The sequence below is a fragment of the Accipiter gentilis genome, chromosome 10 (genome assembly GCF_929443795.1).
Source record: "Accipiter gentilis chromosome 10, bAccGen1.1, whole genome shotgun sequence".
NCBI lineage: Eukaryota > Metazoa > Chordata > Aves > Accipitriformes > Accipitridae > Astur > Astur gentilis.
The window spans coordinates 14,557,726-14,700,004 of record NC_064889.1 but is presented as its reverse complement, the minus strand read 5'-3'; the positions used below and the strand labels follow the sequence as shown (position 1 = coordinate 14,700,004).

Genomic DNA, 142,279 nt, shown 5'->3' with positions numbered 1-142,279 from the left:
TGAAGCCTCTGAGATTTACACTTTTGCTAAAGCATCAAATGCACCAGCCTTAACAAGAATGCATGGGGAACAGACAGTGACAACCAAGTTTGCTGATTGCAGCTGTGTCTATTCCTCTCTACTTTTTAAAATACATAAATTCAAAGATCATTTTGGAGAGTTTTCTCCCAGGTAAGTACTCAGTTACTGTGACTCAATGCTACTGGAACCTCCAGTGTATGAGCAGAAGAGGCTTAAAATACTTACAAACATTTTTAAATACAAACGCACTACAACAGGGTTCTAGGGATGTAACAAGGATCACATACCAAGTATATTCAGGTTCAGTAATTTTCTTTTTTTCCCTGCCAACGTTTCCAACCCAAGCCTGGGTTTCAAGACTGAAGCTTGGCTTTTTCTTGCCCTTCATGTCTAAGGCAAAGTACATTCAGGTGAACAATGCTTCTACAGCCCTATTTCCTAGGCTGAATGCAAGTAAGCTTGTTACCATCAGGAAATTTGCACATGTTAAATTTCTAACTCACTGTTTGTCAGGTATACTTTCAGGGAGCCCCATGACTAACAGTTGTGCAACAAGCTTTTTGCTGAGTTAGACCAGTAAAATTGATGTAGCTCAATTCACAGACTTCAGTTCTTCCCCTGTCCCTGGGGAAAAAAAAAAAAAGGGGGGGGGAGGGGGAGGGGAGAGACAATCTACCAAAACCACCACACAGGTATTTACAAACAGACTCATAACTTCGATACATCAGACAGGATGTATAAAAACTGCAACTACATATTTATGGAGGTGTATCATGAATTTTTAATTTACTTAGTATTATGAAGTGTTAACTGTTTTGCCATGAATGTTCACAGTAAGAAAGAGACGAGTCAGAACAAAGCAATTACTTAACTATATTTTTTTTCCAAGTAACATTTATTAATAACATTCTTAAAGTGATAACTTAAGAGTCATAAGGAAGGGGGCTGTTGTCAGTAAACATACAATGAAAAGGTAGTAAGATTTTTATATTAAAGTATGACTAAAAAGGCTTTTAACGTAGTGTTTAGCCCAACCAAATTTACTACTAAAAACATTCAAAATTGCTAAGTGTTGCAATCAGTTCTATTGAACTTATAAAAACCTCATTTCAGTAGTCAATACTAACCTATTATTTATATAAAATTTTAAACTCCACTCTTAATTTTTGTAAACAAAGCACCTAAGCATTTGAAAGAAAAAAGTTAGTTTACATCCCATTAAACTGCAGCACATGTGTGTGAAACCTCAGGCGTGATCAGGCATGGAGCATAATTAGGCACAGAACAAGACAGAGTTTCCACAGCCAGCTGCTGAATACACTTGTTACCAAAGGTTGTCTTTATTTATACTAATTCAATTATCATTTATAGCTGAGGGTTTAATAAATCCTCCATGCAGAAGATTTCAAAGAGAAAAAGGAGTCATATTACATAGATTTGTGAAGCTTCTGAGGGCTTTGAGTAGTGCATGACTGAGTTATGACTTCTTTATCTCTTTCAGGAATTTTCAGAAACTTCATAGCCACCTAACTTTGGCAGATACTGGGCTTGTTGAAGAGCATAACACCACAACAGAAGACAAATTTTCAGTCTGCTATTGGAATGCTGAGGTATGCTGTAATTTACTGAAGTCCCAGTCAAAAATTTAACATGGTGCACAAGATCATTGTATTCTGAGGCTGTCAGTTCAAGCTTAGGTCAAGAAAGTCAAGAGGGGCAACTATTAACATACAAAAACTTTTGTAATTTCTGTTTTCTTACGGAAAAACAAGGTGGTTATCTTGCCCATATAAACTGGCACAGCGGTCAATCTGTGTGAACAGCAAGAACTGATACTCAGGCTGTAAGTGTGTCTGCTCCTGACTCTTGTGAACAAGAGTTCAAATTTGATATAAATTACGTAAAGTGGCAAATTTGCAGTAAACCTTTGTTAACTGCCAATACAGATTTACAATTATCTTAATTAGCATACTTCCAAAGTAAATCTAGCTACACTAGATTTAATCTGGGTAAATTTTCCTGAGCTGACACGCCCCAAACTAACTATAAATGTCTAGAGGTGACCTTCAGACAAACACCGAGGCACTTACATGAGGCACTGCAGGAAAGCCTGCATTGCCATTGCCCAGCATGTGCTTATTCGGTTGTTTCCTCCAGGGTTCTTGAACTTGTACTGACTATAGGTACGACATTCATTTAAAGAATAGGAAAAATGTTTTAATGACTACCTGACATTAGGACTAAGTGAACTCAGTGGTTTCCTGTTGCTGCCTTCTCCAATTTTCTTTGGTGTAAAGTGTTAGCATTACAGCTATACAAATTTTCTATGCCTAATCCCCCTCAGTTAGCAGTTTCCTGAAAAAAAGGAAGTGTCAAACAAACTCCAACTCTTCTAAATGCCAACTAATGATTTAAACTATTTTTCCTTTTCCAAGTCTTTAAAAGCTAAAACAAATTAAGATTAAACAAGTTAAACACATGCACTGGCCTATAACTAACACAGGCACTACTAGCACTATTCAAACCTGTTGTTTTGTCTATCAATTGCAAAGAATTTTCAAAAACAGTTTAAAAAAAAAGTATGGTGTAGATGCAAAAGCTAAAAAAAATCTGTCCTGTCTTCCACCACCTCTTTGAACTGATCCACAGTAAAATGAAGACCACAAATACAGACCTCTTCTCAATGGGCAGAAGAACAACCAGGCCAGAGTTAACATTTCACCCCACCCTCCCAAATAGCACTCCTTGAGCAAAAACTCTCTTGTCTTTCGCACCATCTTGTTTGTCAACTATTCCAGGAGCTGCACTGAAGTTTCCAGGACCACTGTGTAAGTACCTCCCCCCTTTTATTTTTTTGGAAATGGTTGGCGATGTATATAATCCAAAGACTTGCATCAAAGCTTAACAGTTTTCACAGTTAAGGCATAAACCAGTGATACTACAGGGCAGGGCAGGGGGGGCTCACAACCCCAAGCTAAATTTGCCCTGTTACCTATTTTATGGCTTACAATGTAACATAGACTAACATACACACTGTTTATTCAATTAGTTGTAGTAATGGAACTATAGTTTCATTCTTTAGTTGCTATAGTTACATTACTATCAATCTTTGCATTCAAAATCTGGAAAGAAATCCTATGAAGGGTACTGTACTTTTTTTAATGTGACTAGTCTTAATCAAAATTAAGAGAACATTTCATGCATCAAACTGATATGGGCAAGCAACTTATAAAAATATACTGTATAGAAACACATTTGGAAAATTGCATAGAAAATATCCTTTTATTTGAATTGAAATAAGGCACGGTTTTACTAGCTATGGTTTGGCTGTAAAAATGCAAGTCTATTTTGATTACTTTTCTGTTATTAACAATATTTTCCATAAAAATATAGGTGCTGGAGTAAAAAAACATTTTACAGAGTAGGAAATACTCTATTGTAAAACTTCACCAAATTTACTAGAATTAATTTGTAGAAAATTTGAATACTATTTTAAATCAGGATCCTACACATTATTGTCCTCCAGGCTGTTCACTGGCTGATACTGTGCTTTCTTCATTTCCTGGGTAATCCAGGTGTTCCATCATCTAAATGTAAAAAGAAAAAAAAAAAAAAGAGAGATGGCTCTTTATAAAGTAGTCCTGCTTTTCCCCCATTGGTCCAAAGTATTTGTTAGCTAAGAGAAGTATAATTAAACATGTGTTAGAGTGCATTTTAGCAGAAGATAGGAAGTCCTCTATAGATTGGAAAAGTATTCAAGCCAAATAATCAAAGATCTTTTAGCTAGTGCTTTCCACTACAAAGGCATTCTCCAACTAAAGATCCAAGACCTCTACAAGAAATTAAACTTATGAGTCGAAAGTGTCTCAACTATCAAATACTGAGAACAAAAAACCCAACATTTGGGGTTAAGCAAATTTTTCAAAGACATGGTTTGCAGAACTGGAAATAGATCTTAGGATCCTACCTAACATTTACAGGTAGCAAGCGATAGTTTGAATATAAAAGACTAGCTTTCTCTTTCCCTGACTGTAAAGGCTAGCTATATTACAGTCAGCAAACCTAACTGTATTGGCAGCATTATTTGTAAATTTTCCTTTTATTTTGAAAAGGATAAAGGAAATGGAATTGTAAAGTCCCGCAACAGAAGAGAATCTAAAACAGATTATTATATAGACTGATTATACTTTCCAATTAACTGATTAGGTCACCTGAATAACATAAGACAACATTCTACTTTTCCTGACTAAAAAGCAGCCTGTTTCCCTATCTACTGCTGTATTGCTAGAGGGCAATGAAGGCTCTGGCTTCCTCCCTGGGACAAGGCATTGAATACATTACAGAGGTAATACACACGTTTGTTAGCATGACAAACTGAGACCCAAAAGTTTGAGGGCTTCAGAATTAAGCATAATTAACAAGAGGCCAAGGATTGGACAGTTTTGATAGCTGACAACCAGAGACAAAAGATACAGAAGTAGTAAAACTAATGCTGAAAACCAGAATGTCTCAAGGAGCTAATATGCCCAGTGTGGCAGGACTATTAGGACAAGGGCATAATGCTTTCAGCATCAAAAGGTAGAAACCCCTGCATAAATTCTTCCATAGTGGCATATCCCCATCTAGTAGTAAAAAGGCTTCTTGTCTTTCTGTAAAACAGCTGCTCACCATGTGGGTTCTAAGCTGGGCAGATTTCCACATGATGAGGACACAACTGCTTTCTTGTCTTACTAGCACCCGCTGCAGGATCCTTTGCAAGACAAAGCCAGGCTCTGATACTGTTGTGTCATACGCACTTTAGCATGCTATAATTCTATATATAGGGCAATGAGAGTAGTTCCATTAACTCCTCTCTTCTTCTCTAGCTACGACCCACCTCTGTGCCATACCTTCTTTTATGCCAACAGAGTTGTTTGATTGCAAGGTACACAAACATGCCTTATTAAAAGCAGGTTTGCTTAAACAAGCTGTTTCCCAATCCAGATGCACCAACATGCCTTGCAGTAAGTTGAGATGACAGTTCCAAGGCAGAAACAAGTCCCTGGGACTTGGTAGAGCTTAGGAGAGCCTAGTGGCCACAGTATCAATGTGACTAAAACCAGAAAACGTCTTTCACATCTCTCCCTTCACATGTCAGAATTAAGACGATAAGAATGAAGGCAGGTACTAGTCTTGCCAATACACCTAACAACTGAGTTATAGCAATAGCACCCACACAGTGAATACCAAGCTCCCGTGCTAATGACAATCTTGCATTCACTTCAGCATACCTAGAACTTTGCCCCTACACTGTGAGCAAAAACCCACATCAAAAGTCACCCAAAGCAAAACACTCCCTACAATTACAGAAGTCAAACAGTTACTTTGAATGAGGATTGATGTGTCTGTTTCTGGGAAAAAAAACAACAAAAAACCCACACACAGACCACATTGCATCAAGTAATGCCATGTATCTTCCTTCATCCTAGGGAGGATCATCTAGCAGCTGGCATAGAGAAGGTAGTTTGGGTAAGCATTTTTGTAAAATGTTTCCCTATCAAATAGGCAAGATGCTTCCAGAAGGAAGAGTTTACACTATTTGCAACAATTCAGTGTATCCCAAACTCAAAGATTCTTCTCTTAATCCTACAACAAGGTAAGTAGCAAAAAATGTACTTACGCTGGAGGTACCACCTGTATTTAAAGCCTCTGCTTAATATATCAGATTTTTAAGTTAACTTTAAAACTAAAATGGCTACTAGAGCATAAAGGGTGTTCGGGTTTTTTGATATACATAGATGTTACAAAGCCAAAAAAAAATGCCACCCTACCCAATTTCTAATCTGTCCATCCTCTAGAAGAAGGATAGCCCACAACTTGAAGTCAGGGACAACAGATGCCTTTCTGAACATGTAAGATTGCATTAAGCAGCTTTTTCCACAAGTGTACCTCAGTTGTAGGTTCTCTCAGGACAACCCTATCCTCAAAGCCTCAGCAGAAGCTGCAAGAATCTTTGCAACAACCAGCAGCAAGATGAAGGCACTGTCCTAAAATCCTGGACAAAGTTATTGTTTAAAGTCTCCAAGGAGCCAAAGCAATCAGACCGTACATTGTGGAAAGCTGATGAACATTTTTAAAGTGGAGAAGATTCAGAAGCTTTTCTCCCACATCTGAATTTCTGACAGTTTTTAAGGGTGGGTGGGGGGTGTCAAGATAGGTTAAACATAAATGTATTTCAGTTACTTATGTTTAGTTCCTAACATGGTGAACTATTAAAAACAAAAAAACCCAACCAAACCCCCGAAAACCACACACAGAGCCAAACTAGAAATGGCAATACAAACTCCTGCCTGTAAAAGAGCACGTAGTACCTGTGCACACTTGCCTGCAAGATTCACTCATTATGATGTTGCATTCACAAAATTCTTAACAACATATAGATATGATTAGTTTGCAAGTATCTAAAAATGTGATTTAAAATTAAGTACTAAACAGCAGGTGCATGCTGTGTAACATGCTACTGACAAATCTGTTGATTTATTATTCCAAAGAGAGATAAGAAAGCTTGCTAAACACTTCAAATTGACCAACTAAAAAGTTGCAAGACTATTCTGTCTAGAAAACTTCAAAGTTGCATTAGTCCACTAGATTTTTCATGATGTTACTAACATGATTTCATAGATTGTACTCATACAAAAAACAAATTGTATTTTTAAATTAAATCAGTAACTGGGAAATACATATCAAATTAGTTTATCATGCAGGCATACATGAGGAGTATAAGCAATCCAGAAAACCTAGAAAAACCTTTATTACACACTTCACAGCAGCCATACCGCCCATTTACTGGTAGGGAAGTAGGTACTTTACACTCCCTAGAAATCCCTGTGCTTCAGTGAATAGTCAAAATGTTCTTCTGTGCAGCAACTCATTACAGCTCAAGGCTACTCCATAAAAAAGCCACACAGCGTAACTAGAACTTAAGACTGCATCATTATGCAGAAACAGAAATGGCCTCACCTAAAAATTATGGGACCTCAGAGCTATCTTAGGGAGTCAAGTATCACCCATATGTATAAAGTAGAAACTGAAAAAAACCTGATTTTAACAATCCTATCCAAGAACTTGAGTGCACACAGCAGGACAGAAGAATTTTAAGTTATAAAAATACAGTATGGCCATCTCCATCTGATTTTAATTTGCACTCAGCCCCTCCCACTTCCTAGCTTCTTCTTGGGTTTGTATCTAATTTCTTTATTATTAAGGCTTTTTAATGAGACTTAAATTGTTTAAGTACCCTTTATTTGAGGAAAGGAGCTAGTGAGAAAAGTACTTTTTAGTTCAGAATTTAAGACAGAGTTCACCATCTCAAATTGTCTTCAGTGTATGGGGTAGACAAGCTACACTTTATAAATAGATGTGTAACTCTAGACTGCTGACTAAAATTCAAGATTATATTTAAATGCTCAAAAGCAAGAAGTTGAAATTTGAAAGCTTGCATTGCTCTCTCCATGCTGTGCTTAAGACAGGAAACAGTTAAAATAAACAGCATCAGTGTTAGCAGTCATGAGCTATAGCCTAGTAAGGTTAAGCCTTTCTGCTGCAGTCTAGATGCTGTGCAACAGCAAGACCGCAAAAGCTGGTCCAAATCCTTGCTCCCTATCCCACTGCAAGCACTGCAGACAGTATGGGATAAAGTATACTGTCAAGTAATAAGATGATAGAGGGACTGTAGACATGATTACTAAATGCAAACTACAATACCGAACATTGTAACAGATGACAACAAAATTGTTGTTTAGCACTAAGCAGGTTTTCACATCAACGCAGTGGCACAGAAAAATTAGGTGGACTTCCATATAGGTTAACAGTAGAGGAACTAACACCCATTCTAAATATTTGAAGACACTCCTAGAGATTTGGGAAATTAGAGGCATACAAAGCCTGCCTGCAGGCTTAGGAATCGTGGCTCCATTGGTACTTTAAAGTTTTCCTGTATTCTTTTAAAGAAACAGAAAAAACCTCACCTAAGCATAAAAACAGATTTATAGTTTGTCTTCACTTCTACCCTCTTCTATTGAATTACTCAGAAAAATTACAAAGATAGATGCAAAAAGGAATGAAAAGAGGAAGCAGAGGGGGAAAAAAGAAAAAAGAAACCATAAGATGATTAATAAAATTGCATTAAAAGAAGGCCATAATCACACCTTGTAGCAAAGGAGTCCTGGAGGAGTCCGATACCTAAATAAAATTCATTATATTATTAAAATCATATACAACAAAAATCAGAAAAACCCCATACTCAAAAAAGCTAACTAATGGACCATAAACAAACAGTGGCATTCATGAAGTTTAGTCACCTGATACACTGTACATGCTCTTGTACCCCTATTCTTAGGATGCTTTGCTCTAACAAGTCTGCAAGGTTTCTCTGTTCCCATGAGGACAAAGCAAACCTCTAACAGAAGTCTGGTCACCCTTGTCAATGGGGCAGCTCTGTTCCAGTCCAAATTACCATTGTCGGGGGGGCAGGGGAAGTCTTCTGTCACCTTTCTACATCTTTCCTCCTCAGGATGAGCACTGAAAGCTAGCGATTTCAACCCTGGGATTGTGTGGTTTGGGTTTTGGGGGTTTTGTTTGTTTGTTTGTTTTTGGAGGGGGGGTGTTTTGGGTTTCAACACCACCACCCCCCCCCCATGTTTGTAAGTTCAGTAAAGACAATTCTAAATACTGCTTTATGTGAGGAGTACAACATATAAGAAAGATCAACACTGCAGCATTCTGAGAGTGCAACTTAAATAACACCCTCTGGAAAAAAAATTAATACAGAAAAAGTTCTCCAGAAAGATATAGAAAAATAGGAGTTAGTAAAGTTACACAGAGGTGTTCAATCACAGACAAGTCTAACTCAGGGGTGGTGGAGTGGGGGTGGAAATCAACATTTTAAATTGTGCCAGAAATGAAGTCATCTGACCTCAAAACAAGCTGAAGTTCAGAGCAGTTTTAATCCTTTAAGAAACCAGTTGAAAGGCCATGAAATAACTACTATGGCAACATAATTCTTCCAAGTATGAGTTTTGCTATGAGAAGTGCAAGAAATTCTTGTTGCTAAAAAGAGTTGCCAGATTTACTTAGGCCAATCCTACTCAGAACTCAAGTGAGGAAAATAAATTGCAAAGCTTTTTCCCCCCCAACAGACCCAGAGTTACTGGGCTTTATATATGCAACACTGTTTATTTTAGAAGAGCAAACAGTCACCGATTTATATACAAATGCATGGTAAGCCAAATTCATTCTGACCTACAGAAAAACATTTCTATTCATTAGACCTATGGAAGGAGAAGAGTTGTTTTTGTAGACAAAAAGACAGGGTATCTAGTTAAAGCTGAAGATATCCTAAGTAATTTCATACCTAGCCAACCTCCAGCTGAAGCAGGTGGAGAATATTAGATCAACAAAAGGTAGCTGATAATACCATAGGAGCTGCATACCTGCAGTTTTACATTTACAAGAAGTACCACCACCTTGACTTCCAGTGATCCACCTAAACCTTGCAATCCAGAAGTTGAAAAAGCAGGAGCTGCTCCTTTCCATCATCAACTTTGCACCACGCACCTACCCCTCCAACAGACTCTCCATTCTCTGAGCTGAGTTCAACACAGCCTAGATATAGGTGATAGTTTCTGAATTCAAACAATATCGGACCTTAGGTCCCAAACAAAATTTAAAATAATCTCGGGACTGGTCTATCTTGTGATAAATGCCATCTCACAAGACCTACTGGCACACTCTGTTACTACAAGTCAAATCAGGGGGAATGTGCACATGTCAATAGGCAGAGGCAGACAGCTGGTGGGATTGTAAGGACTGCAGTTCCTGGGTAGTGTTAGAGATAACCAAAGGGGAAATGCAGGAAACCCAAGGTAGTGTGCACACAGTGTGTGCCGTGCAGTGATAGAAAACAGTTATATACCCACCCAGCTATTTTGTTGCTGAATGCTCCATATAATCCTGATGATGTAGGACACCAGTGATGCATGGGAAGTTTCTAAAATTCTAGTTGATCATCAACTTTTTTGAAGTCTCTCTTAATAAAGGACTAGTGCAGATTGGAATCTGCATGCTTAGTTCAGTGACTCATGTTATACCACATCAAGATCATAGATGAGGAATGTTAAAACATGAAAAAACATTTCAAAGAAAATAAAACAGAACAAATTACTTTTTCCCCAGGAGTACCGAACCAGCTATTTCATCTCCCTTAAGCTTTGTTCTGCCATGTCAACTACTAGACTAAGATTTTCTAAGAGTAAAGACTATTTTTGCTTATTAGTTCCAGAAGATAACATGAAGACTAGCAAAAATTGGATTGCAGGTGATATATTTCCAAGTACTTAGGGAAGAATATATTCAAAGGAATTAACAACAAAATACTCAAGGCATCCAGCCTACCTGGTAACTGCTTCCTTTCCAAAACTTCTTCATCTCTTTGCGCCTCCAAGCAACAAGTGAGCTAGTAATGAGTGTACATGGTACAAGATAGAGAAGGGCAGGTTGTCCCATCTTCATTAATGCCAAGACAATGAAAGTCAACACCATACCAATGGCATATGCTATAAAAAGATATTTATATGTACACAGTCAAGAACAGGTGAATTTTTAAATTGTCACTCATTTAGTAAGCCAGAATTATTATTTTTTTATAAAGTAATATCTTCCTTGTTAATATAATTGAAGAAAAGAGGGACAGTAAGTTGCTCTCTATTTGCAAGCTTTCTCAAAGCAACTGACTACCCTAAAGAATACTCACCTTAAATATGGGCAGGCATATTAAAAAGAGATTATAAAGAGATTCTTGACAACACTGAACCCTTAACTGAAGAAAACTATCTAGTTCTGCCATTTAAAAAAAGCTAGCATGAAGATCAACATTACTGAAATATCTCATGATTTACCTATTGTACAGGAAATGTAGTATACAGAAGATGAACTTGTTTGAACATCAAATCTTCGACAATAAGCAACCAGAAGCCCTTGAAGAAAAAAGAAAAAAAATTAATGAAATATTTTTCTTCCCAATCCTCCAAGCATAAGAAGAAATTATAGTAACACTTCCTATTACTTTGTTATCTTATTCCCATTTATTTCTGGAAAGCCAAGAACCAGTTTAAGAAAACAGTAAGTCTTGAAAAATCGAAGCCATAATGGAAATACGAGCCAAGTGAGCTTGGTATTAAAAGGTTTTGTGTTTTTAAGGAAGCTAATTATATTGTGCTATTTTCAATTTTCTAATGCAGAAAAGTAACAACCTAATTTTAATACCTTTCTTCAATAGGATTTTAATGCTCGCTCTTAGCAAATTTGCCTGCACACTGTTCACGAGATGGTGCTTCGTGCCTGACTTAAGTAATTTGCTCAAGACTCAAACTATGGCAAAATTCAGCTCTTCTGAGAAAGATGAGAAAACTTGATAATACATTTTCCGTTACCTCACCTCTAATTAGGTAGTCTAGGATACAAAAATATTTTGAAGTCACAGAATACTTGCTTTCTGTGAGATTTCAATGAGATTTAATTAATACTGACAACTGGATTTATCTGTGGTACTTGCATTTACACAACACGGTGCAATAGAAAAGCAAAACCCCTTTACTATTTAAGTGTTCTGTAACATACTAAGCTTTCTTATATTGCGGCTTTTGTTGTATTTTGCACTGACAGATCAAGGCAAACTGTTGCATTTGATTTAGTAATTACTTTGTAGAATAAAAGTCAGTTGAGGATCAAACCTAAAATATTTAATCGTAAGTTACAATTGCCACAATTGCCAAGAACATTTGCTCACCTGGGACAATAATGTCTCCAAAACCCAACAATGAAAATGGCATGTCACACAGTGTCGATGCAGAGTATTCAAGTCTAGGCACTCTAATAACCACAGGTAACTGTAAAACAGTATTTCAGAAGCCCACATAAATCTAATCTAAAGCATCCTGGTGTTTTGGATTTTTTGTTTGCTTAAATTAATAAACAGTTTTAATATTATTAATTTATTGTTAATGCAGAACTTCACAAAATAGGTAGAACCTAAAGTAAAAAACAGAAACCAACATAGAGAGTGGATAAAGCTTAGGCAACAGGTAAGCTAGAATTTCAGATTTACAAGTAATATGCACACACCAAAGACAAAATTTAACCATATAATGGGAGTAACAAATCTGGATTATTAACCTAACTATAGAGCATTGATCAATGATATCCAGGCCCTGAAGAGAAATTTGGACAATCAGGTTTTCCCCAAAAGAATAGTCTTTTCAGAGGGAATAATTTAAAAATCCAGTATCTGAAATACAATCCTTACTTTCTCATGGGGAGCTGAGCGTTCAGTAGGGACTTCCACCAAGTTTCCATCATTCTAGGATCAAACCCAAGTCAACAGGTATTTAATATTTAAAAGAAAATAGCAGAAGCTGGCTATATTTTGTGAGAAAGTTATGCTGAAAAGCACACTATGAATTAGCTACGTAGTGTCAGTATTTTTATGTTGCACATGTTAAAACAACTGTTCATACCTTTTCACTGTTTCCAAAAGGACCAGCTGCAACTTCAACCATTATACTTGCCCCATTCTGAAATTAAGGTTATTTTTCAAAAGTCAGTAGTTTAATATACCAAAACATTCATACTACATTTACAAAAACTGCTTGTACCTCATCTTACAATTCAGGATTGGAAAAATCCTGCCTATCAAAAGGAATGCACTAGGATTATACAGTATTGTTTTGCATTAAAAACATGTAGTCCAGCCTAAAATAACCACTAAGAAAAACCCCAAACAACAAATCCACTAGATGTAGCTGGAAGTTTAGATAAAAACATGTCAGCTTTTTCTGCCACAAGCTTTCTGCTTCAGAATAAAAGAAGGTATGCTTGCATACAGTTCATACTACACTGCAAATGAGCGCTGCAGAAAGGACTAGAGCATGTTCCAATATATGGGTGTTAAAAGCAAAAGCAGCAAGAAACCTAGAGGACAGTAATTCTTCATCATCATGCTGTCACACAACTGGGGACAGCTTTTGGCCATGTGATTGCTGAAAATTTAAGTCATTTAACAAAATTTATGGCACCTACACAAACATTACACTCTATGGCCCACACAAGATGAAAATTTAGGCCACTGCTGTCTTAAAAGGGGAAAAAGAAAAGGAAGTCAGCATTTCTGCATCAAGAATACTGAAAACACTAATCTGTTTGACAAAAATACTGCCCCAATGGCCAGACAACATTTTTGGTTTTATTTTAAAGATAAATTCACAGACATACCTTTGTGATAAATGGTGTTATGAAGACAAAAAACACATCATATAGAAGGAGAAGGCCTAGAAGTATCACACAGGACTGGCAAAAAAAGGAAGAAAATATTACCATAGGTTTTCAAGGACTGCCTAGCTAGATTCTGGTACTATTACTGTACCACCATGTTAAAAAAAAAAAAAAAAAAAGAAGAAGAAGAAGAAGAAACACCCCTCCCCACCATGTTTTTATTCTGGCATAACATTTAGAACAGGATTAATTTCTTTAAATAATTATTTAAAATGGTAAAGACTCAAACCTATTTCCTGACACTAAACTTACAGATTCATGGCTTTAGAATACTTTCTTAAGGTAAGCAACTTACAGTACCTTAAAGTTGGGCATTTTCAGTGTTTTAATAAAGTTTAGGCAGAAAGCAACTCCCAAAATATCTTGCAAAATCCAAGCCCACCTAAAAATAAGAACACATTTTACACATTGTTCAAACTACTGCTGGAATCTAAGTGCAATAACAATTTCAGATTTTACTGGAAATAGCAAGATCGCAAAATGGATTTGAAAGCAAGAAATTAGTTTTTAGGAAGTATTGCTACCAAAACCACAAAAATACTAGTTTCAAGATGGTCAGTTTACACTAGCCTCTGATCATAAATAGGTAACTGCTCTTCATCAGCATACCACAGAGAAGATGAGTTGAACAGAGGCCATAACAGGGCCTTGGTGTTCACTTGTATGATTGCTCACTTGATTGGAAGCCCTACTTAACATCTGGCTTAAGATGCTACTTAGGACTGTACTATAATATTTGTGTATTTGTGGTCCTGTGTGTCCACTGGACCATAGGAAGTATAAGTCCTATGGTCCCTATGGTATTTTTGCACTTTTTTGTCTTCTGTGCCAATTATTAGCAATCAAGCTAGTTCTTCCTCATATTCCTATTTTTTTGTAACTTCAAATTACCACAGAGTTCATTTGTATAGCTTTGTTCTCTATAATTCCCATACTTGTTAAACTTCATAATACTTTCATGACTTTTTTGGCATCAGCACTGGAGTTTAGAAGGATGCTATGCTCCAGGATTAGTTACATGATGGGAAGCTCATTAGTGACAATTACTCATTTTACTCTTAAGTCAGAATGCATTGCTTACCTATCTTCATTTCGAAACACTGCCCAGACGACAGCTGCTGCTATGCAGAATACAGCAAGAAAAATAAGCCTCACTTCAATGTTTTTGTTGCAACATGCAATCCTAAAAGAAAATAATTAAATTAAAAAAGAAATCCTGCAACAGCCAAAACACATGCCTGCGCTATCATGGGTCCTTAAGCTGACATGTTGTTCTCATCCTGAGAGCTTCTCCTTTGCCCATTTGTTCCATCCAGACTCAGGTGGCATTATTCTTGCAACTGTAGTACCAGTCCTTCTCTGGGCTGCATTAAAAACATGCCCACAGATAGTAAGCCAAGTTGGGCTTTGATGGCCAGTCCTCATTTTAGCAAATACATCCAGGGAAGGCAGCAACCAGATGAATTTATTTAATCCACTTCTGTCATGTAACAATTATGCCAACAGAACTATGTCAATGAGGGACAGTCATATCATAATTCCTGAAAGGGGTGGTAGTGGGGAAAATTAGTTTTAGGACACATAATACAAGATTTAAAAATGGAATAACTATGTATTGCAAAACTGAGTCAATATCTGTTTCCACTGCCTACTCAATTTTCTGGGACAGTTCTTGAACTGGTATTAACTGACAGAAGTAATGCCTGTCTTGCAGCTTATAGAAAACCTGCTGTCTTTTCTACTTGATCTCTACCTTTGATGGGCTACTGGATCACCTGGCACTAATATCCTGTACTATCCTATGCAAACATCATCCTAGGCTTCCAAGCTTATAAGCATTGTTCTTTTGGGGAAAAGAAACATTTGTTGCATTAAACATTAGGGGTTTTTAAAGTGGAAAATACAGGGGAGAAAAACAGGGACACTCTCATACTCACTAATACCTGCAGGCACTTAAATCTGAGTAGTAAGAGGAGGCTATCTGTACACTGATAACGGACTACCCGGAGTTAGGACTGTAACTGCTAACTTCTAACACAGAGGACATGAGCAATGTGTTGCCTTCGCAAGGAAGTTACAACTTGGGTCTGTCACAGGTACAGTAGAGATTAAAATAAGTGGGGGAAAAAACCCCCGCCTCTATTGCCTATAGCCTAGTACTTGCTCAAAACAGGATCTCATGTGCAGGATTCCCCCTTATGGAGTTCCCTGATGAACAAAGTGAGCACATCCTACAGGCAGTCAGGCTTTTGTAAAACCTAGCTCAGACAGCCAAGCAGAGCGTTTCAAGTTTGATTATAGCAATGCTTTCAAATAAAGGTAATGCAGCAAGTCTCCCACAACGCTATTTTAACTGTTGATTATGCTATAGATACCTTTAATATCTATTAAAGGAGCTTCTAATTTTCTTTTTTAACAATCACACACACACTAAACCATACAAGAAACAATTTGTCAAAGTGTTCTCATTTTTTCACACTACCTTGAGTAGCAACCAGAAAATACCCAAAAGAAACCTTACATTCATAATAATGTAGAGGTGTACTATACCTGCACTGCCCAAAAGGTATTTCTCCTATCAATGCCGCAAGACAGTTGTATAGACTCATTGCAGATGCCAAGCAGAAGACTGATATTATAACATACACTAAATAAGAATGGAAGATAGGAATCAGTGACAAAATACAATAGAAAAAAATTGCAAACAGGAATCAAACACAATGATGTACATTTGATATAAACTGTTAACAGTTATAGCACTGCTCAACACAGTCATTGGAGACTATAGTCAGCTGATTACAGAAAGTGCTGAATTCTGAGCATCTCTGCCATGACAAGAGTTCTCATCAAGGAAAGACCTGAGTTTTGAAATTTTTTAATTGAAAAACCTTTTTTCCCCCCCTCCCTTTAAGAAGAAATATGTCATCTGTTACTGCTTTCACATACTTTTATTTGGTTAAGGCTAAAACCAAAGTGATATTTTACAAACGCCAGTTTTCTCAATTTCTGATAATACTCCTCACTTCAAATTTTGCCTTTAATCACTTTGTCTGCTTATGCATAAAAATTTTAGCATCCCCAAGATCTGACTGATGATTTAGGTGACATTTTAAGACAAGAAACACCCCATGCCTTCAAAAAAAATTCTGCGTAGTTAGGAACCACCTGGTTAGGAAAGAACTCAATATTCCATGTTCTAACTTATAGTATATTGTGTATTCTAACTTATGGTAAGCACCTTGAAATGTGGACAAACAATAAAATCAGTTGTTCTGCTAGTTGGGGTTTGGGGTTTTGGGTGGGGTTTTTTTGGTAGGGAAGGTCTGGCTAGAAAGCAATTCTGATACCTATAAGGAGATTACTGAAAAAAAAAAACAGTCAAGAAAGCTAGATTTTATAGTTGTAACCAAGATCGTGTGCCATTAGGATCTGTTAAGCCTCCAACAGGCAAAACAAGTTTTGCACAACAGGTTCTTCTGAAGTCAGTAAGAAATCAGCTGTTCAGGAAATCTAAAATTTTGAGGCAACAATGCAGAATTAATAATGCCCGAATACTTACGAAAAGAGATACAGAGAACTCCATCACAGAGCTCAGCTTTGCAAGTGGCTTTGTGCTAGAAACACTCCCTCCCTAGTACTTTGGTTACAGAATTGATCTTAACCCCAAGTACTGATATTACAACTTAACATTCAAACACTACAGCAGTGACATATCAAAGTGGGGTTTTTTTTTGGTTACTTGTTTTTAATTAAATGCAGATTTTTCCCTGGGACAGCATGTCATACCATGGTAACAGCTTTTTTACGTCCAAGAAATTTCATATATGTCTGCTCCAAAGGGCACAAAACTAAGGCTTCTTAGCAAAAACCTCCTACGTATTTTCTTGGAACCATTCACATTTCTCCCTCCCCCTAACTAATTTGTTACCCCTCTCCCTTTCTCCTTTAAGAGGCCTCTTTCTTCACTTCTTCCTAAATCTCACCTGAAACACCTCAGAGTAAACAGGGGACATTTCTAACCAAAACCTTTTGATCACATCAAAAGTCTTTTAGTGGGACAAGTTTAGTAAACATAGCAATGCCCATAGCAAAGATAACAAAAGCTAAACAAAATCAGAAGTCAGGATAGTGAAGTTTCTTTTGCAGAAGCAGGAGGTTAACTGGTAACAAATTCTAGGAAAGAGTGAATTTAGGAAGCTTTCAGAATTAAAGTTACATTGTTTGTACCAAAAAGTATAATTTAAAACAGTGTACATTTTCTGGTTGCATGATTTGAGGGCAGGAAAAAAAAAAATAAATCAACCAACAGTTTGGAAACTATATTTTACTGGAATTACATGATTCAAGAACTTAGCTTATTGCTAGTATGCTTGAGTTCATTCTATTATGGTAATGCCATTTTGCCTGGTACTTTAGTTAGGGCACTGCAACCACAAACTCAACATCAATGCAAATACTGAACAAAAACTTTCACTCTAAACACTACTAAGTTATCATTGCCATCCTCCCAAGAACACTGACATACATCAAATATGTTTTTTACTAGTCACCTCTCCTCCATGTTACTCCATTCGAATAAGCACTATCAAGGCAGCCTTTTAAGAGAGCAGAGGAAAGCTTCTCTCTTAAGTAACAACTACATCTTTTCAACCCTCAACTCATGCACGGAGAGAACAATTAAAAAAAATTACATTGTTTTTTGTTAAGATATCTAGCTTTTCAGACTTAGACACCTAATAAGATCATGCAGAAAAGTAAGTCAAACGAAATTATCCATTGTTTCTTACCTAACCATTTGTAGAAGAAATAAAGTAAGACCAGCATGACACAACAGATGACAACAAACAAGATAACTGTCACAGGGGTGAATGTAACATTTTCCTCCTTCTTCCGTCTTGTTTCTCTCTCCCCAGGACTTGCTATTGCTTTCAAATTCTCACTGTTTTAAGAAAACAAATGCATTTACCTCAGATGACAGATTATGAAAATGTTTTACTATGACCAGAATTGTTGGTTATAAAGCATTTAGACTGACAGCATTTCAGTTTAATCCTTCAGATCATTGTTAGACTTAAAAATACAGAAAAATTGTGTGTTTACTGTTTGAATTTGTCTCCATGTTTTAGTAGAGATATGCACTTCTAACCTAGCAGAGATCACAAGATAAAAGAATCTTACCTGCCGTCCTTTCCAATTGTCTGGTGATTGCCAACTTTAAGGAGTACCCCAAATCAAACCCCTGACCCATGTGAGGAAGAGCAGTCCAATATCAAAACTCTTAAACTCCTTTTCAGGATGCATGCACTCAACTCTTATTAGTGCATCACCTCTGATTACAAAATTTCTTGTGCTAAATGTAGTCAATCTGATCAATATGTCTATGATAAATCAAAATAATGGATATTAACACACTTTTAAAACCTCTACTATAGACATTAAGTGTCTGCAAATCCCATTCATGTTAGCAGGATGAAGCTAGCTAACTACCAGTTCTTTTACCCTTACACCTCATAATTAGAGAGTAAGTGAAAGAGAGGGGGTGTAATTGGGGATTTTCACTGGGAGTATGATTTCTCTACATACATACTCCATATTTATACCTCACCATGCAAAATAAGGAGACTTAAATTGTTGTGTTTGTTCTTTGAGCAGATAGCTCTACTACTCTTTAGTACAGACGCTAGTGCAGCTTGCCCATCAGATAGCATGTTCCTGACAAATCCCAGGACCTACCTACAAAATGCTGAATTCAGCACTGAAACCGCTACCTTCAAAAGAAAAACCCACAGGAATAAAGTACTTTGTTAGATGAATCACCTTCTCACTTTGAATAAGCAGCTTTTTAAAAAAAAGCTCACCCTAGTTTTATGAAAGTGCACTTTAAAAAGTTTAATATAATTACATCTAGGTATTTTTCAATATGGGAGACAGCATCACATTTTGTTATTTTAGCATTCAGTGCAGCCACACCCTATAACACTGCAGGGTAAAAAAGAAGCATAATCAGATCCAACCTTTAAAAAAAGAAACACACAACCCCCCTTCTTTAATCTCTTTAAAATCACTAGGTTTGCATAACTAGTGGGAAAGAGGAAGCTGTTGTTATCACATACAATCCATTCCCTGTTGTTCTAGGGAGCAAAGCACTGGAACACCACTGAGATGGGAAACTCTAGGTAGCAACACACACTGGCCCATTCAGCATATGCAGGCATCCAAGAAATACTGCAGAATAATACCATGCTCTGAAAGGCCAGCTATATCCATTTTAACCCCAGACTAAAAACTGTTCTGTACATTGAGTGTGCTTCAGTTCATTAAACAAAGCCACACACCCCTCAAGCACAGTGCAGAAACCCCTACCAGCCCTTGTTTCCCTGCATTTGCCACCTTCTACACTTCTACTCCGTCCCCTTCCTGGCAAAGGGACTCCTGCTGCCTCCTTGCCCCTGCCTAGTCCTAGAGCTGCTATTGCCCTTGCCTCTGTTGCTCCAACAGACATCACACAAAGCTGAAGCAGATAAGCCTGGGTTGGACTTTAACTATCTGAAGCCACCCAGACACAACCAGATCGCATTCCCCAGTGCTCCTAGTGACAGGAATACAGTGCAGAGACATCCCAGAGGGTGCTGGTCAGCCAGCTGGGAGGAAGCAGTTGTACAGATCCCTGCCAAAGCAGACACTACATACAACTAGTATGTACCTCTTGGATCACTGGATTTTAAAGGCATCTTTAAAATACCTAGGGTATTTGGTAATTTGTCAAAATGTTAACTCATTCCTCCTCCCAAGAGCTGCCTTAGCCCTCAGGGACTTTTACAATCTACTAGTCAAAGCTCCTGAAAGATCTATGGTGACTTTTCAAAGGTTGCAGTGCTCAAGCATTTCACGGCAAAGCAGCTTACTGCACCTAGATCTTCTCATTTTTTTTAATTACCAACCTAAAAGAGCATAATTTCTTACTGATCATAGTGACAGTTTTCACAAAATTTGTACTCCACCTAATTTAAGCAGTTCCGTTTAACAAACTTACAGTTCTGCTACTCCACTCCAGTAGCCTCCTAGTGCCACTGTAAACACAGCAATTAGGAAGATGACAACCATACTGCAATCAAACTCTGGCAAAGGTGGTGAATACAGAGTCACATTAACTTCATTTCCAAGCGTCTGAAAAATAACATACAAGTTGGTTCATAAGGACAATAAAGAAAATATATTGCTTATTTTCCAATAAGATGCCCATCATGACTTCCTGCTCTTAACCTACACAATGCTGAGAGCAAGTTTTCAACTTACTGCACAAGACATGCCACATATTTGCCTTGGTCATTGTAAAGAAGCAATGCTTTCCACGCTACCTTTCAGGATGGTCAGGTTTGAAAACAACCCTATTACTACTGCTGTGGAAATACATGGATACCACAAGGCAAAATGGTACTACTTTGCATTCTTTCAACACTTCTGAAAAGTTGTGCCTCTAGCCCAAGTGTGTTTCATCCCCCAAACATACCAAGTACTATCAAAGACATCTGCTCTGCAAGAAAGCCTATGTGAGTCAATCAGCTTTAAATACAAACTCACAGGTCCACCAACATATCAGCAGAGGTCTACCTCTAGCTCCTGAAACCACAAAACTCACAGTTGAGATACAGGCACAATGCTTCAGACAGGACACAGTGAAAACTCAAGGTGACAGAAAGTTAGTAAACAGCAGCTTTATACGAACATGATTTGAGATGGATTCAAAAGAAAAGAAAGCAATTTCACACTACTTTAAAAATTTAAGACCAAAGTAAAAAAAAAAAAAAAAATATCAGCTGAAGAACACTGAAGATGATGGGAAGGAACATGGAGATATAACTGATACCAAATTGTACAAAAATCTTGAAAGCAAAGCCAAGATATTTCCATTTGACTGAAAGGTGAGACTTCAGAAACAAAGAAAGGATAATAATTTGACAGGAAATGAAAGGTGGTAGGAAAGAAAGGTTTGCTGTTGTAGTCAAAGTCAGTCAAGGCATCTAAACCAATCCTGCAGTGAACATACGACTTCAGAGATGTAGCAGTAAAACAGATTTGTTAACAGCCTGCATGTAGGATACAGGCAGGAGAGGAGATGAACGTACCAGACAGGTTTGGCTACAGGAAGATCAAACTGGCAGTGGAGAGACTGAATGGGAAGCTGTGTTGTGTAGTGGAATACACTGGCCATGTGTGAAGAAAGCTGATTCATTTCAGCATCTGAATTATCTAATTACAGATACTAACCTTACTGCAGGCTAAAGAAGTCAGAATAATTCCTCTGCCTGAAGTTATGGAAGTTCAGAAAACAAGAAAGTAAATTAAATTCTAGTGAAACATTGCAGTTGTATGAAGTGGAACATAACATTAGAAAAAGGAAAAAAGAAACGTATTCAAATTACAGCATCCTGTACGTAAAACAAAACAAAACCCCAAACCAAAACACAGACAGATACAAAAAAAGAGCCAAAAAACCCCCAGAAACCTCAAAGCTAATATATTTTTAGTATTCAATTCCAACACGTCTTAATCCAGTTTTCCCTTTAGGTTTCATAAACCTTATTAAGTATAATTCACATTAGAACCTAGAGTGATTGTTTCCTTTTGTTCCTATGGTTCTGCTCTTCACTAAAAACTTGCAGAGTCTCAGCTTCCACCACAGGGAGCACTAGAACCAAATACATCACATCAGGTAACTCTGCAAGAGAGCTGTCCACTTACTGGAAGGTTTGTAACACTCTGCTATCACTATCAGGACTCGTACTATACCTGACTCGAATGGTGAAAGCTAACAGAAATTAAGTCTTCTAACAAAAAGTAGAAAGAATGCTTATACAAACTAGCTGCCCTCAGACTGGTGCTGTCTCTTGTAAATAAAAGGAGAAAGTTAGAAGCCTTGAAAAGATTAAAACAGAAATACAACTGTAGTAGGAAGACTACAATGGCTGCCAGCTTCTAAACAGCACGTGCCATTCAAAACAACAGCTGCCAGTGACATGACAGAAGGCTTTGGCAAAAACTACATCAGAACTAGGAAAAGATCGCTTGTAGTCTAGGCTGTGTTCCTCACTACTTTCATGACTCACATTCCAAGACAAAACTGAATTCTTTGATTCAACAGCACTATGAGACATCACCTGGCACACTACTAGCGAAGTTACTTTGGTGGATTATACGGAAGTGATTCTACATGACACCACTCCAAGCAGCACTAGGCAATAAAGTGGTGCTGAGAAGATTCAGAACAACTTAGGGATCTAATCTTGCCCTAGCTCCCTTTCATGTTAGTAGGGCATATCTTAAACCACTCAACTAAGCAAACACCACTTGTCTTACTTGAAGAAACAAATTTGAAGACAGAGGACAACCTGAACCAAAACACAGTATTCATCAAGACTACAGCAGATTGAGGATAGTCATCACAAACCTTCAGTCATGTCAGTGCTTGGCAAGAACCAATCTTTAATGGGAACAGACAGTAAACAACCAAAGTCCTATACATCTAGGCACTGTTTCAGTTTGCATACTTACCGAAGACAACCTCCCATGGCAGCTCTGAAGATTAAGAGCAGAAATGGTGAAGTGAGCTTGCAAATTCAATCCAAGAAGCTAAGACTACACAGGTCAGCACTAGCCTCTGCTATTCACAGAAAAACATGTGCAGTGCAACTCCTGCCTAGCAAAGCTATTTAACACCAAATAAAAAACAAAACAACAATAACAATAGAAGAGGCCACACTGAAGAAAAGATACTATTTTCTTTAAAACCCTCTGCAATATTCTGTATCCTAACATTACATGTCAAGGAAAACAAACTCCAAATACCCCCAAAACAAACTCCCCTGCATATAAAGTGTAGGAGATACCACAACTAACGCATTTTAATGACAAACGCTTGGCATCTCACTGTGAACTCATCAGCAGAAACTCAAACTATACTGCCTAACTGCTCTGTAACAGATGATCACTCTCTTTTACAGCATGACAGCATCATCTGGCAAAGACAAAAAAACCCTCACACCTTCCTCAAGATCCAACCTGATAAGGTACTGCTTGCCTGAAAGATATGCCAGTAGGTACAAGTTCAACTGTTCTACCGTCTGTGCTAAAGGAACAGCTCGATCAGGCTATAGCTCCTGACGTATGTCAGGCATCTGCAATTGCATACAAGTCTACTGGAAGGCTGCTTATCTTGTTTACCAGCAAGACTTCTAAGATTACCCTCCCTCCAGTTAGGTATTACGTTTCCCATTCTTCGTTTTCTAATTAATCATTCTCTCAAATTAACCTGAATTAGGAAGACTAGGACTTCCATGACTTAATATCCATCCTCTCCCATGAAACTGAAAGCAGTATCTATGCACATTCAAATCACACAGACATCCAGATCTGACCTGAAATTATTTCATCTATTTGTCCAAAAACTTAAGTTTATACAAACCATTACATGTTGAAGTTTATTACTTACCAGCTGCATATCTACTATGTCATTGTATCTTATAAGAGCAACTGGAAGAGTTACATCTTCAAAATCAGTCTTGTTATTTGAAAGAGGAGACTAAAAGAGAAAGTGTCAGTGATAAGTATATTGAGCCTATTTGCAAAAAAGGTTAGATCCCCAAAAGCAGATTATCCTTTAAATGCCAGTATACGTGTAGGGAAAAAAAAGTGCTCATTCATCACCTTTTGCAAAAGATTAATGAAGACAGATGTACTTAAATCAAAGCAGGTGATATACCAACACATCTGGATTCATAAAGTTCTTGTGTTTTTATAGTATTACAAGGGATAATCAAAACTGGTTTTATTCTCTATGCTTTTAAAACAAGATTAACTTTTCATGATAAACACACAAATTCATAAATTGCAAAATTTGTACATGCATACTGCAGCTGTAAGAACAAAAAAGCAACAGAAGTACCTGTAAAGGTACCTAAAAATGCCTTTTTTAATTTCCAATTTTGGATTACATTTTCCTAGCTTATTTTTGTCATGTGTGTCTAAATCAGTATCACCTAAGGTTACAGGGAGTTCAGAGTACACTCAAATTAGGGAATGACAAAGACAAGCATTTGCATTCAGAAACATGATTAAAGATACAAGGAGCAGATTAAAAATACAATTCAGCTGTAGATACTTTTAGATGACATAACACAGCATTGCACAGAGCTAACTTGGAACCACCCTCTGTCTCAGGAACAGCAGTCACCAACGCAGCACTCTGTGGGGAAGGTTAATGACTCATGCTGGAATCCCACACATTGCCAGGGTCCTCTGCTGTTGGGGTTTCCCTCAGCTAACCCTGCACAACACTGCATTGGACCAAATAGGTAAGACGCTATTTCACTACAGAAGAAAACTATAAGTTGTAACTTACCAGCCTAGGTTTACTGGCAATCAACAGCATTTTAGCACCCAAACTTTGTGCAATTCTTGCTTTCTCCAAAGAAGTGCAGTTTCCTCTCATCACTACAACTGCTTTGTCCTTCATTAAGCCAGAAGGAACTTCAGAAGAACTGCAAAGTACTGTAGAAGTCAGGTTTTCCAGAGGCCTGGAAGTCTGCAGAGAGAAATAGAACATGATAAAAGTACAAAATTTGATACTGCAAACTCATCTAGAAGACTACTATGCTCCCTAATTTGAGGTTTGCAAGAAAGCGGTGCAACAGAAGGGAATCATTAATTCAGGAATATAAAATCAGAGCAGCAGTTTCTGCAGCCTGCAATACTGAGAGACATTTAGAGCAGCGTATAGCGGAAATATCTGGCTGTTTCTAAATGCAATTTCACAGCAGTTGTTGCTGTAATTTAAATGTAAGAAACTGGTTATATAGTAAAATCACTGCTTGTAGTTCTGGGGAATCCAGAGTACACTCTGTGATATTTCCAGGCTTCACAAGCCAAAAGAACACTGAAGGATACAACATAACCAGAGTTCTGAAGTATAATACTTGTTCAAAAACAGTTGGTGAGGCTGATAACATATTACTTGTTACACAAGAATAAAACAAAACAAAAAACCCAACTTGTATCCTTATTTCTAAGTTCAATTTCATATTGACAATTATTTTTAAATTATCGTCAGTTTTCTTTGGTCAAGACATTCCAGTGGCCAAAGTAGCACAGCAAAGATATTTGGGGCAGACAAATGATTTTTACTCTGTTTTGCAGTGAGTTAACCTGCTAATGAATGACAGGAGGGAAAAGAGAGAAGAGTGCCTTGATCACTTCCAAACACAAAGTATTTCCTGTTTATATGAAGAGTGCCTAAAGAACATTTGTTTATGCTTCACACCCTAGTTTGGCTCAAAGAAATACACTCAAAAGATACAGCATGATGATACATTCCAGATAATCTCCTATTCCACCACATTTTCAAGACAATTAAACAGAAGATCAAACTGATGAACCAACATAAGAAATCTATTTCACAAGTTTACAACATTTTTGTCAACAAATAAACAGAAGTTTCACACCCAAATCTAAAACTTAGACATACTGATAACACCTGAAGAAAAAAATTAACAATATCAGATGAGTATGTAAACATATTTCAAACCGATTCTAAGCACAGAGAGAGCATCATCTTTGTAAACTTTAGAAGCTGACTTTCTAAAGTATAGAAATATTTGCTACAGATATTTGGGGGAGGAACATGACCCAAAAAGGTAAATATTCATTGTAGCACCTATTTAACTCAAGATTTTGAAGACCACTTATAGCTGACCCAAATTCATTCTGCATTCTAGTTCTCTTAGGCAGTACGATTATAAACTACTTACAGCATTGTCCAGGCTCTTTGGAAGAGATATCCAATTAGAATTGTAAATTATGCAGTAATCCTTCGTTACTGGTGGTACACCACTTCCAGAAGCATGCAAAATCCCCTCATCTGCAGTTACCTGCAATAAACCAGGGTGTTCTGAACTAAACAAAGTTCAGAATATCAGTATACAGGCATTCTTCTAAAAAGCTGTTAGGAAGAGAAAGAGCTGTTAGAAGAAAAGGAATGTATTCAATTAATTATTTTATATAATGATTGAGTCCATGAGAGATGGGTAGCTTGAGAGCAAGATGGAAAACTAGTAAGAATCTAGTTACTGTATAATGCTGCTTATTCTTATTTCAAATACAATGTACTTGTTACATGTACAGTTCATGTCACCAAATAGAATCCCATCAAGAAACCCAGGCAAATTATTTCAGAATCTTTATTCTGTACTTTCCAAAAGTGTAAAATTTTACACAGAAAGCAATTAAAACAGTATATGGAAAAGTGGATTAAAGTCTTTCCCTCCTTGCAGAATCTAGAATTTCCCCTACTAATAAAGGTATTATATGGCAATTCCTAGAATATTTTTTATCAAATAACTGTAAACACAAAGAGATCAACTAAATCTCTTAAGAAGAACTTGCGTAGTTAAGGAAATACTGGTGTCTCTTAAGAGTACCCTCAGAGTGCCTCACGTATTACAATTTCTGTTATTTACCAATACATATGAATTTTAAAACTTCTGGTAATTTTAGGGATATATACTTCTCCACAAGCATTAATATATAATAAAGGCCAGGTATCTAAGTAGATAAATGAACAGACTAAGGATTAGATGTAGCTACAGCTGCAAAGTAGCGAAAACAAGTAAGTATCATTTGTATCTCAAAGAAGTGTCACCTTAAGAAAACTGGGAGATGATCCCATTTTGACTTTTTCTTGAGAGAAACTGACCTCAATATTAGGAAGTATGAATAGATTAAAAAAAATTAAATCCTGTTGTAAATTCCAGGTTTGTCTGAAAGAACATTGATATATTAAGCTAGAAGTAGGCATGCGTAAGGGGGGAAAGCCCCAATATTTGTCAAATATACAATGCTAATCATTAACAGTGCTATAGAGGCATTTTTCCTCAGGCTAGTGTATCAATATTCTGCAGCGAGAACTACAGAGAAAAGAAAAACATGTGACAATATTGTTTCAGAGGTTTACGTCTGCCTGGTCTGAATAGCAAAAAACCTTCTTCAGAGGAATCCATTATATTGGCCATAGCACATGAACATCCGATGGGAGAACTGTGTCAAAGGGCCTGAGCACATTAACCGTTTAACATATAACAGTTCTTCAGCTGTCAGGTAAAATAGGTTGTTTCATGATTTATGATCAGCACAAAAGTTATCAAGCTTCCCTCTTAAGTGCACTCACCTAGAAGTACAAACGAATGGCAAATTAAAAGCAATAAAGACTTCCAAAAGGTGTAAACCCCCGATGTTTCCATCCATTAAAAGCTCTTTCTGCTTCACAAAGTAGAATAGTAAGTGTTTTCTGGGTTCCAGGAAATCAAGTGTTAATGCTACACAAGTGTAAGTCTACCTAGAAGAAGTGACTACTTGCTTGATAGGCAGGTTTTGTTTGGCAAGCTTCCCTTCTCTGGGGATGAATCAGGGAACAATTCTTTCTCGTGAGGTGGGGGGAGGGAGGACCAGAGCATGACGTTTACCCTCACGTATTCACTGCTGAGCTCTAAAGACAGCATTTGGAAGTCAAAAATTAAGAGAAATGGTACATGCTACACCTCACTTGGAACACCCCCACCGAAATCCTGTTGCATCCACCTGAACTTTTATTATTTTCCAATTGCTTCAGTATCCTTCTTTCACAACAGACAAGGGCTACCAGTTTGGGTACATGACCTTGCAGTCAGCTGTGCCACTGAAGCGTACAAAACAAATCTTACTCTCAGCATATGTGCAAAGTAAAAATTTCTTACTGAGCACATTTTCAATCTTGTTACTTAAGTAGAAGACTAAGAGTGTCCCCACAAAACTGCTCCTGAAAAGATTCACCTGCTTCTATAGGCTGACTTGATGCAGCATAAAAATGTTCCCATGTGGAGAAGAGGGGCGACAGCTGTCCCTACGTAAAGGGACATCATCCCCTGCTTTCACTTCAGGTTCAAACAATTGCCAATGGCCTCTCGCCTTCAAACAAATTTCTTCCTATTTTTGACAGATGATTCCCTCATTATATTTCCTTCCTTTACCACCTTTAAACTTTTATTGTATAATTCCTTATCTTTGATAGAGAAGACAACATCTCTTAATCCTTATTTTTCCTAACATGTCCCTGTCACTGCAGGTATATAACCTTGGGCTGACTGTTAAGCTTTGGAGTACACCAGTAACCCCACCACCTAGAATACTGGAAGTTGTATGAACCAGTGGACACAGAGACCAAACCGAGCCTATATTTACAATACCCATCACATTTAGCATCTAGATAAGACACAGAAGAAACACAAAGCTACAGAACAGGGAGAAGGTATTTTGTACGTAGCAAGTAACAACATAAACCTCACAGAAACCTAAAAAGGTAGGAAAAAACCATGAACAGAACAAGCATTGTTTCATAGTTCTGCCAGCATCCCTGTGACACACACGCAAACCGTCCCTCCCTCCGGACACTGCAACCCAGGGGAACCAGTGCGTGTGCCCAGAGAGCAACAGTGGTCCTTCCCTGAAAACCTAGTACCTTCCCGAGAGCTAACTCCACATGCTGTTAGTCTCAGGATACTGTTCTTGAGGCTGAATGGCCTGGTCTAAAACTCACCACTACTACACCTGCATTTGTAGAGAAAAGGAGGAGGCAGGACACAGGGCTTGGAGTCTTACAGAAGGGCAGAAGCCCCTTCCCCTGTCAACAGCAGCAAACCACTGGGTTAAGGAGCAAAGGTACTCTTCAGAAAATCCCAACACAATTAACAACAGCTACATGAGGACTCACAAACAGCAAGGGAGCACTTCGTAGCTACTTCACCCCAAAAAATTCTCAAGGCATTAACAAACTGCGCTGTGCACCTGTACTCTGCATCCTGTCTTACCAAAACAAGGTAAAAATTATGTTAAAAACAAGCAAACAAACAAGAAAACCCCAACAACAAAACTACTTGGTGGAGCAGCATTTAATGCAGATATGCCCCTCACACTGCTTCAGCAGATCACAGAGGTTTCTGGCTTCCCCATTTCACTACTTGTATTGGGTTTGTGTGGCAAGGTTTTGGTAGCAGCGGGGTAGTTACAGGGGTGGCTTCTGTGAGAAGCTGCTAGAAGCTTCCCCTATGTCCCATGGAGCCAATACCAGCTGGCTCCAAGACAGACTCACCACTAGCCAAGGCCAAGCCCATCAGCAATAGTTGTAGCGCCTCTGTGATAACATATTTAAGAAGGGGAAAAAAGTTGCAGTGGGCACAGAAACGGCAGCTGGAGAGAGGAGTGAGAACATGTAAGAGAAACAACCCTGACACCAAGGTCAGTGAAGAAGGAGGGGAGGAGATGCTCCAGGCACCAGAGCAGAGATTCCCCTGCAGCCTGTGGTGAAGACCATGGTGATGCAGGCTGTCCCCCTGCAGCCCAGGGAGGTCCACGGCGGACCAGATATCCACCTGCAGCCCAGGGAGGACCCCACACCAGAGCAGGTGGGTGCCTGAAGGAAGCTGTGACCCCGTAGGAAGCCTGCGCTGGAGCAGGCTCCCGGCGGGACCTGTGCACCTGTGGAGAGAGGAGCCCACGCTGGAGCAGGTTTTCTGGCAGGACTTGTGACCCTGCAGGGGACCCACGCTGGAGCAGTGTGCTCCTGAAGGAATGCATGCCATGAAAGGGACCCATGCTGGAGCAGTTCATGAAGAACTGCAGCCTGTGGGAAGGACTCACGTTGGAGAAGTTCATGGAGGACTGTCTCCTGTGAGAGGGACCCCATGCTGGAGCAGGGGAAGAGTGTGAGGAGTCCTCCCCTGAGGATGAAGGAGCAGCAAAACAATGTGTGATGAACTGATTGTAACCCCCACTCCCCATCCTCCTGCGCCACTGGCGGGGTGTAGGTAGAGAATCTGGGAGTGAAGCTGTGCCTGGGAAGAAGGGAGGGGTGGGGGGAAGGTTTTTTAAAGATTTGGTTTTATTTCTCATTACCCTGCTCTGGTTGATTGGCAATAAATTAAGTCGAGTCTGTTTTGCCTGTGACAGTAATTTGTTGAGTAATCTCTTCCCGTCATTATCTCGATCCACGAGCCCTTTGTTTTATTTTCTCTCCCCTGTCCAGCTGAGGAGGGGAGTGATAGAGGGGCTTTGGTGGGCGCCTGGCCCCCAGGCAGGGGCAACCCACCACACTACTCCATTAGGCAGAAAGCAATCTACCAGATTTCCACAGCAATATACACCTGTGCCCAGAGAGAAGCTGCAAAGTTGTCCCACACAGGAACCAAAACGGCACTTAAGATGAACATGCCAAAAGCCAACACCTACACACACCACGAGCTTTCCCCCTTCCCCAGCACCCTAATTTAAATACCCCTACAAACAACATCAGCGAGCACGGGGGAGAGAGAGTAGGGACTTGGGGGGGGAAGGGGGGCAGTGGGGGGGAACCGAGGGTCCTTGCTCAAGGCAAGCCCCAAACCGCCCCGGAGGCGTTTGGCGGCGGGGGCGAGAGCTACGCGGACCGGAGCCTGCCCGCGGCGGTCGGGGTCCTCCAGGGAACGGTGGAACCGGGGGCTAAGGAGGACAGAGGAAACCCCTCGGCCTGCTCCCCAGAGCAGGAGGAGGAGGGGGAGCGGCGGGCGGCCCCACTGCCACCCCGCACTCGTCCGGCCCGCCACAAGCGGCGCGGCGCGGCCCAGGCCCGCCCGGGAGCCGGGCCCCGGCGCCTCGGGCAGCGCAGCGCAGCCCCTTACCGGCGGGAGCAGCAGGCCCCACAGCGCGGCCCACAGCAGCCCGGCGGCCCTCATCATCGTCGTCCGCCGCCGCCCGCTGCTCGGGGAAAGGGCCTGGGCTGGGCTCGGGCTCCCCACGCCCGCCACCGAGCCTTCCGCTGCCGCCGGCTCCCGGACAGCCGCCACTTCCTCTTCCGCCCGCGGCCGACGGGGGCGGCCCCCGGGCAGCCGCGGCCCGCCCTTCGCCTCGGCCGCGGGGGCGCCCGGCCCCGGCCGCAGGGCGGGGCTCGGGGCGGGGCGGGGCCGGGCCGGGCCGGGCCGGGCCGGGGGGGGGGGACGAGCCGGCCGCCCCGGGACCGCGAGGCCGCGCCCGGGCGGAGCGGTGTGTGGCGGCCCACGCGTGCGCCTGCTGCTGCCGGCCGGGCTGACCCCCGCGGCTCTTCGTGCCCTGTGGTTCTCCGGGTGGTCAACAGCCGTCATCAGCCTGGGGGGGGGGTGTGTGTGGGGGGTGTCCACCTAGCAGCTCCACGAGGCGCGGGTTTTAGGTGCTTAAATGCCACCCGAAACCCTTCACGGCCATTACGAGGGAAAGGAAAGGGTCGGGTTTGCCCCGCGTCTCCCGAGACAAAGAGCAACAAGTGCGGGAAACGGCAGAACATGACCCGTGACAAAAGGCTGAGGGAGTGGCGTTGTTGGCGCTTACAAAAAAAAAAAAAAAAAAAAAAAAAAATCACTTCAGGGATGTGGTCCAGGCTCCGAGAGCGTTGGAAGGGCTGGGATACGCTCGGTGTGAGAGCCAGCAATGACCTGCAGGAAGGAGACGGACGATGCGGCTCCGTGATTTACCAGCTAAGTTGTGCAACATCTTTCGCCAGAGGTTTCCGAGCAGGCCGGGGCCTGCCTCGGGCCGAGCGCGCACAGGGAAGTGAGCGGAAGAGGCAAAGATAAGAAAAATAATTGTAGAAAGGAGGGGATGTGGCCGTGAGCAAGATGGCGGCGGCATGAGGGAAGAGCCGAGCTGTGGTCCAGCGTTAGTAAATCCAAGCCGTAAGTGGGTAACCCGCTTGCTTGAGTTGCTCACGAACTAAGTGGCCATTAGTTATTACTGCTGAGGAAGGACGTTCCTGCACGCGTGGTTTCCCCTCTGTGTGACTTTAAGGACAAAGCCGTGTAAAACATCTACAGGGAACATTCCCCGCTGCGTTGTGGTGAATTTTCAGTAAGCTGTTATGTTGCTGTGAAAATCTGAGTAACATCTACATACCTGTAAATAAGTAGTGTTTTGATCAATACACATATTTTGATGATGACAGGCAAGCTTTTTTTTTCCCCCCCAGTGACAATCTGCAATAGCAACAGAACAGGCTTATGCATCGTGGAGACTTGCTAGGCCGCAAAATCTTGTCTAACAATTCAATGTGCTTAAACAGTGAAAGAAAATGGCACACCATGACACAGCTAATAATTCATATTCCATGCAGAACTGGTATTCAAAAAAAACGGCTAGTACATTGTCCATCTGTGTGTTTATTTTGGTGCTGTTGTCAGAGTAACCATGACACTTTACGCCGACTACTCTCTCTTCTTCTGAATCTAACAAGATCTGGATGACAGATTACTTCAATAAATCTGCCAATTCTATGAACTGTAAAGAGCTAAGTGTATGTACATGACAGTGTATTTCGGGCATGGAAGAAGTGTTTTATTTGAATTGCAAATGCGTAGCTGCTCACGGGATCAGATTCCCTACCAAATACTAACCCCTCTCCTTGCATTTCCCAGGAAAGCACAGCAGTTTTTATTCTGTCTGCAGCTGGAAAAAAAAAAAAATGGGTCGAGGAGAAATACTAGAAGTATAATTTCCTTTAAATAAAAGGAAATTGCTCTCCCAAAAAGTGTGTGTTTGGTTTGATCTCCCCTGCCTTGATGCATGTTTAAAGGTATTGTGTAAATGTCTCTTAGGTTAAACACATTCCCTGCAGCCCAGCAGGACTGTGCAGGTTAGAAATACCTGCGCTGAGGAGCCCTAATATTAGCTCAGAACGTGGGCATCTCACATTCAGGACATCAATAACAACTTCTTAGGTAATCTGTATTAGCAACTTTAGACCCTAATTTTTACCATTAGCTTTAATGTGTAACCAAAACTAAAACCAGATGATCTAGTCTCAAATTTCAACACAATGAGAAAAACTAGATTTTATTCATATATGTTATTTCCAATCCCAGGCAGAAGAAAACTAGGTTATAAAGGCCTTCAGAGCCTGAAGAATGACTTCAAAGCCTAAAGGATCCTCCTCTTTTTTTTTTCTTTTTCCCTCCAGTTTGAAACCTGAAATTCCTTATTTGGAATGAACAATATAGCTTCTACCCATAATCAGTGTAAGATACTAAAAATCTACACCAAGAATTGCATCCTTTCTATACCACCATAATTACTTCCATCAGAGAAAACAAGAGCAACAACACTCTCAGAAAAATCTCTTTCCCAACCAAAATATCAACATGAAATAAAATCTGTAACTCAACTCAGGCATTCCTGAAGCATTAAGGAACAGAGATGTTTAATGTAGGCTTTGAGCACATTAGTGAGAAAGTGGAAACTCAAGCTAAATAGCCATTAGCACAGAAAATAAATTGCTTGAATAATACTATACGTATATTGAAATCCTTTTCAAAGGGATAATGAAATTATCCTTTCCTTCTCCCTGCCTGTTTTCCACCACATATGCACACTTCTAAACACAAATGATTTGACTCACAAGGAAAGACATTCAAAACATCTTCTATTCCAAGGCCGTTCTCCTGACTCTCCCATTGCGTTAAGTGCTACTGTGGTTTTTTCATATTTATCAGCTTCTTGGCTTTTGAGTAAACTTAGCCCAACCAATCTGCCTTTTTCTGTTCCTTTCCCTATAACTCCTTATGCAATTAAGTTTGCTTTTCCATTAGCCTAACTTTGAATTACTGTCTAATTCTGTTAATTTTGCATAAAATACCATAAACAGAAAATAGTTGCCTTGTCAGGTAGGCAGATTTGGAAGGGTGGCTATCAGCATTAGGTATTTAAGAGAAAATATATTGCACAATTTTTAAAAGACTAAGATTGTAAAAGGACTAGACTCTGCTCACTAGATGGTTATGTCATACAAAAATCAGTAAAGAGGGGTTTTGGGGTTGGTTAATCAATACATAAGCTTCAAAGGAAAGAAGGAATTTTTAATATGTTGTATTAATTTCTAAGAACTAAGAGAGAACACTGACCCAAATACTGAATGTAAATATATTTCTAAGAAATTTAGTGGGCAGTAGAGTAACAGGGCAGAATAAAGCAGGTAACAAGGAAAAGGAAGTCACTTAACCAAAGAAAATTCTACCCTGTCCTATAAGCTGTCTCTTTCAGTGCTTCCTATTTTCACAGCTTATTGGCTGGAGCCTGGAACAAGACAGCAAGATAACACTGTGAAGCCTCTTGATTAAAGTGACACAGGGACCATTGTTACTGAAAACCACCATCTCTGTGAGACATACACGCATGGCAAAGATGAGGACATGTACAACAGGCTGATGGGACCTCTATCTCCTGGCAAGAAAATGATCTAAAACATAGAAAGACTGGTATTTAAGAATCATTTATTAATACAAACACACTTCTAGCAACTTTTCCCCATGTACTAACAGCCTTATCTGAACGCCATAAACACCATTCTATGCAAGCAAGAGATACCCTAGTTCACTGGATATTACGCAGCAGAGAGAATAACCATTTCAAATGCATTTTCAAAGGTGATGTTAAAAGCCTTCCTTGTATGCCATTATGCAGCAAGGTCACATTAGCATGCATTAATGAAGGACTGTAAGCCTTACATTTGAATTATATTTTCAAGCTTGTATCACACCCTCAGAGGTATCGAGCCAGGTTTTAATATTTCCTGGTGGTAGAGACTACAAGGGTAAACGTGGGTAACTGCATTTAAAAGCATATTACTTTCACCATTAACATGCAGCTTCAGCTCATGTTGAGACTGGACTTTCAAACTTACATATACTTCATCAATTTTTTAAAAATAGATTTCTGTCTAGAATAAGTGCCATTGTTTTGCCAGATCTACAAACCCTTCATTTCGGACAGCTCACTGTGAAGAGATTAATTACTGGTTATCAGTATAGTCTTCGTACACTTTTAGACTCAGCTCAGTAGGTTGTATAAAATGTACATGTCTTTCTTAAGCACGAGCAACATCAGATGCATGTAAATACACTATGATATAAAAAAAAATTCTGCAACCAAACACTTTTTCTAGCTCTTTGATGAAGAATCTGAAATTAGTCAGCCACTTGTACAGGCCAATGTCAGCTTTAAAAGCACACCAAATTCTCTCAGTAGTTTAAATGTAGATTTTTAAGTCCTTTTTTTTTTTTTTTTTAACTTCCAGTAAGCCAGAGCAATCATACTAATTTCACTTTAAAAGAACAGATTATTTCCTTCCACATTACTTAAGATGAAGGTCTAAATATATACATATATATTAAAACATTAAAAGATATAATTCATTTTTTTTGCCCCTGAATTAGGGTGTGCCCTTAGTAATAACCACCTCGATTTTGTTCAGTTAGGATTTATATGCAAATATCAGAGGAAACTTAAAATTTGTTATAAAGAGAATATTCTTCCCATTTACATTGTTTTAATTAAAAAAAAAAAAAATAGTCCACTGAGTAAAGTAGTTTCAATACAGCTTTGTGGCCTTGATTTCTTGAGTAATTTACTGCAGACGTCTCAACAGACACCTCAAAGTTGTTGTCCATCTGTTACTACTCTTTTCTAAATGAGATTAAAACTAGGTTAAGAGAAACTCCCTCCCATTTGAGCGACGTTTTTGGCTAACATTTTAGGATTTTGGTCACGCTAATGGGATGCAGAGAAACAGAACGTATGGAACAAGTGACAGCCACAGTGTTCAGTAGCCATACCGCAACGCTTGGTAAGCCAGTTAGGGCTGGGTTTAGGTGATGCAGAGGCCAAAGCATACCATGCCATGGGTGTCCTTGTACCCCCACCCCTGCTCCCTGAAAGGGCAGGATTTTTTATTATTATAACATGAGTTTGCTCATCTATAAATTGCCAGGTAAAGACAGCAGTCCTAGTTCAGTATCAAGCACCTCAAGCTGGGAACTTTTTTGGCACAAGAACGCACATCAGTAATGTTCCTGCCTGCTCAAAGTGCTTTCACTGTTTTCTTTCATGTTTCCTTTCTCTACATAGCAGCGGGAGAAATCTGGTGCAGCTCTGGTGACCTTCTGGCACCTCAGCCTGCAGAGAGTCCAGGAGAACATTGCCCAAACCTCCTCAGGCACAAGGAAGTCTCCATGACCTTTCAGCTCCAACCCATCCATTCTCTCCCAACACCAGGAACCTGAATATCAGATGGATCTAGTTAATTTCCCTGAAGTTTTGGCAGCACCGTGGACCAAAGGCAAATATCCTTTTACTACTGCTATTTTGTATTAACTCTAAGTTTTATTTGTTTTGTGTCCCATGGAGGTAGCATTGGGTGCAGCGGGCCTCAGCAGTTAGAACATCTGCAACCTCACCTTCATCAGGGTGGGGGGAAGCCATCAGCATGTATGCGCCATCAGTCTACAACTGCTGAAACCAAAGCTAGCTTTCTGGGTGGCCCCATACTTTCTGAAAATAGCTTTGTAAGCCACCACAGGAAGAGTATTCTTCTATCCATTAAAGTTACGTTGGCAATCTGTGTCTCAAAGTCCCAGCTTAGTCACGCATTTAAGTGCCCAATTTCCTCCATAAACCAATTATGCACATATTATGAGTATTTCCCAACTGATCTCAACAAAGCTGTCCTGTGCATAGCAGATAACAAAAGTTAATATGCACATCTTCTGCTCCCTGCTCGTTCCTCATAAACATATGCCACATTGCCTGTCTATGGCTTCTAAACCTGTCTCGCTTCTGTATCTCATTTTTCTGTAGCTCCTGATCGACCCATTGGCCTCTCTGATCACCTTCCCTCGAGTATGAAGAATTAAGCAATAACAAGGAGACTTTATGCGTTCACATAACAAAGCACAAAACTGGCTCAGAGCTGCACGTGGTGGTAAATTTCAGTAACTCCACAGCTTAAGGCTCTATTGAGGAAACGACTAACAGGCCAGTTCCTAGAGAGGACTGGTTCCGTGCAGAACTAGGAAACCTTTCACATATACGCTGTAACCACACAAATGTCAGCAGGAAAGCAACTGATGTAAGTAACTTGGGCCTTGTGTACCAGATGAATTACTGTGTATGGAGAAAGGGCAGTTTTTCTGCAGAAGCCCAAGCACCAGCCACATAGAGCATCTCCGTAAGGTGCACAGGGACTTCTGCTGTAGAGGTAAGCATCCAAAATTTTGCATTTCAAGCATTAACTGCTACTTTGGGTCTAAACTCTGTTGATCCAGCCCCTGTATTAAAGACAGAAAGGTACATAGTAAGACTGGTACTTCAATAGCAAGGAGTTAAAAATGCAAGTCTCTTCCACTTTTTAAAAAACTAATAAATAAAAAAGATTTATTCCAAGCAGCCTTGTCTTTAGAAAAACATTCTATTTATGGTTAGTTTTTTGTTTTCTGCCCTGAAGCCAATCTGCAATCTAATGAACCAGAATTTTTTTTATTTCAGGACTCCACACCTTTGACATTAACCCGTAGTGTGCGATTCACCTGTCTTACAGATTTTAGAATTCAAAGTCTACCTTCAGGAGCCAGAAACTAGAAGCATAACCTAGTAAACTAGAATACTGCAAGTACTCTTGTTAACTAGTCCTATTGAAGTTTGTTCTCATGAGGAAAGAAGCTATAAATGCTAGGAAGGAAGATCTGGCTTCTACCTCATGTTCCCTGACTGCCTAACTTTACCTGAGTGATTTCATAGTACAGTGTCATTACTTGACTAACCAAGTTTGCAGAACCCCAAAGTATCTGGAAGCCTTACAGGAACCCACTCACCAGAGATCTTTTTGACACCACTGTACCACAGCAATGTTTTCTTCCGGTAGTTCATCTCGTCTATCTCCACAGTGGTTATGAAAGGCAAACAAGATTGTTCTTATCTTCAACTGGTGGGTTTTTATGGCAGTGTCACAGTGCTGACAGCAAAGTAAATCCAAACACAATCAAGAGCAGCCATGTAGTCATCTTCCAATGGCAGATTTGTTTGGGGTTTTTTCCCAGTGTTAATGTATTTAGTAACATATAATTAATTTCATAAACATACCTCCATGGAATTTAGCATTGTTAAATTGTGGTTATTCTTGCTGGCACAGTAAGATTAAGGGTATTTATTAACATCTTAAACATTTTTTGTCTATACAGAAGGGAAGCTACAGAAGCACCTGATAGTCCAACATGGCAAGACCATACAAAGGAATAGTGCTGCATGCCTGGGTTGCAAGTTATTATATTACAGGCTAACTTGGAACATTGCATGACACCACATAATTGTTATGAAAGCGGCTCTACAGGAGCCAAAAAGACATATTAGGTTGTGAAAAAGCCAAATACCTTTTCTGTATACTGACTGCAGGTTTATGCAGCATTATGGGACAGTCAGTAAAGCCTAGCAGGGACATCAAGGGATAAGACAGACAGTATATAAAATAAGAGTGACTCCCCGAATTTTTTATTTTTTTTTTTTTGAAGGCAGCAAACAGATACAGTGCTGAGACTCTGCCAGACTACATATGAAAGACTTGATCCTGATCCACTTGCAAGTTATTTTATTTCCTACTACCAAAAAAACCCAACAACCCCAAACATAAACCACCATCAAGTCAGAGCAGTAATGTTCCATTACCATCTTGTCTTGATATAAGGTCTTCACAGCCTACAACATAGATTAAAAAGTTTGATCCTTTGGTCTTTTTTGCTGTATTTTATTCCAGCCAAGCTCAAAAACCACCAAACAAAAAAAACCCCACCAAACAAAAAAAGGCCACAATGGAGTAATAGCTTGCATAGAACAGACAGAAAAGATCTGATATAAAATTGTTCTCTCTGGTGGAGAAATCTGATTTTTTTGCAATAAAGTCTCAAGACATGCTGATCCATCCACTTAACCAACAGGTTTTCAGTGCAGAGAAAATATCAAGATTTTCCACAATATGAAAAGAGTGCAAGTGCCTAGTTCAGCATATTTATTATAACCAATATAGGTTTATACTGAGTTACATGATAGATTACAGCTAGATTTCTAAATATACAACAACAAAAACTCAAGACATGCTTTTATGTTTATTCAGATTTTAAAAGTAATGTCACCCTTAAGGCAATAGCAAAATATTTCCTTTTAATTATGTGACACTTTAATATGGTCATATATAATACTGTATGTTCTAGTGAAAATAGGTTAGTTTTACACCAGGTAGTGCTACTTGGTTTACATAATGAAAACTAGGATTTTTCTATAAATAAAGGTTTAATAACAAAATTGTCTGTTGATTTATTTTTAGAGAGAAGAACTGATGTGATCACCAACTCCTTTATTTCTAGTTATGCATAAACCACCAATCTGAAACATACTGAATGGGTCTTCAGGAAATATCAGCTCCTGTTCAATTTGTTTTCTTACAGTCTTAAGAAAATACAACCCATTTTCTACATGACAGCTGCCCTACCACTATTTTTTCTGGGCAGGTATGGACCAATGAATGCATGAACTCAATTTAATAGCAGATGAATGAGGATCTGTTCCTTAAAAGAACTTGGCCACTTTATGCTTCTTCAACAGTATACAGGATTTAGCTTCTTTAAAATCTCTATCTTAACTAGGCTGTTGGAATAAATCTGAAGTTAGAAGACAGAAATATGAAAGACTTAAAAAAGCTAAATGTACATCTAGCTCATGCTAATTTTAAAATATATTAAAATTTGGCATGCATTGTAATTCAAGAGTAAGGATCTAGCAAGACATGGATATTAGTTTTCTCTTATGGTTGCAGAACATTATGGTCAGCTGTTGACTGTTACAGAAAGTAACATTCTTGCTTCCTCTTTGGCCCTCAAAGATGAAACAGGGGTGGTGGTGTGTTGAATGCATACAGAAACATAGAGCTACCTTTCATGTTTTAAGTTCTCTAGTAAACTCACAAAAGGCAGCCTAACAATTCAGCAAAGCTAGCAGTCTAGATTTTGCAAGTATCACAAGCCACAAACAGAATCACACAAGTTAAAAGATTTTCCAGCTAGATGTTTTTTTTTTAAATGGAAAAAAGTTCGTAATGGATCTTATGCCTAGAGCAAGGAGAGAGTTCCACTGAATCCCAGCAGAACTGGTGCTGATATGGCAGCAATTTAAACACTTGTATTTAGTTAACCCCATGACAGCAAGCAGATTTCCTAAGTTTCTGCACTGGTAGTCATTCAGCATTTAGAGCTGGGGAACAGTTGTCAGTGATTGGGGAAAATAAAACCCTAGCTCTACTTCAGCAGTTTTGTTATATCACTTAATAGAAAGATGAATACGAACTAAGTAATAAAACATAGTTTGGGTAGGGCTAAATATTTGTGGTTATTATTTAAATATTTATGAAGTGCTGGAACTCTGCAAGACACTGTTTCTATTTAATATTCTCCTGCAAGTTTTCACAATATTGTTTAAATTTTTGTCCTTCACATGGCTGTATCACTTAAACCATACATTTTATTTAAAACAAATGCAAGAAAAAATACATTTCATTTAAAGTCTTGAAATTAAGGAGCCACAAGGACAAGCAAGATATCCCTTGAAGTCCCATGTAGTTACTGTTACAGATAGGTAAGAGAGGTGATCTTAGATATGTTTAGTTTAAAATGCAATAGTAGTCACGCAAAATCAACACACAGTTGTGAGCATATTGTAGCACCACTTGAAGTTAACTGGTATATATTATTAGCTCTGTTGTAGTAATACCTGTCAGTCACACTAGTGCACGTATGGATGGAAAGCAGCCCAGTAATTGGGAGAAATGTCTGTTTTTCTAAGCCTCATTCAAGAGCGTGTATGTTTGCAAAACCTCAATTTTTAGCTACAAAAGCATTATCACAGCAAGGCAGAAGTTTCACTGGATTTTGCAGACTCAGGTAAATATATTACGTTACACCATCAAAAGACATTAAAAAAAATACCAAAGTACAGCTCAGTAGATTTATGCAGTAGGCTGCAAGCCATCTAAAAAACAGGTCCAAAGTTATATGAGAGGTTACAAGATCCTACTTAGCAATTCAGGTTAGCCCACATAAAAAGTGCAAACCTGTGATATCTTCCAATTAAGTCAACTTCTGCATGTCTTGAGGGGAGAAAAAGACAGAGACCAAAACCCCAGACAGTTCAGACTGACTTCCAATCCTATCCTACAAGACAACTTTGTGAGGTTTTTGGAACACAGCTAGGAAGCCATCTACGGTGACAAATTACAGTTGCTACTACAACACTACCATGACAGAGCGTTTTAAGGATAATTTACAATAACTCCTTCAGAAGCTATTGAGCAAAGAACACCAAAGCTTGCACTGACCTCTTTATAATTCAAGTACTCTCCCTACTCCATGAGAAAGAGGCTTTAGAGAATATGAAAGCACAGTCCAGGGGGTCCTCATAAGACAGAGCAGATTTCAGCATCCTCTCAGTTTCCTATATCTCAACAGTTGCAGAAGTGCCATTTGTGTAGCCACCTTTAGACTTCATGTGGTCCTGAATTGATACAGCCTAGAAAAAAGTTTATTAGAACATGCATCTTATAAAATCTAGTTGCCAGAACAATTATTAAAAGCATCAATTTGAAGAGGCAGGTGAGCCATATGTTTATACTGTTGGGTCCCAACAGTAGTAGGGAGAAATAACAGCTAATCCCAGGATTGTTAAGGACTATTTTCAGTCAGTGCATGAGATGGGTCCCGCTATTCAAAATCCACTTATTGTTACATCCTTCACCCTGGCACAGCTTTGACTTTAAGGTGATCTGTTATCTGGACCTAGTATCAAGTGTATCCACAGAATCCTTATCCAAAAGGATCTCATCATACGTAAAGATACTGGGGAAATGAGCAGTTCCTGCTGAATGTATCTTCCACAGTATCTTATGTTTACAAACCAAAGGAGAGTTCTGTTCTGATGCTATTCTATTGATGGGAGAGATGGCGGGGGGGGAGTCAGATTTTTCTCTCTCTTACAGTTATCTAGTACTTTTTTAGCTACCCACTCTACACATTACTGAGTGGAGATTTCTGCTTATCCAAGAGGTGCACACTTACTGATGAATAGTCACTACTCATCTCTCTTGCCCCAATATGCGCAGTGTGTACAAAGTTCATTGGTTCTCCTATCATATTCCGGTCCAGTCTCCGACGCCTCTTCTGTAAGAAAGAGGGCACCTTAGGTCTCTATTCAGACAACATGAGCAACTTTCAGACAGAAACAAGCAGCTGAGATAAAAGACAGTCAGTACTGACCCCTAATAACTCCTCATGGCAACCGGGCTGAAGTTTCAGACTGTTTGCAGTAAGAGAGGGTCAAAGTCACTTTTATTACAGCTCATTGAATTATTGCAAAAACTTTCTTTAACGTTGGAAAGTCAAGGCCTGAGAACTGCAAACAGTCACATGGCCAAAGTTTCTGGCAAAACACACATAGCTTAAACATAGTTCAACAGGCCTGCTTTTAGCTTTTGCATTACTTAGCCCAAACTAATCAAAACAACATGACAATGGAAGTGTTTTCCACATAATTGAAAGACAAAATTTCAAATTTGACAAAGGATGGCTGTTGTGCATCTACCTACCGGCTGGGGCTGTTCACCATTGCACCAATTAAAACAAACCAGGAACTCAGTCATTCTATTTTTCAGCAGGTAATAAGGTCTTGCTAAGCGTAATTATTTCTCTGGGAGTTACAGCAATACGAGGACCAAGATGCAGTTCCTAAGGTGAGTTTAGGAAGGAATCGCTTGTGCAGATTCACTGGTAAAGATCATAAAAAGCATCTGATGAGTATACCTGCAAAGAGATTATTATTTAAATTTACACTAAAATATATCAAAGTCTTGTAACAGTTATTGAGCAACAAACATTTTGGAAGACTAAAACAAGACTGTAAAATTCTTAAACACACCTGGACTGAAAAGTAGCATCAATTTGAAATCAGTATGTTCATGTGAGAAGTCAGGGTTAAGAACTCTGCACATTTACACCCAGACAGCCAGTAGTATAAGTTCTGGTTTCCTTACAGAAGCATAATAAAAGAAATGCTAGAATTAAGTTAGGTCTTGTATAACAGTCTACGATCTGGTTGTAAGCAGAGCTAGCCAATACTCATGAACTATTTAGTATTTTGAAAGAAAATAGCTTTGAAGCACAACAGATTGAATGCTTAACATTTACAAACTGGTGCAAAAGAAAGTTTCCTTCTTACATCTGACATAGTTACTCTTAGACATAGAAAAGCTCAAAGTAAAGACTATTCTACAACTCCAAGAAGCCCTTAAAAGAGGGGGAAAAAAAGCTTTGTATACCAGCAACAGAAACCATTCATCAGAGCCTAGAGCTTCCCAGAACGTATAAAACTATTAACATAGCACTCCTGAACTAGAGACGCAACCAGGAAACTCACTAACTTTAAGTGCCCTGAAGCTATGATAAAAAACAACTTTTTAGTGGTTACCGCCCCCCCCCCCCCTTTTTTTAATATCTTCCTTCAAATCAAACCCAGGACTATAGAGTAGCCTTTCATACCAACTTTTTCATACATCAGATTATTAAAACAATATTATAACATGTTAATTTATAAAGAAGGGTTTGGAGTTTTTTTTAAAGCTTACAGCTTAACAGAAGTTCCAGCTTCATCAATTCAGTCTTTCTAAGCTTCCACTAAAGTCTTCACAATCAAACAACATAAGAATCCCCCTTCACAGGTATTTCTTATGTAGTCCCACAATTATGTAATTAGCACATCTATTTCTTTCACCTTTGTGGTTTTCTTACACTTCATCACTTCTCACACTTCAAGCAGATTTTTAAAATTTCTGCCATTTATCTTTCAAAGCATTTGTTACATTTGCCTCAGCTTTAGGTGGCCTATGTGATAATTACTGCAGAATGTGTCATACATTGTTCCATTTTATCCTGGGTAGTTTTAATACAACTCATTATCTGGCTCAATTACCATTTTTCACCTCACTTCATCTTCTCACAACGGTCTTTACCACCACTGATACCTTGTTTGAGTGCAGCAAAGAAGGGACAGTGGCCCGTGCAACCATAAGAACACGCAGAAGCCGAAGCTTTTGCCTACACTTCGCATTAGTTGCAGAATTTGGGGGTTTATTTCATGTTAAGGAGACAGTATCAAAGCTAAGATTTTCTTAAAAATCATAAAGTGTGTCGCTGTACGCTAATAACCTATTTTGAAAGCAGACTGAGATGAGCATCAAATTAGATAGAGAAACACTCCCATCCCAAAATAACGGTCGAACGCCTACTCTCCTCCTGCCGTACCCCCCCCCCCAGCATTTGGCCATCTACCTCCAAGGGGCTCCACGCGTACCTGGGTGTTACCTGCTGCTCCCAGGGAGTCCTGACGGGATGGTATGTCCTCATGCAAGCACTGGCACACAGCCAGCTCCTGTCTTGGCAACTGCAGCGCGTTTACAGTTCATATTCCTGGGTTATAATTAATCCTGATTGCTAAGCAAGAACGCTTCGCTGAGATCCTGCACCCTGCGACGGTCCCTTCACTCTGTCAGGTGCTGCAGAATTCTGTTGCGCGCTTCGCGCTTACCTACAGGTGTCAGAAAAGCAGAACGGAAACCACAAATAGCACCCTAGTTTGGCGTCAGCTTTGTGCAGCCGTGCAGTTTTCTCAGCACCATCCATACAGCCTGTGGCTCACTTCCACCCCTGCGGCAGCTCTGCAGGTGTCCTCCTGGCACACAGCAGCACTGGACGTCTTCCTGTTGTGTTTTACAACAGAACTCTTCTTTTCCTCTGCGTGAGTCAGAGTATCATCCTCCAGGACAGGAATGTCTGTGCTGGGGCATGGGACACCACCTTCCTCCCACAGGCTCAAGGTTTCCACGCTAACTGGAAGAATTTTAAAAACATCTTAATGTGTTCAGGCTCACCCAGAGCTAATAAAAGCCAACAAGAATCCCCAAACCGAGGAGAAAACAACATTTTGTCAGTGTTGGCACACAGACCAGAATTGGACAATATCCTGTTGTTCTTTCTCTCTATTTTTCACCATAGCAGCAGTATCATCGAGGAGAGAAAGACAAAGGGCCAGGGAAATGGCTAGCACACGCAGACACAGATGTTGAATGCGATGGGCAGGATGCACAGCCATTCTGGAGTCCGTAGCCTTAAAGCGCCAGAGAGCTTTATGAATGTTTAGATATACTTTACTGAGCATAACATTCGATTTGTTCTACCATTGCCATTTATTAAACAGTATTCCAAATATTCTTGTATTTTACTTACAGAATACCCATTGTATATGAAGTGGAAAATGTTTGCCTGAATCAAAACAAAAGAGTTCTCCCTTTCCATGGACATGAGAGATGCACTATAATCTTGACAAATAACATCCACTAAATGTATCTGTTCTTCAGAATTGGCCTTTAGACTCGAGGTCTGATCATGACAAAGCCTTGACTCTGAGCTATTAGTGAAGGACAATGAGTGTAAAGTTAGCATATATTTTCACACATTGGGTGCAGGCTACCATCACCCTGCCTCAACCAAGCTGTTGAATTGTGGTAACTTCCGAGTCCAGTCACTGTCATTTTCATTCCGGCTCCATCAGTACTGAGTTGAGGTGAGAACAGCATATTTCAGCCTAATTGCCTTTCTAAAAATCACTGTGCTTCTAATTTGTTCATTATCCTTACTGTGCTCGTTTGGTATTTACAGCATGTTAAAATACTGAAACAGTTGTATGTTTACATATTTGAATGGCACGGTATGGTAAAAACCAGTGGAACTTGAATTTCCAGATCAAAAATTAGTTTTGAGCATGAAAGTTGAACAGTGCATCTTGCTTGGTGAAAAGTGAAGAGTAAAACAAAAAAAATTTACCAAAACTTTGGAAGAACCTTGGAGCCAAACAGCTGAATTCCTGCTGTAGAGTGAGCTTAAACGCTTTAAAGTAGCATCTGATTTTATTAATACACGTACAGATTACAAATTAAGTTTGAGATGTCGTCCTCAAACTACATAACACTAATATGTAGTTTGATTATATGTTGGCCTTCTACCATCCTGAAGCTTCGTAGGAAGCCGACAATGGGGTTTTACCTGAGACCTCCATTAATCTAGGTGCATTGGTATTGTTAATCTAAGGAATTTGGGTGTCGTCTGAGGGGATGTGAACCTTCTCCATTTAAAAGCTAAGTAGACACACACATTAAAAAACACCCCACACCCAAAAACCCCCAAACCCACCCCCAGATACTCTATTGCAGATCAGAAATGAGCTCAGTCACAAAGTGAAAAAAAATTAATGCATTTTTAACTAACTGTCGCCCCCTCAAAAAAGAAGAGCCAAGAGACCAAATTGCGTGTTCTGTTTGCAAGTTAAAAATAACCGTGAGAGAAATCAACTGAGATTCGTCTGGAGACTGACCAGAAGAAAATCAGTGAAACTCACAAAAAGATTGGAAACAAGCTGAATGGTTGGCAACACACCGACCGCTGGTATTGTAAACATGTTGAATTGAGTTAGTAGCTTATAAATGATGGAATTCAACGTTACCAAAAATAAATGCAAATTAGGTAAAAAAAAAAAAATAAAAAAAGCCACGACCATACATTTTATTTCTTCACGGAAGGGAAAAAAGCCTTAACAAGAAAAGGTAAAGTCCCTCAGGCATAGCAGATTTTCCAGTCCTGTGCTTTTCTGCGGTTTGCATTAGCCCAAGCGTCGGCAGCCAAGGGACAAACACCACGGCCAAGGAAACACGTGTGCTCCTCCAGTTGAAGGAGTAGGGAACTGCCCTTCTTTCGAGACCTGGGGGTTGCAGGAGACAGACCCTCCGCACCAAGATGCCCAGTCAACTTTCCACGCGCCTATTAGAACTCCCTAATTTCACGGCCCAAGGACAAATTTCGACCTTGAACGCCGACGATGCCTGCCCGGCTGCTGGCGTTTCCCGCTGGAGACCTGCAGGGGTCACCCTGCCACAGAGCAAACCGCGCCGCTCGCGGGGTTCCTTCCCCCCTTCTCCCACTCCGAGCAGCCCTGCCGTACCGAGTCTCGCCACCCTCGCGGGGCCTTTCCCCGCTCCGCCGCGCCCCTGCGGGCAGCCGCGGGCCGCAGCACGGCGGCGCCGTCGGGCGGGCTGGCCCCGCCAGCGCGGGGAGGCGCCGGGGGCGAGCGCCGCTCCTCGCTACCGGAAGCCGGGCCGCTCTGCGGAGCCGAGGGCCTGTCGGAGACGGGCACTAACGGCTCAGCGAGGTGGAGAACCGCCTCAGCGTAACGAGGCTAAGGGCACAGCCCGGCGGGGAGGGCCGCCCACCGCCTCACCCCGCCCCAAGCGGAGGGCAGCTCCGCCTGAAGAGGAGCCGGCACAACCGACGCCTGCTCCGCCCTCCTCGGGGCGCGGAGCTCCGCCTCGCCCCTCCTCAGGCGGAGCCCCCGCTCGGCGGCCCTCTCGCTACCACCGCGCAGGAGCCCGGCGGCGGCGCCGAGCCGCCCGCCGAGCACCCCCCGGCGGAGCTGTCGCGGCCGTAGCGGGGCCGAGCGCCCGCCCGCTCCCGGCCTGAGGGGAGCGCGCGGGGCCCGGCGCGGCGGTCCCGCGCCCGCACAGCGCTGCCGCTGCCAGAACCCGCCCACCTCCCCCTCCGGCGCGCGGCGCCCCTGCCATTGGCGCAGCCGCCCTCCCCCAGCGCGGCGGCCAATGAGCGCCGCCGGGCGGCCGCGCTGTAACCATCTCGGGCGTGAGTGAACGCGCCCTACCCAATAGCCGTGAGGCGTCCGCGTTGCGCGCGCCCCATTGGCTGCGGCGGCGGTGGCAGCCGCCCAATGGGCGCGCAGGAGCGTGAGGGGAAGCCCCATGCGGCGGGTGCTGGCCTCCCTTTGCGGAGCGCTCTGGTGCGGCGCGGACTAGCTCTGCTGCTGCTCCCTCCTCCTCCGACCATGGCGTTGCCCGGCAGTTGACGTTGGGTTTCTCCCCTTTCTACCTTCTCCTCTTTCTCCAGCCCCTCTCTTCCCCCCCCTTCCCCGGGTCCCGGCTCAGGCACGTAGGCGGCCGGTACCGGCGACGCCGGGTCCCCATACCCCCCCTACCCCTCAGGAACAGGCCGCAGGAGTCGGGCCGTGCGGCTGCCGGACGCGCCATGAACATCATCATCGGCATCGGCGGGTGAGAGCCACGGGCCGGGCCGGGCCGGGGGGAGGCGGCTCGGGGGAGGGGGCGCCCGCCGGCCTGCGTGGGGGAGGCGGGGGCCGGGGCCCGTCCGAGGCGCGGCCTGGGCACGCATCCCCCTCTCCCCCCCCTCCCCCCCGGTGCCGCTGCCGCAGTGGCGCGAGCGCGGAGGACCGGGCGGGGGGAGGGGAAGGCGGCAGGGCGCGCGCGCGCGCACGTGTCCCGCGGCGCTTCCCGACGGCCGGGCCCCTCTCGCCGCAGGGTCACCAACGGGGGCAAGACTACCCTCACCCGCAAGCTGATGCAGGCCCTGCCCAACTGCAGCGTGGTGCACCAGGATGACTTCTTCAAGGTGAGGCGGGCGCCTGCCGGCCCGGCGACGGGCGGCGGAGGGCGAGGGGTGAGCCTCGTGCTTCCGCCCCGCTCTGCGCGGCGGCCGGCCCGGGGCCCGCGGCGTCCCCCTGCCCTCGGCCGCGGCTCCTCTGCAGCGTCGGCTGGGCTGGGCTGGACTGGCCGTGTCGCCGGCCCGCGCTGTCGCGTGTCCCGATCGATGACTTTCCGTTTTCTCTGGGCGCCGTACGGTGGGAAGATAGAGGAGCAGGCTACTTTATCTTAGCCTCGTTACTACTGCTTTTTATCGCACGCCAAGAAACCTGGTGGAGGGTTAAGATTGCTCTTTGTAGCTTCAGGGTTCGGATCTTGAATCTTGCTTTGAAATGGGTATCGAGCTTCCCAGCAGGTGTGCTGACCAAGCAGTTTTTTTCTTATCACTGTTTCAGCCCCAAGATGAAATAGAAGTTGAAGACGGGTTTAAACAGTACGATGGTAAGGCTTTGCTATGCTGTTACCAAAGTGCAACTCAAAAACTTGGATTATTTTGATCCTTTGTGTGTGCTTTTTTTTTTGTACTGACTCTATTACTAGATGATACTTGATTACTGCTTAATGATAGTTGTCTTGATTTGTCTTAGTGATTAGTGCATTAGATATGGAAGCTATGATGAGTACCATAAACGCTTGGATAAAAAACCCAGTCAAATTTGAACGTTCTCATGGGATCAACAACACCCTGGATGTCCCGATCTTACAAGATAAGGAGGGAGGAGACAAAACAATCCACATTCTTATTGTTGAAGGCTTCCTACTTTACACCTACAGGTAATTGAGTGTGACTTCACATATTTCGATTTTTACGTGGTAGGCAAACCTCCAAGGGAATAAAAAGACCTGTTCTAAACCAAGAGTTAGCAGCTAGTATTGACTACTGGCGAGTTCAGGTGTCACCAGTCTGAAGATAGCTCTAGATACAGGAAATTAATGTAGTTTTACTTTTCCATTTCTTGCTACTAATCAAACAGTCTAGCTGCAACCAAACGCGTATCTTTTTCAGGCCACTGATTGATGTATTCCACCATCGATTTTTTCTTTCCATTCCATATGAAGAGTGTAAAAGGAGAAGAAGGTAAGTTTATCTTTTGAAGTTCCCTTGTTAGCCCAGTAATGTCTTACTCCCTTCAAGACTTTGTTTCTCTAAAGCTTTTAGATAAGAAAGGATAAACGCTAATGTAGCTGTTGTTAGTAGACTGTAGCTTCCTTCACCAAACCACCCCAGAAGCTTTCTGCCAAGCGGTTGTGTATGAGACTGATGCTCAGTTTCAGCACAGATCTTTCAATAGACTTTTTCCCCTTCTGGTTTTCCAATGATATGGTTCCCAGATCTCAAACTATCCCGGGGTTTTATATTTGGCTGTACTGTTGTACACGTACACTGTTCTGAACGCAAATGAAACATGTTACACTTGAAAAAGTTGCATTTCCGAGGAATAAGCAGTCAACTGTTTTACCCAGGTTCTGCTAAAGCTTTAAGAGAAGGCTATTTGTCACTGTTAAGAACAGTCCGTCTTAGGAATCCTTTCTACATTTTGAACACTTTGGACCCGCACATCAAATTCCAACTTTTTGGGGGTATCTTTATGCTTGCAGCTTAGGCTGAATACTGACTTTTGGTAAACTCAGAAACTGCATTGGAGGCAACAGGCTCAGGCTAGTGCGTAGAGAAACTGAATGAACTGTCATTTCCCTAAACTGTAATTAGGCTACTCTTGAATAACAATGTCTTAATTTATAGTTCAAGGAATTACACTGTACCAGATCCACCTGGATTGTTTGATGGCCACGTTTGGCCTATGTATGTAAAGCACAGGAAGATAATGGAAGATCTTGGAGTTGATGTGGGTAAGTCTTTAATGACAAAAGCACTTCCGAAAGATTGCTTTATGAGAGAGTGCTTTTCAAACTTGGGATATACATACTGGTTAAGTGCATGAGAGGAGTTGAAGCAGGTGGATGGAGTATATTTCTCTGATACCAGTCAAGTTCGTGCTCTTTAAATTGGGATCTGGCAGGCTTACGGAAACATTCAATTATAGCTCTTATTTTACTTTCTTACTTTAAGTGCACTTGAATGGAACAAAATCAAAGGAGGAGCTGTTTAATGATGTGTATGGACAGATCCAGAATAAGATCGAAGAATTATTTGACATGCAGGTACGTGTTCATGCTTACGGCAACCCTTTTAAAGGCTATGTTTAACAAGCATGAAGCTGTAACTTGAAATATGTTCCTGTATATCTTTGTTTAGAAATAAGCTGCTGCTGGCGATTCTTGTCAGTGAAGATGATTCCCGTTTGCTCTGCGCTGCCTGCCTGACTGCCACTAAAGTTCCAGCTTCTGTGAAGACTCTCAACTCTTAAATTTGACTTTGTTCATATGGTCATAATTAAAAAGCACTTCCCCCTTGTCTGTCATCTTAATTTGTGCTTCAGCCTAGTATGTGGCCTCAGATGATCTCAAGTGCTCTCCCACTCTCCAGTCGATGGGGAATTCTTTTCACTATGTTCTTAACCTGTGAGAGTAAAACACTATAGCAGAACTGAAGCAGCACAACTAGCTTATGTACATACACTGCTTGGGGTTCTTTCAGTAACTTCCTTGAATTTCTATAATCTAATTAGGCAGTAAGTATGCTTCTTGATGCAGAAATTAGGATTGATTTTGCTTTTCAAAAAATGAGAGAACAATAGGAGCTTTTCAGGCCATTTTACTAGCATTCAATTATTCTGTTAGATCCAGTGCACGCATTGATTGTGGATGTAGACAATTCTGTTTAGAGTCGGGGAGAAAATTTTACATATACAACAGCTTTGAAATTACGGATTTTTGTAGAAGATTTCGGTAGTGTTCTGTAGCTCAATGCAAATTCAAACTCCTGTGTATGTTCAGAAGTAGTTTAAGGCCTTGGTTTACATAGAAGAGCACTGAAAGAGCATATGAAGGCTTAATCACTCATAAAAAATAAAAGTGAATTTAGAAGAAAAGCTTGATTAAAAAAAAATCAGTACGATGTGGTCCAAGAGGGAAGATACACATCGTGAGACCAGTCCTTTTTCTTCAAAAGGGTTTGACCAACACTGAGAACTAGTAATTACTTCAAGCCCAGATGCATTATCTTCCTGACAGGAGCTGGTCCTCCCCAGTATCCCCTAGAAATGGAAAGAAGTTGTTGCATCAAGTTTTCTGTATGTACTACTAAAGTAGGGTTTAGGGGAAGTGTTTTTGCCTTACTCCCATAAGAGACCATACTTGCTAAGAGATGAATGTTAGGGGTTTGTTCTGGAAAATCATCTTTCCTTCAGTAAGGTTTTCAGTAGGGCAAGGGCTGCTCTTCTGTGCAATTCAACCCTATTCTGGTTGAACAAATGAACCCCTGTTAATAGCAAAGTGCTCCAAATCCTCAGAAAGTCCAGGTCTTAGTCATGACTAAGGATGTGCTTCATTTGCTCCTACTCATTTTAAGGAACTAAGCCAGAACAGGTGTCTCAACCTGGCTTTTTTTCTGAATGATCACAGCAGCTCTGCCTGCTCAGAATTTAAATACTTACTTAAGTAGTGCGTTCCAATAGAGAAAAGGCATCATATCAGCTTTCATATGGTACATGGTTACTCTCTCCTTGCTCTGGTCAATGGGAAAGGTCTCCAAAGGCTGAGCATTGTAGTCAAATTCTGCCAGAATCACCTTGTTGTAGCCTGTTACTAGCGGGCAGGAAGTATATCCATCATACTGCAATGAAGAATACCCCCTTTTCATTAATCTGAATAAGGTGTAAATGCTGAGGTATTACAAGCCATATTGTTAATATTCATGTTTCAAAAGAAGTTACTGGGAGGTTTCTGTGTTTATAGCATTAATACCAGGGAGTGTGGAAGGCTGCTAAGCCAATTACGATGGTTTAATAACCATAATACTAAGCCATTTTATTTCAAACAGACTGTAGATTTGGTTAACAATGCTTAAATTAGAACTAACCTAGAACAATAGGGCTTTGTGTAATTAATTGCTGGTTATTATTGTAACCAGCAGAATAGGTGATCAGTAGATAAGGATGAGAGCTGGTGCTGGCTTTAACAGTCAGTATATAAATGGGATCTTGAATCTAGTTGTGAGAATTTCCAGAGGATTGCAGCAGTATGGATGATGATACTCAGGGTAGTAGCCCAAGGAATATTAATTCAGAAGGCATATGTAAAATGAAAGCCAAGTCCCAAAGAGAAATTTGAATGTAGCTGTAGGCTTAACATCTGTACTACAAAACCTTCGATTTAACTTCTTAAAAGATTGTGTTCTGTACAGAGGCGGCATGTTTAACATTGTACAGGTCTATCAAGTTGGCAGGGGTTTTCCTGGAGTAGGGATTATACTAGTCAATGGTTTTACTGTAAATAAGTCACCTGCATTAGTGAAGAACCCAGACTCATCAGCCTTTAAACTTATTTCAACTCAGAAGTCAGGGAATTAAATAGATAGTATTTTTAATGGCAGTATCGAGAATATGAATTGTGCAACGAAATTACTATCATGGTATACAGTATTTAGCCACTTAGCACCCCAACTGCTGATGCAAAGCCCTTCCTGCCTTCCAGTTCACACGGTTTAGCTGCTTGCAAGATATCCTGCATAACGATGCAGAAAACATTCAAGGTAACTTTTCCCTACGGTAAGATCTGTAGGTACCTTTTTAGTTGGCAACTGGTTCTTCATTACCAGGGAAATAGTTTTATCAAGCACTCCAGACTGGGCAGCTACATAAAAAAAGAAAAAAGTGTATTAAGGCTTTGTTTCAGGCAGCAATTATTGTCATCACTAGAGCAAACACTAGTAGCTAGGCATTTTGTTGGACAATTCAGCTGTAATTGAAGTTACAATGTCAAATCAGTTTGGGAAGTTTACAGTCCCAGCTAAGAAAAAAAAAAAAAAAAAATTGGAATAATGCTTTAGCCTCACTGTTTCCAAAATGCTAAAGCTTAATGAAACTTGAGCTGTATGTTTTTAGCTTATGCCCACTCTCCTATCCTAAATTATACTTGCTCAGTCTTCCCAAAGACTAAGATTCTAGGACAGTGAAGTTTTGTTTCATTTTGAGTGCTGTAAGGAAAGTATTCTAGACTCATTTGCTGAACAGTTGACTATACCATTCTTCAAGTTACGCCAATAACATACTGTACAGCCTTTTTTTCCACACTCTTAGTTGCTTTTTTTTTCAGTTGTGAGACCATATGCCTAAAGTGTTTTTATATTGGACCCTATGCCTACAAGTACAGAACGTGCAATCCTTCAGCAGTGACTTATCAGTTAGCTGACACATACGCATGAGCTGCTGAGATAGAGCAGAAAGTTTTGTTACTGAATGATGACGGAATGCAAGAGTATTACACTCATTTTATGGTATTCTGTGAACACAGAAAATGGCATTAGTTCATCTGTGAGGCATTTGGAACAAGAGAGCTGTGAGTTAATGGCATCAGCATGGTCTGTAGCTAATTAGTTGGCCCAGGAGACTTGCATCTTTTTGAAAGCTGGAAATAATTGAAGTCAAGACCTCAGAAGTAACAAACTAAACAAGAAGCTTACTGTCACTCTTGAACTTTTCATTACACACACAAACACACACGTGCAAGTTTACCTACGGCTGCAGCAGTTTTTGATGTTGGAAGATTGGTGCAGTCTCCAATACCAAATACATTAGGATACTTTTTGTGTTGTAGAGTTTCCTTATCTACATCCACCCAGCCCACTTCATCCGAGACAGGACTGTTGATGAGTACATCAGGTGGCCCCATTGGGGGTGTGACATGAAGCATTTCATACTAGACAGAAAGAAAAGACACTCAATGGCTAGTTTATCAGAGCAAGTCATACCTGTGTTGATATAAGGCAACAAGCACAGTGTGGAGAGGGGTTTTCTTGGTTTGGTGGTTGTGTTTAAAAAAAACCAAAATGAAACAGAAACAAGTATATAGAATGAAAACTTGCTCTCAAATTTGAAGTGCATCCTTCTATTAACATGAACCTTATCAGATACCTCCATTTAGACTGGCATAAAAGCAATTTGCCTTCCTCCGTGTACATCGGAGACATTCCCAAATTACACTACCCAGGCATACAGGACTCTAGGCATGGTTTATGAAATACTTTTTTCCTTCTCTCCACCTTAGTTTCAAACTTTTTAACCTTCTGCTAAAGTTAGAGGTGGTACTCTCAGGAGGAAACGGCAGTATACAACGAAGCAAACATTATGTTATTGTCGTGTGGCAGTTATGTTACAGTATATGAGGAAAAGAAATAAAACCAAACTAGAGGTCTGAAAGCTCCTGACCTGATGAACTTCAGTCACTCCAGGTTTGTCCAAGTTTTCAAACACAGCTTCCTGCTTGTCTGCTCGAACTTCTACAAGGTTGCGCTTATAGTTAACAGTAATATTCCTTTCCTTTATTATTTCAAGCAATGCATCAGCATACTTCTTAACACCAAAAATGACACCAAGTGAAGTGTTGAACATTATGTTTGCTTTGGAACGTTTTCCTGTCTGCGCAGAGAGATCAAATTAGTCTTTTCTAGTAAGAAACTGTGACAAGCTAGCAGAGACAAGAGAACTAGGCTGCACTACTGAAGAGTTGATAGAACTATTAATGCAGTTCAACTATTAATGAAGTATTAACACTAGAACTCTTGACATACAGCTATTTCACACCATGTTAGATGCTAGACAAGATAATCTTTGCCCTTTCTGAGTGAGGTACTGAAGACACCCCACACAAATTGCTAGTGAGAAGAGGTGGCTGCAATTTACTGAGGAACTGCTGTATGCAGGTTAAGCACTTATAGCAGCTTAGCATTATATAGCTTTCCGAAACCCTCACTTCTATGCATTATTCAGATACTGGCCTAGTAGATAGCTCATGATACTTAAACATATATGAAGCCTGACACTTCCACTTGAAGTTGTCTTTTGTTTCCACTAAGCTTGCTTTAACAGCCTGGCTGAGACTCCTCCTCGTGCCGAGAAAGTGCACCACAAGGGGGAAGCATAGGCACTTTCCAGACTAGCAGAAAGACAAATGGCAACAGGTATTAAGTACTTAAAGCAACAAGAATCACTTAATTCCAGCCAGTGTTATTTTAGCATACCACCTAAACTTATAAATTAGGCTGAGAACAGTTGGATCTGTAGCTCACCAGAAGCAGGGTAAGCAGTTGTTTCCTTAAGGATTCTGAATTCTACAAGTTTCTCCAGTATTGAATATATGCTAAATATTTATGTACAATTCAGTTAGCTTCACTTATTATATATTAATAATAGAAAAAGCAACTCGGTCACTTTAATTTAATAATCCTGAGTCACATTCCTCTCGTGTGGTTTTTGTTTGTTTTAAAGAGAATATGAACGCCTCAGAACAAGCCTTCCTTCCAACTGTGGGAACAAGCACTGGCAGACAGAGTAGAATACTTACTTTTCTCCAGTAGGCCTCTGATAAATACATGATCTTCTGAGGAGCCCCTGCACACTTCACTGGTGTATTGGGAAAAGTGAAGATAGCATTTCCTTCGTTGAAATCTTGTAAAGCTTTCCATGTTTTCTCTACCGTATGAACTGAATAATTGGAACCTATTTTAGGGTGATGAAAACCCTCAGGCAAGCCTTTGATCTAAGAAAATGAAATTAAAGTACAGATGGCAAAAATTTTGTCATCATCACCAAGTATTAAATGTAGACTTGAAAAATAGCTATTTAAGAAGACTCTAGCAAAAAGAAAGCCCATACGTACTTGCTAGTTGGCATTTTTGAAAATAAGCCTAGCAATCAAACATATTTCCATTAGAATTCAGTAGATGATTTAGTAGATGTAACATTTACTGAAATGACTCTGGTCTGCAACATCTGTCACATAAGTGTTCAGTGCAGACCTAGATCCAAGTTTTTGTAGACTAGTGCATGAAATTCAGGGTAAGAATATATAAAGTCACTGCCACATCATCATAAGTAAAAATCATGTTAAAAAAGAAGAAAAAAGGTGTTATGAACATTTATAAGCTGAATGAAACTCTTCAGTAGTTGGATTACAGATACCTGTACTTCCTAGGGTTGTTTTAACTCAACTGTCTCCAATAATTATTTCCCTACTACTCCTACTACGCCTGAGCATCTGCTTTTGAGAAAGGGAGTTGTCCCTATTTCAGAATAATGGATTGCAGAAGTTCTGTGAGAAAACAGACTCATGTTACATGCACTGCAATGTGTTTGGGATATTACAGTCCACACCGGGAAGTATACTGTTGGTGAAGACAAGTAAGAGAAACCATCCCTCTTTTCAAACTGGCCACTTTCATTTTAAAGCCATATGAATCTGTTACTATGAATTTTATTCACTACAGAGTAATAGTGATTAACTGTATCACATGGCTTCTACCTACTGAATACTGAATTTAGTTTTATCAGGTTGTACTGAAGAGAGATATATGAAGACTGAGAGGGTCACTGAACACAATGCAACTCTTCATTCCACAGACCTAATCACCAGAGTTTATCTGGTGTGACTATAGTTAACTAAGATGAGTTCTTGCTTTCCAGATACCTTGGAAGCTTTTCAAAGAGATACTCAAATATATTATCAGGTACTACTACATCATATACAGGTCAGGTTAAAACCACAAGAACCAAATCAAACATCTTGCCTTTGTGTTTTCCTCCTCCTATGTATCACTAGGGTCATTCTTGTGCCATAAAATAGTATTAACATTTTCCTCTGAGCACCACCATATAAAGTGTACAGGAAGCCTAATAGATAGGAAGGGCCCCAGGGCCTGTTTAAGCACAAGCATGGTAACCCAGCTGGTTCCTTTTGAAGTGCATCCTTTAAGAAAGGTGAGGGTGGGTCAAATTAATTCTTCAGGACAGATTTTACTGACTGCTGTGTATTCCTCACTTCTGTTTACATTAGAGATGCTCTGGACTACAGTCAGCATACCTTATTATTTCGTTATTACAGACTGCCTTTAAGTTCTGGATTTAACTTGCTGCCCCATCTTCTGATACTGCCACAGAGATGGAACAGAGCTGTCTTACAAGACCTTCCCAAGGGTAATTTGGGTTATTATATAGAGATCTGTGGAAGGAATAAAGTCATTAGGCTGTCTTCTGGCTCTTTAATTTGTATTAGCGTTCAATATCTTGCAGTAAAAAAAGTGTACTGAAAAGCCATTTACCTTAGTGAATCACAAGGGTACGTAATGCCATTAAAACTAGTAAAAACATGATAACTGTAAAACAAATACCTTTTCATAATGCAGACTAATCCCAAGTGCAATTATCAGATACTTGTAAGATACCTGTTGTGTAAGGGAAAAAAGTATTTTAGACAAAACCCAAACCCCAAAATTACCTCAAAGCAAATTTAAGTTGACTGACAGCAACAGAGTCACAAGGGAAGTACATGGAGGGTGCATTAGTAACGTAAAAGTTAAGCTCTAAGAATAATCTATAGTTAAAATGCTAACTGCATTATATGAGTTATACACACAGCCTTGCTATACATAAAACCAAGTGTCTGGAGCAAGATATTCTATCTTTTGTGTTCAGTTCACTATAAACAGGGAAAAGACTTATGATAATGATATTTTAAGTAGATGTTATTCTAACCTAGTTATCTACAACAATTTTTTATTAGGAACAGATTTTAGGATCAGGTACTTCTCATAAGACTAGGGGAATTTCCTGGCCTCCTAGATGCTGAAGAAAGGTCTTGCTCAATAGGCATTTCCAAGGCGATCTGCAGGAAGTGGACAGACAACTCATGACATAGAATAAGAAACTAATAAGAATAACTTTTGTTTTGTTTGTTTGTTTTTTACATTATTACCTTAATATCATTCTCCAGCCAGACGCAGTTCTTATCTGGATCCAATGCTGTAACTCGAGATTTGATCCACTCAACACCTTTAGGCATTACACTTCCTGTTGGACGCGCAGAAGTTGCCAGCTGCTTTGCACCACCACCAACGAGGGTCCACAGTGGCTGATAGTAATGAGTCTGAAAAACATTCAAATGGATGTTTAAGAACTGTTTAAAGGGACTTTAAGATGAAAGCACATCACTCCAAATAGGAAGCAATGCGCTCTTAACATTGTATTATTCTTAACAAAAGAAGCTGTATAAATAAGAATTTTGCATGACAAAGCTGGAGGGATGCATGCATCTCTATCATGGAGCAACAAATTTCTTGCAAAGCCTTCTAAAAGATGGCTAGTTAGCTTCCTCTCCACACTTAAAAACACATGGGGTTGGAAAAGGGTGAGAATCAACGCTTTACAGTCAAGGAAGACTTACCTTACTTGGCTCAACAACAGCCACGTTTCCTGCCCCTACTTTCCTCTTCATCCGAGCACTCATGGTGATTCCACCAGCACCTCCACCCAACACAAGTACTTCATAATAATCCTTGGCAGCACACCTGGCTGCTGTGTGTAAGCCAAAGGAGCTCATCTTCTGCATTCCCCGTTTCTGCAGCCGTACACCACTACGGAGACAGGAACAGGAGGACACTACTCCAATCGCTGACATCTTTCAGTAAGTGGGAAGCTATAAGATAAGGAAAGGCACCAGTAACAATTACAGAATGTAGAATTTATATTTATTTATATGCCTGGATGAGTATTCAGGGCAAGAATTACAACACTAAACCTTTGTTGCAGCTAAATCACTAATTTACAAATGCACTATAATCAGTTTGGGGGGGTAATATCATGGCCTCCACCAGGAAACTGAAATTTCATAGAACCAAATGAATTCTAACAATACATAAGAACATTTTCTGGTTATTGTGGCAGGAAAATGTATCTGATCCTACAGCACAGGCAACGCATATTCTGTAACTCCAGCTATAATACTACAATCCTGGAAAGGAGTGCCACAAAAAGGAACAAGAATTTGCTAGGCATTGTAGATCACTGAAATACTGAATAAGGTAGTTGTGTGAACATACTGAGTGCCTTTCCACTAACTGTAATATGTCAGCCAAACACATCATTACATTTGTATTTTAATGTTAGGATGTACCAGCACAAAACGCACACATCAGACATACCCCTTCTTGCTGCCTCCCAGGGGTGCAAGCCATTAGGGTAAGCATGCCAAGCTCTACGGTGCTTTGAGCAAGGGCATGTGTATTAGTCTATTCTTGCAGAAGAAGTAGTGAGCCCTAAGCTTGATAGGAAAACAAAGTTCCATGAAACAAGAGTTTACATCTTCCTAGATGCGGGATCTTTGAGTATAGCCAAAACACTTAGTTCTCTATCCATGGTCACCTCTTGGCTTTTACATCAGCAAAGTAGCTGGAAACAAAGGTCAGAAACCTACTTATCCTTGCTACAGCTGCACCCTGTCAGCTGACAAGCAAGAGCCAGAACCCTAAAGCCTGATATATCTCAACAACTGTAGCACTGGATATGCAACTGTGTTACCTAGAAGACAGTCAGGGCCAACCCACATTTCCCTCCCTCTGCTGGAGTGAACAAGAGCTTCTCCTGTTTTAAATCCATTGTTTGCACATGCTGAATATCAGTTTTTAGCTTTTCAATGATAAAACAGGTATAAACTCATTTTAGTTCAGTTCCTTATTGCCATGTTGCCAATAAAGAATGAGTAAGCATTATAACAGCAACTTATGACAAGACTTTCCTGAGTTCTATACCTGCTCCCTTTTGTTTAATTTCTTGAGTCATCAGGCAAGAACTCCAGCTTTTTCACTTTAAAATGGTAGAACTCCTTTATGGTATTTACAGACGGGAGTTTGAAAACTAAACTAGAAACCTTCAATATTTTAAAGAAATCTTCCAAGGTCAGCTTCAAAAATACTCCAATTGAGATTCATTCTGCACCTTCATGTGCTATCCTCATCGCTGTATACCCCAAATTCTTTATGAAGTCCCATTATTAATCCCTACAGTACAATTAATTTGGGACAGAGAGGGAAAATCTCAGAGGTGTCCACTGTAGAAACAATCATTTTGTTTTACAGGAAGTTTCCACGATGCAGACATATTCTTCCCATCCCCTTCCCCATTCAAAATAAAAACACCCAACTCTAGAATAAGTTAGTTTCAAATAACTTAGTTTCGCTTTAGAAGGCTGTTTATCATCTGTCTAGTGCAGACAGTTATTTAAAGATGTGGAAAGACCACTCAAGCAAGGGGAGGAAGTTGTTCTAGCCCTAGAAATAAAAGTAACCTGATGGAGATGTGTCCTGCTTTCTCCAAGTCAGAGAGAGATTAATGGTGAAGAGTAAGTTTTGCAACTTCTGTTTGTGAAACAGTTTTAAGAGGGACATCCTGTTTCCGGAAGTTCATGAACGCAGGATATTGCTTTGGGTTTTATTAAACACACAGAACAGGCACACCGGCCTACTGGTTGACAACACACAGCATGTCTGGACCAAGAGAACAAGACTTCATTTTTGTAATGCTAACTAAGGAACAATTATCCCCTCTAACAAAACAGATTTTGAAGTAAGCATGCTTATAAGCACACACAAGATGCGTCTTAACTAACAGCAGCCTAACTGATGAGAATGCAGTATTATGTTGCTTTGAAGTTGCTTCAAAGTATACAGAAACGAACAATCTGAAGTGTCATTTGTAGACAGCTGTTTTAAAAAGAACAGCAAAATTCTTCATATTAAACTCTCAAGTTAGCAGCGGTACGACTGAGACAGTCAACAACACATCAGCCCTCTACTTTGGACACTGGAGATGAAGGAATGGGGTAATTACAGAACAAAAATGAAGGTAAAGGGGAAAATTTGTAATTAGCCTCCTGAACTGAGCTGAAATTTTAAGCTTTTACAAGACCATTTTAACACACAGCACACTTACCTATCATCCTTTAGACTATGAACAACAAAACACAACAGTTGATACTAGCCTTATGTAGTGTGAAATCACATGCCTAATGATTTGTATACAAGTCTTAAAGCACTGCCTAGAAAGGTAAAGCCTACAATACACTTCTCCACCTCAGTGAGCGTTCCGCTTAGCCTGAGACAGTTCTGCTGTTTAAAACTAGTTCTGTTACCAAGAGAGGAAAATCTACAAATGCATTCAGGACAGTGGTTTGTTACAGTGTCAGCAGCTTGTGTAACGCTACTGCAGCACAACTCACCTAGCACCACATGAAAATCAGGGTGATGTGACTCATGGTAGGTCCGCAAAAAATATCATTTCTACCAGGAGAGCTAACATTTCAAAGCTTCCCTGCCTACCCCCCCAACTCTTTTTTTAAAAACAGACTTTTTTTAAACAGACTTAGCTTGAAGACAGTCAGTGACTGGCACACCTCCATTCATAAATCTCTTTTCCCTTTTACTGTAAGGCTATTTGTTTGCATGCTTTTAGAATAAGTCTGTTTAATACTGAAGAAAATGCACTTTTAAAAAATCAACAGTTAAGACTGACCAGGAGAGCTCAGTATTACTTAGCATTTGAATGCCATTAAGCAGGTTAAGGTAGTACAAACATAAAAATAGTGACTTTTCAGTTAAAAAAAAAAAAAGGAAATAGAAAACACTGTTTTCCAGAGTTAGTGGCTTATATCCCCTTAAGAGATTGAGAAAACAAACCATAAAGAACTGCCTTCATTAAGCTGTACTTACAAAAAACAAATAAGTGACGTTTCTACAAGCATCACTGAGGAAATGAATTGGTTACCAACTATTTTTTTAAACTTTTCTTTAAAGAAGAACCTTGCTGAAAATCGGCTAATTAGGCAATGCATTACAATTTGATATTTTTGTGTATTCTAACCAATTCCAATCTCTATCCAAGAAAATAGCAGATTCAACAGAATAAGCGTGCCTCAGCCAGTTCTGTGCAGAACCCAAACCAGAGCAGCTGAAATCCACCTAACTGCATTCATTACACTTTTTGCTATAACCTACCATCCAGTCTATAAACAGGCTAAAAGTGTAAAAGTTATCTTTGGCTACAGTTCTCCACTTATTAATGGCCACAAGTAACTAAAATCAACCTCTATGCAATAAATACACAGACAACAAAAATACAATGCTGACAAATCACAAGAAAGTGGTTAATTACAAGCACCAAAATTCAACCTCTTCTCACATGCACTTATTGGGTCCACCAGCTGATCTAACATGGAAGGCACTTAGTCACAATTAATTCTGCAGTATTACCCACGTAGAGGAGGTATCACAGAACAGGTACATCCTTGGACCCAAGGGAGACACGCAGAATACCAAGAGCTACAAGCCATTCTCTTGTCGGGTCTATAGATTCACATCCAGTAAACAAGACTTGAGACGCACAACTAGTGCCTAGAAGAAACATTTAACTTAAGCGTGCCACAGAGGCATTGCAGACGACTACACGTTCTTCCTTTCTGGAGTATCTATCGTACGCTTAGCTCCCAAGACTGACTACTTCACTGAGCCTGTTTGTGAACAATCTATGGCAGGGAGTTAGAACAAATGAAGTTGGAGAAGTCTTACTAGCAAGAGTAAAGATCGTTGCAACTATCCTCTTAACAGTTGGCCACGGATTAACAGTTCAAATACTCCACCCATACACAAACACTCGGCAGCTCCAGTGTGCTAAAACACGGCAGGCAGCAGTTTTTCACCCCGATGCAAAGCCTGCACGCCGTGCCTATTGACCTCACGACAGCAAAACTGCTCCGGCCTCCGAGCCAGCCGCCCACGGGTCGAGGCGCACGGGTCTGGCCGTCGCCCGACTCGGACACCCCGCGGCACCAGGGGCGGCAAACACAGCCCTGGCAGGTGCTGCCTTTCGGTAGACCCAGCTCCGCACCCAAGGTGAGGTACTGCGCAGCTCGGCGCCCGCTGCTGCCGGGGACGCCCCAGTTCTGAACAGCAACGGCTGTGGGTGCCGCAAAGGACGCGCGAGGCCCCCGCTACACCCCGCTTCTCCTCGCCCATCCCCGAGGCCCGAGGTACCCCGTCCTGCAGGAAACCCCAAAGCAGGGGTGCTTCCCTCAGCCGCGCTCAGCCAGGCCACCGCTGCCACCGCAGAGCCCGAAGCCCGCAGGCTGCCCCGCCGGGCATGGCCGGGCAGGGCCCTCCCGCCCCGGGGCCAAGGGCCGCCTCCGCCTTCGGCCCGCCCGCCTCGGGCGGCCTCGGCCCGGCTCGCCAGGGCGAACTCGGGACCCTCCGCTCCCTCACGCCACGGCCGGCTCCCGCTGCCCCGCTCGCCAGGGCGCACCCGGGACCTCCGCTCCCTCACGGCTGGGCTGACCCCTCGGCCCTGAGCGTCAGGGCGGCTCCCCGTCCTCCCCTCTCACGCCAGGGCGGGCGGGCGGGCGGGCCGGCCGGCCCCGAGCTGCGGCCCCCCACACTTGCCTGCCTGTTGCGCCGAGCGCTGAGGAGAAGGGCGGGGGAAAAGGACCGCGCCGCCGCCCCGTGCGCGATAAGCGCCGGGTCCTGTCAGCGGGAGCGGCGGGGCGGAGCTCGGCGGCGCCGGGTGCTGGCTGACTGGCTGGCCGGCCGGCGGGCAAAGGCCGCGGTCCGGCCGGAGGGCAGGCGGGCCCGGCCCGGCCCGGCCCGGCCCGTGCGCAGCAGCCGGTGGTCGTGAAGCTTGTTGGGCGCTGCGCCTCCGCGAGGTGCCGTGCCAGCCGGTGCTGCCAACTTTCAGTCGGATATCTGATCTCACTTCAAGATCCAAAACCCATTACCGCAGCTGCCAGCACTCAAAGGAAAGCTGAGCAGACTTCAGCATCACAGCAACTTTGCCTGCGGGTTTGCGTTCATCTTTCCCCCCCCCTAAATGTCCTTCCATCTTCAAACCAATTGCTCTTGCAGCTTGCTGTCTCAAAAATCAGACCTGAGCCTGGAATCCCACCAGGTTAAAAAAAAATACATGAAATATTAATAAACAAAGGTAAGTCAAACTATTACAGTCCTAAGCTGAACTCAGGGTGCATCTCTCCTGCATGCATGGAGAAAGAGGATCCTTCCAGCTGAAGTAGAAGCAGAGAGCAGGGCTGCCATCTCTTGTTTCTATCCAGCTAACTGCAGCCCGCTGCTGAGCCAAGCTTTAAAATGTTTTTCCCCGAAAACTTTACAGGGCCTTTTGATTTACGGCATGGTGACAGCGTGGAGTAATAACAGCTGTTAATCCACTAAGCCATGTTTGTCAAGCCAAAAAAAGTCATGCGAAGATCAGCACTGAGAGTAACATACACAGACAAAATTACTTGTGCCAACTCGTATGCATCAAGCAACCAACAGCTCCAAACCATGTGTCAGGCCATTTCCTTCTCAGGCTCAACCTTCCTCTCTTGGCACAAAGCTTCTGCGCAGGCAAAACTACTCAGCTGATATACAGGCAACTATGGAAAGCTATAAAGAACGGGGGAAAGGCATTCAGGAGTTAAATGGGAAGATACCACAAGGCTCTTCCATTGTCTGCATGCAACTGAGAAGCAGAAGGGAACAAAACATTCTGCAGGGTACCCATCTAAAAAATAGTACCTGTGTCAGTCCCCTGGCGCATCCAGGCACGCACACTGCAATCATGTCCTGCGCTTCTGAACAAGAACAGTTTCTCTGTCCCAGCTCCACAGCTGTCATTCGTTCAGCTCAAGTGGATTACCACTCCTCATGGCCAGCCAGTGGCAAGCTGGCTAATACTCTCAGCTTGCTGTGCCACTTGCCCTATGCTTTATGTTACTTTGAGCTTCTATTTATAGAAAAGAAGCTTCAGTTGCTTTTCTCAGCTTATGTCTGAAGGCCAATAATCATAAAGCCTGACAATTTACCTCTGTTCTCGCAGACGCTCCCTGCCAGGTACAGAGGTTGCTGGAGATGAGGCCATAGTACTTAACATCTGAATTAGAACAACTCATTTGGCCTGCTTGTAAAAATCCACAGTAAGTGACTGTTCTCACAAAAAATACACAAAGAAGCAGGTTTAGCCAAAAGATATCGTTAATTTTGACAGGATACAAGTTACCCTTTCAGAGGAACTTCTCAGTATTTAGTAGTCCCATACAGGTTTCTGTAAATGCTTTCCACAGCTATGTAGAACCAGCTACACCAGGCTAAAATGTGTAAACATAAAAGAAAGCAAGCCCAAAGTCAAAAGGCCTCCAAAACAAACTATTTTTTCCTGTTGCTTGCGTAAGACTTGGCACGTCTAATAGTAGTTCCACAGAAGATCTGCACAACATTCTACACAAAAGCACTGTCACATAAATAAACCCTCCCTCCCAATTTTTGTTGAATGCCTTCTCTTTTCTCACTTCTGAGTGCATCTGAAAACAAAACCCTAATACATGTGCTTCTGTAAGTTTTGAAACAAACTTTGACTCCAATCCTAAATCTGGACCCCTGCCAACCCCTGATCTAAACTCAGCTGCATATTTGGCTGGCACCAGCCTAGAAGTCCCACCTAGATCCACTTAGCATAGATCACTCACTTCAGGCTGACCTAAACCAAAATCACAACTACAGTACCTGTAACCTAATGACCACCAATACGTCGATATCTGAACTTTATCAGGTTACCTATAAGCAGCAACCCTAAACCTTAATCCAGTGGTCCTTTTCTATAGACAGAAAAATAGCAAAATAATTAAATTTGAATTAAAAACCCCCAAACACTTACTAGATCAATAATTAATAATAAATAAATGACCTCTGATAACAGTGCATTCCCATGTAGAGGCAAAGGCTCATTTTTCAGAGCTGCTGAACACCTACATTTTCACAGATTTTCATGGACAGAAAACGTACTGGGAGAAGACACAATCAGTGTCTTTAAAAATACAACACAGAGATTAGACATCTTTGTTAATGAGAGACTTCTCTCAAGAGAAAAAAAACCATAGTTTACAGTCACATGTTTTAAAACACCCAGATTGCTCATTTTTCTAATTTCTAAGAGCTTCCTGACTTCCTGTTCCCAGCTGCCCTGGTATAGTCAAAGTACAGCTTTTTTGTTCTAAGAAACAGCCTTTTTTTTTTTAAACATATATACTTAGGATTGTCTTCAAATATTAAAGTAATTTCTTTATGCTCCTGTGCATATTTCCCCAGAGACTTCTTACAGTCTGCAATTTTAATAAAGAAATTACTTAAATGAATACCTTAACTTCGAAACAGAACACATAAACCAAACATGAAGAAACTACTTGCCTGTAGCACAGAGCCCTCCTGCAGCTGCAGAGTGCTCCCTAACCCTCCTGCAACAGCAAAGTCCAGGCAGGACAAGAGGGTGGAAGCTGCTCTGCGAGGGCTGGGCACATGCTGCCTGGTTGCACACCTCCTCAGAGCCACCAGCACCCCAGGGTGGCTGTGTGGAAGCTATGGGTAACACTCCCTGCTCACCAGGCAACTGGGCTTTCCTGGGAAGCCCAGAGCATGCACCTCCTGGCCTGTTAATTATACTGACCCCTCCACAGGACAACATCTCCATGTCTGTCTATGCTTAGAGTGCAAGTTCTCCAGCATGGGGATTATTCTTCCGTGGAAAGTGCCTACCTGACAGTGAGCACAATCCCAAATGAATTCTAGTAACACTGGGTGATGTAAAAGAAAAGCAGTAATTTCCTCACATCATCTTTGATATTTTTTCTTAGAGATATTCTTCTTCTGGCACACCTCTAAATCATAGCATCTGTAGGGCTAACAAAAAATAAGCAGTAGTAAAAGCAAAAAAAAGTAGAAGCAAAACAGAGTAAGAAATACATTCTCATGCATAATTTACCAAAATTCTACACAATTTTAAAGACTGGAAAACTAGCAACTTCAGTTGAGTGCTGAAGGGGTGAAAAATTGGTTTCAGGTAGCGGGGTGGCAAAGAGTTCGTATTAACTGTTCTGTTATTACTCTGGCAGGCTGTATTTACATGGGAGGATATTACTCTTTACATGAGTTCCAGGTGACAGAAGAAAAGTCTTGCTTATCAAGGCAATAAAGTTTATTGCTAATTTACAGATACAGCGCTTTCCTGACCAGTACATGTAGAGATGGTCCTGCTTTCACAGTAGCACTGGGATGTATTTTCACTGCAACACATGAAACAAAATAGATCAACCTTATCTTTTGTCTTACATCTCGGTGTGAATGACAGTGCAAAATTAATTCCTTCTGTGAATTACTGCTTTAGAGACTACTGCCTTTGCAAAGGTACAAATTTTGAAATTATTCTTCATCAAACTTTAAATTATCTGCTTCATCAAGTTGCAAGTTTGTCAAAGCTTAATAAATTTGTTGCAACTTTTCCAGTTGCCATGCAGGGTGTTCTATTTCCTTTCTTAAACCACGTGGCTTGACATCACTGACGTAAACAGATAGACAGGAACAAAACCAAGAAGGAAATATTGAGTTACCAGGTATGGCCAACATCTGTGCTTTAAAGCTACACAACACTTCATGATTATGGACTTGAGTTAATCATAACCTCCCAGATCTGCAGTTGCCAACAGTTACTGCCTGGAGGAAAAGAGTTAAAATTCTCCACACCAGCACTGTTGTGACACTGTCAGGTAGCAATACAGAGCTGTTCTTTCCATCAGTTTTAGTTTGATCACCTACATAGAGAATATTTGAGAAAACTAAACTCCTCACACCATAAGAGTTCCTGGCTGCGCTGGTATCACAAAGGGATGGTTTGAAGACATAAATTGGTGATGGTGGGGATGTGACTGTCCAGTTTTGGTGCCCATTTTTCTACAGATCACTTTGCCAAGGACTGAGAAAAGTAAAGTAAGTACAAGTGTACTTCAAATTACTGGAAAGCAGCAATATTTGTGCCCAAACCAACTATTTACTTCAACTTAAGCTTACACTTTGATTTAAAAATAAATAAATAAATAAAATAATCTTTGCTACCTTCACATGCTTCCTTACTAAGAAACTTAGTGCATACTGTTTTGCCTAGCATGAATAGCCTTATTAATATTTATGCTGCTATAGTCTGTATTCTTAGAGATTTACATCACTAACTCCAAGTCCTGCAAAGGTTTTAGCAGTAATTTAGTTCTATTCATACAACTAATCCAACAAAGATCAAATAACCATCAGATTTAATGAGACTTAAAAAAATTTGACCCCTACAAGGTAAAGCATTAAAGTGCCAAGCTCAGAATTAAAATAAAGAACAGCCAGCAGTGTTGCAAAGCAAGCAGTAGGTAGCAGAAGTGTCTACTAAAGCATAATTTGGAATAAACCAGCCAGAGAACTCTCTGAGCTGCTAGAATCCCAACAGAATAGCTATAGAAACAACCTTTACATTATTATTTATGCTATTATCACTTAGGTTACAGCACACAGAATAAAACAAGATAAAATAATTCAGTAGCCATTTTGCAAAAGGAAACAAATATTTGTCTTATGAACATGGCAAAACTACCACTATTAGTGAAAAAGCCAGATTTCACTGGATTAAAAATCAGCTCACATAAAGCTGTATGGCTATAGGTGGGGGAACCCAAATTAAGCATCCAGGTTAACAGCAGCAAAGATAAAAGCATGGGAAACCAAGATTCCCCAGTTAGCAATGGTAATTCCTAAATTTGTAGAATCTTACAAAATAAAAATTCAAAGAGTTATTGCACAGTTAAGCATCTTACTTCTGCTGCTATAACTTGACAGTTTAAAAACAAGTGCGTACACTAGGTATGAAACAGTAAAAAAACCCAACTGTTTTAAAGCTGTCATTTTATCTATTTCTAAAAAAGATGCAGCTAGCTGCACCTCCTCATGTGGATGGAATAAAAAGTCAGTAAGAAAATGTCTAACGCTACCACATTTATCTACTTGATCAGCAATTCTTTATAAAATCAAGCAAGACTAAACGTATACAGTAATAGAATTACTCTAGCTGTGCATATTAATGCAAGCATACAACTTTAGATGCCAGTATCATTAATCCAACACAGCATTTACTTTTTATGCATTCAGATGCAAGAGGAGTATTTGGAAGAAGAACATCCTATGGAGATAATGAATTGTAGTTGTGACTGAAATAAGTTAAGAGCTTATTAATTAAAAAAAAAAGTTATATAAACTGACCAAACTTCCCCCTATATATGTTAATTCATTTTTTCCCCTTTATTACAGAAAGGTCATTTAGTAAAATTGGTTCCTTATTCATACAAAACCAAGATTTTACTACAATTTTATGGGAAAAGTTATAACTACATTTTTACATATGTGTATGTGATTCCTCAAGCAAGCACTGCAAGCTTTTATTCATTTGATCAGAAATTATTCCAAAGAAACACTGAAATATGCAACTGCAAAAGCATCAATTTCTATGCTTGGTATTCTGTATTTTCAGTAAAAGTAGCCATGATTTTTGAAGCAAAACAAAAAAAAACCCCACAGTTCTTTGGAAAAAATCCCCCACAGTTTTTCACAAAAAGAGGCCACAACTTGAAACTCTACACTGGATTCTAGATGAGGGAACGTAAATCAAGAAATACCACACGAATTTAATCCCAATTTGGATATTGAGGCATCTAGTTTCATGCTATATTTTAATAATAACTGTTTAAATTCCCAGAATCTAATTTTGAGATTACATTACAAAATAAAATATTTAAACAAAATCTAGTTATGTACATTCTGCTCCAAAAATGGGACTGTGGAAATTCTTTACATTTCTCTTAGAAATACATACAAACCACAGCACAGGTCAACAATCCACCTGCAATTAACAGGCACAAGTCAACTTAAAGGAAAAATACCTGTGGAAAGTTTTAGTCTATTACTGCTTCAGTAACAGCATTTCAGTGTCTTTTCAGACTACTTCAAGTAGTTTGTTCTCCTTGCCCCAAAACATTATCCCAGTTTACCTTGCATGTTGGATGATTACTCATTAGAGTATGTCTTTCACAGAAAAAGGATGACAAATATTAAGAACAGGAAAGTAGTTCAGAAAATTACAATACAGAAGAGTCCAGGCAGGTGTACACTGTGTAAGTCATCTAAAATGGAAGAAAAAGTAAAATTGACTGTGCCCCTCTGATACCTTACCATACATATTTTATGGAAAACTTTACATCGCTTACCCTTCATCTTAATTCAAAACATACCACTTACATTACTACTTAAAAAATAACAGAAAGATAAAATAACTAGTTTGTTAGACTGTAGGAACAAACAGTTTAAAGCTCTTTTACCAGTCTAGACAACATGTACATTCATTTGAATGGGAGTTCACACCAAGTACTGCAAGAAAGCATTTACATTCAGAGAAATGGATATCAACCTCCATTCCACATTTATCATCAGTATACACTAATAATCATCAATTTGGGTGAGGACAGCACAACAAAAATTCTCTTACATAACCCCGAAGTGCAAATGAATCATCTGTTAAGGAAAAAAATGTAGTAGTTTTTCGTACAGGTAACAATTTCACATGAAGGGGTAATTGTTTAATTTTGGTTGTGTTTTATTTTGTCACACAAAATGAAGAAACTACAACTTCTAATTCCACAGAAATCTGCTTTGATCACACAGTCTTCCTGCTGAACCATTACAGGAGCAACAGTTCCCTCATTTGACTCAAATATTTGGTGAAGCACAAATTCATTAGTCTTTGCACTGTGCACACATCAATTTTGAGAATCTTTAGTGTTCTGCTTCCCCCCTGCAACCAATTCAGCTGGGAACTTATTCAAAAGTTACATTAAAACTGTTGTTAAAGTTACTTGATGACAAAAGTCATGTCATGATGACAAAAGTCACTTGATGACTGCTGCAATAAAGTGAGCTTTCAGGCAAATACACCGGAAGTTTCTTCAGTTCATTAGAGATGGACCAAACTAAGGATGCACAAAAAGTCAGTATTTATGAACCAAGCCATCAAAAAAAGATCCAAACTGCCTGAATCAAAGCAGTTTCAGTGAAATAGGTGGCCACTGAAATCCAGTGATGAGAACTGAACTTCTAACTAGTATTCTGTATTTTGTCTGAAAAACATGTATGCCAGTCACCAAATATCTCTCAGAATTCTAAACACCAGAAGAATGGATGAAAAAAATGGATAGGTATTTAAAACTGTGATGCCTAAGTTCTCCTATATACATATATATATATAAAAATTAACTTACATTATAATAATATCAAACTGCATAGCATTACAAAAGAAGGCAACTTGAATGGCTGAAATGAAAAAATTTGAACATTACCAACGCTATTATTAGCATTTTGGAATTTACAGTATCAGAGAGTAGACTGTTGCTAGTAAAAGCTATAGTAAAAGCTAGTTTAAGCAAAGTCTGCCTTAATCCCAGAGAATGCAGGAATAATTAATTTGGACAAGTTGTTGCATGCTCTGCTTTCACGTCCTCCTAGCAGGTTTTGCTGTTAACTGCTTCTCTCTTTCAAGTTCCTTCTCACGTTGCTGTTCTCTTTCTAGTTCTTCCTTCTGCCTCTTTTGTTGCAGCTTAAGTGCTCTTTTCTAAAGAGAAAAGACAAGAAAATAAGGAAGTTTTATAGCTGTTTTTAAGTTGGAGCTACCAACAAAATCCCTCCCATTCTCTTATCTTCTCCAATTCACCCTGCTCATGACTGAATGCTGCATAAACTGTTCATTTTTTTCTTCTTCCCTCCCATTTGCATCTTACCATTCAGAAACGGCAAGTCTGTGATCTACACAGGGAAAATACAAACTGGATTCCCTTCAGTCTCACTAAAAGTCATCCTTTGCGTGTACCAGACAAGGTGCATACTATGCAATTTATTGCCTCCAAGAGAAAATCCTTTTGTTGAACATACTGAAGGACTAGTCTTGCCAGAATGCAACCAGAGACTGCCTATATAGAATGAAGTCAGTGAACGTATGCCACCATTCATATCACATTAAATAGAAGAAATGCTTACATTTATGACAATCTAGTTTTCATTAAAAAGGCACAGAAACTGAAACAGAGAGAACTAGTTGGAATGGAGTGGATTAAGTGACAGAAGAAAGTGTGATTCTTATAGCACCTAAACATGATGATGACACTGAGATTTACTAGTAGTTCAGATGCATAAGTTGCTTGAGCACAGATAGGAGTAAGTGGAAGTCTTAAAACATACATGGCTTGGTGCTACTGAAAACATCCATTTAAGATAAGGATTGAAGATTCTATTGTAATCAGAACTTCTAGCATGCATCCAAAATAAAAGTTGGAAGTCAATAATACATAATTAAATATCTATGTTGGAAAGTAAAAATATTTATCCCACTCACTTTTAACTTTGATGTCTTCTCATGGAGCATCATCATTTCATTTCTAATATTCACTAACTTGTTGTGATAGTGTTTAGCTTCTGAAAACTTAAAAACCATAACTGTTAAAGCAGCGACTGTCAAGTTTGAACAGTTGTTTTCTACAGCTACACAACAAAACAGCCATCAAAACCAGTGATTACCAGAACAGTTTGAAAATAGATTAAACATGTTCAACACATTACATGTGTTAATATAGAACACTACCATATCTCAACAGATACATCCAGTAATCTACAGAATTATGATTTATTAAACAGAATAAAAATATTACCATTTTATGCACCATATATCAGTGTTTGACGCACCCTTCCTGCTAGCCTGGAGAAGGTGCACACAGCTCACGTTGGAGCCTCAGTCCTGCCGAAAAATGGCATACATTTGCTTTGGCTACTGGTTTTGAACAACTAGGCTTACTACCACTGAGCCTGCTGTTTCTTCCCAGTGCCCTTCCTATTTAAGGGAAATATGCTGGTTCCGCACCCTCTCCAGCAACATTTTGTCCTGAATATCTGAACTGGTTGGTTCTCTTTCTGTAGGTCATTGAGAACAAGGAAAAAAATCTACACTAATAGAGATTTAAGAAAGGATTAATAGTACTTACCAAAGCATTGATATCAAGAATGGAGTTACACTCTTTGAATTTTGAAATTTCTTGTTCTAATGTTTCTAATAATACCACTTGGTTCTGTCTGAAACAAAAAAAGATGCATAAAACCAAAGTAATGCAGCACACATGCTTTTCAACCAGCCCTTTATATAAATACTACTTTTGATCGTAACAATATAAATACATGCTTCCCAATATCAGATTCCTCTTATGCATTGCTAGGTGATTTCAATAAAGACACGAGTAAATTGTTTTAGAAAAATCCCAGCTGAGTACACACAAATTCAGCATGCATCATACAGCATGGATATTCGGGATGACTATCCAAAAGCCCTGAACAGGCACTCTGCAGGCTGCAGTGAGTAAACACCCCAGGTTGAATGAAGGGGAAAACAATTAGCTCTTGACTTTCCACTCAGGTGCCTCTACATCACACTGCAGGACTAAGTTATTTCTGTATAGAACTTGCATGGATCCTCGGTGCTTATTAAGGATCCTCCATCCCACACAAATCAGCTAAAGCCTTTCCAGACACAGGCTGTCCTTGGCAGCAGCGTGACCACATCATGCATCGTGAAACCCAAACCAATGTACCCTGCAAAACCTGAGATGGATCTGTGTAAAGCCCTTTCCAGTATCTCTGCATCCATGGCAGATCCAGCCTGCATTTGAAATGAACTATTCCCAGTTATCAGTGAGATGCCAATGTACAAAGAATTCTTATCTGTTTACCTCCTTAATTATATTTTCCAAGTGTTATCTTTCACAACACAATTTAGAGACTGGACAAGAAACTACAAGCTGCCCTGAATATGAACTGCATCTCTGCAACCAAAATAAATCCAGCTTTCAGCAGACTTTCCACTACAGAAGTGAACAAGCATTTAAGAAATCTACGTGTCTTCTGCTATACCTGGCTTAGGGGATTTTAGTGTTCTAGTGTTATACATTCTTCAGTCAAAGTTCTGATAGGCTACATCACAGCTTATACACCCCCAAGCACTCCTGCAAATCACTTAGCTATTCAGGGTGCTATAGTCAGAACACAGAAATGCTACAATAAACTATATTCCAGTTAAGGGTAACTAGAACATTATCCTGAAAGAAGTGGCAAAGCATGCACACATAAGAAGTTGGGGTTAAAAATTTACTTACGTAAGTTCCTGTAGTGCTGATTTTGATCGCTGAAGATCAGGCAGATAATGAGAAATCAATCCTTCGGTTAGCTGCTCCACAGCTTTCTCATTTATTAAAGGCAGATCTTCTACTACTCCTTCATCTGGAGATGCATCACTAGGACCTACACCAAAGAAGAGCAAGGTTGAATGTCACAGGTCAGCAGGCACTTCAGGTTTCACCTAGGGCAACTATACTTTCCCGTGTAAAAACTAAAAGCATTTCAACAATGAAATTATAATTCTTTGCACTTTATTTACTAAACAGCGCTTCCTTTTTCTTTCCCCTCTTTATCCCTCCCTTATTCCCAGTCCTGTATCATGAGCTTCCTGGTGGAAGAGTTTTGTCTGAACACAAGCACAACAGAGAGCAGGAACTAGAGTAGTCTAAAGACACCTTATAAAAAAAAGAAAATTCCACATACTCCAGTCTATTGAGGAAAAAAAAGGGGCAATATCAGCTGTTCTGGCAAGGGGCAATATCAGTTGTTCTGGCTATGCATCAAGAATACCTGAACATTAACACACTCCCACCCTTTGGTTTCAAAGTTTGAGAAAAAAACTTGGCCCACCAAATAAAGGTCTTAGCCTGTCACCCAAAACATATGAAGAACTCATTAAAACAACACACGCCGAACTCCGAAAGTTTGCAAGAGTTAGTTAACAGCTACTGTAAATTCCATACGGGCAAGCTGTGATTATTTATTGCGTGCAGAGCTCTCGGAAGACAGAAGACTTTAATCTACAAGCCACACCGCGTGGGAGAAAACGACGACAGCGGCTCGCATTTCGTTTCCGAGCGAACCCAGCCGTAAGACTTTTGACCGCCCTCCCCGGGGACGGGTGCCGGAGCCAAAGCCCGGTCCCACGGCGACGTGCTCAGCTCTGACCGGGGCCGGCCGCCTGCGGCCCCAGCCCCAGCCCCCTCCTCAGACCTCGCTGCACCCGCCTTCCGCCCAGCCCGGCCGCCCCTCACGTACCCAGCCAGCGCTCGGAGCTGGCTGCGGCCGCCGCCGCCGTCTCCCTCTCCTCGGGCCGCTCCGCGACGCTCATCGCTGCCGCTCCCCGCGACGCCCCTCTCGCAGGGCAAGAGGCGGCCCAGGGCGGAGTCCAGGACCGCGGCGGAAGACGGAGGGGGCCCAGCTGCCCTCACCGAGCGGGGCGGCACGGCACCGGCCGCCCCAGGCCCCGGCGTCTCACCATAGAGCCGCCTCAGCGCCCACCTGGCTAGAAGGGCCGCCGCGCCGGATGCGGAAAGCACGTAGTGAGTGACGTTCCCAGCCCCGGCGGCGGGGTGGGGCGGGGCGGTGTGGTGTCGCCGATCGGGCTGTCGCCGATCGGGGCGCCGCTCCGCTCCGCTGCCCTCCGCGGGCTCGGGGCCACCGCGGACTGCCCCGGGGCGGCGCGACAGGCCGCGTGGTCCCGGGAGGCGCCGCCGCGGCCGGGGCCGGGGCCGGGGCCCAGCAACACAGGCGGCCGCCTGTGTTGCAGCTAGGGCCGTACGGGGGGGGCGAGGCGGGAGGCGGTGGGGGGTACGGGGCAGCGGGGCCCAGGGTGGAATTCGCCCGCGGAGGCAGGGTTAGCTTCGGCGTCGGGTCGCCCTTAGCGGTGCCCGTGCCGCCGCAAGCATGCTCCTGTGAGGCTGTACCTGCTCTACGGGAGCAGCTCCTTCGCCTTGGGAAGGCGGGCCGGCGGCCTGCCGGTAGCTGGTGGTACCGGGCGGGAGCGGCGGCGGACGGGCGGGCAGCTGGGGTTTCGGCTCTCTGCGAAGGCTGGCTCCCCGGCTGCTTGGGTGCGTGGGGCCTGACAAAGGCGGAGGTAATAGCGGCAAGGAGTAATTCGGTAGGCAGCGGGCAACGCGTTCCCGGTACTGGGGAATAACTGCTTTCGGGCAGAAGGAATGCACAGCAGAATTCAGGGAGTTCTGTCTCCAAGGGAAAACAAACAACTAAAATCACTGCAGGGTGGTCTTTCTGTGGGACATGCTTTCTCCTGTACTTAATAAATCTGTATTTTATTCTCCAGAAATCATGCAGGTTATTCACAACTTGTAGCTTTTGTTCCGTAGGAAGTAAGGTTCTGAGGGCTGTAGTTTATGGGTATGTATCTGTCTCTGCATCTCCCCCAACAGTCTTTAAGAGTAATAATAACTTGGAAGTGTATATTTTTAAATTTTTTAATGAAAAAACACCTTTATATGGTATGGTAGGATTTACAGGTCTTTTTCTCTTTTATCTGTAAAGGTCTTTTCAGGAAAGGCAGGCACAACTATGGAATGAAACTAATGAAGGAAGTACTCTGAAAGTGTTTGAAACCAATATTTCCATAAAACCCCAAACATTCCAGATTGAATTAAATTCAGGTAGTCCCACTAGTGCTCTTCAGAAAGAGTCTGAGGCAAAAACCCAGGCTTTTGAGATCACAGAATCATAGAATGGTTTGGGTTGGAAGGGACGTTAAAGATCACCTAGTTCCAACCCCCCTGCCGTGGGCAGGGACACCTTCCACTAGACCAGGTTGCTCAAAGCCCCATCCAACCTGGCTTTGAACACTTCCAGGGATGGGGCATCCACAGCCTCTGGGCAACCTGTTCCAGTGCCTCACCGCCCTCTGTCATTGTTAAAATTGACATTTTTGGCAAGATTGTTGCAAATGTGTTTATATTTTCTTTTTAAGTATATTCTAATTATTGATCACAATTATGTCACTATTTTGTCATCGGATTAAAAACTTACCTGTTTTTCTTTCTTTTTCTGCTTTTGCTTTAAAAAAGAAGCATCAAAGGCCTGGTCTGAAGCTGGACTGCAGCAACATAAACTTGTCAGTTAACTTAGACTGGAATCAAATTCTCAATTACAGTTGGTTAGCAATTTTTCTTAAAGTTTCTTTCAGTGAGAAAAAAACTTTATTGGCAGGTTTCACTGGGAAAGACTTCTCAGCTTCCAGATGGAATTTCTAGTACGAACAAGTGAGATAATCACTCTGAAGTAGTCTCACTTGAGATGTGGGAGTTTGAGATTTGTGCTCCTGCTCTGCCTGTTCCAGGCCCTCCCACGTCTTGCAGAAATAGACAAGGACTGAAATATAAAATTGGTTTGTTTTTCTAGACAAGTTAAATTTTAACTATTTATCAACCCAAACGCTCCCAAAAAGAGATTGATAGAAAGCCTCTCTTGTTCCTTTTCCTCTACAAAATGTTCTGTTTCACGGTAACAGTTTCCCAAGTGCGCTACCAAGTTCATTATCCCGTGAAGGATTAGTTAAGGTTTTATTCTAAGAGGAAAAGATGTTTGAAAAGGAAGTAAAGTGAACCCTATAATAAGGAACATAAACATTTGGTTAAACTAACAAAAAGCACAGTTACCTGCTGGTCTAAATATTTCATTTCAAGGAGTTGTGCAAAATCAGTCATAACATTACCATTGTTACCTAAAAATAAGATACCCCTCAACAACAAACTTTATAACCATGGTGCCATGCAATGAAACAACTTTAATCAGAAAGAAAATCATGCTGAAGACATCTCTATACAATGAGCTGAATTGGATTTATAGCCCCTACTCAGCAACAGAACTACCCAAAGGAGACTGTGAAGAACCCAGACTCTTTAGCAGATGGCTCTTCTACCCATCCATGGGCAGCAATATTCATGAATCTGTGTTTAATGTCCTCATACGCTTCCTTTCTTTCTCTCCTGTTCTCCTACAGTCGTCTGTTGTATTCGTGCAGTTACTGGCTACTCCTAATCCTACAACAATTCCACACTTAATCTCTGTCTCCAGATGCTTGCCCAAAGTTTGTATACAACTTTCTAGTTTTCTTCCTGAGGTCTTACCCTCCCAGCAAGATTGCAGGCTCATATGCTGGAAAGCTGTTAAATTTCAAACTACTGGCAAGACAAGTGCCTGTGTATGTGACGCTGTAACAGCAAATAATTATGTTTCCTTTTCATTTTATATTGTGGTAACTGTGTTCAGAAACTTTTAATGCAACACTGTCACACATTGTGGATTTTATTGTTGTAACTGATTTAAGCAGTTACATATGCAGTACCCCCCCCCCCTCCCCCCCAGCCCTAGAAATCTGAGTAAAAATGGAATAAGTTACCTTGAATTCTATAGCAAATAGCAGGTTTTAAACCATCAGCTTTGAAAGTGCTGTATGACTTCAGGGACGACAGTATGGAAAGGAAATATTTCACATTAATAGTTAACTTCTTTAAGACTCTCTATTCTTATTAAGTAAACAAGACTACAGAGAGAGTACAGCCTTGGCTGTCATAATAAAGACATGGGAGTGTATCAGGCTGTTAGAAAAGGCTCTGTTCAACCAAGATTCATCTTGACAACATATGAGTTGGTTCCTGACTTGGCAACGTTTCAGAAAAATCTGGTCTTCGTTATTCAGTAAAAGGCAAGCTGGCAAACCTTGGTGCACTGTTTTAGGGTGTTAAGTCCCCCCAACTTAGTACCCTTCCTCAGTGCTAGAAGTGTCTGTTCCTGTAGAAGGGGCAGCGGAACAGAGCATGAGCCTATTCCTCAATGCCCCAGTGCAAAGCCTGACATTTTAAGACAGAGTTTTACAAGCAGTTGTTCTGGCAGCTACTACCGGCTAGTCGTTCGTGCCTGTGTCCTTGCTCACTTGTGCTGGTACAAGTGGTGAAACTGGTGAAACAGAGTGAGTTAAATCACCCAGGGAGAAAAAAAACACATTAAGAATGTCTGAACTGGAACACAGCTGGGAGCCCTTCCCTAGGCGGCAAGGCTGGCTTAACAGGTTCCCAGCCACCACTGCTCGTTCTGACTCCCACACTGTTAGCTGCCCCCTCAGTTGTCATATGGATGTCCATGCAAGTTGTGATCACGGAAGCAGTCTCAGTTACACATACAAATATATCTCAACCCCCTCCAATATGTATTTTTTAATTCTGGCCCATTTCAGGGACCCAGTTCATCATCTGGCCCCAAAATAATTGTGCTGGTAACCCTGCTGGGGGAATTACGAGGTGGGTGAAAGGGCTGGGGATAGGAAAATGGCCACATTGTAAAGTGGCAAGGGAGCTCAGACAAAGCAAAATACTGCTTATTTCTGGACATCATTATGGAGAACAACAGTAAGCGATCTCCACCCAAGGCCAGTCTACAACACACGACTCCCCTGCCGCGGGGCCTGTTCCAAGAAGGGGCTCGCTCCATGACCTGCAGTGCTGCCCCGATGCGTGCCAGAATCTGCTATCAGCCCGTCACCAGAAAGGGAGTGCCCTTCTCAAAAATTCGCAGTTCTGTAAAACTGTCTGGTCTTTACTTGGTAATTTTGTTCAGCCAGGTCAAAAACCAGGCTATGTACTTTCCCTCAGGCAGGCGTGTTTTTCCAGAAAAGTTTATGACTTAGGGAACTGACTGACACAGTAACAAAATTTGGCCATGGGTACAAACTGGCCCTGAACACCTGTAGGGTGGAAATTAGAAGGAAATTGCTAGTACTCAGGCCAGCGAGGAGGGGGAATACCCACTCAACAGCGTTAATAAAGGCGAAAACTTAATGACTTCTAAGGTAGGGAATTACATGACAGCAGGGCCTCCGAGGTTTGTTTCTCCCTACACCCTCCAAGGAATGTTCAGGAAGGCGCATGTGACCTCCCACAACGCGACACTGCCCTAGCGGGAGGTCCTGGAGACGGTGTGAAGAACCGTGCCTCTGACAGGGAGAGAAAGAAAAAACGCTACACGATGCAGACTTGTGGTTTTAAGATTTGAAGCCGGAGCACGGATCTATGAGTTTCAGGCTTCCAGCGTGCATGAAAACTGTTGCTCGCGTGTCGACAGACCGTCTGTGGATGCTACAGTTAGTCTCTACCTCGCATGACGTTTATCCACCGAACGCGAACGCAAACGCACGTAGGGACGGGAACGGCCTGTCGGGCTACCGCGAAGGAAGCGCGGGAGCCGCAAGGCCGGCCGCTGCTAGCAGCCACCGCACCGGGCGACCCTCCGCCGCCCTCCGAGCTCCGCGGCCGCGCCCGGCCCCGCGCCGCGCGGCCCCACCGCCCCCGCCGTCGGCGCAGGGCGCGGCGAGCCGGCGGGAGCGGGGCTCGAACCCGCGGCCCTCCCGCGCGGGCGGCGCAGCCGCAGTGCCGGCGGGGGCCGCGGCAGTCCGCGGGCGCGCAGGGGATGCCGGCTCCCGTCTGCCGGCCCCCGTCTGCCGGCCCGGCCCCTCCGCGCCCACCGCTGCCGTCCTCCGCGGGGGCGTCCCGGGTGCAGCGCCGGGCGCGGGAGCGCGCAGGGATTTCGGCTGAGGCGCGGTCGCCGCCCGCGGCGATGCCCGCAGCGCGGCGCCGATAGAGGTGACGCGCATGGCGGCGGCGGCGGCGGCGGCGGCGGCGCTCCCCCTGCGCCGGCAGGGAGGCGGCCCTGCGCCCGGCGCCGCCTGCCCGGCCGCGCCGTGACCGGGGCTGCGCCGGCCGAGCGCGGCGAGGAGACGGGCTCCGCGGGGCGGCCCGGGGCTCCGGCGCGGTGACAGCGCCCGCGGCGCCTCGCAGCTGGGGGCCGGGCGCGGCGGCGGCGGGGGGCGGCCCGCGAGCGTCGGGCGCTCCGCGGCAGAGCCTCGCGTTGCGTTCCGCCCGGCCTGCGCAGGGCCCGGCGGGGCGATGTAGGGGACATGCCCTGACGGGACGGCGAGCGGACGGGCGCCGCCTGCGACCGGGAGCTGCGCCAGCGGGGGCCGCCCGCCGCGGATCGGCCGCGAGCCGGCCAGGCCCCCCCACCCCCTACCCCGGGCACCGCCGCTATGGCTGGGCCCGGCCTCTGGACGAGCATCAAGTCCCTGCTGCGGAGGAGCGAGGACCCCTTGTTCCTGAACGACTCCAGTGCCTTTGACTTCTCGGACGAGGTGGGGGACGAGGACTTCCCCCGGTTTAACAAGCTGCGAGTGGTGGTGTCGGACGACGCCTCGGAGGCGGCCCCGGAGACGCCGGTGAACGGGACGCCCCTGGGCCTGCCCTCCGACGACGACTCCCTGCTGGACCGGGACATCGCCCTGCGCAGCGCCCGGGCCGGCCGGCCGGACCCCTGCAGCAGCTGCAGCAGCCGGCGGGAGCGCTCCAAGCAGAGGAAGGTGAAGAAGCGGCTGACGCTCGCTGCCCTCCTCTACCTCCTCTTCATGACGGGGGAGCTCATAGGTGAGTGGGGGGCTTCTTGCGCCGTCTCTCCGGCCCGCGTGCCTCTCGGCCTCTTGCGCTGCGCCGGCCTTGGTTTTAAACGCTTACTAAGAGAAACTGCCTGTCACGTAGAGAGGTCGGGGAGATTAGCTGCAAGTTCAGAGAGTGAGAAGGAGCAAAGTCCACCTGTATTTTCCACGCAAGAAAAGAAAGAGGAATTTGCAACTTCCCTTACCTGAACCTCATCAGTCCCCCCAAATGGCATAAAACACGCTTCTTTTTTTTTTTTTTTTTTTTTTTTTTTGGTATGTCTAGTGGCTTTTTTTTCTCCTTTTAAGTTCCTCTTCTAAGTTTGTAAGGTGTTTTTAGCAAGGGAGAAGCTGCGTTTTATTACAGACATAAATAAAAGATGAACAATTTCATCCTCGGTATTTTTTAATTACTGCCATAATATCTTGCTGTGTTTGCAACAAGAGAAGAGGAGGGAAATAGAGTTTCTAAGTGTGACATTTACCGTAGTAACAAAACTAATATTGGGCGGGTATTCGTCGTTATTCACCAGGTACAGCAATATACTCTGTTACTTACAACTGAAAAGACAAATCCTGAGCTATCAGTAACAAGCCAGTAAAGAAGCCACTCCCTTGACAACTTACTGATGTCCTGCTGTGCTCTGGACTAGCATATGCTCTGTCCAGACATAAATCATATGACCAAAGTCAATTAAAATAATAGGTATTGTAACACTTCCCATTACAATGCATAAGAACACCAACTTGTTTGATTAAATTCTTTATCTTTTTTTGTTTGTTAGTACTTGCAAAAGGTTTTTACCTGGGAATTTGTTCCTATATAAGTGTCTGATTGTTGTTGGTCAGAAGAATGAATCTGGTGCTCAAGTTCAGCTTTTATTGCTCCCTCGTAAAGGCATGCTGTCATTTGCTATTCAGGTTGAAGAGAACCTGTGCATTATACAGCAGTCTACAAAAGGACTGTGCTTTACTTAATAGGCTATAGCAGCATAGGCTTGAAATAAAATTAAATTTGAAGGTCCCTTGGATGCGTAGGTGAGCTATTAAACGTTATACCTTTGCCATTATCTAATCATTTTTACAAAGGATAGTATTTATCTTTTAATCTCTGTTCATTTATCAGTATAAGTGTCCCGTTACCATCTGTCTTCTGGATACATCCATGCCATTCAGTGCAAGTGCCTGCTTGGTGCTACTCAGAATCCTGAAGAACGCTTAAACTCTCTCATCCACTTTCCCCTGAAGTAGTGGAGAGCCTTACACAGTGCCAGTACATTGATGTGCATGTTGAGCCAGGTCTCTAGCAAACTATAACAATTAATGGCTTTTAAATTGCTTTCATTTTAACACACAAGTCTAAATCAGAGCTAATCAGATGAATTATTGGCTGTAATTCACCAGGAAGAAAAAAAAAAGGAGAAATCAAGTCACAAAAACTTTCTGGAAGAACAGAGATGCCTCAGGTATAGTAACATGGGACCTACATCCTCCTCCTCACCTATGCAAATTTGGTCAGTAATGACTGAAGATCTGATGTTTGCTGGTGTGAAGTGAGCTTATGCTCTTGGATCACCTGTCCTAGGACAGTTGCGAATTATATCTTTAAGACAGAAACTTCTGCAAGATGGATAGGGAGCAAAATCATTGCCTGAGTATAAATAATACATTTTGTCCCACATATGTAGAAAAAAAATCCCTAGGAGAAATGGTCTGTTTTTCAGAGAGAGACCAGAACACTGACTGTATCTGCACTAGTTTTATTTGTGGCCTTATTTCAGGAATGCCGGTTAATGGAAAAAAGTAGTTCTGTCCTTCAGCATCTCTCAGTGTGTGGTTAGTCATTAATAACACTGCTACAATACATCAGCTTATCATGGATAAGGCACTTCACATCAAACCTGTTGCAGGGATCTGGTTGAATGCCTCCATTTGCCCCTTGGCTCCATTTTTTGTCTCTGGCTGAGATTTTGGTTCAGGATGAACTAGGGTAAATTTGATAAGCAACATAGTGTTGTATCTCAGACATAGACATCCTTTAACATGACAGTGATTTTATTTGATTGTATTCATATCAGAGTTCTAATATATGCTGAACTGAGTTCATCTGAAGGGGCCCTTGCTGAATGATATGTTTGAGCTGTTGGCAGCTTGATGCTGAAGTCACTAAGAGTTAGGGGCTTTGGATCCGATTCATGCTATTGTAGACCTCTCCATAGCTAGTGCAGGGAGTGCTCTAGAAATAATAGGTCTTGAGAGTAACAATACTCCCTCATCACTGTCACATCATCTGTTGTTTCTCCCTTACAGCCAGGACTTCTGCAGGCTCAGCTCAGGGTGGCGGATTTGTCTGTGCAAAGCATTAGTACTGTGGTGTGGGCTCATCCTCCTTGGGTTTATGTATGCTGTTACCAGCCCTATTTCATTATCTGGGCAGACAGCACTAAGGGCCAGACCTATAAAATATTCAGGCATACAGCCTCCACAGAGAATAAATAGAGGACTTGGGTATCTCTGTACTTTTGTGGATCTTGACCTGAATGACTTGTCATAGGGCAAGTAATCACCAGCAGAACAAGTAATTAAAGATGGAGCCCTCAAGTCCTGAGTCAGTGCCCTATCTGTTTAATTTATTTTACTCCAGCCCTGTGTTCTGTCTGGTTGGTTTCAAATTTTGGAACTCTTTGAATTAATCTGTAGCTCAGGCATTTGGGAAACTTTGTTTGATCACATAGGACATTTTAACTGACTTCTTTTTATGATCTTTGACAGATTTGAGTTTCTGAAAAAAAGGCAATCAGACAATTGATTTGTTCAGTAAAAATCTTTCTGCTGTTACCAATGTCAAGATGAAGGAAATCTTGTTTCAGCACCTTTTTTATGAAATCTTGATTGGACTATTTTTTCCAAAGTATAGCCAAGCTCATTACCCCAGCCCACCTCAGTGTTTGTTATTTAATTTGATGAACAGTCATTGTAAAAGTCAGGTAACAACTTACACTTTGTGGGAACCATTTAGCATCAAGAAATGAAAAACATATTGCAAGTCCTAGTTAGCTTTTCTGACAGGATTTTGATGTTTTCAGCTATGTTTAGAGATTTCTAATTGATCGTCCATGAGGAGGACTGCTGTCCTTCACGGGTCACTGAAAACAGTGGTGAGCCATCAAGCTGTCTATTTGTAAAGGTTATAGATGTCTTTTTTTGCCAAGTTGCCAGTCATGTTTAAACAGCCCTTAGGCAGTACCTTTAACCAAGCAATGAACTGATACGTTTGGAAACAGAGCGCCTTTGATTTCAGAATTTCATAAATCTCAGTTATGTTTTCTTAATCCACATGCTGCATTATTAGCTTCAGTACCTGAATTCCTTCTTTATCATTTTATTTTTAAAATCTTTAAGTGAGAGGCTAGCTGAAATAGAATTGACTCATCTTGCACTGAAGTGATTCTCAAAATTAATACATGTGAATTAACATAGATACTTTAAATGATCATACATGTAAACTACTAAATTAAATGTCCTTAGATATAAATTACTGTTTCTTCTATGTTGACTATAAAAGAGGCTGAGTTGCACATTTCTAAGTCATATTTTTTAAAATCATGTGAGAACACAAATTAATTCAGACAGGAAAGGCATAACTCATTTTACTTGAAAAGCTGCTGAATTGCTAAATCTTAAAAACTCATTATTTTTGAGCTGTGATGGCCTTTGGAAAACTGCAGCCTCAGAAGAATGTGACTTGGAAACTTTGGAACAACTGAAGAAAGGGGGATGGAGGAAAGGAACTGGTTGAAATGTGGTGTATTTGGTAGTTACCCACAGTACAAGCAATACTAGAGTATCAGCCATGCTGTCTGCAGGTGTGTACACATACAAACACCCACAGCCACCCACCCACACTTGTTTTATAACTAGTCTTGAAAGCAATCAGCCAGTTGTGAATTTCCTGTTGCTATTACCTCATGGTCAGCCTCTTCACTAAGACAGTTTTAATTGTATATGAAGATACCTTTACTCAGAATGTTAGTTGGAGCCTCAAGCCTGCCAAATGGCACGCCAGCTGCATGCTCGTGCTCAGTAGAATTTACAGGCTGAATGACAATCTCAAGGTAAAAAGAGAAACTAAATCACAGCTGAGCTGACACTAAAGATGTGATCTTTCTGAGAAAACGGGCTTACCTTCATGCATATGGAAGACAACGCAGCCTGTCCTTGATTCCCCTTTGGATAAGGGATGTTTAAGAGACAGGCGCGTTGTTTAAATCTCATCCATCCCATAGTAGCATTAGCAATTGAATTGGAACAGAGATATTAACCTTTGATCTGAGGTTATTTATCTCAATGCAGCTCATAATTATGAGAAAAAATTATGGTAATAAATAACAAAGGAAAACGCTGTGCAAGTGAAAGTCATTGTCTGGAATATATATTGGCAGAACTTACACACCCTTGCCAGGACAGGGAATAATGAAGGTTAAAAGATAATGTAATGAGAATAAAAAGGGGGCATGGTAAATTTCCTTGCCATTGAGTTAATTGGATTTCTGTCCCTGTTCCATAGTGTCAAAATATTTAACTGACATAGCTTAATAAAAGAATCAGCTGATTAAGCACATATGCAATAATATATAGAGAAAAGATACAAAACTATTTGGGGCCTGATCTTTCAAATGTTATGATGCAAGTAGTCTCTGTGAGAATAACAGGAGTGAATACTTTCTATGTCACTCTTAATAGAACATTTCACTGCACTTGTAACTATGGTAGCTTTAAATTATAGCATGGCATTTTGATTGTAATGGCAGAAAACCCCATTTAGTGATTGTAAGAAAGGCTCTCATGCACTTAATGCTCTGTTCTGGACCCCCCCCCCCCCCCCCCCCTCCCCCAAACTGTAAGCTATGCCAAGAGGATATTATCTAGAATCATTAATGTAATGTGTCTTGACTTTTCCAACTTTGTTTTCAGGTGGATATGTTGCTAACAGTCTAGCAATTATGACAGATGCACTTCATATGTTAACTGACCTTAGCGGTATTATTTTGACCCTGCTTGCTCTCTGGCTGTCTGCAAAATCTCCCACAAAGAGGTTCACTTTTGGATTTCATCGTTTAGGTATGTAGATACCAGCTTTTGCTATTAATAGAGTATTTTAAGCAACAATTGTAAAGGTCACCTAATTCTAGAAGAATAGGTAACTGGAAAGAAAGTAGCAACAAACCTAAAAGTTGCTTTATGGTTAACACCCTGACTCTAATGTCCTTTTCACTGGCCGTTGTGGATCCACTACATAGGTGGTATTGCCACAAGCGAATAGATAATAAAAAAATAATTTTTTAAATGTTAAACCTCAGCCAAAAGTGAAGTTTGATGGCAGCATTTTACTCAGTGGGAGGAGGATGAGTCTCTCCATCTCTGTGGAACTAGGACTTAGCAGATTCAGAGTTAAATTCTGAATGCTTGATCCATCTTCCATCTTAAAGAAGAATGTTGGGGAACTGGATGCATGATGACATTGTAAATATGACTTCCTACATATGAACCATGGCCTAAGAAGTTTAAAAAGGGTTCAGAGGAGGGAAGCTGTCCCCAGCAAGAACAAGGGTGGATATGCAGCTATGTTTCACAGCCCGTCCGTAGTCACTGGGCTGTTGCATTAGGCCAGGCCCCTGTGCACCTTTGTGCTTTGGAATTGAGGCTGTTGAGCAGAACAGGGGCACATTCTTTGGTCACTCACTGCTGTACCACTGTTACTGCTTGTGTGACACACCGAGGAGCTTGTTGCTGCAGGAGCTGTACATGTCAGTCAGTTATTGTTCACAACAGATTATTGCCAGTGCCTAGGATTTATGAAGTCCCATTGACTTCAGTAAAATTATGACACTGGAAAAAGGTCCTATTCAATGTGAAAAATGACATCTTAATCCAGAACTAAAAATTTCTGTAGAGCATATTATCAGAGAGCTCTGCCCTGCCAGAAGCCACATAAATCAGTATTCCTCTTGCACTCCCTAACCCACACAAAGCAGAGGTCAAAATGTCCCATGGTTTGCAATACAGTAAGTTACTTGACCTCTGCCCATTTTAGGTGTCTGTAAAAAGAAATATAAACAGAATTATGTATTAAACCTTGAAAGAGTATTTTCAGGATTCATTACTTCATATTTGGAAACATAATGATGATAAAGGGTGTTTCCATGTGGTTGCTAACTGGATATAGTAATTCATAATTTACAGCTGCAGGTCTTGTAGACATTTTACCAAAAGCTTCAACCTTTACTCTTCATGAAAAAGATAATTTCTAGTGTCACAGTTTGCTACCTCTGCTCTATACATTCTATAGTGTATATTTTTCAAGGAATTTCAAAGTCTTGTGTAGTCATTATTTGCAATTCTTATTTTGGCTGCTAGAACAGCAGTAGAATTCAACAACTCCATCACTTTTAGTCATTTGTCATCGGTTAGTCACTAATGCATGAATGCATAACTCTATACACTAGCAAAGATCTTTGGGGCTTTAGCAAGAAAGCATTAACAATGCCAGCATTTCCCATTACAAACTTTTCTTTCAAGAAGTTTTAATTTTGCGATAGGAGCTCCCCTCATACTGAAACCTGACCTTGCAGATATGCCCCTCGCATTTGCTCATGCTCCCCAGAAGGATGTTTGCTAGCATTTATACATATTTTAACCCTATTTAAAAATCATTTGAGTACTTATGTGTCTTTGTAACTTTTCTAAAACCAAATAGTATATACATTGAACATGCCGTGGCCTAGCTTAAAAGAGGAGTTAATCTTAAGAAAAATAGAAGAAACTTACTTAACCATTAAAATCTTACTCAGTTCTGTAATTTTTCGCTGACTTTTCAATTAATTTGAGGACTCCATAGCACTTCGCAAGCACAAATCCCTGAGGATTCCTGCCACCTCACTTTCTTTTTTTTTTTTCTCCATTTACTGCAAATGAAAATACTGCCCAGACTGATCAAGTGGTGGCCCGTGGGTCAGATCTGGCCCATAGAATTAGTCTGTTATCACCCACCATCTTCTCCCTGGGAGAAGCTACAGGGAGCAGCTTCTCAGTTCTGCAATAATTACTCCTTCTTTTCTGCTGCACAGTGCCAGTAGGTAGTCAAACACTAGAATGGGTTGCACAGTTGGAAATACTCAAAACCCAACTGGACACAGCCCTGAGCAACTTGCTATAGTTAACCTTGCTTTGAGCTGGACTACACAGTTTCCAGGGGTTCCTTTCTACCTCAACCATTCTGCATGACTAGCAGCAGTGCAGCTTTCTCTGTAGGAGGAGGAGGACTAGAGCCTGGGGGTGGGGGGAAGAGTTTTCTGTGGCTGCAATGAGGAAGGGGAAGCAGGTAAAGGCCCTGCAAGAGACCCCCAAACCTTGACCTAGGCTCTGCAAGTACAGAAGATGGGATGGTTCAAAATTACTATACACAGATTTTCTAAAGTCACATTTGTGAAACTTATTTGCCTTATTTTAGGCGTGCAGTCTGGATGCCGTGGCCCAAGAGCCCAGTTTCACACATCAGTAAATGTTGGCAATAGAACAAAGCTGCTTCTAGGGTATATCCTCACTGTAACATGTTTTTCCAAATAACCTATATGTAAGAAGCTTGTCAGCAAATAATATAAGCTCAACAATAGCTTGAATTTCATGAGAGAGATGTTAAAACATGACAATGTTAAAGATAGGGTACAAATTGAGCATCTGTCAGAAAAAATGGGGAGCATTTGTTTAAAACTGGGAATACATGCAAGAACTGTCTCATCACTGACCTGCTTTGCATTAAGTTTTAAGATAATGTAAGCATGAAAACATTCTAATGAACAATGTTTCTGGTGCTCATTGCAACTTTTGTTTGCAGAACGATGACTTTTCAAACTCATTCCCATAAACGCTGCATTGTAAAGATAACAGACCCATTAGTTGTCTAGTCAAATTCCAGAAGGAAATTAGCACTAGTTTTCATTTATTTGAATTCTCTTTGAATACATAATATGTATGCTCCATCTTCAGTTTTATTCCATTTTCAGTGGTGAAAAGGAAGCTGACAGATTCAGGAACGGGTTAGAAAAGTGAAGACAAAATAATGGAAATTGCAGTCATGTCTAAGAAGGATTATACTCTTGAAGCCAAAAATAGTTCTGTTTCACCACCAAGTGGAGATACCTCCTTCTCAGCAAGATGCTGAGCAGATTTAAGCATAGATATGGAACTTGGCATTTTTCCATTGCTGCAGAGACAATGTTAGTAATGACAGAATCAGTCAGTCCACTGAGACAGTGCACAGTTCATTTCACAGGAAGAGAAAGATCTCAGCACAAATCTACAATTCTGACATGATAATGACTCTGAAAGAAACTGCAAGGAAAACACTAGTTTCCGCTGCAGAAAATACATTTTTAGATTGTAAAACCAAAATATGTTATTTCTTTGGTAAATGCTAATGTGCTATGGCTTCACAAATTTTTTAAAAAGCATTCTGGAAAGTCTTCTAAGCAATGTACTGGGTTTTTTTAACGGTGTTGCCCTGAATAATCTGCCTGCTTTGTAAAGAACGCTACCACTTGCATGGATATTTCCAGGATTTTCATGTTGCTCTGCAATCATCTGAGATTGTGACAATTGCCTTTCAGAACCTTGTTACTGCCTGGTAATGCTGGTACTTGTCCAGGCACTGACACACTACTGAGCAGCTGAATGCGTTGGTGTGAGTTTCTTCTCCCATAATGATGTTAAAAATTCAGTGTATGGATCAAGTGATTTTAGTGATATAAAATGCTTATATAGCTGCATGCTTTTTACTGTAATATTCAATAAATAAAATTAAGGCAGTTCTGTGTTAGAAATTACACCTTCTGCAGTAACCGAAGTTATACTACACGCTGACAGATTCAAATCAGAGGGAAAAGCAAGGCCATTCTCAGATCAGTATTCTTAGAGCTATGGTAGAGCCAAGAGTGGAATTTTGCCCTTACTGGGGAATAAATCAGGGCAACATGTATGGAACAAGGGGGAAGAACAACCATTACAATTCCAAGTAAATTAATTCCAACTCTGATCCTTGAATTCACACAAGAAGGCTAAGATCCCAGGGGTCCATCTGGCAAGTGACAGTCAAGAGCATTATGCATAATGATTACTGGTTACTCAGGCATGGCTGCAGATTTACATGCAATACAATGGAGCTAGCATTAAGGTTTTCCCAGTGCTTTTTGTGAAGTCCTGTATTAACTTGTTTATAACTGAGACAGGCTTTTAACTGGGCCAGTGTTTTCTCTGTCAGGTATCTTGCCCCCCCCCCCTTTTTTTTTTTTTTTTAAGTTTCAGCTGCAATAGGGCAATCATTTTCACAATATGAATCTAGAGGGTAAAAGTATGTTTATGTTAAAAGGAATCTAGTGACCCATTTGGAAATACCTATATTCTTTACAGTAGGACCTTAAAACTGTAGTGTGGACTCATCCTCCTCAGGTTTATGTATGCTATTACTAGCCCAATTTCATGACTTGTGTACTGAGGCAGACAGCACTAAGGTCCTGGCCCATAAAATATTCAGGCCTATTTACCTCACATCAGAACAGCAGGAACCTTATAGAGAGCTGTAACCAATTTCCACAGATGTAAATGGCAGTGGAAGGTGCAGGACAATGAAATACTTAGTTTTTATTAACTTTCTAATTTTCTCTTTATTTTAATGTATGTGCCCTTTTGAAAATCCCAGCTGATCAGATAAAATTCCTACACCAAAATGTTAGTCATAACATTCTTACTTTTGTGAAATATGAGTATTTGGTAAACATTAGCTAATGCTAAAACAGCGTATTACAGCAATCCTTCATAGCTGAAATCTGCCATGAATGACATGTAGGTAGACATATGTCAAGAAGCTTAGGAGTAATATGTCTGACAAGTTTGTACTGTTCAGTTTCTTAATATTTTTATAATTTTTTCTCCATCCTAAATACAAAGGGATATACAAAAGTCCTATCTAAATCCAGCTTAATACTGTGGACACTTGAAATCAAGTTTTCTCTTATTTGTAGGTAGGCTGGTGATGTTTGAGAACACCTATCTTCCTCTCCTGTGAACAGGGCCTTTGTTTGTGACTTGTCAGGCAAAAGTTCTGGGATGCCTGAAGAAGTCACAGTCATCGCCCGTGCAGAAATTTTCAGAGAAAACATAATTTGAGGGATATACTGACAGGGAAGTGTGAAGGAACACTCCATTTGTTAATACTATTTTATGAGTTTTATTTACTGCACACCTTGTTAGTTGTGCATAAGGGTTATAACACGCATTATATAGTTAAAATAATTAAGGCTCTGTCCACATTCCAATTTGGAAATAGAAATAGATCTGAGACTCACTTTTGTAATGTTGTTTCCTTTCTGTTTGCAGAAGTATTGTCAGCCATCATCAGTGTATTGCTGGTCTATATCCTTATGGCATTCCTCTTGTATGAAGCTGTTCAAAGAACTATCCATATGGACTATGAAATAAATGGCGATATCATGCTGATTACAGCAGCGGTTGGTGTTGCAGTTAACTTAATGTAAGATCTTCCTTTCTTTCCATTAACACTTATAAATGTATTTCTGAATAAGCTGGTAATTCATTCATGCCCTGTAACTTTCTCATGGAATGTAATTTTGCTGGACCCCTTCATTTTCATAACGAAGACAAGAAATGATACTGAGTATATTACTTTTTCAATTATTTGGTTTAAAATGAAAGAAAAAAAGCAACAAAAAACCCCCACCCACCAAAACTTAAAGCCTGTTTCTTGGAGTGTTTTTCTTCTTTCACTTTCAGAATGGGTTTTTTGCTGAATCAATCTGGCCACCTTCACTCCCACTCCCATTCCCACCCTCACTCTCACGTACCTCAGTCGAACTCTCCTAACACAGCCCACAGCAGTAGCCATGGACACAGCAGCCTTGCCGTGAGAGCAGCATTTGTACATGCCCTTGGGGACCTGGTACAAAGTATTGGTGTGCTCGTAGCTGCATATATCATACGCTTTAAGGTAAGGAATGGCTAGTCTTTGAGGCAGGGTGGAATTTTTTTAATTTCAACTCCAGTGATTAAATTAAAAAGGGACTTGTTTATTTAAGTTATTAAAAAAAATACTTTGTGCTATTCTATTATCACCTTCATACGTTCATGCAAAATAAGCAAAGGCTATCTCTATTATGTATTTTGTAACTATTCAAACAAAAAGAAATATTCATGAAAGTTGTAGCTGGAAGTAACTGCATTTTCTAAGTGAGATTATTTTCATACATCCTTTAACACTTTGGAACTTCCCTTGCAGCCAGAATACAAGATTGCTGATCCTATATGTACATACGTATTCTCCATACTGGTGGTTTTGACAACAGTTCGAATTCTGTGTGACACAGGAGTTATTATTCTGGAAGGTAAGATCTGCGCACAGTCTGCAGTACTTTACATGTCAAATACCAGTGAGCATTGGCACTTTGACATCACGATCACCATCTCTAACAATGTGAATTGTGTCTGGAGACTTGTTTATCCTCCTGCTGCTTTAGTCTGTTGGTTCTTGATGGCTCATCTAAATTGCAGCAGTCTTTAGGTGTCTTTGAACTCTGTCAGAATGACACAAGTCCTAGCTCTGCTCACCCTTTCCCATCAGGAGATGGTAAAGTGAAACGTACAGAACTTTCTTGTGCGTCTGCAATGCCTGTCAGCTAAACTAACTGAACATTTGCCCACACTAAGCTCTACACTTTGATTACTTGTAAAGTTAAAAGTGAATGTGAACACACGTAAAAGGAGGAAGCAAGCTTAGGCCAAATGGCTGGACAGGTAGTTCACACCTGTACTGTCTTCCCCATTTCCACAAGTGCTGTTGTATTACTTGTGTGCTTCTACTGTTACCGTAAGGGAATCTACAAGTAAAGAGTGGTGTAAAAAGGAAGAAGAAAAAGAAAGAAAAAGCTGAACACAAGCTCAAGAATCTTATCTCATGTGGTGACTTAGAGGAAAGATGCCAGCAACATTCTTTGCATTATCATAGCTAACATGCCAACTATTACTGCTTGATTTAGTACTTTTACCTTATGAAAGTGAATATTTTAGGGATGGGAGAAAAATCCTAGGTTTTAACTGCACCTTCCTAGGTGTCTCACGTGAGCTATTACTGACTTTACTTGTATTATGTTATGAGGTTAAATCAAGGACCTCAAAATATTCAATGTCAGGTGCTTTTGCTGTCATTTAGGGGAAGAAAAACCCCAACAAACTCCCCCCCAAAACAACAAAATGGAAGTTCACTGAGAGGCAAAAATGGTGATATTTGCTTAAGAAACCTCAGTTAGCTCCAATGCAATAGCTAAGATTTAGCTGAAGAAAACAGATAAGAAACTAGTGCTGTATCAGATTCCAGATATTTTGACTTGTAGCTGTTTGCAGAGGTATTCTAGTTGTCATAAGAATCTCCAAATTAATGATGTTATTAAAAGTGATGATAGGTGGGCTTTATGTCCTTGGAGTTGTATCAGCTTTCACTATTAATTTTAACTTAAGTTTCATCATTATACTAGGAATGCTAAATTTAAAACTTAAATTATTATATAATACAAGCAATAAGATTCTAGCTTTTAATACAGATTTAAAAGGCAGCATGGAAGCCTATCAATAGCATGATGTGAGATATCAAAATTTGAGTCCATGTTTCCTGGGGAGAAGGCGGCTGTAGAAATAATACCTTGCAGTTAGCTAGTTATTTATCAGCTAAACAATTTTTTATGGTCTTTACTAGAAGGAAAATTTTGTTTAATATGAGACAATCCTAAACATTGACCTTTCAAAAGAGATGGTACTGGAACAAACATAATTTTAAAAGACAGTAAGGCATCAGGTTCAGAGAGAAGTCACCAAAAATTCTGAAGAAATTTGAGAAGCAAGTGGCTGAACTCTTCATAGTATGTATAATCAAACTCCATAAAACTGGAAGATAAGCAGTAAAAAGCTATGATAGAAACAAAACTGTTCAGAAACAGACTTTATTCAGTATTTTTGTACTAGGTTTTGACCCATGTTGATTGTATAAAATTTTGATTCTGCCCTTTGTACAGCTAAAGGGTGGAGTAGGGAAGCATTAGAGGTGCTGTAGCTGCTGAAAATACTACATCCAGAAGGACTTTATCAGTGCAATCATTGATTAGCAAAGACGTCATGCTATAAGACAAAGTCATGTGTTAACCACTGTAGATGGACTACTATGAGCACTTGAAAATGATACCAGTTATGTGAAGAGAGAAGTTTCAGGAGACAGCAGGATACAGGCTTTAGCATTTTATTTTTTTTTTTTAGATTCTGACCTTAAGAGTCTGGTCTAAGCAGTTACTAGGTGTTAGAAGCTGCAGTAAAGTTGTCTACACAAGTACATCGCTCTAAAGGATCTAATGCTGGCTACTGCCAGAGAGCAGATTCTGGACAGGACAAATGACATTTGAGACAACACTGCAATTCCTGTACAACTTCTGTATCCATATTGGACTTAATATGCCAATTTGCATATTCTTCTCTATTGATAACTTGGAAGTTACTAATGACTTCCAACAGCACAAATTATAAACTCTTTTGACACAGAGATCTGTCATGACATTTTAAAGGCCACTGAGAGTTTGCAGAAGACAGAATTAATTTTATCTCATGTTTGGTATTGCAGGAGTTCCAAGGCATTTAAATGTGGATCGCATTAAGGAAGACTTGATGAAAATTGAAGATGTTTATTCTATAGAAGATTTAAATGTTTGGTCTCTCACTGCAGGAAAAACAACTGCCATAGTCCACTTGCAACTAGGTAAGCTGCTGTATGCATAATTCTAAATTAAATCTAAGTGTAGAACCGTCCCCCCCGCCCCCGCTTCTCTTCATATTGTTATTTAAGTTGAACCAGGAAATACCATTATGGGAGGAAAAAAAAAAATCTACTAATTATGGTTTTGTACAGCAAGGTATAGAATGCATTGGCCCAGAAGGACACACTGTAAATGAAAATTGTGCAAAGAAAATATATTTGTATTGAAACATTCAATACAGATTCTTGGGGGGTGGCTTGTGGGGGAAGAAAAAAAATTTCTCTCAGAAATTCCCTTATTTTGTCCAGGGAAAGACAGAGTGAAGTTCTAATGTGGAACAATCTGACATATGAATAATACATATGTTTTGCCAAAACGTGCTGATTTAGATATCTAATGGTACCATGAACATTAATTCTTAGTAAGAAAGCTCAATTTTTGGGGTAGGGTGGGGGGTGGTGTCAAATATGCACACTTTTATCAAGAGGTGATTCTAGTTAAAGGATATAGACCTAAAAGGTGTAAAATAATATATAGAGAGTACATAGTGACCACAGAACAATATTAAATTAATGAGTGTGAAAAACAATTATTCTAGTTGGTAACACTGATAAATTTGAGAACAGCTGGATTGTCCAGGTTTCTTGAGGATTGAATTCTATTAATTATTTTCTTGACATTTCAGTTCCTGGTAGTTCATCTAAATGGGAGGAAGTTCAGTCCAAGGCCCGACACCTGCTGCTGAACACATTTGGAATGTACAAGTGCTCTGTCCAGCTTCAGAGTTACAAACAGGAAACGAGCAAAACCTGCGCAAGTTGTCAGAGTTCCAGTGCCTAATTTCATATGTTTTGGGAACTGCTGCCTTATTCTTTATCTTGTAGTCAAAGACTGAGAGCAATAAATGCAAAATGAAAATGATCAAATAGAAATCATTACTATGTGGATTTGTACCATGTAACATGCAGCAGGGAGAACTGGTGCTGCAAAAAGTGCAGTGGTTGCCCTACAGAACATGCATTTCACTCTATCCCTTGTACTGGTTTATCCAATTTATTACGATTTTGAGACAAAGCTGTTTTCAGATTATTGTTTACAAACTGCAATGTGGCTCTGCAGATACCTCACAAATTACAGTCCATATTGTCCTTCAATAATATGTACCACAAAGTACCTGCACTCCAAATGGAGCATCAAGTATTCAGTATTTCAATTAAAGTCTGTAATGTTGGTCATGCCAGGGTTCCATAATATATCATTATCCCTGAATTCATTATATAGCATTTTTGCAATAGTAATTTTCATACAGTATCTTAAACCATAATGCATACAGTGCTAGTTGAATTCTTTTGGAAACTGTCTCTTTGGAGACACTGCAAAACACAGAATTCACTATACCCAGACCAGAAAGTTAGCTTTAATCTGGGCACTCGGAGATCCAGACAGGAAGATCCTTGCCCAGACTTCTGGTATTTAACTGGAGACCCAACACTGGACCCAAAGTGTTTTAAGTGATCAGTTATCTTTAATGTATTTTAGAATAGGGTTTATACATTAGAAACAGGTTATTTATTTTACAAAGTTTTGACTTGCAAGATGAATTTATTATTAATAATATCTTGAATGTCAACATTTGATTCACATTAAAAGGCCAGTTGATTAGCACGCATTCTAGTTATAATTAATAAATGTCCTGTAATTGATCATTTTTCCATGATTGTTTTGTTTTAAAAGTCAAATGATAGAAACTATGATTGATGTGGAGATACTCCCAAACACAATCTACAGACATGTAAAATACATGCATCTAACAGGAAAGTGGGGAGCAGAAGTTTTAGATATGTACTATTCCCTCAGTCACAGATCTCTGACCTTTTTTCATCTGTGCTTTGAGCACAGGATGGCAGTATCCCGACAGGAATGCCACTGCAATAGCAGTCCCCACTACTTGGCTTTATGAATAAAGCAAAATCCAAGTAAGCTCAGTAACCTAATGGTGCTGGACAACAATATCATATTATTGTTTTTGACAATAATATAATGACCTACAGAGGTAGAAAGGCCTTTTCTTATTCATAGAGAGATGAGGCAATTTGAAAAGGCTATTTATTCATCCAGACACCTCGAAGTTCACAAAACTGAATTGCTTAGCCTCATGGTGGAATCCCTGTACTTTGAATGTACATGGGATGATAAAACCTGACACTGAGCTATTATCAAGCTCCAATTTACACATGCTTCTGAAGTCATTTCCATTGAAGAAGCTAATAAGTGCAACAAGAATATGACCTGCAAAGTTCAGAAGATGGGAGAACTTGGCTTCAAATATTTTTTGTTTATTCTGTACTTTGATCTTTATGCAGAACTTCCACTGACATCAAAAGTAGTTCTCTATGTGGATCTGAAAGGAAAATTTTTGCCCAATAATGGATATTCTGATACTCAGCTGTGAATACTTAAGCTATTGCCTGTTTTGAAACTTGCTAGGGTTTCACATATTCATCAGGCTGGTTTATACCTGCAATTAGTGGTAACAATCTTGGCTTCTTTTCTCCCCTTTTTTGAGGTAGGGGGTCACATGATGAGTTTTTATTGGTGAAAACTGACAGCACAGTATGAATTTGGACAAAGCACACATAACACTGGATTATGTTTATGTCTGTTCTGGTAAGAAATGGGAACACTTGAGTACAGCATGGGAGCACATACAGCTCAGAGGCAAAGTAGCACTGTACTTGGGAAGTTAACGCTTCAATAAAAACACTATCATTAATTAAGTCATATCACAGTTCATGAAAAATGTGCATCCTGTCCTTACAAACTTACTGGAAAAAAATACCACAAACAAACAACAGGTATTTTGCACATACTAATACTCAAATAGGTTTTAATTAAATTGGGGTTTACAATTGATGTAATTAGAAGTTGAAGTACAGTAGACATGTATTGTATTTGGAGTTTTTTAATAATTTACTACACATTTGTTTAATTGAAGAAAAAAGCAGAAGTGTGTTGCTTTATTGTGGGTTTTATTAAATCAATTATTAAACTTCATATTGCTGTCTTACATTTATTTGTATTGCTGTCTCTCGTCATCATCTTTGATTCTTACAGCAGCTGTTTTTTGAAATGTCTGAACACTCAAGCTTAACTCAGTTTGGAGATGCTATATATAGAATGAATTACGTCTCCCTCTTCAGTCAGAAGAATTTAAGTCTTGTTATCTCCCAAGCAATAATTGCACTTTAGAAAATATAAGCTGACAAAGTATGGTGAAGGATCAGCCATAAAGTGCCTGGCAAAACATTCTTGAAACCCTACATTCACCCTTGAGGGGCCCTTGTTATCAAGGTCTATAGACTGGAAGGAGTTCAGAGAAAAAGCAACAGAAGATGAAATGAGAATAAAGAATAAAAGAGTATGCTTCAGAGCCTCCCTGAGCACTGACATTCCCTGTATTAAGGTCTAACTAAACTCACATGGAAATGTATATCTGTGTGGCCTACCTCTAATCCTTTTCTTATTCTTTTTGAATTATTCAGGGCACAGGTTGTCTGGCACTGCTATGTTTAATATAAGAATCCAGTATTCTTCTGAATCTGCTATTAATCGGCATCAAAAGGAATACGCATATTTTCACTTATAATACTCCAAGTGATGGAATAAATGAGCACAACAGAACTATAAAAATAACCAAGTAGAAATAATCAGTACACTTACTTATAAGGCTAGAGAAATACTCAGAAAATAACACTGATTTGCAAACAAACTACCAGGAATTTATGATCTAATACACAGTAACAGTACTCTGGAAGCATAAGTGACTATAAAAGAAGACAAGTTATTTTTATAGACATTGCAAGGTCATTTTTAGTACCAGCTTAGAGGAGAGGGGCCTTAGTATAAATAAGAATAAGGTCTAATGTCTTTCCAAGCAGCTCTCCAGCACATCCAGATTATTTTACATGGCAAAGATCATCTACACTCTTACAGCATTCTTTTCCTTCTACAAAATCCTTTGCTTGAAATGAAAATGCATTTACTTAATGGGATTTCTCTCTAACCAAGAGACTTGTAAGATTGGAGCAGGTTTCCACAAGTAGTATCCCTGCTTTCCACAGCAGTGCTGCAATGCTCTTGCTGACTGAACAGCTGAAATCCTGTGAAAATGCTGCCACCTCTAACAGTCTACATTGGGAAGAGATTTGTCCTTTCTTAATCTCTGATTGTCACCCATCCTTTTCTAAAGCATAGATACAGCTTTGATGACAACCTACTCATATGAGTCAATGAAGCATTTTTATATCGAGTAGACTGCAAACCCTCACATCCCACTCTTCTATTCTGAAATGTTCTTATCCTAAGAAGAAAATTAACAGAAACCCATCTTGTTTCTTAATGTTTTCCTTGCTTAATTTTGTGGGTTTTTTTGTTTGGGTGGTTTTTGTTTTTTTTAAACTGTGTTGACATTTAGTCTCTTCAATACCAGCAGCATTTCCTTCTACACCAGCAGAATTACCATTTAAAATGTCATACCTGAATCTCATCTCCAATTACTTTACTACTGTATGTATCTGCTATTTCTTGCAGAATCACTCCCAACTGGCAGAATGACTAAGAAAAGCAGTAGGCTAGCATTTAAAAGTAGTTTTCTGACATAAAATAAAAAAACCCCATAAGACACCCACCAACTAATGAGCGGTAAGTCTTTTGTTCAGGTATTTGGCAGAATCTCATAACACTGTGGTGATGCTGCCTAGAGCAGGGCTTTTAAGTATTATTTCTCTCTACAGATACAAGAATTTCATAAATGAGGACAGGTTGTTGGGTAATTAGATATGATATGTACTGCAGCAGCTTCCTAGACTTCAATAAGCTAGTCCATTGCCAGAGAAGCTCCCTTGAGTTCTCAAGGGGAGGGGACAATTCACTGTAAATACCCAGCTCATTTCCCTCTATCCATCCAAACGGCATCGCCAAGCTCTTTTTTCTTTCTGGTTGCTCCAAGCACATTTGGTTGTTACAGGAGTTAGCACACCTAGCTCAAATGTTATGTTTCATCAGCACTTCGCATTACACCACCACTCTCTGCTTCTCTCACCTTATTTTCTTGCGATACTCTACTCTCTCCACAGTTTCACTAATAATGTCCAGCTTACACCCTGTGCACCTGCTGTTTACGTGGTCACTAGGAGCTTCTCATGCAGCATGGGGTGTGAAACACCCCCAAACAACTTATAAGACCTGTTCTATTCAAATACATGCTTGCCCAAAGTCCGTTTCCTCTTTGGTCTCTAGATGAAAAAAAACTTCTAGCCATCAAGTTGCTAACTCACAAGGAAGACTTAATCTGAAAGCCTCCAGATTCACTTTCTACCTTAAAAAAAATAAAACAAATGTCCTCCATCTTCCACACCCTTAATCCCCTTTCCAGCTTCACCTCATCCTCCCCGTCTTTGTAACACATCATGCTGGGCACTAATGGATACTCTCTGTGCTCCGGAGCTAGCAAATCCCCTTCTGTTCTACTCTTCTCATTCCATTTTCCATGGCTGAATGCTCTGGGAAGGACCATACATGCTCTTTTGTTCTATGAAATACCTGACACAACTTTGGAAGCTGCTAGAATAAATACTTATCTTTTCTATTTGCTGCTATCCAGCTACCACAGCAATCTGCTCTTATAATGCACGCATACCTGCCTTCTATGTTTACAGCTGTAAAATAATGACATCCAAATCAATATTTTTGCTCTTCTATCTCTATTTACCTTTTCTCCATCGTGTTCTGCTTTTTTGTCTCAGTATCACACAGTTTCAAAATGACTAGCGCTAAATGTATGGGATAAAATAACTTAATTGCTTTTATTACAGTTATGAAGCCTTTACACCTTTTATGGCATCAATTTCTGTAGGAAAAAAGTATTTCATAAACACAAGCATAATTTTATCCATATGATGACTGCTTTATGATTTCCTTACTATTATACCCGGTGAAAAGATAAGTTGTTTTTCTGATTGTAACTAGCCAGTACATGAGTGTACATAAAACCAGTTAATGCTATCTGTCCAGAGCGTGTTTCACATTAAACTCAGTACTGATATATACAGGGATTTTTTATTAAGCTGATGAATACATAAAAGCAGCCAGATGCCAAGCAGACAAGAAATATGCTTTTGTCTCAAGTGCATTAAAAGCACCCAAGTCCCTGCACTCTTCCTATTTCTTTTTCCCCAAAACACAAACACAGAAGTTACCTAATAAATGCCTAAATAAATTGATGAGATGTAAATGTAAAAAATAGCTATTTAATCCTAGTAACTGGCCTTTTAAATTACAATAGATTTTTTACAAAAAACACCATAAACAAATATTTTCATAGTTAAGATGATGCTACATATTTAAACCTAGCATACAATTACTCTTGATTTTTTTATAGATTTCATGTGTTCCCTTTTTCCAAGCCCACTGTAAGAACAAGTCTGACACAAAACTGTACAGACACTCCGCTCTGAACTGTCAGCCTTCAAGGCCTTTCCCGAGTTTACCAGGAGATGGTGCACTAGTCCCAGCTTTAATAAAAAGAGCTGTGTACTGAGTATAACTATTCAAACTTCTACTTGTCAAAGGAATATACTTTGTTGCAAATTTTTAAAAAGTCTTATTAGTAAGTAAAAAAAAGTCTTAATTTTTCCTAAGGATAACACACGGGATTTAACTTTATCACAGATGCAATAAGGAAAAGCACAAACCTAGCACAGATTTGCTAATCAATTACTGGGAAGGGCTTAAGATACTTCTTAAAGGCCTTATACAGGTAAATATCATGGCATACAACGCGCAAATGCCTCCCTCCAGTTCCAAGTATGTAATAAAAAAATTGTATGAGTGGAAATTAGTTGTAGCTATGGGTATCTGAAATGCAATTAGAACAAATTATATTCATTAATGTAAACAATGTAAGTTATCATGCAAGCCCTTTGTTTCTATGAAAATAACTATTGCTTCTTTGGGGCGCTGAATTCATGTTTCCAGGACAACAAATACTTCCATCTGAAACTGTCTGCTTTTTTACAAAGGATCTGATGACACTTCCAATCAGAAACATACACAGAGGGAAGCAATTTTGTTTCAAAATAGGCAGATACAATTATAAATGTAGAATATCATTGTGTTTACACACTGCTGCAATTTCAAGTATAATATTGTCTTTTGATCTAGCTGAACAGGCTTCACAGAGAGAAAATACAGATGACAGAGGCTGAAAAACTCAGAACCACAACTTCCTTCCAGTAAGTCTTCTTTCATTTCTTCAAGCTATTAAGCAATTCTGTATTTTCTAAGCTTTTGCAGAAGACACACACCTCCAATTGGAAACGGAAATTGCCCAACCAATTACAGACACTGGTTTCTTTCTGCTTCGATATTTGCTTTAAATGTAACTTAGATGGAACAAATTATGATGGTTTTCAGGCAGCCTAGCTGCTTGGACTTGCCACAGAGCAAAGGTCAAGTCGTATCATACGAAATTTAAAAGAAAGTATTTCTTTGCATACCAAAAAGTTAAAGGGCCATGTGCAGTGATCTGTAAATGAAGATACGTTTTAGATACACTCACTTGTGGATAGCTATGCAGGATATCACATTAAATTAGATCTATTAACTGTCTTTGTAAAGCAGCAATGAAAGCAGAATATTATTCTTCCACACTTGGACTTACTACATCTGAAGTTGCTCTGGAGGAATGATCGAGGGAAGAGGTAAACCCTGATTTTAGCTATCAGAGATAGAAACAAACAGCTCACAGAGCAGGAGTAATAACAAAATTAAATCCTACTAATAGGCTCACTAACTGCTATGGCTAAGTAAGAGTATTCATACTGCAGTTTGGTTGTGGTGGTTTTTTTTGATACTTCGTTGATGACACAAGGTGTGTTTGTGTACAAAAGAGGAAGGAGGAAAGAAAACAGATAAAGACAGATCATGTGGGTACTGGAGCAACTGAAAAACATTAGACTCCATTACATTACCACGCAGCCAACTATGGAGCATACTTATATTTCTGGATCAAATTGTGGTGGTCACAAATGAAGTCAGTACCAATTTCTTTTAAAGATTGCAGCATTAGGTGATCTGTTGTGCAGTTCAACTAGGATGTCTGATATTAGTCATTTTTCTCTTGAGCAAGGTATGTTTTACCCATCTAGCCCACACCACACACATATATTACTGATGCTAAGAAAAAAAAATAAAAAGAATTGGAGCGTTACCCCCATCTTCCTTCTTTGTTGGGTTGCCATATTTGTATCTCTTTAGTGAAAAAGAAAAAAGCCCAATAGGTAAAGAAGTTCTCTTAGCTTTTGACTTTCGTAACTCTGATTACACATTTCTTCAACAAATGCTCATCTCTAGCTGCAGTAATACCTTTGTGCTTTAGTGTTTGTTATTGAGGAATGTACATTACATGTGTGGTACAGCCAAGCAGACAACTGTGATGATTTCTAAAAACAGATAGGAAGGTCAAACACTTTGGTTCTTTATTGAGTGAATCAATCTATGACTTAGGCGGCAATTTCGTTTATTTAAAGCACTCGCCCACAGAGGATATATACATTTGTCCTTTACACCTATCAAAAAGTGATACACACACCTCAAACAGAAACTTCCATGTATCACCCTGTTCTGCATACTACAAAAGCTTCCTCCTTGAACTAACACACATAGAGGAACTTGAGCAAAGACATGCCTGATCCTTAAATGTTTTTATTTCTCTTAAGGAGAGAATTTTCAAAAACCACGTACTAGTACATATACATCGACCACTAGAATTTTTGTTATATTAATTCCATGCCCCCCTGAAATCAGTATAAAAACATTCCCATAACTTCAAACTAATTTTCTTTTACATCTACTTTGCACAACATGGTATTGTAATATTAAAATTATGGCTAAGAGTTTGGCAACGAGGTAATGAACAGAACTGCAAGTCATCATGACTAGGATTTTGCTGTGTATTTCTGCTTTGGGAATAAGGTGGATATCGCAGTCTAAGCCAAACTCTGTTTTCTGACCATAGCAGGTTTCATTCAAAGCACTTCACAAGAGGAAAAATAAAAGACAGTAAAGGCAGCATAATGCTAATGTATCATTTAATAATGCTAACAGCATTGGCAGCATAATGCTAACAGTAATTTTAAAAAATATTCAGGCTTTACTGAATTAGAAAGAAAGTCATACAGCAGGAGGGAAAGATGCATCATTAAATGAAACATTCTTAACAGCTTTAATAGAAAAACTGCTTTCCCTTTGTTTTGATATAGTGAATCAGTGATTTATTACAAGTAGATGACTTTGCTTTTCCTTGGCAAACTGATAAGATTTTCCTGTTACTACCGGGGATTACAACTATCTGGATTTTCTGCATTTACTTCCTTGTTTGTGCAGTAGCATTAAGTCTGGTAAAGGATGGTGTTATTAGTTACCTGCCTACTGCAAATACATTTATTTCAATTAAAGAAATGCCAACAGGAAATCAAGAATGAGAAAGTTTTCCTAAAGCTGAAAGCTTAAACATATTTATTTACACTTAAGAAATTTTTCAAATTTGTGTGGCTTTCTGACCTCTCAGCTAATCTGTTTGTATCCACAGCTACCCCCATTTGCCCTCTATACATCATACAAGGTAATATTGTGTTGAAATAAACTGCATCTGTTAATGCATCATGTTGACCCTACATGAATTTTGCAATTAAAAATCCACATATTCTACAATACCGAAACAGGAAGACAAAGAACTTCAGCTTTTCACAAACACTGTGCTGTTAACAATCCGTGTAACAATCTAGTGGGGTGATAAGGTGGGCATTCCTCACTTGCACTCACAACGTGCATCAGTCCTTTCCAAAGATGAAATCCAGTTCTGTGCAAAAGGCCAATGAAGCACTCGAGCCCGCAGTCACTAGCAGTCCACCTCTAGTCTACCAGAACAGATTGGTCTCATGCCAAATACCAAACAAAAGAGTAAAATGATAAAAAGTAGCTTGAAAACCAAAGAGTCCTGGAGAACAGCTGTAACCATAAAGTGGAATGGCAGGCAGCTCTGCCTTGTGACTGCATCATTTAATACATGTTCCTTTATGCAATGCCGACTGGATTGCTACAGAGCTCTGGTCCCCACTGTTTTTGGTGCTGTATCCTATTGACTTTTTCTCCTGAGTCTATAGATCCTCAGTTTGCCACCATCTGGTAACAACAGTGCCTGTGCAGAATTCCCACTCACTTCAGCAGGCAATTCTGCTTTTAAAAAAAATCAATTGCTGTGATAAAGTCCCAAGTTTAAAAGCTATCATCTCCTGGCCCTGCTTCAGCAACACTTGGGGTCAGTGAAGACCGCAAGTCTGGCTGACTGAGAGCTAAGCGAGTTTGAACTTAAAGAAATTACATTTTCCAATTTACTCAAAAAGCGAAAGAAAATACACAAATGAAAAAGCTGTTTCACAGCTGTTGCCTGGACTGCAACTATCATGGACTGCAGGCTACAGGAACCCTGATGATTTATAGTGCTTAGGATTAAAAACTGCCAGACCACTTCAGGTTTGGAGTTACAGAACACGAACAAGTTATTTTGCCATTTTCTTGTAAGGAAACAACCAGATGAATCAAATTTCAGTAACAGAACAGCTCTTACTCAAAGCAAGAAATATTTTGATGGATGTGGGTAGGGAACACACAGTCTCCCATAATATTATTAGCAGTCACGGCCTTTATTTTTCTACAGTAGAAAAATTAAGAGATAGCTTTCAAAGCAATGGACCCTACCAACCAACATAACGTTAATATGTTAACAAATTTAAAGAAAAACTGCAAATGTTTTTACGTGAGTCTACTAAAAGACAATGCATGCTTATGTATGTGACCCCAATTTTTTTTTTTTCCAAATGGAAAGATAATTCTTAAGTATTTACTGTTATTTATGCATATACTGAAAATCTATTGACTCCTGCTTGAAGAGTTTACAGACTATGCATCCTTACTGTTACTAGTAAGGCTCCTTTTTTTTTTTTTTTTTTTTTAAGAATAATCCAAATGGTGCATTTATTACAATACCATCAGCATAAATAAAACAAAGCAGAACATGGTGGAGTGAGAAGGAAAACACACATTACAAGCAGGGCCTTTTTTGCTTAATTTCTGAGTTTAAATCACCAGCCTAATTATATTCTGATCTACTCATTTTACATGTGTAACTTCCTAGAACACAGTGCAGGTGTACTAATAAATAGTAGTAACAATAAAAATAAATTAGGCCAAGAAAATTCTAAGATTTTCTGATGTGTTTGTTTTAGTGGGCGAGGCAGAACGAGATTTGGCAAGAAGAAAAGATGTGTCAGCAAGGAAAAGAAGGAAGGATTCTCAGTAGAAAACAGCGAGGAGGGTGTGGGAGACAGAAAGCAAGTAATACCAGAGTCTAGTACAGTCCAGATCAAATGCTTCAAGTTGAAGAAACTGATTTTTCTCTGCTTCTCAGCTAGTAAAACTGGAAGCACATTTATCTGAATTTTAGCAGACACGCACAAGCACTTTCGAAACCTTATAGAAACAAGGTCACAAAGATGACTAGCTTTATCTTAAAAATGCTGCATCAAGAAGTCCAAATCATTTATACAGAACACTTTTTAGGGAACGTTACCTGTGGTCAAATCTTGGCCAAGAGCAGCAGAAATGTATCATCATCCAGGACAGATGCACACCTCCAAGCCCAGCGCCAAGGTACTGCTGCGGCAGGAAGCCCAGTACCACACACGGCCTGACTCTGGCCCTTGCCGTCACTGGCTGCTATGCAACCCGTCTGGTTCACCAGAAGCCACAAACTATACGTGCACAAGCCAGGACACTTGACTGATGCATCCCAGAGACTACAGACACGCAGCCTGAAGAGCAGCGGCCTGCCGTGAACAAGGCAGTGTTCAGCACCACCTGAACGGGAGGGCCACGGCCATGGCCCACAGCACCTGCGTGAGGTTTGGGCCAAACCTTGCAAGTCTTAAATTAAGAGAAAACCAAACCGAACCTTTTGTGCATACTCCCACTACTAACAGAGGAGGGTTTTTTAAAATTATTTTACCGGACTGGCCGCATCACCTAGTATGCGGCCTATATGCTGAAGGCCAGGCAAATTATTTCTAGTACTCTCACTTGCTAACACAGCCCCATGCCAATTAAAGCTCTGCCATCCCCCAACACCCAAGTTATCGTTTTCTTACAACTCCCTCATCCGCCACACAAATCCTTTACTTTACACACTGTTGACAGGAACAGCGCTCAACTCCTCTAACCACACACCTGGAAATCTGACACTAAACCAAAACCCGGAGTGGGAGGTTTGTTTTGCTTGTACCTGTTTTTTTAGCAAGAGAGAGGCCTTCTCCCCGCTGCAATAACCAGCGCTGCTGAAGGCTCACAGGCTTTAGGCGGCCCCACAGGCGCTCTGACAGCGATGCCCGCCGGGGCTCGCCCCCCTCGGCCCCGGGACCGCGCTCCTCAGCGGCGGCCCGGGGTGGGGGTGGGGGGAAGGGAGATGAGGCGCTGAGAAAAGCCCCCCCGCCCCCGCGGGCGGCCCGGCGCCCCCTCCAATGAGAGGCCGCGGAAGTAGAGGGCAAGGGCGGGAAAAGCGGCGCGGCGGCCGCCTCGCGCTGCCTCACAGCCCCGTGGCCGCGGGCGTCGGCGGGTGGGGGCTGCGGGGCAGCTCTTCCCTCCTGAGGGCGTCGTTCGTCACAGGCCCCTGGGTGTCCGCGTTGTATGACTGCACGTCCCTCGTGAGCCCTGCAGAAGGACACTACATCCCCATTAACAGCTCTGCCCAGGGTATCTAAAAGTAAAAGCTAATTAAACCAAAATCCTTTAGTCACCAGGTCAAGGTACACCATAAATAGGGTTGGTACAGCCGCCGTGAAGTGCGCTGTAAAGGTGTGTGATCTTTGATCGGGGCGAGGCGCAACAGGAGAACGGCTCTTTGGACTTCCCTTGAAGGGTGCGGTTGGCGGGGATGGCTGTTTGGCGGTGGGAGATGGCTTTCAGCAAACAACCTGCCCGCTCTCTATTCACATCGGCACCTGGAGGTCAATAGTTACTTAGTCCAGCTGCAGGGAGCCGAGTCCACTGCCTCGCGAACGCTTTATTTCCATCTCAGTTGTACTTTCAGGTGATCTCGTTATCTTGTGCGCTCCCCGCCCGGCAGGGATGTGCTGTACAGCAAAGACTGCAGACAGCAAATTAAAACTGTGCTGAGTAGCATGGCTGTTTGTTTAATCTGAAAGCTTTTTTGGGAAATGTCCAACACCAAATATTGGCTGGATCTAGCGAATCATTCCCATTACTCTTGTTTGTTTTCTACACCTAGTCCGAGGGACAACCACCCTCTGCACCGAGGGAGACAGATGATAACTGCGGGATGAACAATTTTCTTTAATGATTACATCAGGTCCATCTGTAAGTTACTATTTTCTACAGAAACCACACGCACCAATGAAGTAACTAGATAGTATAGTACTATACTAATAGCACCTTGCTATAGAGAAATGCAGGGGGTAGGGGACATCAGACACAGACACCAGGGCTATCAGTTGCAAAGAAAACCAAATCAAACATGGCTCTTGGATAACCACAATGATACCAGATCTGCGGTTAAGGCCTTTAAGTACTATTGTAGTAACAAAAATTAGTAATTAATGATTACTGCAGAAAGTAACCTTCTATTCTTTCAGAAAGTTATTTTACAGACTACTTGACAGCCACCTGCAGTTAGAAAAGCATGACCATAGATTCTAATAATGCATTTCTAATGGTGATTGGAACCATTAAAAAACATTTCTAATGGTTTCTAATCTATATTTGAAACTCTAACAAGCCAGTGAGCATTTTAATTTAACTTTGTAATTAATATTAAAGTTGGAAGTGATACAGTTCCATGGAAAAGTACTAGACAGTGTAAGCAAAGATAGTGATTGTTAAAAACAAACAAACAAACAAAACCAAACCAAAAAGAGAATGGAGTAGGAGACAAAATGGAGAGAACAGAATGGAGAGAAGGAAGAAAGTTGCTCTATTATTTCAACAGCCTTAAATTGTCCATGGAATAAAAAGTCATGGGTTTGCCTAAGACAGGACATGGAAGTCTTACTGTTCTCATAAAAGTCAGCTCATAAAATTCAGCTAATTAAGTCTTTACTGTCTTAACTCTGATGTTTGTAGAATAAAGAAACAATTGGTATATTGCTTTATAGATTTATGTTGAGTAGTTGGGGGGGACATACAGTAATTTTTCTTGGTGTGCTCTACTTCCAAGAAAAAAACCTCATCTATGAAGGAGACAGTATTTTTAGGGACAGTCTAAGAACGCACAAAATTGTCCCAAGAACTTTAACAATACTCAATCTTTTTTTAAGCACAGAAAAACTTTTTGATTTCCCACATTATGTGAAAACCCTCCCCACAAATCTACATTTAAAAAAAAAAAAAAAAAAAGGAGCAGCTAACAAAGCAAAACATTCTATTACCTCAGCTATTATACTTCAGGACAGGATGAGAGAAGCAACAACCTGTGACTGATGGCAGTCACACCGCTTAATGTGCTACTGCAAGACACCACTGGAAAATAGTTAAGTACAAAAATTACATAAAAATGACTTACGCTTATTTCCCTAATGTTGACAGATACTTAGGTCATAGTATTTACAGACCATACAAGTGATTTACTGAAGAACAAACTAATTTAATTCATGCATCAACTCAAGAGCACAGCACTTTTTATTTGATACAGTCCAGTAAAAATAGGGAAATACAGAATAACTTACAGAAAATATTTTAAAATGTTTCTCTATTAAGATACTTAAAACTTGTATTCTGTGGAGCACTGGATTTTTGTGGTTACATGCTGTCCAATCATCTTGTAATGTCATTCCTTAACATGAAAGCTAAGAACATATTCTCAAGTCTTGTAGTTCCTCTTACTCTTAAACATAAATACTGCTGAGTCATCCTTACTTGATAAACAAATATTTACGCTGCATCTGCACACAAGTATGGGATAAAATAGCATTTTAACTTTTTTTCCCCCAGCATTAACAAAGCTGAATAAAACAAAGCTTCTGAAGCCAAGCTACCTTAAAATTCGTGAGACAGCTTTACTAGTTTAAGTTTTGTCTTTGCTGCAGCAGAGTAATCTAAAGCACTTCACTATTTCCTGCTTACAGGGACTTTCTCCAATTAGGAGTTGTTTCACTTTTGCTTTCTTCCTCAAAGAAAGTAATATGCATTCTGCAGATCCATTGTAAAAGAAACTGTGTAATATATTGTGAAACTGCTTAGAAGGGGACACATACTGAAAATATCCACAAAAGGACTGTTCTACCACTGGATGCATGTATTGCCTTATTAATTTACTGGGGGTCTGCCCATTACATTCTTTCCCTGGCCAACCCATAAGAAAACACACAGATGCTTAAAGAGGAACTGTCTCTTCATAGAGTCATCGTAATTTTAACCTGTTATTTTCTCTTTGTTGGAGCTAATGTCCCTAATAGCATGTATCTAGAAATGTTTAAAAATATTGCTAACTGCGCAGTACCTTTGAGCTTGCACATGAACTACCTTGCATAAAAAGAAATTAACATTACGTAATTAGTTTTGGATAATGCAAGTTTCCTAATTCTAGTAACTTTTTCTAAATTAAAACACTATCAATATTTAAACACAACAGAAATTATCTGATTTCCAATTCCCTTTTAGCCATGCCTAATTCTTGTGTTCTAATCCTGCAGTCTCAAATATACTCTTAAATAACCTATTGGACTCCTCAGTGGCTTAAGGTGAGCGCAAGTATAAGTTTTAATATTAGCAGCAGAACACTAGTTTTGACTTAAATTGTCATCACATCCAATGTAGAAAATTAATTCAAGTATACTTTATGACCATGTATGTTGCCATACAAAGGCATCATCTGGCTATGATGACTATTTGGTCTGTATACAGCATTGAAATACAGTATAGAGAGGGAGCACACCAGGAATCCTAATGTAGAAGGGCTTTGGGGTAATTTCCATTTATGGAATTTACATGAAATGTTGTAAAAATTTTAAATATATTTTAATAAAAAGGTATAAAACTACAAAATTAATGTATTTTGAGAAAAAATAAATTCTACAAAAAGTCTGAATGCTTTTTCCATCTGTAATTACCATCTACATATTCAACATTTGACATCATGCCTACTGAAAATGAATATTTGAGACAGATTTTTGGACTATGGGGATGTTGTATGCCAACTTCTAAAGCAACATGAAACTCCTCATCCAGAGTCCAAAAAATGTAGGGAGACCCTAAAAATGTAGCAGAAGCATTTCCGCACACTGATTTCAGTAGTCAAGTTTGTGCAGAAGTGATTCCACTAGATTCATAGGGTACCTTTTTTGAGGCAACAGAAGCTTGTTACTTCGTAAGCTTTCTGACACTTTCCAGCTCTTCTATGGGTTTCCATTTCTGATGGATTGTTAATAGCTGGAAGAAATTAAAAGGAAAATACAAATGAAATTAGCAAAATCCCAGTGAGCATTTGCTCCACTCCCACCCCTCTGTATCATACACCAATTTATCAGTGAAGAAGGATTTCCAGTAGCTTTACATTTTCTTTTAGAAGTAAGCAAAAACAGCAACTGATGACATATTAAATAATTTGTTGAAGAAAATCACTTGGATATTAAATAAGTAATAATGCCAAATAATTTTATTTTTCCTTATCTTAGATGCTCCACTAAACTAAGATATTTTTCCTTCAGGCTGCAGTACTCAAAAGCATTCTTAGTCAATTTCATAGTTCAGGAACAAGGCAAAGGTAAACAGCATTTCCTCTACACTCCAAGTTTCCACTGTTATCAATGGAATTGAGTAAATGGATGCTGGGGGAGAGGGGGTACACCAACCAGAAGTACATCATAAATTCAGGATCAGACCTAGAATGTAATAGCTGAATCCCTATCATTAATGCAGGGAAGATACTTTACATAAAGTTATGAATTAAGCAGTTCCACTTTTAAATAGATAATACGTCAGCTCCACATTTGCTTCCTCACTAATATTTTGCTAGTTCTTACACATTTAAACAAAGTTATTGTGTTTGAAATATATGCTGTTTGTACTGACTATATTATTTGTACACATTACCTTCTGAGGCTTGGTAGGCTCGACAGTTTCCCATGGTTCTGGATTGCCAGTCTTGTTAATGCTGTGAGAAGATAAACCAAAACAGGTACTATGTCTTAGGGTGTGATCTTGCATACATTTTTCTTATATGAGCAGTCTATTGTCAGCAGAACTATTCATGTAAGTAAGTAGTTTCCTGAAACACAACTTTACAAGTTTGGGCATTTCTTTTTTAAATTTTGGGTAGGAATCAATGATGGCTTGCTTTATTTGCAGCTTCCAAAGCACCAAACAAGCCAACATTGTTCAAGTATAATGTGTTATCATCAGAGAAGCAAGCTGAAAAACCAAAACTGAATAAAGACACAGAGAAAAAGTAAGGAGATTCTCACCCTGACAGCTAAAATGCCTATTCCAATCACTTTAAAGTAAATATAAAAATTCCCCAGAGCTTAAAGAGTATAGGACTTAGCTCCAATTATTAGCCAAGCCATTAAAATATTAACTTATTCTAAGTTCATATTATCAAACGCTGTTCTTCATATACAAGTCAATAGCCTGGCTGCAACGTAACTGCACGTCATCTACCTATCTGATTATCTGAAGTTCTTCAGAAGAACATTTAAAACCTATTGCACCTAAAGCAAAGAAAAAATATTAAATAAGAAGTTAGGAAATAATTTGGACTACGCTCCAAATTAATTATTTTTTTTTCAGTATTCACAATCTGCAGATATCTTAGTCATTACTAGTAGTAGTCCGGGACATGGCCACGGATTTTTATTTTTTTTCTTTTGGTGAAAAACATGATGCTCCGATACCCCCGTTGAACAAAAAACCGGTTAGGGTAAACTCCAAGCAATAAGTATTTTGCTTACATCACATCGGATTTGCTGAACAGGGAATAGACAGAAAAAGAGAGCGCCCCAACCGCTGCAAAGGACACGACTCCAACCAGGGGAATGAGCTGAAAGACAAAAAAACGGCGAGCTGGAGGACTAGTGTCCTGGCTACAGAGCCATGAATAGCGGCAGCGAGGGTTACAAGGAGCCAAGGTGTGATTACCCGTTACGGTACATTACCCCTATATCGCTGTTTGCTCCACCTCACTTCCAACGCGTGGATTTCAACTCACACGCGTCCCCCACTCTCACCATTTCCTCTATAAGGTGCTCGTGATTACACGGCAACCCCGGCGCGCCTGCTTGAGCCAGCCGGCATCCCCTCACCGACGGGGGTTACCACAGACCCAACGCCTCTGACAAACTTACTTCTTTTTTTGCTTTTAGCATCTGGAAGAAGCTCGTGTTCATCCTCGCTGCGGTCTGCGGACCTGGAACAAACGGTTCCCTGTTACCGCGCCCCGGCTGCGGGGCCGCCCCGGCTGCGGGGGAGAGGGAGGACGCCTCCGTTACCTGGCAGAGCGGAGAAGAGCCGGCAGCGCTTCCGACGGGCACCAGCGCCGGGGCAGCGCGCTCTCCGCCTTTTATGCGCCCGGCAGCGCTGCCTATGCCCCAACGCAGGGAGGCGGGACGCCCGCCGTGCCGCCCCGCAGCCCGCGCCCCGCGCCGGCAGGGCGCCCCCCAGCGGCCAACGCGGGGAGCCGCCCGCGGGCGAGCAGCGCCGCCCTGCGGCCCGCGGCGGGCGGGCCCGCTCCGGGTCTCGCATCGGAGCTGCCCGCAGGGATGCGGCGTACGCTCTTCCCGCAACGCTTCTCTCCGTTACTGCGTTCCTCAGACCCTGCTTCTCCGTTTCCCCTTTGTCTTCTTGTCTGTCTCCTTCTCCAGGCTGTTGCCTGAAGAACACCGTAGCTAGGCAAACGCACAGGCAAGGCCTCGGCCTGCCTCTTTTCAGAGCTCGGCACGGTGCGCGTAGTGACCGAAACAGGAGCCCGATGTCACTCCGTCCCCTTCTGCTGCAACAAAAGCTTAACCCTGGCACAGGTTCTTGTCACCCCACTGTGTTACGCAGCTCCTATCGCTTCCCAATACCCCACAGTCTGAGAAAAATGCCTACCCCAGGCAGGCTGGAGGTACATGGTGCCAGCAGACTCCTCCTGTCAATCTGTTCCTACCTTTCCCTCTTGCCCACCAGAAAGCAGTAAGGGGAAGGAGAGGCTGCCTTTACCGCATGCTCTGCTGGCTTCCTGTAGCAAGGAGGGGACACGACAGGGCACAATTAGTGCGGCTGGTCCTTTTAGGGAACGAGTACAGAAGTTAAGCAGCAGCATCTCTGAAACAAAGGAGCTGACAGCATTTTGCTGTCCTAACAACTTCCAGGTGTGGCAATTCTAAAGCATTGCTCTCAAACACTGGAAAGCAAAATAGAGTTACCCTGAAGGTCTTCATACTTCATCTCCAGCACTACTGCTGAGAAACCTTTGGGTGTTTGGGAAGTTCACTGGCACTGGCCTACTTGTTGCCAGCAATAAAGCAGCAAGATGGTCCTTCCTTAGGAAATGGCGATCAAAGCCACCAAGCTGGAGGACAGTCGTTTTTATCTGAACCCTTTCCTAAGTTACAACGGTTTCTACTGCTACCACCCTTTGCCCTCTGCAGTCGCTAACTGCCTTGGAACTTCCTTTTGTGATCCTTCTCACTGTAAACTGCACCGCAGTGTAGGCCCTAGTGTCCCCGTTACAAGAAAGAAGCATTTGCTAATGGGTTTATAACTTAAGAACCTCAGCTGAAATAAAAACTATCTTTGACAGTGGAGTATTTTGTTCACAAGCATTTTCATGGGGAAAAGGAAAAAAATAATTAAAAAACTACCTACCCTGGTAAAGTTAAAATGCACAGTTAGATACATGTAGTAACAATTTCCTTTGACTTATCTGTTTATTTAGAAGATGACCTACAAAAAATATATTGTCAAAGAACGGTTGGGTGGGGAAAAGAATTCTGCAGAAAGTGTTATAAAGTAAACTCCCTTTTCTAAAGAAGAAATTATTATAATTTGAGTTGATTACAGACTTAGTATCTGCTTACTCAGTCCAAATCTTTGTACAGTAAGCAGTAACTGATCTAAAATTAGTCCCAAAACCCCAGACTCCCAAACTTACAACAAGGTATTACTAAGTTACTGACAACCTTTTCACTGCCACTATATTTTGGAATCTGCTTCTAAGAAAGCAAGCCTGTGGATACACACATATAAAACACCTTACATTTTATATAGTATGGAACTTACTACCTCCTATTTAACATCCTGAAAGCTTTTCTATTTGTTAAATATTCACTGTCCTTTGGAGACTTCACAACACATTTTAAATTAAATACTCTTATATGCCAGTGTTTGTTCTGAAAAGTGGGACATCTACAGTAACTAAGCTGTTCCACAGTGCTTTATCTAAGTATCTCAATTACTCATTTCATCAGATGGAAACCTAGCCAAAGCAAACAAGATTTTAATTTATTCTCCATTGTTGAAAACACAGATTTTTCACAAGTGAAATTTTACTCTATTTCATACACACTGAAAACTACAGTAAGTACAGTATTAAAAAGCAGGAAAAATGTAAGCCATTGCAAAATCTTTGCAATATATTTTACAATACCTATGCCACATCACTCCTTTTTGATTCAAGAGGCTAATTCTTGATTATAAAATTTTTCATAAAATTCCAAGTCTTTTATGTTTAAGGATGGTTTTACAGTCCTCAATGATTTCACAAAATGCTCATGTTTTACAGCAGTTGCTTCAAGTCCATTCTCCTGCAGTGCCAACAAAGCAGCCTTCAAAAAGAAGAAGAAGAAAAAAGAAACAACTTGAAGTCTTATCATGTTTTAAGTTGCAAAGAAGTTATTGTCAGTATTCCAAAATATTTTACATGAAACAAAATTTTAGGTAAAGCATCTGAAAACAGCATTGTATAATTTATGGTTATTTAACAATAGATAAACATCAAATAAGATTACTATAACTTTTTCATTCACTTCTTTCTCTAGATTAGACAATATATCCTTGATCACTTATATACTTGGATTTTCTTCCTAGTCTTCCCTCTTTTATACAACTTACTTCAAATACTTACGGATTTCTCTTCTCAATTTTTTTCTCTCTAGCCTTGACAGTATGTGCTAGTTTCAGCTAAAAATGCTGCAGTTGCTTGCAGTACAGAGAATACAATTCATCTAGGTGTGTGCTTGGATTAGAAAGGGCAATGTGAAACAAAGGGTAGTCCACTTCCTTAACTTCTTGTAAATTATCACAGAAAGCTTCTATTCTTATTTGGCTTTTTTATTTAAAGAATTAACCCATGTTCAGTTCTTCTGTTTTACTCAGTCTCTTCATAAACTGTGAAAGAATCTGTACTACAGATGGCTTGGTAACATCTATGAGTTAGCTCTCTCCTTCCATTTGAAAGGTTTAATTTACAGTTTGTTTCACAGATTAACCATCAATATTTTCTTACCTCCTTGCACAGATTCTCAATATCGGCTCCAGAGAAGAGGTCTGTTAGGACTGCCACATCTTGTAATGACACGTCAGTATCTAATGGAATTTTTTCTGTGCAGATTTTTAAAATGGAAAGCCTTCCCTGTAAATTGGTGCATATTATACAAGAAAACAAAACCAAACAAACCAGTAATTAATCCCTCTCCAGAGCCATACCAAATTTGAAATAAGAGCTAAGAAAAATCCAGAAGAATACCACAACCAAAACTACACATTTTTGGTGGAAGAGTGAATAAAATGCTATTAATGGAGATGATAATTACTCTTACGGTTATGGTTATCTCATATATTAGTCTGTTATTCACAGTTACTCGTTACTTCATGAAAACACAGTATTTTAGACTGAAGAGTCCATATTTGGCCTGCTTTGGATCACCTCCTTTTTGGGGGGCAAGCTCAGGACAAGCAGCTACACTACCCTTGGGAACAGGGCACAAGAATAATTTGAAGCAAAGACAGACAACTTGTTACAGTACTTCCTAAACTGCAGCTTGATTTTGTAAATATAGAATTATTCCACATTTTGTCTGTTTTCTATATGCTATAGTATAACTACATATACCAGTTAAAGTGTTACTGGCGTTTAAATTACAGATGTAATTATTCCTTTCTAGATTTCTTCATTGTACCTTGAGTCTGGTGACTGACCTTCAGTGAATCAACCATCAGTTATTGAATGCATTATAGGAATATGCCCCCTTTGCTCTTAAAGTAAAGTATGCTGGCAATTAATATCTCTCCTTTTAAAGCCACGTACAGATTTGTAATACATCACCTTCAGATCTGGAGGTGGAATATAGATCACCTTGTCTAGCCTTCCAGGACGCAGTAAGGCATCATCCAACATATCTGGTCTATTTGTTGCAGCAACTACTACAAAATCTTTGTTCAAAGTTTCCTGACACTCTAGCTGAGTAAGAGATGATATAAACAAATTAGTGCAACATGGTTCAGATAGGTATTATCTGAAGATATTAGTTAACTACTAATGACAAAAGGGGAAGGGCAAAAAGATTATGTATCTTTACATGTAGTTATATTCCTTTCAATATTAATATTTTTTCTCTTAAGGTAAAAAAATGCCTTGGCGCAGGCCATATCAGGTGACAGGGAAGAAATATAGTTAGTATCTCCCTTGACAATAAATACAGACTTTTCTTTGTCCAGATTGTAACAAAGACCTTTTATATGAAAAATTCAGTATCTTATAATTCCGAAACTGTTTTCTTCAATTTTCCCCAGAGAGTATCATAATACTAAGACAGAAATTTAAATACAGAAAAGCTAATTACTAAATGTTGTGAACAATTCACTGAAAAGTCCAGCTGCAACTTTTTGTTTAAATAAGTAACTGATCATAACTGTACTGGTTTTGTATAAAGTATGTATGAGAAAGCACTGCAAATGAAGTAGGGGAAATGCTTATAAAAAGTAAGTTCAGGAAGGAACCTGTGTAATAGTAAAAATAGCACAATTAGTCTAAAAAATTACCTTAGTGTCAAGCAAGAGTTTTTTTATGACAGAAGATGAACACCAACTAGCAATGCTCATTAGCCTGTGTAGATATTTTGTTCAAACAAAGTCCCATTGAGGAACAGTGCATGTAAAAACAGTAAGCAGCCTATATAGGGTTGTGCTGCTTTTGGCTGGGGTAGAGCTAATTTTCTTCATAGTAGCTAGTATGGGGCTATGTTTTGGATTTGTGCTGAAAACAGTGTTGGTAATACAGGGATGTTTTCGTCATTGCTGAGCAGTGCTCACACAGCGTCAAGGCCTTTTCTGCTTCTCACCCCACCCCACCAGCGAGTAGGCTGGGGGTGCACAAGAAGCTGGGAGGGGACACAGCTGGGACAGCTGACCCCAACTGACCAAAGGTATATCCCATACCATATGACGTCATGCTCAGTATCTAAAGCTGCAAGGAGGAGAAAGGGAGGAGTGTTCGGAGTTACAGCATTTGTCTTCCCAAGTAACTGTTACACATGATGGAGCCCTGCTTTCCTGGAGATGGCTGAACACCTGCCTGCTGATGGGAAGTGGTGAATGAATTCCTTGTTTTGCTTTGCTTGTGTGCATGGCTTTTGCATTACCTATTAAACTGTTTTTATCTCAGCCCATGAGTTTTCTCACTTTTACCCTTCTGATTCTCTCTGCCATCCCACTGTGAGGGGACTGAGTGAGCGGCTGCGGTGGTGCTTAGTTGCTGGCTGGGGTTAAACCATGACAATGGTATTTTCTAAAAACTGGAAATTATGACAGAGTAGAAGAGCATCTTGTATATTTTTAAGCTTGAGGATTTTAAGTTTAGAAAGTGTGAATGCCAACAACTAAAATTTTTGGAACAATTGGACAGCATTTATCATTCTTCCTATATGGAAAAGTGAACATAAATACCTTTCTTTCCTCATCACTTTGTTCTTGACATTGCCCCTCAAGCTGTAGTTTGCTTCCTCTTCTTTCTGTGACTTTCAGCCCAATACCATCCAACTCATTAAGCAGAACAGAAAGAACCCGCTCTGAGACACCATGGCCAGTTTTGTGGTGTGACCGAGATCCCAAGATAGAATCTATCTCATCTAGGAATATTATTGCTGGAGTATTTGCTCTTGCTTGGCGAAAAACCTTTTATTTAAATATCAATAAAGTAAAAAGTTAATGCATACACTCTACCAGGTAAGGTGAAAACATCTATTTACATACACTCTGTATTTACATACTTAACTTTAAAGATAGATTCATAAATATTCACAAGAGCTGTTCTGGCTTACATTTACTATAGGCAAATTCTGCTTCTTATTTAAATTCTTAAGTGAACTGAAAACAAAAGGGTAGAAATACTTTCAGAGTTTAAAACTGGTATAATTTTAGGGCTAGATTCTCAGTTCATATAAATGTGAATCTGTTAAGCTATTTCTATTTAATAATCAGATGAGAGCTTTAACTATCATCTTTTCAGTAACAAAATTTAGGCCTAACTAGTACTTTACAAAAATCAAGCAAAAATAAACTACAGACTTTACACAAATTAAAAACTGTACCTGAGACAAAATCTTCTCTGAATCTCCAACATAAGGTGAGAAAAGGTCAGCACCACTTACAGAGAGAAAGGAACAGTGACAACTTGTGGCCACAGCCTTCACCAGGGTGGTTTTGGCACATCCGGATGGCCCATAGAGAAGAATACCCTTTGGATGAGACAGGCCCATCCTAGCAAATGCCTGAGGAAATTTCATAGGCCACTCGATACTCTGTTAATACATAAAAAAGGGATGAAATTCTTACTAACAAAACTAAAGTTCATAGGCAATCAATAAAATTACTGAGCACATTAATTCCTATCCTTGATACGAACATTAATTTGAAATCAGAGAATACTAATTTGGTCTTCCTTCATGTAATGCCTTTCTTCTTAAAGTTTCCTGTCTCAAACAGAACAAAAGGCAATCTTTGAAAGATGATACGCGAGAGCCATTACTGGCTACAAGTTCAGGAATGGACAAATTATCTGGCTACAAGTTAAGTGTTTTTCAGCTACTAAGAAACATGCTTATTTTCCCACAATATTGTGCTTGGTGGTGATATCTTGTGGCTGGAAGATTTCTAACTTACAAACATTTTAATAACTTAATGTAGTATAAAAAATTTTTAAAATAGAATTTATAATCAGGTAATTTGCAGGAGAATTCATTTCCGTAATGTAGCATACAGAATACCTCAGAGGACAGAGTTATTAGAAACTAGCTGTTTATCTACATTTGTTTTATACGTTACCTGTTTTAACTTTAATTTCACATCTTCAAGACCACCAATTTGCTCCCAAGTGACAGGTTTACACTCTGTTAGTCCAACTGCATTTCGAAATGAGGATGGTTGAATTTTTTTAAAAGCTTCTTGGAAATCTGCCATGTTAATCACCGTTTCAGCTGAATCCTGAAGAAACCCAGATAAAGCATATTAACAATATTTTTACATAATAACTTATAATGTTGCATTAGTGTGCAAAACACTTTACGAAAGGCCAAATGCAACTAATAAAGAAGCAAATACCTGCCCTAACAAACTTAAGCACTGCAGACACAAAGATGTAAGATAAAGTAGCATATATTCTCTTTAACAGCAAGTTTTTACACAGGGAAAACCAATTTTAACAGAAACTAATGTTTTAGAGAAAACTACTGTTTTTCCCTGAAGTATAGCTTCCCTAAATTATAGCTCCATTACACAGTGATCTGCTAAATCAAATGGGTGCTAGTTTCAGGGTTACTACACACCAAATTCTAGAACCTCTTGAATACAAATAAAGAAGTTCTAACATCCATTTTCACCACATACTCAAGAAAGTAAGGCACTTTATCTCAAGTAGGCTATAAAATACTATTAAACTACAGATGCAGTAACAGAACCAAGATGTATTTTACGAAGGCGCTTGCAGTTCTCAAGCCAAATAGGCCATCTACTTATTCATTATTTTCATTTGTCCACCTATTTCTTTATGGGATATCATGCTCAAATTATTTTGCTTATTACTTTCAATATTTGTAAGGTTATCTGGAGGAGATGGAAGTTCCAGAAATACGATGCTCTCTTTTTTCTACCCCTGAGTGAAGACAGAAGGTTCTACCATTCTCTGTAGATGCTCTGACTGGAAATTTTGCAAATACAGCTTTAAATTTCCACTCAGCCATTCCAGATGAAAAAACCACAGCAAACAGATCTCAAAATTCTTGTAAAAGTCAGAATACAGAGAAGGAATATTAAGAAATAGATATTATAGATATGGAATTAGACAATCGCTAAAAAGTTAAATTTCTGCACACCGGGCAGTTGTATACCTTGTGTCTACAGCAATGTCATATCCAGCCATACAAACCAAATGATAATAGTTATTATCACTAGCAGTTATATACTCACATGTCAACCTAAACTTTAAACTGCAGTTATTATTAAGAAGTAGAATTTTAAATCAAAAGCTTCAAAAGAGAGCTTTGGAGGATGTTATAGTTTAGTTTGCCAAAAAGGACTAAAATCTCTGCTTTGCACAATCCTAAAAAGATGAGGATAAAAACCTTTAGCAAAGCTTTCCACCCAGAAAGGAGAAAACAGTCTTTTCGGGTGGGACCTGAAAGGACAAGCAAAGTGGTCTATTTACATTTATAACACACTTGGTGCTTTTCAGTATTTTAATTCGTGAGTTCTTCAACTTGTTGAGCTTTCAAGTAAAGCCGAGTATAATGGGGAAAGGGTGGTACATATATTAATGATATTCTTCTTGACTTATTTGCAACCATACCAAAGAGCTGTGGAACACAGCCTGCATAGCAGCTTCTCTGCAGAGTGCTGTAAGGTCAGCTCCAACATACCCAGTTGTCATTTCTGCCAGTTTAACCAAATCAACATCTGTAGAAATCGGCATACTAGAAGTAAGCAATTGCAGGATGGATCTTCTTTGCCTAAGTGTTGGGGTCCCGATAATAACCTAAACCGAATATAATAAACAAAATTTAAGTAGATATTTTGCTTTATTGCTCTTATTTTATAGACCTAGACAAGCAACTTTGTCTCTGCTTTATACTGTTTACTGAAGATTTATATATACTTATACTGCAACAAGAGAATTTTACAAGAAACTTATTACTAGAACTATACAAACAACAAATATTTGAAATACCCTTCATTTACACTTACTTTCCAAGTGAACAGTGTTTGTATAAACAGTTGTTCATAAGACACTGTCAGCTAGTGTCCATCAAGTCGTATTTTAAGGTAATTTCAACATAAGACACAACACTTAGATAATTATTTCCTTGCATCACAAGGACTGAATTAGATTCATCCAGAAGAAAAAAAATCAATTAGATAAATGTTCATACATTAGTAAAACCCTGGTAAAATACTGCCATAAAATATATCTCAACAATCTATAAGTCTTGGAAAGTAATGAAAATTATAATTTTTCAAGCATTAGAGAACTTGACTAAACTGGATGACCCAGGAGCACATCTAGTCAGCAAAAGAAACAACACAAGCAAAAGTATTATGCATTGCATAACTGCATGTATTCTTTCTTCTTTTGACCATAAGGCTAGCAGAATTTTTCCAGAGTTGACCTAGCCTCTGTTACTGAAATCTGAATAGAATTTTTGACACAACAGGTTACTAGTTCTCTGTCACAATAAAATTCTAAGGAGATGCATAAATCTTTGATCTGTGATTTAAATGAGAAAAATCTAAGTCTGTAATGCTAAGCATCTGCAAGCAAAAGAAAACGCTCAAGAACAGATTCATGTCTTTACGATAAAGAAGCATAAAGACTCCCCTTGTCCATTTTCAAGTATTTGGAGCTCTCGGTTTCCTGAGTAAAACGTGCTCCCTACCTTACCCAAGCTGCAGCAAACTAAAGAAACGGGACACATCTCAAGCCTGTAGAATCAGGAAAAATGACTAGTAGACATTAAAACAAAACAAAACAAAACAAAAACTTCCCCCTGCTCAACCTCAAAAAGGAAACAAAAAAGAGAGCGTATGAATAACAGGGTTTGCTCACCTCTCTGTCAAATCTGCCAGGTCTTCTCAGTGCGGGGTCTAAGGCATCAGGCCTGTTTGTTGCTGCTACAATGACCATCTTACCCTCACTACCTACACCATCCAGTAGTGTTAGCAACTGAGCAACAATACGATCTTCAGGAGCACTGTTTGAACTTCCTCGCTTTGGGCATAAAGAGTCAACTTCATCAATAAAGAGAACGGTCGGGCCTTCACATGACATTTCTCTGCCCTTTTCAAAGACTCTTCGCAAATTCTCTTCACCTTCTCCTGGTCTTGAACCATAGAGGGCTGGGCCACTGACGCAAACCAGAAATGCACCCACTTCTTTTGCTACCGCCTTTACCATAAGAGTTTTCCCTACACCTGGGGGCCCTATTAATAGCACTCCATTAGGGAGAGAAAGTCCTAGCTTCTTAAGAGTTCTTGGAAAGCGGAAAGGCAGATCAATCATTTCTTTCAAAGACTTTCCCACATCATCTAGTCCTGCAATGGAAGTTTTTGCCGTGTCTTCTGATAAATGTCTGTACCATTCAAAAGTGACCACCTCCTTAATTTTTATGCTCGTTTGGGGGGTTATCAGCCCCGCTTCATCCATCAGAGGGTCTACAGACAGTATTTCAATATACACCACGGGATTTTCAAGATTTGGGGCAACACTAACAACGTAGTGAAGTGAAACATAAACATTTCTCAGCAGTTCTCTGATTGTCTCCTGCAACACCGCTCTAGGGGTCGACTTTTTCAGTGCAGAGCTCTTCAGGACCACTTTCACAGTTGCCTTTTTCAGCTGGCGATACGCCAGAAGCTTCAGCTGGCCGACATCCAGCGTGAGGCCCTGCAGGTCCCTTGCAGTCACACCCGCGGTCTTGCAGGTCAGATCGACCTGCAGGTACCCGTCCGCCAAATCGTGCCGGGGCCACGCCGTGCACAAACAGCGGCCGGTAGGCAGAGAGATCCTCAGCGGGGCACCGATCCTGGCTCCCAGCAAGGCGAGGGTGGCAGGTCCAATCCTGCACCGCTGGGTGCCTTCGTCTCCCGGGTCCAGAAGGAGCACCTTTAAGGCTGACGCCTCCATCGCGGACTTGCGCGGCGTCCCCTCCGCGAGAGAGGGCAACAACACCCCCCTCCCCCCCCTCCTCCTCCTCCTCTGCGCGGCCCCCTCCAGCTCCTTACTCACCCCGCCTCCCCCTCCCGCGGGCCCCCCGCTCCGCCAGCGCCAGGCCCGCCAGACCTACCGCGGCCATCCGCCACTCCCACCCCCGCGGCTGGCTAACCGACCGACCCGGCCTGAGCAGCCCCCGCGCAACGAGTCGCGCCGCGCCGTGCTGACAGGCGGCCGCACCGCCCCCCTGCGCATGCGCCCGCGGCGGAGCACGCGCACTGGGAGGGAGCGCCCTCGGCGGGGCGGGGCGGGGCGGGGCGTCGCCTTCCCTCACGCTGCCGCCTCCGCCGCCGCTGAGGGCCTTCCGTTGTGAGGGGCCGTCAAACCCCTGTCCGTGAGGTGAACGCTGTCCCCTAGCGACGGGTCGCCCAGCTGTGAGCCCTGTCTCGACTTCAAATACCCTATTCTCACAGACGAAATAGATTCACCCCCCTCCTCGTTGCCACTCGGTTTGTTCGCCACAGAGCTGGTCTTGACGGGGCTCGCCCGCCTCCCGTATCTCGTCACCTCAGCGCCTCTCGCTTGTCGGGTTGGTGCTTCTTAAACGTATCCCCAAAAGTTGGGCTTCTGCTTTCCCGTGTCCCTTGTCAGTGCCTTCCTTGACTTAGAGTAGCAGTTTTTCCACCAGCAGTTGGGGTTACGTGAACTGTAGGTGCTGCTTGAGAAAAACAAGTGGGCAGCCACACAGCTGACTTGAGAAGCTGCTGATACAAGTAATCAGGACACAGATATTTATTCAAAGATTGGTAAAAGTGTAGCAGTATGTTGCTCTGGCAAATGTTCAGTCAGGGTCTAAGAAAAATTAATTGCATACCTTTTTTTTTTGGTCCACAGCTTTCTTAAATTGTGCCATGAATTGTGCAGTACTTCTATAAAAACCTTCCAGAAGATCTGTCAGCATTGTGGGATACAAGGTAACATCACGATCTAGAAAACTCAGTATGTGCGTAATTTTGTTCTTGCAAGTAGCTTCATTGTAAGTAGAGTTAACACGCATACTGAATACATAGAGACTTCACTTGAGACCACATATGTACAAGAATTGGGATCTCAAATAGACGACACGGGTCAGACATAGTTATGTCCACAGAAAACGCAGAGGGTGGTTTACAGCACAACTACAAACTGTCCAGCGTGTATTTTGAAGGCCTCTGGAGGGGAAGCATAAGGAAATATTTTTGATGGTGTCCTGCTTAATCGCATTCCTTACTGAACCAAGGGCTGTACACAAAATGTTTTAGTAAGTCATATGCACAGGCAGGGTTAATAGAGCCAGTTCAGCTAATTTTAAATACTGACTAGGAACTCAGCAGAAAGTGTAGGGCTGAGCAGTGTGAAAACCAGCAAGCCATCTCTTTATGCCTAATTATGTGCAAAAGGGCCTATATTCTGTTTCCTTTCAATTCATAACCAAATTTTCTCCTTTCAGTGTTTATTTTCTGTTCCTTTTTTCCTGGATATCTACTTAATATTTCTTTTCCTAGCACATTCTTGTACTGCACATGTATGGAATATGCTTATATGGAATTTGCAGACTTATTAGATATTTGGTGTGGGACAGACTAATGTCTGTCCAGAGAATGTACAGACAAAAAATTATAAGGAGCTTTCATTCCAAGAAGGAGAATGTATTTTCAAGCCAATGTGTTATAAACACATTCTCTTGTTTTATTTCTTTCCATCAAAGGTTCTCGTAAACAGGAGTGCCCTCGAGTATGTACTCGATTAAACAAAAAACATTCTCTGTTTAAAATGGCAGATTTGTGTTTTAGAGTTCCAAACTGTAAGTGGTAGACACTCTGCTTGGTTTTAGAAAGTTGTGTTTAGGAAAGAAAAGTATGGAAAAGTGCATATTTGAAATGAGCACTGTGGTTTATATTCATATGTAGTTGTTCTTTGTAAGAGACTTTTTGTAACATCTGGAAAATCTGATTTCTTATGAGAAGGAAAACACCTGCAAATCTAACCTTGAGTGACAAAGAATTCCAAATAATAGTTGTTAGAATTATGGATTTGAGCCTCTGTTGGCTTGAGTGAGGACAAGTTTAGATCTTCCTGCTGATTTTTTTTAATGACAAATGCATGGAAGAGGTGCTTTGCAGCAGCCCATCTATTTTTCCAATCAAAAATTTACTTTGATACAGATTTGCATAAACATAATTGGATGAGTAACACAGTACAGTCACTTTTCCTTCCTGCCACCTGTTTATCATAATTCCATCATCAGTTTAGGCAGTAAAAGAGGGGGTTTCACCCTTTATCAGCTTCATTATATAATTCCTGTCCTTCCTTTTAATAAGAAAGGCATCAGTATGGTAAAGGTGATGAGCTTGTTTGGTGTAGTAGTTTTTTGTTTTTTTTTCTTGGTGAGTTAGTTAACTGGCACTTGATTTTGTGCATTGTGCTGCCATAGAAATGCTTGTGTCAGTGCAAAGAATGGCTTGAAATGGGCAGCTGGAAGAGGAGGGAGGGCTGTGACCTCTTTTGGTGGCAGTTCCAGCTTGTGTCATCACATTGATTGTGGAAATGCAGGTGATGGTTTAGGGGAAAAACAAAACAAAGCTACCAGCCTGCTTGGCAGGTATCTACCAGTAATAATTTCTGAAGTCTGAACGGAATACTTTTTGCTTCACAAAAATGTGAAACAGGAATGAACTATTTAATAATTCATGAAACACAGTAGTCTCACATAAGAATAGTGAATTTGGCAGTGCTGATGCACACTGGTAATATTTTTGGTTTTATTCTAGTTATCCATAAATTAGTTACTAAGTGCAAAACATACGTATAACAATAACACACATGGTGTCCTACATAAAAACTATGATGTTGTTGTTTGATAAGCACATCTCAGTCAGTGAATTTTAACTTAAACTTCTTCAATTTTAAAATGTAGTATATTGTTGTAATACTGAATATTTTACTTTAAGAGACTGGTAGTTCAGTTCTTTTTAGTATAATGAAGTGGAGCCCAAAAAAACCTAATATGACTTTTTGAAAGTGCTCAGGATTGGCTTTTTTGGAGCAAGCTGTGGGATTGAGACCTTATTTATATATTTTAATAGAAAACATTGCTGAGTGACATTGCTCTGCTTTGGAATGCATACCTTTTAATAGCCATAGTCCTGAATAGTGTATAGACCCCCAAATTAACAGTGACAAAATGACAAAAAGGTATTCCACCAAGAATCTAATTTAAACTGTCAAAAAAATAAAAATGCTTTAAACAGTTTTCGTACCATTCACTAGATGGCAGCTGATCTTCAAGAATGGCTGTATTTCTCCTTTCAGATCTGATAATTTGATGGGAGTAGTCATCAGTTCATGGAGAAATCAAATATTGTCTATCATTGTCTTCACTCCATTTCTAATATGAAACTGAAAAAACCAGCACAGTGAGTGTTCAGATAATTTTCAGCTTCATTACTGTTTTGGCTTTTTCATGTTGAGTTTGTTGCTGTTTATTTCTGGGGAAGAATGGTCCTTTATTCTTTTCTTTCATATTTAGCAGGCCAGATTAACTTCTTTTTAAGGAGAACATACAATAGTCTAATAATATTCTAAAAAGAAAGAATAGTATTTCTGTTTTTTATATACATATTGGGTTTTGGTAGAATAAAATAATGTTCAAAATTCTCAATTATTATAACTCACAAAATAAAAATGACTGTGTCTTGTTACAATAATTCCCTGCATACAAAGTAAAGAAGATAATAAGCTGATTATATTTTTGGTAAGTTTGACTATATCTAGTATCAGAACTGAAATTTTTGTTTAAAACTGTCAAATTAACAGTGCCTTTAATATGGTCTTTTTTTAATGGTAAATGGATTTGAAAATGTGCTGTGATTGTCTGTTAATCAGGTAAAGATAGCTCTGAGTAGACAGCATATTCGTTAGGGCAGGATCTTAGCATTTGTGGAGGTTCTGTGACTAAATATAAATGCTGTATTATGCTAGATAGTACACATTTCAAACACCAGGCTCTGTTATAACAAAACTTCATACATAAATTGTAAAGACGTGCTTAGAAAAGGAGTGGAAAGAGCATTTGTATGTCTGCATGCCTTTATGGGAGGGCCACCCTCAATGTGTTTACTTAATTTTCTAGTGAACATCCAGTCTTGTATCTTTACATGGAAAAAGTTCCCATTGCAGTTAGTAGGAATTTTGGATGTGCAAAGCATGTGAGGTTAGGCCCTGCATTTCTCAAAGAGTGTGGAAAATCTCTGCCAGCTGCCAGAAAACTATGGTGAAGTTACTGGACCTTAGATAACATTCACGCTGCAACTCTGCTGGAAGTTACTGCCATCACTGCAGATAGATCAGAAGAAAATGTGTGCCTGTATTTGAAACCTTCTAATGGAAACTCAGCTGTCTTAGCTTAAGTTGCCAAGGAAATTATTTTATGCTAAGACACTACATTTTCTTGGGAGTGACTTGAGGCCCAATTGCACATTGCATTCTCTTGACACTTCTTTGGGGTGGTAGCCTTTCCAAGAGGGGAAAAACAGACAGTAGCAGGTAATTTAACAAGACACATTTATCAATTTGTCAATATTTGTCTTTAGCACCTTTTGAGTACTGCTTAGAGATGCTTGGTTATCTGTTTCAGCATAATATATAATCCAGTGGTTCATTAGATCTTATTTTGGATATGGAATAGTGAGATCCTTGTGTGATATTCAATATAGGAATGAGAGCAGTCTGTGGAGAATTACAGAAGGTCCATACAAGACTGAGGTACTTAGCTGTAAAATGGCAGATGAAATTCAGAATACATAAATGTGAACTGAGGCATGGAGGGAAGAGTGATCAAAGGGAAGGGTCACTTTTATAGCATCAAGACAGATAATTCCATGAAGATGTCAGCTCAGTGCTTGATGTGCAAAAAGCAAATCAAATGTTAACATTAAAAAAGGAACAGAGAATATAACAAAAACCATCTCAGTCCCACTGTGTAAGTCTGTGGTTGTCATGGGTTAGGCCCAGCCAGCAACAAAGCACCATGTGGCTTCTCACTTACTCCCCCCTGGCGGGATGGGGAGGGGAAAATATAATTAAAGGCTTGTGGGTCGAGACAAGCACAGGGAGGGATCACTCACCGATTATGGTCACAGGCAAAAACCAGACTCAACTTGGGGGCAAAAAAATCAATTTAATTTGTTATCAATGAAATCAGAGCAGGATAATGAGAATTAAAACCAAATCTTAAAACACCTTCTGGTCAGTTTGTCACATGTTGTCTCTGCTGCTCCTTCCTCCTCAGTGGGAGGACTCCTCACACTCTTCCCCTGCTCCAGTGTGGGGTCCCTCCCACGAGAGACAGTCCTGCGTGAACTTTTCCAATGTGAATCCTTCCCATGGGGTGCAGTTCTTCATGAACTGCTCCAGCGTGGATCCCTTCCACAGGCTGCAGTCCTTCAGGCACAGACTGCTCCAGCGCGGGCTTTCCGACGGAGTCACAGCCATCTTCAGGGGCACCCATCTGCTCCACCATGGGGTCCTCCACAGGCTGCAGGTGGATGTCTGCTCCACTGTTCACCTCCATGGGCTGCAGGGGGACAGCCTGACTCACCATGGTCTTCCCCACAGGCTGCAGGAGAATCTCTGCTCCAGTGACTGGAGCACCTCTTCCCCCTCCTTCTTCACTGACCTTGGTGTCTGCACAGGTGTTTCTCTCACATCCCGCTCCTCTCTCTGCTGCAGGTTTCCCCTATTAAATCTGTTATCCCAGAGGCACTACCGTTGTCACTGACTGGCTTGGCCTCGGCCAGAGGTGGGTCCGACTTGGAGCTCGGGAAGCTTCTAGCAGCTTCTCACAGGAGCCACCCCTGCAGCCCCTCCCCCGCTACCAAAACCCCACCATACAAACCCAATACAGTGGTTCACCTGTACATTAGATATTGTGTGTACTTCTGATCTGTCCCCAAAAATCTGTATTAGAACTGGGAAAGGTTCAGAGAAGGCAGCAAGAATGATCAAAGGTATGGAATGGCTTCAGTGCGAGGAATGACTAAAATTAGGCTGTGTCTCCTCAACACAGAAAGAAAACTCTGGGGTGGCTATGGAAGAGATTTGCAAAACTGTAATTTGGATAGGAAATGCCTGTTTTAAATGTCTCTTGCAATGCCATAACAACTGATGCTACTCAGACTTGTGTTCAAAACAAAGAAAAAGAGGTAATCCATCACACAGTGGTTAGTAGATCTGTAGAACTTCAATGAAGGGTGCTGTGGATGCAAAATTGTATGCAAGTGAAAGGGGAGACTGGACAAGTACTTGGAAAAGGATGCTGTTTATGAGAGTTCTCAGGATTGAGGATGTCTGCACGAGAAGAGAGCTCAAAGAGGATTGCTGAAGAGCTACGCTCCCGTTGGTGTCAGAACATGCTGCAAGTTGAAATCGTTGGAAACTGGGAGTGTATGACAGACGAAGTGTCATGCATGGTTATTCTGTCTATTTCTGACCACTGTTCTCAGTTTTCTCTTTGTAAAGGCACATTCTTAAAGCATCACGTGCTTGTTTCTTAAATTATACAAAGAATTCTATAAAAATAATTGGTTTCAGGCATACAAAATGTTAGGTATGTGTTTTGTATTCACGTTTTCCCTCTTAAAAAATCCCACATAGCAGTTATACAGATTAGTGTATTATTAGTTTAAGTAGAATTGTCTTGCAGCTTTCTAGGGATTTTCCCAGTGCTTTCTAGGAAATTTCCAAATGTTTTCAAGGAATTCCCACAGTGATTTCTAGGAATTTCCCTTTTACTTTTAAAGAATTGTCAAGGATTCTCCTTAGGCTTGATAGGAATTTTCCCAATGCTTTCTGGAAGTTTTCCTTCCTTGCTTTGTAGGGATTTCTGCCAATGCTTTCTAGGAATGTTCTATTTTCTTTTCTGCTTTCTAGGGATTTCCTGAGTGTATCCTGGGCATTTGTCTGGCGAACCAGCATGTTCCCCATGCTTTCCAGGAATTTTCCAGGTGCATCCAGGAATCGGTGCTTTCTAGAAGAAGAATTTCCAGGGCCTGTGCTTTGCAGAAACATTCCTACATTCCACGAACATACCCAAAACCATCTAAGGATTCTCCCCAAGCCATCTAGGAATCCTTGCCATGCCTGCTTTGAAGAGCTGGTTGAGCAGGAGCAATACTTGAAGTACTTGGGTATGAAGCTAGTTGTTCAGCAGATCTGTTTTCCCACTCGGAACTTAGCTTTAAAAATGTTTAACACTTTTTTTTAGACTTCCCTTCCTCCATGCCACAGCTGTGTATTGTACTTCTCTCTATTCTTTCCTTTGGTTTGGATAGATTTTCTTTTTTTTCTTTTTCAGGTTTTATGATAGATCATACTGTTTTCTTCAAAACAATTATATCAATTCTTCACACATTAACAGAGTATTCATGTCAGACTCTGATTTAGACTGATTTTTAGAGCAGGACTGTATATATCATGAAGTCTTGAAAACTTCAGATAAGATCATGTAATTTACAACTTTTATTGATAGAACGTCAGTAAAAGACATTGATCTACAAACCGATATTTGTAATACAGTGATAGCACAAAGATTAAGTACTGAACCATAGGGTAATTAAAGTAATTAAGAATGAGTTGCATGTGAAACAGCTGTATTACCCTAGCTAGCATCACCTGCACTCAGGTTGTCATTTTTCAAGTACTTGCTTTGTTTAATCCACTAGTCAGTATACCTTTGGCTCTTGATAATCAGTTTTTCTATTTGGGTTCAATGCTGTAAGGAAAACAATCTTTTGACCTTATTTGAAGTATTTTTGTGAAATTTGAAATCCTTTTTCTTTGGAGACAGTAGAATTGGAGAAATGCATTAGCAATGAATCCAGTTGTGTTAGCATGGGAAACAATCTGCTTTTAGGAAGGGAAGCTCAGTGGTTAACTATGTTGGAAAGACTTTGGTGGGTTTGTTTTTGTTTCCTTTATTTTTGTTCCTAAAACCTGTCAGGGCTCAGAGTGCACTGGCAGACCTTAATTACCCTGACCAGTCTCACCTGAGGCTTCCACCCACACCTCTGCCCATGAGCCTGCAGCTGTATTTAAGCCCAGGCCTAGGCCTTCCTTCTGTGATGGTCTGAGATATGTTGTAGGTGTGCCTGCCTTCAGTGATAGCTGTGGTATAGCCTATGGGCCTTGTTGTATGGACTGGCCTCCTAACTTGACTATGGACCTTGCAAGTTTGTCTGATGACCTGGGCTCTTGGTTATTCTTCCTGGGCCTTGGAGACCTGGACCCTGCTTGAGTTTAGGCTTGTAAGGGTGTACCTTGCCAGCCTTATTATTAAGTCTGGCTACTAGTTTCCTGTCCCTTACAAAGCTGCTGGTTCCTGCTGTTCTCTGGCAAGACCTTTTTCACAGCATTGCTGGTATATCAATATTATGTAGTAATGTGTACATTGGAATAATTCCTTATGAATATGGACTTTCTTGTTTGGGAACTCTGTTACCTCTAAGGTTTTATATTTTATTTGCTTGTTGTAAAAGTTCTCAATAAACAGCTGTCAGTTTGTATGGGTGTCTGCAACTATATTGGAGTTCCTTAGTAGATACCCCATACTGTCATCTCTTGTTACTTATTGTTGCAGTCTCCAGTTTGTATGCCTTTGTTGAAGCTTTTAAGAATTTCTTGTATTTGTACATACCATGAAAGCTAGATCATAAGTGATTTTTCTGCTGTCTTTAGGTGGCTAAATTATTTAAGTTATGGTAATGCACAATGGTATATGCTAGGGTTTTTTTGTTTTGTTTTCTTGTGAGCTCTGACTTGCTTGATGTAAAATTGTGCCTATGGTGCTGGCTAAGTCTTACTTAAACAATTTGAGATGAAGAACCACATTTTTTTAATCAGCTGTTGATAACATCAGAAGTAGAAATGTAAATAGAAGTTCTTTATCTGAGGATAATCCTCTTGAAGAATAACAATGAGCAGCATTCCCTTAAAACTGGCTGAAAATCTTAAGAAAAATTACACATTATGTATAGCAATATTGACCATTAATAATGAGACTAAACAAATTTTAAAGAAAATATAAAAGCTACTACAAATTTTTGTCATTCTATCTTTTGACAAAAGATACTTATACAAAGACCCGCAATGCACAAATAGTTATTAAAATATATATAATATTAAAAACTGTTCAGCAAAGAAAAACGGAATTATAAAGAGGGAGATGGTTGACACTATATACAGAGAATGTGAGAAAAATAATCTAATACAATTATGAACATCAGTTAAACTTCATTTGGATTGCTAAAAGCTGGTCCCTATAGTTATTCTTCATCTTCCCCTTTTCATTCTCTTTGCTTTTACATAAATAGCCTGTGAAGCTTCTCATATTTCACTCCCATAAGGAGCAGGGATGTGAACCATAAGTTATCTTTTTTGTTATTTTCTTTCAACTATTTGAAGAAGTACTTAATTAGTAAGCAACAGTTTCATGAGTTGAGCTATTTTGAGGTTATTATCTTTCCATTGCTGAAGGGGAGGCAGTCCTGTTCCCATCTGTGTTCTCCCACTGCTTCCTTTGGTCAGCCTTAATACGTGTCTAACTCCTTTGTCACTTGATTTAACATGCTAAACTGACGAAGTTTTTCCTTAACTTTTTTTTTTTTTTTGGTGTGTGTGTGGTGCTGGTGATGAATTGGCTCACTAAAGAACAAGGTCAGTGCATGGGTGAAAGCTGGGAGATGAGAAAGGCACAATTGTTCCTTTTGGTAGCGGTGAGCTGTTGGACTGGCTTTAGCTACTCACTGGGCAGTACCCAAGAGCCTGAATGGGTATCTCCTCTTCCCCGTTTTTTTTCATTCCTTCCCTTTTCCCTTCTAATAGCTCAATATTTTCAATGAGAGAAAGCAAGCAGAACTGACTGAAACATGCTGAGTAGGTGAATAGCAGCTCCATTTTGTGGCAACTTGTGAAGTTTAAAAGGAACACGTAAAAAAAAATAAATCAACTTTCTTATAGGAGAACATTAAATTCAGAATTGCAGCTCAGAAAAGATAAGCACAAATCTTGGGCTCTTCTGTTCCAGATGTTTATTGCCCAATATTCTGTCTGTGTGTCTGTTTCACTTGTTCTAAAGCTGTCCTAGAAACAGTTTTGTGAAAATGGGTACTTTACATGGAATACTTTAATTCAGTAAATGTATTTTTGTAGTAATGTCTGACCAGGTATATAGATGGTTTATGTAGAATAAGCTTTTTAATCTGCAGTTTTATTTTGGACACTTGTCTAATTGGTGAATGCATTTATTTAAACTGTAATATTAAATAGTGAGTCTTGTTACCACATTTTCATTGCATACTTGGGAAAGGTAGCCTCTCCAATACTACTTACATATTATTTTTGTAGTCCTTGTCAGAGAAACAGCTTTGGACAGAAAAGGGGTGGTATTTTCTGCTTGAAAGTAATTGGTTTAATTATCTTATTGAATGGAATGCAGAATATTTTATTCCATTTTAAAAATAAGGAAACAAGCACACTCTGAACACTACTTGTGCTTAAAGGTTATTAGTATTTTTGGAGATGCACTGGAACTTGTGTGATTTCTGTAATGTACAGTGTCCTTACAAAGCATGTTAATATTGTCATAGCAATCCTTTAGTGTTTTAATTATGCTTTTATACAAATGTTTAGGAAAAGTACAAGAAACAAAGCATTAGTGTAATAATTCTTCTCTTGGAAAGGAGTGTTATTGTGTAAGGAGCATAATCAGAAGTTGCATCTAGATCACAGTTTTGATTAAACCCTGGATGGAACTATTCATTACAAATCAGCAAATTCTCTCTTTGAACTGTTTTATTATAATTTTGGCCTCTACAAGTTCTGGAACATAGGCAAGTTCTGTGCTCACATGTGTAACAGTGTTTTTTACTTCTTGAATTTGTCTGCATGTGAAGTTCTACAAAATTTTTTCCACTACTCTCTGAAGTTATCTGTTGCCAAATAATTAATTTCTAATCAATTTTAGCAAGAGTAAAACATCAGTTTAATGGTATTAAAATGATGATTACATGTCCAAACACCATAGGTCAGTTTAATTTATAGTTCCTAATGTCTGAAGTGTTTTTAAGAATATATTTAATTGCCTGAAATTCTGAAAGAGAAGAATGGTGCTATATTCTATTACTTAGTAAATTTTCTAAGGGTTTTGTTTTTCACTTATTCAGGTTGTCAGGGTCTGTTGCTGTAAAAACTCACTTGATGCAATAATGCTTTGTAGAGAAGAAATTTTTAGGTAAATTCTTTCCCATGAGCGATTTCTGTACAGGGTGAACAAATACTATGTGTTCAGTTTCGATTACTGGATGGTAAGCAGTTAAACTTATTGCTGATATATATTTGCATTAAAAATGGATAAGCTGGTTTCTTTTATAAAACAATATGCTGGCTGAAAATGCTAATGTAGATTCTATTTGGTTTAAGGATCATTGTATCATAGAAATGTACTGCTGGAAAAAATATTTATTCTGTCATTGCCTGGAAATTCAGTTATAAATTACTTCCCTCATTCTTGTTTTGGTGGTTCATACAGGAACATATTAAAACATCTATTAGAATGGTTCTAAACTGAATAAGATTAAACAGAACTTTCTTCATATGCTTTCCACTTTTTTCTTGTAAAAGGAAGACAAGATTTCTAGGAGAGGTAATACTATGATTTAGTTTTATAAATGCTTATTTATGTATTAAGTATATTTGGTCACAAGCATAGTTGATTAAAGGTAGCTACATTAATTCATAGCAGCCTATTATTGAAAGAGTCAAAAAGGAGAACTTGTTAGGCTGGCATTGCTGCCATATATACTTATCAAAGGAAATGAGGCCACAGTTGCTCATGCAGGAAGAGAATTAAGCATGCTGTTTAGAAAAAAAAAACAAAAAAACAAAAACAACCAAAAAACCCCAAGCAGCCTAATTGTGGAAGGTATATGAGCACCTCCAACTTCTTGAGACAACTTAGGTCTTGGCATTACCTAAGAAATGCTGATTACGTTGGAAAAAACTGACTTCAACTTAGTACCAGTAATTTGATACAGATATACCACATTAAAAATGTGGTAAATCTTTAATTCTGTTAGTTAAACTATTGTGTTCCCAACTGAGTACAATGTATCTGTTTTTTCTGCTATACCAATTGTCTTTCAGGCATCAAATACTCTACAGTATTAATAGAAGTCATCTGTGTTCCTTAAGAGGAACAAATAGCAGTCAAAGTAGAAAGGGACCAAGACAGCAAAGAAAGGTCAGGAATCTTGGAATAAGTTCCATGAGAATAGTATAAAATAGGAAAGACAGTATGAGGGGAAAAGCAGGAGTTCCTTGAACAAAGACCTGCAATTTTTCTGTCCGTACTGATGCATGTATTATTTATGGGAGTGTGAATGATTCTAGAGATATTATCAGGTTGTTATATAACAACAGAAAAATTGTGTATGTTTTTTCCATGTTTATGCACATCTCTCTTGCTTTAGCTGAAGAGAAATGTTTGAAACTCTTTGGAGAGACAGTCAGTCCAACTGCTGGTAGGAGCAATTGTCTTTGAGTAGTATAATAGTTTTACCCTTTGCCTTTGGGAGGAGTCTTATGCCTTCAGCATTCCTCTTTCTTAAAACAAAGATCTTGGAACATAGTCATGACCAAATATCAACATTTTTTCCCTTGTCATCATCCCTTAAAATTAGATTAATTATTCTAGGCTTGTATGAATTTTCACTTCTGTGTCTGCATTTTTGCATTTCTGTTTTTGACTTGTGTTATTTTCTCTTACTGCTGTTTTAAAATTTCTAATGCTTCTGGAATAAGTCACCTTTTCTACTTCCCACCCTAACCTTTGATTACTGGACTTACTGATGTGAGACTGTTATGACTTACAGAGAAAGCGGGAATGATTTCAGAAGAGTTCCATATCAGAAAATATTACAATGCAAAATATGTTGGAAAATAAAATACTCTTAAAACATAGCTGACTTTCAAATGTTGGCAGTTAAGTAATGTCTACCAAGTGCTGTAATGAACAGTAACGAAAGAAGTCCGTAGCAAGAATTTTCAGTGGCTGACTTCCTTACCTTCTGCTAGGCCTTACTTTGGAAGTTGGGAGATCTGTTTTTCTTTCTGAAGAACGTGAGATTGAAGACTCACACAGAAATAATGACTAATTCATATTTCCAGATATCTAGGTGTCATGTGAAGTTCAGTAGAGTGGGCCTGAATGGCAAGAGGTTAAATTATTGCTCATGCTGCTCCATCTTTAATGTCTTTGTTTCTGTGTGTGCTTTTAGAACTTGTATCCAACTGTGTAGGTGGATGGATATATACTGAAATTTTCCTTGATGAGAAGTATTTGCTTTTTCACTTTAAAGTTAGATACCAAGTAGCACTAATTTGAATCTTTGCTGTTTGCTTTTCTTACTGAAGTTGGTATAATCTGTGCTGGCTATGTTTCCTTAGTGTTTCACATGGGCATTATTGTTGTTGCATCACAAAATATACTTTCCATAAAAGCTTTAAAGCATGAGTATTGGCAGATGCTGATATAATCAATCTGACTTAATTCAACTATTATGAGCTATGAAGTTGTTCATTGTAGTGATGATTCCCAGGTATTTCCTGAGATGCACAGATCCATTACTGTCCAAATACCAGAAATGGTTTCAAGTTGAAGATACCAAGCTAAATAATAACCCAAACCACAGGATAGTCTCTCTAGTTTTGATGTGATCCAAAACAAGAGATCACTTGAAAAATTCAACATCAGATCTTGAAATGTCCAAAGCTAGGTTTGAGTACTCTTAGGAAGTCATAACATCATTGTCTTGTCTAATAGAATTCTTCCTATTGAAAAATAAACCAACATTCTCAATAGTTATAAACTTTGTATGGTTTTTCTTGTTTTAAAAATCCTTTGTATGGGCTCCAAGGGACTTAATCTCTGGCTGGGATATTATCTACAAAACAAGTTAAACTAAAAATCAAAAATAATGGTTTACAACTTTCTTACTGGTTAACATACCACTCTGGGTACATGATGCAGCATGTTCAAACAGTTATATGTTCTTTGGTTGACATTTCAGAAAACATTGTTTTGTAAAATATTATTGGTTTATGTGTCATTCAAACAGAACACTGCAGAAAAATGATGAACCAGGTAAGATAAGTAATGTCTGTATACTGCAATTCTAAAAATTGATTTAAATTGTCAGTCTCTTAGTGAAAATTGGTCATGTTTGGTTTCTTGGGCTGTGTACAACATCTGTCTTGAATGTTCTTCTGTTTTGATGAGAGCATCTGTTGCTTGCTGTACTGTGTTTCCACCTTTGTAATCTTTGGGGATGTAACAACAGAATTTTTTCAAACTTCATTACATCTAGCAAAAGTCAACTAGTATATATGAGCTTGGTTGCTTAGAAGCAGCCTGGTATCGGTATGGATTTGGAAGAAGGATAGAACTGTATTTGAAGGGTGAACTGGCAGTACCGGGAGAGATAAAATTCCAAAATCTATAGCAATTTTCTTTGTTAAAATTTCCCTGTGAAAACTGAGAGGGCTAGGCAGATGCTTCCTGATGACAGGACAACTCAAACAGTTATGAATAAAAAGTCCAGATATACTGCTCTGCTTTTCAAAATATAGCTATTAGCTAGACTTGTACATTACTTCTGGTTAGAATTGGGCGTTGATTAGATGCACTTTTGTTTACTTACAAAGAACACAGTTATTTTTCTGAATGCAGGAGTCACCTAACATTTAGAGATGGTGTTTATAGCACCTACAATTAGTATATAAGGGACAGAGCTTTTGGATTTATTTGAAGCCACACAAAGAATTCTTACTACTTAGTGATATCCCTCAAGAAACCTGGCAAACCCTGGCTAATAGCAATCATTTGATTTCATGAGCAGCTTACTCTGGCCTGGATTTTAGGGTAGTGACAGGTACTTAAATGTCTTTTGTTGTAACGTTAACTGGAAGGTAACAGTGGATGTGCCTCAGCTAAACCTAGTCCAGCCTAATCTAGGTTCAGTGTAACCTTTCATTACCTTTCACAGTGAGTTAATGTCATCATGGTATTGTGAACAAAATGACATCTTTTTCTTTTAAAATGGCATTCTCTTCTCTGCATCCATAGTGCTCTAGTTCTGTCAGCTGTAGGTATACAGTACAGTGTACAGCACAAATTAAAAGAAATCATCTTGTTTATTCACATTATGTTGCCCTAAGGTGATCATTCAAACTGTACCTTTGAAACATTATCTATAGCATAAAATAGACTTTTCAAACTTAAAATAGTGACATTACATACAATAACTAATATATCATCTAATGTAATGTTCTTGGTTATTATTGGATTTCTAGCTATTCCATCAGTAGTAGATGTAACCAAATACTTATGTGCATAATTTAGCAATGGCTGATACCTTTTAGAAGAGTATCAAGTCTGCCAGGTCCTCAGTACTTGGGAATGTTGCTTAAAATTAGTTCCCTGTTCCTTTAGTGCTGTGGAAGCTGAATTGAATTTCTTAGCTACCAAATAATTGGAAATAGATGTTTAGGTTTGTAAATCAGCATCATCACTGGATATAAAAAAAGTATTTAAGGCATTGGGAATAACCTGAAATCTGTGTATATGCTACCTTGGCCTTTGAGAGAGCAAATCCAAACTCGGAGACATTTCCCAGAATAAAAGAGCTACTACCTGCATTAATAACTTAGAGATGTTGACGACTGTAAGGGATCAAGTATGCAATTACCTTGAATTTGCATCAGCTTTCAGGTGTTACCAAGACCACCCCTGTTCCTTTGTAAATACCGTAGCTGTGTCTTATTTTGAAAAATTGCTGCCAGGATCTCTTTTTCTGAATGAAATAATGTTCTTTTTCTTTGACTTTTCCTGATGGAAGAATTACAAATTCATCCTGTCTATGATGAGGTCAACTTAGTGCTATGATGCAGATGTCATAATTAGACTTTGATCTTAAGTTAAATACCTTTTTCATTGAAGTAACTAAGCAACATTCTACTGGTAGTGTCTGTCTGGAGATCTTACCTTGTGCTTTAAAGGTGCTTTAGGGAGTTGGCTAACTAAACCTGTACAGAAGATTATTTGATTTAGATATCTACCTTGTTGTTTTGAAATTTCAACTTAACTATGTATTCAAGTAGGAATAGAATTAGCAGAACTGAAAAAGGGAAAGGCTAGAAGTATTTGCAAAAGAAATACTTTTCTTCAAAGGTTTAGGCCTCTCTAACTTCTTGTGCGATTAATGATCTCATTGAAGTAGGTCAGAAGTATAAGAATACTTTTCCAAATTCATGTTACATTGATCCATACTATAGCAGTCATTGGCAGTGAAAATAATATGTACTACTTGTGTTTTGGTTAGCACCCCAAAGAAAACAGAAAAGAAAAGGGGGACTGATTTTTTTGTTTCACCCTATCAAGCTAACAACATAAGTGAAGGCGTAGTTTATTACATCACCCAAATTGCTGTTGCAGCTTGAAAAGCATCATGAACGTTGGTAGCCTGAAGGAAATGTTTTATTTCCAGAATCTCTCCCAAAGGAGGTTCCTGTCAAATATAGTTTCAATTGTAATTGAGAATGATGATTAAAGTTTGTGAAAGATTAAAGTGCATAATTAAAAAGTAATAAAGCCACTTGTCAAATAGAATCTTGCTAATGGTAAACAGCTGTTTGTTATTGTGGTGAACTATGGTCTCTGAAGTAACATCGGTGAAATAATTAACCTGCTGAGGTTGGTGGAGCTGCATCCAGTCACAGTAGATCTGAGTATGACTCCAAATATACTTGTATTTGATGGTTAGCAGAGTATGAATATATTCCTTTCTAGAACGCAGTAGATTAAAACTTCTAGTTCTTTATTTCATAAAGGTGTAGCATTAAAAGA

At 40.2% G+C, this 142,279-nt stretch overlaps 8 protein-coding genes across 23 annotated transcripts; 2 read left to right on the top strand and 6 right to left on the bottom strand.

Moving 5' to 3' along the window:
- Window positions 1-817: 817 nt before the first annotated feature.
- On the bottom strand, window positions 818-31,301 carry SPPL2A (signal peptide peptidase like 2A). Of its 5 annotated transcripts, XM_049812339.1 has the most exons (17): window positions 31,125-31,301; window positions 26,190-26,309; window positions 24,785-24,967; window positions 23,876-23,965; window positions 20,420-20,553; window positions 18,174-18,325; window positions 15,937-16,033; window positions 14,468-14,569; window positions 13,687-13,768; window positions 13,327-13,401; window positions 12,573-12,629; window positions 12,362-12,415; window positions 11,846-11,945; window positions 10,956-11,033; window positions 10,453-10,613; window positions 8,208-8,241; window positions 818-3,608 (listed from the first exon to the last, which is right to left on the bottom strand). In XM_049812339.1, the coding sequence occupies exons 1-17, from the start codon at window positions 31,179-31,181 to the stop codon at window positions 3,577-3,579; spliced, it is 1,608 nt and encodes a 535-aa protein (XP_049668296.1). In that variant the 5' UTR covers window positions 31,182-31,301; the 3' UTR covers window positions 818-3,576. The 5 variants fall into 5 exon arrangements, with proteins under 5 accessions (XP_049668296.1, XP_049668295.1, XP_049668298.1 ...); XM_049812338.1 differs by lacking the exon at window positions 8,208-8,241; XM_049812341.1 differs by lacking the exon at window positions 12,362-12,415.
- Window positions 31,302-39,419: 8,118 nt separating this feature from the next.
- On the bottom strand, window positions 39,420-45,256 carry LOC126043617 (CDC42 small effector protein 2-B-like). 4 transcript variants are annotated; one of them, XM_049812303.1, is made up of 4 exons: window positions 44,680-45,256; window positions 42,920-43,133; window positions 42,393-42,494; window positions 39,420-41,847 (listed from the first exon to the last, which is right to left on the bottom strand). In XM_049812303.1, the coding sequence occupies exons 2-4, from the start codon at window positions 42,971-42,973 to the stop codon at window positions 41,773-41,775; spliced, it is 231 nt and encodes a 76-aa protein (XP_049668260.1). In that variant the 5' UTR covers window positions 42,974-43,133; window positions 44,680-45,256; the 3' UTR covers window positions 39,420-41,772. The 4 variants fall into 4 exon arrangements, with proteins under 4 accessions (XP_049668260.1, XP_049668262.1, XP_049668263.1 ...); XM_049812305.1 differs by having other exon boundaries at window positions 42,920-43,097; XM_049812306.1 differs by having other exon boundaries at window positions 44,691-45,256.
- Window positions 45,257-48,166: 2,910 nt separating this feature from the next.
- LOC126044118 (nicotinamide riboside kinase 2-like) lies at window positions 48,167-51,309 on the top strand. The gene is made up of 8 exons (XM_049813419.1): window positions 48,167-48,493; window positions 48,758-48,848; window positions 49,276-49,321; window positions 49,468-49,654; window positions 49,887-49,958; window positions 50,625-50,731; window positions 50,952-51,043; window positions 51,138-51,309. Exons 1-8 carry the CDS (start codon window positions 48,468-48,470, stop codon window positions 51,141-51,143), a joined length of 627 nt encoding a protein of 208 aa, XP_049669376.1. The 5' UTR covers window positions 48,167-48,467; the 3' UTR covers window positions 51,144-51,309.
- A 271-nt stretch (window positions 51,310-51,580) lies between these two features.
- On the bottom strand, window positions 51,581-70,245 carry SQOR (sulfide quinone oxidoreductase). 6 transcript variants are annotated; one of them, XM_049813410.1, is made up of 12 exons: window positions 67,401-70,245; window positions 61,118-61,316; window positions 59,976-60,094; window positions 59,219-59,470; window positions 58,751-58,921; window positions 58,167-58,220; window positions 56,345-56,539; window positions 55,210-55,419; window positions 54,517-54,700; window positions 53,568-53,635; window positions 52,438-52,616; window positions 51,581-52,038 (listed from the first exon to the last, which is right to left on the bottom strand). In XM_049813410.1, exons 4-12 carry the CDS (start codon window positions 59,450-59,452, stop codon window positions 51,981-51,983), a joined length of 1,353 nt encoding a protein of 450 aa, XP_049669367.1. In that variant the 5' UTR covers window positions 59,453-59,470; window positions 59,976-60,094; window positions 61,118-61,316; window positions 67,401-70,245; the 3' UTR covers window positions 51,581-51,980. The 6 variants fall into 6 exon arrangements, with proteins under 6 accessions (XP_049669367.1, XP_049669370.1, XP_049669369.1 ...); XM_049813413.1 differs by lacking the exon at window positions 59,976-60,094; XM_049813412.1 differs by lacking the exon at window positions 67,401-70,245 and having other exon boundaries at window positions 61,118-63,842.
- A 1,488-nt stretch (window positions 70,246-71,733) lies between these two features.
- On the bottom strand, window positions 71,734-76,146 carry BLOC1S6 (biogenesis of lysosomal organelles complex 1 subunit 6). Its single transcript, XM_049813420.1, has 5 exons — window positions 75,915-76,146; window positions 74,915-75,059; window positions 73,754-73,841; window positions 73,111-73,197; window positions 71,734-72,333 (listed from the first exon to the last, which is right to left on the bottom strand). The coding sequence occupies exons 1-5, from the start codon at window positions 75,985-75,987 to the stop codon at window positions 72,214-72,216; spliced, it is 513 nt and encodes a 170-aa protein (XP_049669377.1). The 5' UTR covers window positions 75,988-76,146; the 3' UTR covers window positions 71,734-72,213.
- A 5,342-nt stretch (window positions 76,147-81,488) lies between these two features.
- On the top strand, window positions 81,489-99,054 carry SLC30A4 (solute carrier family 30 member 4). 2 transcript variants are annotated; one of them, XM_049813417.1, is made up of 7 exons: window positions 81,489-82,111; window positions 87,094-87,240; window positions 92,551-92,704; window positions 92,965-93,178; window positions 93,467-93,572; window positions 95,849-95,983; window positions 96,667-99,054. In XM_049813417.1, exons 1-7 carry the CDS (start codon window positions 81,721-81,723, stop codon window positions 96,819-96,821), a joined length of 1,302 nt encoding a protein of 433 aa, XP_049669374.1. In that variant the 5' UTR covers window positions 81,489-81,720; the 3' UTR covers window positions 96,822-99,054. The 2 variants fall into 2 exon arrangements, with proteins under 2 accessions (XP_049669374.1, XP_049669375.1); XM_049813418.1 differs by lacking the exon at window positions 87,094-87,240.
- Window positions 99,055-110,768: 11,714 nt separating this feature from the next.
- C10H15orf48 (chromosome 10 C15orf48 homolog) lies at window positions 110,769-114,702 on the bottom strand. The gene is made up of 5 exons (XM_049813421.1): window positions 114,593-114,702; window positions 114,449-114,510; window positions 114,056-114,144; window positions 113,199-113,259; window positions 110,769-112,535 (listed from the first exon to the last, which is right to left on the bottom strand). The coding sequence occupies exons 2-5, from the start codon at window positions 114,488-114,490 to the stop codon at window positions 112,467-112,469; spliced, it is 261 nt and encodes an 86-aa protein (XP_049669378.1). The 5' UTR covers window positions 114,491-114,510; window positions 114,593-114,702; the 3' UTR covers window positions 110,769-112,466.
- A 1,865-nt stretch (window positions 114,703-116,567) lies between these two features.
- SPATA5L1 (spermatogenesis associated 5 like 1) lies at window positions 116,568-125,300 on the bottom strand. Of its 3 annotated transcripts, none has more exons than XM_049812489.1 (8): window positions 124,180-125,300; window positions 122,926-123,111; window positions 121,407-121,565; window positions 120,674-120,883; window positions 120,030-120,257; window positions 118,411-118,545; window positions 117,592-117,717; window positions 116,568-116,911 (listed from the first exon to the last, which is right to left on the bottom strand). In XM_049812489.1, exons 1-8 carry the CDS (start codon window positions 125,254-125,256, stop codon window positions 116,759-116,761), a joined length of 2,274 nt encoding a protein of 757 aa, XP_049668446.1. In that variant the 5' UTR covers window positions 125,257-125,300; the 3' UTR covers window positions 116,568-116,758. The 3 variants fall into 3 exon arrangements, with proteins under 3 accessions (XP_049668446.1, XP_049668447.1, XP_049668448.1); XM_049812490.1 differs by having other exon boundaries at window positions 118,441-118,545; XM_049812491.1 differs by having other exon boundaries at window positions 120,734-120,883.
- Window positions 125,301-142,279: the final 16,979 nt, after the last annotated feature.

Bases quoted from the DNA above. Each gene is read 5' to 3' on its own strand.
- SPPL2A (XM_049812338.1), bottom strand. From the start codon at position 31,181: ATGATGAGGGCCGCCGGGCTGCTGTGGGCCGCGCTGTGGGGCCTGCTG. The intron at 24,968-26,189 runs GTAAGTAGTTTA...TTCTCTCTGCAG, and splicing joins CAAAGAGCCTGGACAATGCT to ACTTCCAGGCCTCTGGAAAA. The intron at 13,769-14,467 runs GTAAGCAATGCA...TCTTATTTTTAG, and splicing joins GTGTTTCGAAATGAAGATAG to GTGGGCTTGGATTTTGCAAG.
- LOC126043617 (XM_049812303.1), bottom strand. From the start codon at position 42,973: ATGACTGAGTTCCTGGTTTGTTTTAATTGGTGCAATGGTGAACAGCCC. The intron at 42,495-42,919 runs GTAGGTAGATGC...TCTTTCTTACAG, and splicing joins ATGGTGAACAGCCCCAGCCG to AAGAGGCGTCGGAGACTGGA. The intron at 41,848-42,392 runs GTAAGTGTGCAC...ACTTTTTTCTAG, and splicing joins TGAGTAGTGACTATTCATCA to GCTGTATCAATTCAGGACCA.
- LOC126044118 (XM_049813419.1), top strand. From the start codon at position 48,468: ATGAACATCATCATCGGCATCGGCGG. The intron at 49,655-49,886 runs GTAATTGAGTGT...TATCTTTTTCAG, and splicing joins TTCCTACTTTACACCTACAG to GCCACTGATTGATGTATTCC. The intron at 50,732-50,951 runs GTAAGTCTTTAA...TCTTACTTTAAG, and splicing joins AGATCTTGGAGTTGATGTGG to TGCACTTGAATGGAACAAAA.
- SQOR (XM_049813410.1), bottom strand. From the start codon at position 59,452: ATGTCAGCGATTGGAGTAGTGTCCTCCTGTTCCTGTCTCCGTAGTGGT. The intron at 58,922-59,218 runs GTAAGTCTTCCT...AATGTTTTTCAG, and splicing joins CTGTTGTTGAGCCAAGTAAG to ACTCATTACTATCAGCCACT. The intron at 52,039-52,437 runs GTAAGTATTTAA...TTCCATTTCTAG, and splicing joins TATTGGAACGCACTACTTAA to GGGATACTGGGGAGGACCAG.
- BLOC1S6 (XM_049813420.1), bottom strand. From the start codon at position 75,987: ATGAGCGTCGCGGAGCGGCCCGAGGAGAGGGAGACGGCGGCGGCGGCC. The intron at 73,842-74,914 runs GTAAGTAAATTT...TTTTTGTTTCAG, and splicing joins TCAGCACTACAGGAACTTAC to ACAGAACCAAGTGGTATTAT. The intron at 72,334-73,110 runs GTGAGTGGGATA...TTTTCTCTTTAG, and splicing joins AGAAGACATCAAAGTTAAAA to AAAAGAGCACTTAAGCTGCA.
- SLC30A4 (XM_049813417.1), top strand. From the start codon at position 81,721: ATGGCTGGGCCCGGCCTCTGGACGAGCATCAAGTCCCTGCTGCGGAGG. The intron at 82,112-87,093 runs GTGAGTGGGGGG...CTTTGTTTTCAG, and splicing joins CATGACGGGGGAGCTCATAG to GTGGATATGTTGCTAACAGT. The intron at 93,179-93,466 runs GTAAGGAATGGC...CTTCCCTTGCAG, and splicing joins CATATATCATACGCTTTAAG to CCAGAATACAAGATTGCTGA.
- C10H15orf48 (XM_049813421.1), bottom strand. From the start codon at position 114,490: ATGAACACGAGCTTCTTCCAGATGCTAAAAGCAAAAAAAGAA. The intron at 113,260-114,055 runs GTAAGCAAAATA...ATCTTCTCACAG, and splicing joins TTCAGCAAATCCGATGTGAT to CATTAACAAGACTGGCAATC. The intron at 112,536-113,198 runs GTAATGTGTACA...AATTTCTTCCAG, and splicing joins AGCCTACCAAGCCTCAGAAG to CTATTAACAATCCATCAGAA.
- SPATA5L1 (XM_049812489.1), bottom strand. From the start codon at position 125,256: ATGGAGGCGTCAGCCTTAAAGGTGCTCCTTCTGGACCCGGGAGACGAA. The intron at 120,258-120,673 runs GTACAGTTTTTA...TTTAAATAAAAG, and splicing joins CAGAGAAGATTTTGTCTCAG to GTTTTTCGCCAAGCAAGAGC. The intron at 117,718-118,410 runs GTGATGTATTAC...ACCAATTTACAG, and splicing joins TTCCACCTCCAGATCTGAAG to GGAAGGCTTTCCATTTTAAA.